General features: G+C 45.3%; 1 protein-coding gene across 2 annotated transcripts; it reads right to left on the bottom strand.

The window, feature by feature from the left end:
- Window positions 1-36,614: 36,614 nt before the first annotated feature.
- On the bottom strand, window positions 36,615-141,913 carry dph1 (diphthamide biosynthesis 1). 2 transcript variants are annotated; one of them, XM_036961178.1, is made up of 12 exons: window positions 141,835-141,913; window positions 141,061-141,210; window positions 129,806-129,869; window positions 103,386-103,507; window positions 87,428-87,582; window positions 84,985-85,106; window positions 74,876-74,944; window positions 66,537-66,693; window positions 64,850-64,950; window positions 54,840-54,918; window positions 39,473-39,607; window positions 36,615-39,081 (listed from the first exon to the last, which is right to left on the bottom strand). In XM_036961178.1, exons 1-12 carry the CDS (start codon window positions 141,884-141,886, stop codon window positions 38,983-38,985), a joined length of 1,305 nt encoding a protein of 434 aa, XP_036817073.1. In that variant the 5' UTR covers window positions 141,887-141,913; the 3' UTR covers window positions 36,615-38,982. The 2 variants fall into 2 exon arrangements, with proteins under 2 accessions (XP_036817073.1, XP_036817074.1); XM_036961179.1 differs by having other exon boundaries at window positions 141,061-141,235; window positions 141,835-141,893.
- Between the last annotated feature and the right edge of the window lie 2,266 nt (window positions 141,914-144,179).

Raw genomic sequence — 144,179 nt, 5'->3', positions numbered from 1 at the left:
CTCATGAAGCTGGTTCAAACATTTGAAGGAAAAGCAGCCATCAAGTGCTCAACATATGTGGGAAGTCCTTCAAGACTGTTTGAAAAGCATTCCAGGTGAAACTGGTTGAGAGAATGCCAAGAGTATGCAAAGCTGTCATCAAGGCAACGGGTGGCTATTTGAAGAATCTCAAGTATAAAATATTTGTTTAACATTTTTGTTGGTTACTACATGATTCCATGTGTTATTTCATCGTTTTGGTGTCTTCACTATTACTCTACAATGTAGAAAATAGTCAAAATAAAGAAAAACCCTTGAATGAGAAGATGTTCTAAAACTTTTGACCGGTAGTGTTTTTATATATATATATATACAGTGGGGCAAAAAAGTATTTAGTCAGCCACCAATTGTGCAAGTTCTCCCACTTAAAAAGATGAGAGAGGCCTGTAATTTTCATCATAGGTACACTTCAACTATGACAGACAAAATGAGGAGAAAAATCCAGAAAATCACATTGTACGATTTTTTATGAATTTATTTGCAAATTATGGTGGAAAATAAGTATTTGGTCACCTACAAACAAGCAAGATATCTGGCTCTCACAGACCTGTAACTTCTTCTTTAAGAGGCTCCTCTGTCCTCCACTCGTTACCTGTATTAATGGCACCTGTTTGAACTTGTTATCAGTATAAAAAACACCTGTCCACAACCTCAAACAGTCACACTCCAAACTCCACTATGGCCAAGACCAAAGAGCTGTCAAAGGACACCAGAAACAAAATCATAGACCTGCACCAGGCTGGGAAGACTGGCATATGTGGGTGCATAGTGATACCCGATGGGCTGGACGATGCTCTTCTCACCCATTATCTTTAAAAAACGAATACTTAATAACTAGCAATCAACCACTCCTCCATCGTTAACACAATGGAAAAACCATATGCTTCATGATCTAAATATTGAAAGAGTGTGGGCAACTGAGAGGAACAAAATGGTGCAATTTGATGACGTGGTGGAGAGTAGTGCAGGCACTAGAGATAGGGGTGAGAACAGGTGGGGTTGGGCAGGTGTGATGCCTTTTCCATGTGTAAAAAAAATCCTGGTGCTGGGCTAAGCACTGGCCCAAAAACACACTCACTGAGAAAAAATCATGGACCATTCAATGTATTCCTCACACATTCTGAAAAGTGTAGCGGCCTTGCCTTTGTGCGAGCGTGTGCGTGCAAGTGCTGACGAGAGGTGGTAACCATGGCAATGGCCGGCATGGAGCTGCTGTCTCTCTCTCAGCTAGGGAGAGTATGAGTCATGACGCTTATCAGCTTCCTGCGGACACCAACAACTTACACTGACCTCCCCACATCTCATTAAATGTTGTTTGTGTGTGTGTGTGTGTGTGTGTGTGTGTGTGTGTGTGTGTTGAAAACATGTGTAACCATCTATGTGATAAACAAAATTACAATAATCGTTATAACAGTTTTTATTCCAGCTAAAATGACACTGTACAGTGGTTGACACATTCTTGTGGAAGTAGAAAATTGGCAGTGTGCTGACAGATGGTTTACTCAGAGCTGATATGAAATTCACAGCATAGCATGATTTTTATGCAGTGAAAGCCATGTCCTTTTCGATTTGAGAGTCTGTTCACATGAGATTGACCAGATGCAGGGAACCTTCGCGATGCTCAGAGATAACCTAACCTCAAACATCCTATGAGTGTGTGAAATGACATCTAAGACACCCGTTTCACACTAAACTGTCTGCTGCTGTCCTGTGTAAGTGGTGGAACAAGTCTAAAAGTGCTCATGTGTGTATTTCCAGCCACCCACACATCAACACACACAGAACACACCAAACCAGGTTGTGGCTAGATGTTAGGAGGTTAAAATGGACCACAATACCATCTTCCAGTCAGCTAGCCATTCTAAACCGTTGTGACATGAGACAGACTGACTAATACTGCCACCACAACACACACGTATATACAAACATGATTACACACACACACAGCATCTTCTATGTCTTTCCCTATGCCTCCAAGCCCTGTCCTGTCTGTCTCTCAGTGTGTCTCTGTGTACAGGTGAAGGATCATCTCTCAGTGTGTCTCTGTGTACAGGTGAAGGATCATCTCTCAGTGTGTCTCTGTGTACAGGTGAAGGATCATCTCTCAGTGTGTCTCTGTATACAGGTGAAGGATCATCTCTGTGTGTCTCTGTATACAGGTGAAGGATAATCTCTGTGTGTCTCTGTGTACAGGTGAAGGATCATCTCTCAGTGTGTCTCTGTGTACAGGTGAAGGATCATCTCTCAGTGTGTCTCTGTGTACAGGTGAAGGATAATCTCTGTGTGTCTCTGTGTACAGGTGAAGGATAATCTCTGTGTGTCTCTGTGTACAGGTGAAGGATCATCTCTCAGTGTGTCTCTGTATACAGGTGAAGGATCATCTCTCAGTGTGTCTGTTTACAGGACTGTAAAGACCCAGCGGTGTGATCCAGGAGCTTCCAGCATTAGATATGAGCAGCAGATAAAGGCAGTATGAAAGACTAGCTGCTCCAGCCAGTCAAACCTCATCCACACCTCAGCTACAGTACAGCTGGTTTGGTAACCACACATCTATCTATCCCTCAGATCTAACTCCATACCATGGCAGCACAAGAATGAAGAGTAGTGATACAATCAATATTCATTTGACGCCTGTTTGAAACATGTACCATCAGACTGCTTGTACTACGTATGGGTTTTACATGTTCTCAATAACTGTTCATGGAGAGAACATACTTAAGTAAACACGTACACACTAGGATTCATCCTTTGCCACACCATAATCCCCACCTCAACCCATCCATAAGAGTCCAGAGTGGCGTCCACAGAGAGGTCAGTGTGTGTGTGTGTGTGTGTGTGTGTGTGTGTAATGGTACAACGAAGTCTCAGCACACTCGGAAGAACAGCTAACCACAGAGAGTTAAAGCAGGTCACCCTGATAAGAGCAAACCAGTGGACCAGATAAGGATGCCAAAACACAGCTCCACTTCTCTCTGCTCTGATACAGAGAAAAGATAACAGAGCACAAGTCTACTGCTGCTCAGCACATGACTCCACATCCATGTCCTCACTAAAGATACCTTCCAGCCACCTCTCTATGGGCCCGGCAGCAGTAGCTTAGCTCCACGGAGGAGTCAATTGCAGAGGTTTTGTAGTAAAGATTGGAGGTGTCCATGTCAACTGGTGAGGTAGAGCACAATGGTTGTTAGGCCAGCAGTAGTATTCTAGTCTAATTAGCTTCATGACCAGTGCTTCAATGGCCGCACAGCAGGGCCAACTGTGGTAGGGAGAGTTAGAGGAGGAGGAAATGGTATCATAGTCAGTCTAACAACAAGGCATTTGGGATTTCATAAATGTCCTTGTAAAATGTACTGTAATTCATTAAAGCAGGTAATACTCTGAGTTGTGACACAGTCTGTTTGATGAACCCAACAAGGATCAAACTCAGAGTCATCCAGCTTTATCATACATATGTCAGATGTTGATCTGTCAATGAGGGGGTTTCATTGGGATGTGATAAAATAACATAGAACATAATGAGAGTCAGTGTGAAGTCAGTCTATGTGTGACAGATAAACATATATTTCCATATAGATCTGGCTGTGAAAATCCCCAGGATGAATAGATAACATCATGATAATGAGATAGACTTACACAGAACTGTGTGTGTGTGTTTAATACCATGAGAGTAGGGCCTACAGGCTGGGTGTGAATGTGTCACAGTAACACCAGAATATGTTACACTGGATGGTGTGCGGGGACGTGCCTTACTGCTATTCTCACACACACACACACACACACACACACACACACACACACACACACACACACACACACACACACACACACACACACACACACGAGGCAATAAACATGCAGGAAGCCATGCATTTACAATGATTGTTACATAATCTCACACCCAGTAATCTCAATCCTTATACTGTCTGTAACAATTAACACACAACATCCGAGCTGGTATTTTCATCAATGATAAACCACACATTACTCCTTCCGCATAACCTGGCCGTCCAGATATTCACAAGACCCCTTAACGAGCTATGATACAGTAGTATCAAGCAGCAGATTAAATATCAGATAACCACATTCATCTGCATAATACCTCTCAGATATAACATTAACACTGAACCACTCAAATGTCCAACACATGGTGATGATTTAGACACACATACAGGGAAAAGGTTTCTAGCCAGAGGAAGATTGATTCTGATGACTCATAGAAAATAAATATTTTATCACTGCAAGCTTCACAATCACGACTGTTTTCAATGTGGATTTCAGGAGACATTATTTTTAAACCAAATACTGCATTTCTCATTTGTGTCATCTATATCATATTCAAGTGTGCATATATTCTAATGATAATGTAATTCACATAGACTATGATAAAGAAGGCAGACTAATATAGGTCTTCATCTCTCTCTCTAAAAATAAGCACGTTTACCCAAGCTGTTTTACCTTTTAAACACACAGAAGGAATGTGAATAACATTGTGTATAATAGATGATAAGGTAAAGATGTGATAACAATCACCCATCCCCCCCATGGAAAGAGACTGTAAACCTGAGAGATACAAGGCATGAAGCAACGCAGGCTGCTGATTTTAGATCCCATCATTTGACTCCATACATTCATATTTCTTGTTAAGGAGGCCCGTGACATTTATGGCAGGAAGAGGGCCTTCCAAGGGTTTGAGGGCATGGCAGCAGTAGTGGGGCTGAGGCTGGGGCCAGGACTGGAACTGGGCCCCTGGGAATTGGTATGACGCGCTGGAGCCAGGAGCCTCTGTCCTGACACTCAGACACATACTCAGACAGCTATACACACACACACACACACACACACACACACACACACACACACGGTACACACAGACGCAAGCACGAAGTGCATAGATGCACACATGCACATACGCACACACCATCTCCCTGCCAATCACAGTGGGTTTCCTCAGGACCATGAGGATCCAGCAGTTATTCCAGACAAACAAAACAAATCACAGCTTAACTATGACGGGGTTACACACATTTCTTAGGGCGGTATCCTCAACATACAGCACACTGTTTGGCAAACACAGTCACACTCTACAATATCTTCTTCTGTGAATATGTGTATGCTAATCCTAAAGCCTACTTTTAGCTTCCTCATTTGATAGAAAATGGGACGTGTCATAGATGACTTACACTTGTGGTACAGTAGTGTCCCATAGACTATAATGATGCAGAGAACATCCAATCATCCCACCACTGATTTACTTGGTATCTCTTTTAATGACAGTTGGCTGGGGCTGCAACCGACCGTGTGACCCCCACAGTGAGTGCACTGACAGGGCAGAGGCCAGAGGTACTTCCACATTGGCAACAACACAGCACTCGCTAACCACACACCAGACAACACCACTTCTGCTACCTCTTCTGGGACAAAAGGTCTCCTTCGCAGGCATGCTCTCATATCTACTTTCACTTTCATCAATTTGACTCTGCATAAAGTGTTTACACTAGCAGATACAGACTATACATTTCCCTTCAGTGTTCTCGTTGCAAAAGTATGACCTTTGGTTGACATTAGTGCAGTCTTTAATGGATCCCATGTTGTCCACTGGGCAGTGGTCTCATCATCGGTGACAGTTAACCATACTACTTCATGACCAAGAACCCATCCACATCCTCACAAAATGTTATCGTTTAAAGATGGTATAGTAGTGCGTCACATCTAGGCTTTCCATCAGACAAACATACTCTGAATACAACCTTGGGGTTCAGAAGAGGCTGAGATCACAGAGGGAAATCTGATGATGGAACAAAGTGGCGTTTTGCTCCTCTTTATAAACGCTTATAAAAGCTTTATCACAGAATACATGAATATATTCACACCCAAATAAAAATCACCCCACTTAACAAATGTGCTTTCATAAGAGAAAACATATTTTTGACACTGTGTGTGCATCAGGTAAGTGAAACTGGTCACAGGGGCTACTACACTACACCACAGAAGCCAACAGCTAAAGGTCTTGACCCTTGGTCAGCTGAGAAGCCTTGTGTGTGGGACTGAAACAGCGGCAGCATGCGAGAAGAAAAAACCCCAGACCTCTGCTGGTTGCTGGCTGCCTGTGTGGCTTCCCCCTCGGTCTCTGCTTCCTTGTCTGCAGGGGAAGTGTGATGGTGCCAGGGTGCAGTAGTTTATGAGTTGGTCTCAACCAAACTCACCACATTCCCACCGGCTGGAGGCATGAGGACGTGACTCTGGCCATGCTGCAAAAGCAGCCAGACCACAGGTCACGTGCAGTTGCACACACACACACGAACGCACACACACCCACACAGTAATTTCCTCATAATGCCGGCACACTGGGTGACGCAAATACATATAAGAACTAATACCGTAAATCATTCTCTACAGACTTCATATCAAACATGAACAATCATTTATGTCAACATATTCAATGCCAAAATATTGGTAATATTGGTATTACAGCGCCAATGAGTGGAGCCATTAGATCACTCAACAACTGTCCCTCAACAACCCCCTCCATCTCTGCCTCTGCCCACCAAACCCATTCCAACTGGTCTGGCTCAGTAGAGGACATTGCGACCATATTCCAAATGACACACTATGCCCTATATAGTGCACTTCTTTCAACCAGAGCCCTAAGGGTCCTGGTCAAAAGTAGTGCCCTATATATGTTATAGTGTGTGATTTGGGACACAACGGGATTAGAGAAATGTTGACCCCTCCATATTCAAATGTCTATGTTCTCACCCTGGCCAAATCATGTTTCCTAACTGCAGTATATTATCATGAGATTTATGGAGGATGGACATAGCGAATTCCAGTGGCCGATCATATATGGCTCACAGACAAGGGGTGGTTGTTTGAAAGCGTCATATTTGTAAGATAGACCCACATTTTTAAAGAAAATGACTTACCAATGTGCCCCACATGTGACCACAATGATCATCAATAACTGTACGTGATGCCAAAAGTCACTTTGGTGATTCAAATCATTTCATGATTTCCTCATTTCAAAACCAAAGAAAATAGCAGAGCTTGAGAGACACCATAAAGAGACACACTCTATAAAGGGTGTGTTGGCATATCCTTCCTGTGAAGTTGTGAGGTTGACCAGAGGGTGATTACACACCCAGGACTGGTGGTGTGGTGAGAGCTGTGCGGCAGAAGCCAACCAGCCAGCCAGCGGTGGTTTGGATCATAACACTAAATCATCTCCTATCGCAGCCATATCTGATGTTCCCATGGTAATTATGCTATCTAGCCACCACTATCTTTAAGACCACTGTCACTAAAGGAATGTGCTACAAGATGGATTCCATTTCAACAAGTGGGCAAATGCAGTACAATGATTCACAGACAGTTTTTACCCCCCACAGAACCTTCAGGCCCAATGTTAAGAAGTATTACATCTCATATTTGTCGCCAGTGTTAGAGACAAATCATAAGACAGTGGTTAGTGGGTGTTGGGGGTGTTTGTTTTTTGCCCTTCAGCGCGGATAGAACATTAGCATTTGAATCTGTAGAGCCCACGATATCAGGAAAGGTGTTATGTTGTGTAGCAACAGCAGTCAGTCAATAGTGAAGTGTAAGGACAAATCTGGCCTCCACTCCATGTAGATCCGAGCTCCTGGCCTTAAGCTATCTGAGTCAGGCTACAGAGGACTCCTGGTTGGGTGCTTCTGGAGGAGAGGAAATCGAAATCGTATCAATAATTCAAGCAAGCCAAGGCCAATGAATCTTTTTGAATTAGTTTGGTTTGCAAGTGTCAAAGTAAACAATCCCACAGTTTAGAACTTTCCTTCAGGCCTAGACTGACACCTAATGGTGAACTAAGTAAACCTCACTTCAAAAAGAGGAATATGAGCCTAGGCACACACAAAGTACTGTTAGAAAACTAATTCAATAATTGAATCAATCTGATAGGATTAAGTTGTCTAAAATTGTGACTATTTATAAATGCATACATACAGTACATACATACTGTACATACAGTACTAGTCAACAATTTGGACACCTAGTCATTCAAGGGTTTTTCTTTATTTGGACTATTTTCTACATTGTAGAGTAATAGTGAAGACGTCAAAACTATGAAATAACACATAAGGAATCATGTAGTAACCAGAAAAGTGTTAAACAAATCAAAATATATTTTATATTTGAGATTCTTCAAAGTAGCCACCCTTTGCCATGATGACAGATTTGCACACACTTGGCATTCTCTCAACCAGCTTCACCTGGAATGGTTTACCAACAGTCTTGAAGGAGTTCCCACATATGCTGAGCACTTGTTGGCTGCTTTCCTTCACTCTGCGTTCCAACTCATCCCAAATCCTGTCAATTGGGTTGAGGTTGGGTGATTGTGGAGGCCAGCTCATCTGATGCAGCACTCCATCACTCTCCTCCTTCTTGGTCAAATAGCCCTTCCACAGCCTGGAGGTGTGTTGGGTCAAAACAAATGATAGTCGGACTAAGCGCAAACCAGATGGGATGGCGAATCACTGCAAAATGCTGTGCTAGCTATGCTGGTTTAGTGTGCCTTGCATTCTAAATAAACCACGGACAGTGTCGCCAGCAAAGCACCCCCACACCATCACACCTCCTCCTCCATGCTTCACGGTGGGAACTACACATGCAGAGATCATCCGTTCACCTACTTCGTGTCTCACAAAGACACAGAGGTTGGAAGCTAAATCTCAGATTTGGACTCATCAGAACACAGGACAGATTTCCACCCCTCTAATGTCCATTCCTTGTGTTTCTTGGCCCCAGAAAGTTTCTTATTATTATTGGTGTCCTTTAGTAGTGGTTTCTTTACAGAAATTCAACCACGAAGGCCTGATTCACACAGTCTCCTCTGAAGAGTTGAAGATGTGTCTTACTTGAACTCTGTGAAGCATTTTTTGGGGGTGTCATTTCTGAGGCTGGTAACTCTAATGAACTTATCCTCTGCAGCAGAGGTAACTCTGGGTCTTCCTTTCCTGTGGCGGTCCTCATGAGAGCCAGTTTCATCATTGCACTTGACTGCACTTGAAGAAACTTTCAAAGTTCTTCAAATGTTCCGTATTGACTGACCTTCATGTCTTAAAGTAATGATGGACTGTCGTTTCTCTTTGCTTATTTGAGCTGTTCTTGCCATAATATGGACTTGGTCTTTTACCAGATTGAGCTATCTTCTGTATACCAAACCTACCGTGTCACAACACAACTGATTAGATCAAATGCATTAAGAAGGAAAGAAATTCCCCAAATTAACATTTAACAAGGCACACCTGTTATTTGAAATGTATTCTAGGTGACTACCTCGTGAAGCTGGTTGAGAGAATGCCAAGAGTGTGCAAAGCTGTCATCAAGGCAAAGGGTGGCTACTTTGAAGAATCTGAAATCTAAAATATATTTAGATTTGTTTAACACTTTTCTGGTTACTACATGATTCCTTATGTGTTAGTTCATAGTTTTGTCTTCACTGTTATTCTACAATGTAGAAAATAGTAAAAATAAAGAAAAATCATTGAATGAGTAGGTGTCCAAACTTTTGACTGATACTGTACATACATACATACTGTATATACAGTACATTCAGTAGATACATACATGCATACAGTACATACAGTAGATACATACATATATACAGTACATATATACAACAGATGGAGGTGTTAGAGAGAGAGATCACAGTGCTTTATAAAAAACAGCACCTTTCTGTTTCTCTGTCAAGGTTAGCCAGGGAAGATAATAAATACATTGATGTGTGAGCATGTGTTTGTGCATGTGGAGAAGGAAGGGGGAGGGGTGACTCATCAAGATGAGTCATGTGCTGTGTGTGCGGAGGGCGAGGGGAGGGAGGAGGGGAGGGTCACAGGGCCAGCATATACAAAAGGAGGAAGTGATGTGTGACAAAGGAACACTGAATGATAATGGCCTGAACAGCTTCCAAAGGCATAATATCTGGTGACCATGTTATGCAGATCAAGTAGACATTCATCAGAGACTCAGCAGCGAATCTCATTTAAATTTCATGAATCTGATGCTCCTGTACACATCATATGGTATTTCTGAGAGGAACCCTAAATGATTTCACCTCAGGAACTGAAACTGGGGACTGGGACAAGTGAAAGCAGGCCCCTTACATAACAGTTTGATTGAAAAACACAGGTGATGTGTTTATGTCTTAAAGCGCTGTGTGTGTGGACAGTGATATTTATGGCTCGATGGAAACAATTAAATACATTTTCATCAAAGCATTTCATACACACACCACACTCCTGCCTTTCACTCAGAGCTTTCAATCCCTCCCCCTCGCCCTCCCTGCCTTCTCTCTTTCCTCTGGAGAATAGGTGCAGATGAAAGGCTGACGTATTTCCCTGATACCAGTGCTCTCACTTTCCATCTCCCTCGTCTCTACATCACTCCCTCCATCTTAAGCCAGAAAGTCACCCACCCATCATCTACATGACAGGAAACACATCATGATTTCGTGCTCTATACATTTGACTATATAGTACCATTGTGCAAAATAGTGAAACATTGATGTAGTTTGGGTCTGAAATATCAGATATACTATATAGACAAGCGAAATTAGAAAATGTGATTTGAGGAGACATTTTCTAGTTGTTGGAGAAAGTTATTACTTGCTAGGCAATAATTTGTCATCAACTAAGTCAGACTTGGCGACTACTTTCTCCAAATGTAACTTTGTCTCGTCGTGAGTCGTGAGTCAGTGGTAGGAGGGAGTCTACCCTTAGCAAAGGCGTTTCTGTCTTACATAAATGACACCAATGACAAACACACCTACACAGTTTGGCATTGCTAACGGTCTATGCTGGTTGTATGACTCAGTGACAGGTGTTAGCAACATGAAGGTACAGCAGCCTTCTAATCTACCCCATATGGAATACTGACAAGTAGTGGGGTGATGATGACTAGCTACAGTACACTGACTATGGTGTTTCTCTCACCTCTCCTCAGTCAGTCACGTCTTTTACATCCAGGCTGCCTGCCTTCAGGTGATCCTTGTTAATTAATTATCACTCACCAAAAGAACAGTGGTATTTCAGAGGAGAGAAGAGGAGAGAGGAGTGTGGGAAGGAGAGAAGCTGAGGAGAGCTGAGGAGTGGACAGGGTGGCAGAGAGGGAAGGAGAGGAAAAGAGAGGTTGGGTTAGGGAAGGAGAGGGAAAGAGGTTGGGGTAGGGAAGGAGGGGGAAAGAGGTTGGGCTATGGAAGGAGAGGGGAGGACAAGAGAGGCTCTTAGGAGAGTGTAGGGTAGGGAAGGAGACAAGAGGAAATGAGAGGGGAGGATAGGGTGGGAGAGAAAAAGAGCGGAATGGAGAGGAAGGCAGAGAGGAGTTGAGGAGTGGGTATGGAAGGAGATGAAATGAAAGGAGAGGGGAGGGGAGGGTAGGGGAGGAGAGGAAAGGAGAGGGAGACAGAAAGGAGCTGAGGAGAAGAGAGGGAGAGAGGGAGGCAGAGAGGAGCTGAGGAGAGGACAGGGAGAGAGGGAAGCAGAGAGGAACTGAGGAAAGGAGAGAGAGGCAGAGAGAAGAGGGAGGCAGAGAGGAGCTGTTGAGAGGCAAGGAAAGGAGAGGGAGGCAGAGAGGAGCTGAGGAGAAGAGAGGAAAGGAGAGGGAGGCAGAGAGGAGCTGATGAGAGGCAAGGAAAGGAGAGGGAGGCAGAGAGGAGCTGAGGAGAAGAGAGGAAAGGAGAGGGAGGCAGAGAGAAGCTGAGGAGAGGAAAGTAGAGGGAGGCAGAGAGGAGCTGAGGGATGGAGAGCGAAGGAGAGGAAAGGAGAGAGAGACAGATGAGAGGAAGGGAGGCAGAGAGGATCTGAGGAGAGGAAGTTATAAATTAATGGTTGATCTTTTCTCTCACTGGTATCTGGATCTCCTGGATCGCCCCCAGGTGGTGATGGTAGGCAATAACACATCTGCCATGATGACCCTCAATACGGGGGCCTCTCAGGGGTGCGTGCTTAGTCCCCTCCTGTACTCCCTGCTCACCCACGACTGCGTGGCCACGCACAACTCCATCATTAAGTTTGCTGACGACACAACTTTGGTTGGCCTGATCGCCGATGATGATGAGACAGCCTATAGGGAGGTCAGTGACCTGGCAGCGTGGTGCCAAGACAACAACCTCTCCCTCAATGTCAGCAAAACAAAGGAGCTGATCGTGGACTACAGGAAAGCACGCACCCCCATCCACATCGACGGGGCGGTAGTGGAGAGTTCCTCCACATCACTAAGGAATTATCACGGTCAACACACACCAACAGTCGTGAAGAAGGCACTCCAACGCCTCTTCCCCCTCAGGAGACTTGGCATGGGCCCTCAGATCCTCAAAAGGTTCTACAGCTACACCATTGAGAACATCTTGATTGGCTGCATCTGACTGCAAGGCGCTACAGAGGATAGTGCGTACGGCCCAGTACATCACTGGGGCTGAGCTCCCTGCCATCCAGGACCTCTATACCAGGCGGTGTCAGAGGAAGGCCCTAAAAATTGTCAAAGACTCCAGCCACCCAAGTCATAGACTGTTCTCTCTGCTGCCACACTGAAAGCGATACCAAAGCACCAGGTCTGGAACCAACAGGACCCTGAACAGCTTCTACCCCCAAGCCATAAGACTACTAAATAGTTAGTTAAATAGTTAACCAAATAGCTACCCAGACTATCTGCATTGACCCTTTTTGCACTAACTTCTCTGACTCATCACATACGCTGCTGCTACTGTTTATTATCTATCCTGTTGCCTAGTCACTTTATCTATACCTATATGTCCATATCTACCTCAATGATCTCGTACCCCTGTACATGGACTCGGTACTGCTACCCTGTATATACAGTATAGACAAGTTATCACTACTCACTGTGGATTTATTTCTCCTCTTTTATTTTTCTATCTTTCTCTCTGCATTGTTGGAAAGGGCCCATAAGTAAGCATTTCACTGTTAGTCTACACCTGTTGTTTATGACGCATGTGACAAATCAAATCAAATAAATGACTTATTGATACAGTATATCCCTTGGCTATGTTTTGTTGCACTACTCTGCAGATAGAGGGGAACAATTGTCAATGTTTTGCTTCAATGCAGGTAAAGCTACAGCTCCAGAGATTTGATGTGCGTGTGTGTGTGAGAGAGAGAGCGAGAGAGTTGGAAGGAGGAGAGGCAATGCAGAATACTGATGAGTGATGTTCCGTTCTGTGAGAGTGACGCGATGAGAGAAGGTGGAGATGAGGGGAGGTGGAGATGAGGGGAGGTGGAGATGAGGGGAGGTAGAAATGAGGGGAGGTGGAGATGAGGGGAGGTGGAGATGAGGTGGAGATGAGGGGAGGTGGAGTTGAGGGGAGGTGGAGATGAGGGGAGGTAGAAATGAGGGGAGGTGGAGATGAGGGGAGGTGGAGATGAGGGGAGGTAGAAATTAGGGGAGGTGGAGATGAGGGGAGGTGGAGATGAGGGGAGGTAGAAATGAGGGGAGGTGGAGATGAGGGGAGGTAGAAATGAGGGGAGGTGGAGATGAGGGGAGGTGGAGATGAGGGGAGGTGGAGATGAGGGGAGGTAGAAATGAGGGGAGGTGGAGATGAGGGGAGGTGGAGATGAGGGGAGGTAGAAAAGAGGGGAGGTGGAGATGAGGGGAGGTAGAAATGAGGGGAGGTGGAGATGAGGGGAAGGTGGAGATGAGGGGAGGTAGAAATGAGGGGAGGTGGAGATGAGGGGAGGTGGAGATGAGGGGAGGTGGAGATGAGGGGAGGTGGAGATGAGGGGAAGGTGGAGATGAGGTGAGGTAGAAATGAGTTGGAAATGATGGGAGGTGGAGATGAGGGGAGGTAGAAATGAGGGGAGGTGGAGATGAGGGGAGGTGGAGATGAGGGGAGGTGGAGATGAGGGGAAGGTGGAGATGAGGTGAGGTAGAAATGAGTTGGAAATTATGGGAGGTGGAGATGAGGGGAGGTGGAGATGAGGGGAGGTAGAAATGAGTTGGAAATGATGGGAGGTGGAGATGAGGGGAGGTGGAGATGAGGGGAGGTAGAGATGAGGGGAGGTAGAAATGAGTTGGAAATGATGGGAGGTGGAGATGAGGGGAGTGGAGATGAGGGGAGGTGGAGATGAGGTGGAGTGGGGCAGCAGGAGCTCTGCTGGTGAATGCTGAGCCCTGTAGGGTCCCTCCCCTCTGCAGATGATGTGCATGTAACCAGCAGCAGGGAGGAATGAACAGAGCCAGGCTGGGGGGAGAGAGAAAGAGAGATTCGCTAGTAATGCAGAGAGAAAATGACACAGGGGATGGGGTGGGTGCTCAAAACGTACAGAAAGTGGCTTCCCCAATCCCTGCCTCTCTCTCTTTCTGACAGCTAGATGTGATTAGTGCTGCATTGGCAAACATTCTGTTGTAAGGAAATGGGGGGGGGGGGGGGGGGGGGGGTAAAGGTACAACCTGCAGTACAACCTGCAGTAAGAGAAAAGGGGGAAGAGATATATGATGCTGAAGATCACACAGAGAGATTGGAGATGAGGTCCTAAGGAGTAGCAGGGAGGCAAAGCAGACCCGGTGACATATTTCCATTGTACTTCATTCATAATCCCCTTAAGAGTGAACGTGTATATGTACAGTGGGGCAAAAAAGTATTTAGTCAGCCACCAATTGTGCAAGTTCTCCCACTTAAAAAGATGAGAGAGGCCTGTAATTTTCATCATAGGTACACTTCAACTATGACAGACAAAATGAGGGAAAAAAATCAAGAAAATCACATTGTAGGATTTTTAATGAATTTATTTGCAAATTATGGTGGAAAATAAGTATTTGGTCACCTACAAACAAGCAAGATTTCTGGCTCTCACAGACCTGTAACTTCTTCTTTAAGAGGCTCCTCTGTCCTCCACTCGTTACCTGTATTAATGGCACCTGTTTGAACTTGTTATCAGTAAAAAAGACACCTGTCCACAACCTCAAACAGTCACACTCCAAACTCCACTATGGCCAAGACCAAAGAGCTGTCAAAGGACACCAGAAACAAAATTGTAGACCTGCACCAGGCTGGGTGATGATGAAAATTACAGGCCTCTCATCATTTTAAGTGGGAGAACTTGCACAATTGGTGGCTGACTAAACACTTTTTTGCCCCACTGTAGGTATGAATAAGAGAACTGACCAGCAGTGCCGTTGATATGGCATGACTTATTAAAGGTTTCAACTCATCTACATCTTAGGTTTCTCTCTGAGATAGCTATTACTGTAGTTTTAAGAGGGATGTGTTATATGCTCTATTGAGAATGGGGGAAGAGGGGTTAACTGTTAAGATATCTCAGGTGTAGGAAATAAACAATTCCACTCGGACGGCGAGAGATGGTAAAAGAGGGAGAGAATTGAGAGACGGAGTGGAGAGATGAAAGCCATGGTGTGAATGAAGAGGACAAATGAAAGGATGTCTATCCACCATGTCAGAGCTGACTAAGCAATACGACTACACACTGGCCCTGTTCAATTAAACAGGTAGGTTAACTACATTTCCCCGGAAGTTTACACATTTTCTTATAAAAAAAATGCACAATTAGATCAATTTTCTTACAGTATACAATGTCAGTTCTGACTAAAACCGTCAGAATGCACTTTGGTTAAATATGGTTCACATTGATCTGGTATACAAAGTAGAAGCATAGCTCTATACAGTTCTATAGCTTCCCAGAGGTGCCTCTAGATATTAGATGGCATTATGTGATATCTGCAGGGCTGATGAGGGAAAAGAAGAGGTGAACTCAGTGGCTTTACATATAATTTTCTTAACCACTTACCAGTGCTTTCAAGAACTTCCCTTTACTCATCTAACGTCCCTATTTCGCTGTTATAAGGCTTCACCATTTATAGTGTCAGTGTATTTTCTACCCCTCAGTATCCCCTGCACTTTTACTCCCTCCCTGTGTCGCTTCCTACCTTCATTACTAATGAATCATCTGTCTCTTCCTCCATCCTCTCCCCTCTTTTCTCAGACACTGCAGACTTTCTCACTAAAACTCATTACAGACACATCAGCAGCCAACCAGAGTAGGAAGAAAACACAAATTATCCTAGATATGTAGAAAGAGTGGTGGAGAAAGTGATAGATAGAGAGAGGAATATACAGATAAAGAGGAGAGAAAGAAAGCGAGAGTGAGAGAGAGAGAGAGAGAGAGAGAGAGAGAGAGAGAGAGAGAGAGAGAGGTGTCAATACCAAATGAAGAATATAATAAAAGCTTGGCAGTCTGGTTGACAGCATTATGAATAAATTACTAACAAGAACAATAAACATGTAAAATATCACATGTACAAGTAATGAGAAGATTCTTTACTAAATACAGTTTCCGACAAGATCTCAAATCCAAAATGCTGGAGTATAGAGTCAAATTTACTATTTAAACATCGTTGTCCAAATACATAGGTTGGGGAGGATAAATGCAGAGCTATCTAAATGGTAATTTCACTTTTGAAATGTGCCCTGCCCTTTGTGAGTTTCCGAGGGCTGGCCTGTCGGTAAATTGCATTTATTAAACACATTTGCAAATATCTGGCATACAGTATTTCAATTAATGAAGCCAGAACACAAATTCTACAGTAAATATCTCATTTAAGATTATGACTGAACTTGATTTGGTCAGTGGCAAATACAGGATACGCATTGATGATCTGTGTTGTTTACCAATACCTCCTCCCCATAACAAATACCATCATCACAAATAGGTCAAAGCCAGAGGGATTATTAAGGATCCCACTTGGGGGGATATCTCTTCTGAGTAATCCATGATTTCTCCGAGCTGTGATCTACAGAGGAGAACAGGTTGTGTCCCAAATGGCCTACTCAAAAGTAGTGCACTATATAGGAAATAGGGGGCCATTTGGGATGGTTCCATGGTTTTTGAGAGCTGTAATTAGAATAGGTGGTTTTATCCCTATATTGACTGGTGATTGGAGAGGTTGGTGCTAGTTAAATCTACGGCTCAGGTTACAGACACGGTTTACTATTACATAGTCACTTTACCCATCTATGACAGTTGAACAGCCTGGATTAAAAAACATTTAATGGGAATCCAATGAGGATTGGTTAATGTTAAAATGACCTGTAAAACAATGTTCATACTGTTTATTGTTAATTCTTCATACACACTTATTAACGTTATGCTTCAGTTTTTGTTACAATAACACATCAATGATTCATGTTGTTAGATATTAACTGTAAATTAAACATGATGACTTCCTGTTATATCACAGGATTTCGTGTCTAATTAATTACAGCTTGCTGATGAGACAACACTACCCCCCACAAATAATTCATTTAAAATAAAATAAAAGGTTGGGGGCCACCAGATATCATATGAACACGTCATAAGCAATGACAATTAATCTTAATGGTTGTACAGTCGTCTCAAATAAAACTGTGAAGGACCTCGGCGTTACTCTGGACCCTGATCTCTCTTTTGAAGAACATATCAAGACCATTTCAAGGACAGCTTTTTTTTTCATCTACGTAACATTGCAAAAATCAGGAACTTTCTGTCCAAAAATGATGCAGAAAAATTCATCCATGCTTTTGTCACTTCCAGGTTAGACTACTGCAATGCTCTACTTTCCGGCTACCCGGATAAAGCACTAAATAAACTTCAGTTAGTGCTAAATACGGCTGCTAGAATCCTGACTAGAACCAAAAAATTTGATCATATTACTCCAGTGCTAGCCTCTCTACACTGGCTTCCTGTCAAAGCAAGGGCTGATTTCAAGGTTTTACTGCTAACCTACAAAGCATTACATGGGCTTGCTCCTATCTATCTCTCTGATTTGGTCCTGCCGTACATACCTACACGTACGCTACGGTCACAAGACGCAGGCCTCCTAATTGTCCCTAGAATTTTTAAGCAAACAGCTGGAGGCAGGGCTTTCTCCTATAGAGCTCCATTTTTATGGAACGGTCTGCCTACCCATGTCAGAGACGCAAACTCGGTCTCAACCTTTAAGTCTCTACTGAAGACTCATCTCTTCAGTGGGTCATATGATTGAGTGTAGTCTGGCCCAGGAGTGGGAGGGTGAACGGAAAGGCTCTGGAGCAACGAACCACCCTTGCTGTCTCTGCCTGGCCGGTTCCCCTCTTTCCACTGGGATTCTCTGCCTCTAACCCTATTACAGGGGCTGAGTCACTGGCTTTACTGGGGCTCTCTCATGCTGTCCCTGGAGGAGGTGCGTCACCTGAGTGGGTTGAGTCACTGATGTGGTCATCCTGTCTGGGTTGGCGCCCCCCCCCCCCCCCCCCCTTAAGTTGTGCCGTGGCGGAGGTCTTTGTGGGCTATACTCAGCCTTGTCTCAGGATGGTAAGTTGGTGGTTGAAGATATCCCTCTAGTGGTGTGGGGGCTGAGCTTTGGCAAAGTGGGTGGGGTTATATCCTTCCTGTTTGGCCCTGTCCGGGGGTGTCCTCGGAGTGGGCCACAGTGTCTCCTGACCCCTCCTGTCTCAGCCTCCAGTATTTATGCTGCAGTAGTTTGTGTCGGGGGGCTAGGGTCAGTTTGTTATATCTGGAGTACTTCTCCTGTCCTATTCGAATCTAAGTGTGCGTTCTCTAATTCTCTCCTTCTCTCTTTCTCTCTCTCGGAGGACCTGAGCCCTAGGACCATGCCCCAGGACTACCTGACATGATGACTCCTTGCTGTCCCCAGTCCACCTGACTGTGCTGCTGCTCCAGTTTCAACTATTCTGCCTTATTATTATTCGACCATGCTGGTCATTTATGAACATTTGAACATCTTGACCATGTTTTGTTATAATCACAGCCAGAAGAGGACTGGCCACCCCACATAGCCTGGTTCCTCTCTAGGTTTCTTCCTAGGTTTTGGCCTTTCTAGGGAGTTTTTCCTAGCCACCGTGCTTCTTCACCTGCATTGCTTGCTGTTTGGGGTTTTAGGCTGGGTTTCTGTACAGCACTTTGAGATATCAGCTGATGTATGAAGGGCTATATAAAATACATTTGATTGATAAGCAATGGCAAAATGTGTAGAATTGCAGGAAATTAGCTTTAACAGTCAACTTTGGCTCTGAAAAACAGTCCAACTTCTCATCTTTCTCATTTGGGGTGTGCCCTTGGTTATTCATCGATGTGTCATTCTGGTCATGCACGCCACGACCGATGTAACCAGTTCATTAGCTAAGCAAGCCACTTGTAGGGAGCCAGTAACTCCTCCAGTGTGATGTACTGTATACGCAGTAAGTCAGGAAGCAGGTTGAAAAAGAGAGTTTAATAATAAGACAAGGTAGTGTACTGAATATGAAAACAAACCAATACTGCATGTTGACTGAGGCTACTGAGGGCTAAATAAAGGGAATGTAATCAAGGTGATGAAGAAGTCCAGGTGTGCGTGATGATGGTTGCCAGGACCGGTGGTTAGTAGACTGGTGACGTCGAGCGCTGGAGAGGGGGAGTAGACAGTACCTCTCCCCTAGGCGCCGGTCTAGCCACAGGACAACGTCAGTCAGGAGGATGGCCACAAGGGCGAGGAGCGGGCCGGTTCAGACAGCGGAGATGGGACCCATCAGATACTGAAGCCGACCCCCACAACGTTGGGAGTCCAGTAGGGACCTGACAGCATAGGCAGGGGTCCTATTGATGTCCAGGGGAGGCGAATGTGTATTGCAGGGGACGGCACCAGCCAGGGGACAAGGATCCATTGTCTTGAGGAGGGAAACATGAAAAGAGGGTGAGATCCTGTTGTTGTTGGGGTGTGACAAACGGAATGTTACCTCGTGTTCCAAACCTCTTGGGGCCGGAACCACTTGTCCACAGCAGGGGCTTCGGTCTGGCTCGTTGTCCATAGGGCCAGGGCCAGCTGATATCCCAGGACGCACTGGAAGGGAGTCAGACCGGTGGAGGAGTGACGAAGTGAGTTCTGGGCGTACTCCCACCCAGGGAAGGAACTGGGCCCACTAAGTTCTAAGGAACCTCCCCAGCTCCTGGTTGGTCCTCTCCACCTGCCCGTTGGACTGCCCGTTGTACCCGGATGTGAGGTGGTCCCAGCTTCTCCATGAAGGCTCTCCATACCTGTGACGTGGATTGGGGGCCACGGTCGGAGACAACTTCCTCCAGAAGGCCATAGTGCCGGAAAACCTTCTGGAACAGTTCCTCAGCGACCTGGAGAGTGGTGGGGAGACCAGAGAGAGGGATAAAATGGCAGGATTTGGAGAATCTGTCCACAACAACCATAATAGTGGTAAATCCATCAAACGGAGTGAGATCAGTGACGAAATCAATGGACAGATGAGACCAAGGCCTCTGAGGCACCGGAAGGAGTTTCCCTGCAGGAGAACGTTGGGGAGATTTGGTTTGGGAGTTGACATAATGGATGACGTCCTGCGCCAAGGTGGGCCACCAGTACTTATCACAGATGGATTGAATTTTGTGGGTGATACCTGTGTGTCCAGCGGAGAGCGATGTATGGGTGTGGTGATGAGGAAGGGAAGGCTTTCCTGGTGCTTCTGTCCCACGGTGAGGGTGAGGGGTGCTGTGATGTGTGTGATTGTGCCGGATCCCAATGGTCGATTATCCAGGGCTTGGACTGGAAAAGGAGAGGACAGCGTATACAAGGTTATGTTCAGGGAGGAGGCAAGGGCCTGGTCAATGAAATTCCCCGTGGACCGGAGTCCACTAGAGCTGTAGAGACAACACCTGAGGGCCAGCCAGCCAGTGAAATGGAAACCAGAAAGGGTTTGGTGGAAAATGATGTTGGAATACTCATGCCTACCCTGGGAGAAGGAAGATCACGGGTCCACCCCTCAAATCACATGTTATTTGTCACATACACATGGTTGGCAGATGTTAATGCGAGTGTAGCGAAATGCTTGTGCTTCTAGTTTCGACAATGCAGTAATAACCAATGAGTAATCTAACCTAACAATTCCACAACTACTACTACACAAGTGTAAAGGGATAAAGAATATGTACATAAAGATATATGAATGAGTGATGGTACAGAACGGCATAGGCAAGATGCAGTAGATGGTATCGAGTACAGTATAAACATATGAGATGAGTAATGTAGGGTATGTAAACATTATATTAAGTGGCATTGTTTAAAGTGGCTAGTGATACATTTTTTACATCAATTTCCATTATTAAAGTGAGCTGGAGTTGAGTCAGTATGTTGGCAGCAGCCACTCAATGTTAGTGGTGGCTGTTTAACAGTCTGATAGAAGCTGTTTTTCAGTCTCTCGGTCCCTGCTTTGATGCACCTGTACTGACCTCGCCTTCTGGATGATAGCGGGGTGAACAGGCAATGGCTCGGGTTGTTGTTGTCCTTGATGATCTTTATGGCCTTCCTGTGACATCGGGGGGTGTAGGTGTCCTGGAGGGCAGGTAGTTTGCCCCCGGTGAGGCGTTGTGCAGACCTCACTACCCTCTGGAGAGCCTTACGGTTGTGGGCGGAGCAGTTGCCGTACCAGGCGGTGATACAGCCCGACAGGATGCTCTCGATTGTGCATCTGTAGAGGTTTGTGAGTGCTTTTGGTGACAAGCCAAATTTCTTCAGCCTCCTGAGATTGAAGAGGCGCTGCTGCGCCTTCTTCACGACGCTGTCTGTGTGGGTGGACCAATTCAGTTTGTCCGTGATGTGTACGCCGAGGAACTTAAAACTTACTACCCTCTCCACTACTGTCCCCTCGATGTGGATAGTGGGGTGCTCCCTCTGCTGTTTCCTGATGTTCACGATAATCTCCTTTGTTTTGTTGACGTTGAGTGAGGTTATTTTCCTGACACCACACTCCGAGGGCCCTCACCTCCTCCCTGTCTCGTCGTTGTTGGTAATCAAGCCTAACACTATAGAGTCGTCCGCAAACTTGATGATTGAGTTGGAGGCGTGCATGGCCATGCAGTCGTGGGTGAACAGGGAGTACAGGAGGGGGCTCAGAACGCACCCTTGTGGGGCCCCAGTGTTGAGGATCGGCGGGGTGGAGATGTTGTTACCTACCCTCACCACCTGGGGGCGGCCCGTCAGGAAGTCCAGTACAGTACCCACAGGGCGGGGTCGAGACCCAGGCAATGTAAATTGTCTGGTGGCAATTTTTATGAATTGTTCAGCAGTCTAATGGCTTGGGAGTAGAAGCTGTTGAGGAGCCTTTTGGTCCTAGACTTGGCACTCCGGTACCACTTGTCGTATGGTAGCAGAGAAAACAATCAATAAATTAAGTGACTGGAGCCTCTGACAATTTTCTGGGCGTTCCTCTGACACCGCCTATTATATAGGTCCTGGATGGCAGGAGGCTTGGCCCCAGTGATGTACTGGGCTATTCGCACTAACCTCTGTAGCGCCTTACGGTCAGATGCCGAGCAGTTACCATACCAGGTGATGCAACCGCTCAGGATGCTCTCGATGGTGCAGCTGTAGAACCTTTTGAGGATCTGGGGGCCCATGCCAAATCTTTTCAGTTTCCTGAGGGGGAAAAGGTTTTGTTGTGCCTTATTCACGACTGTCTTGGTATGTTTGGACCATGATAGTTTGTAGAGTGATGTGGATGCTAAGGAACTTGAAAACTCTCAACCCGCTCCACTACAACCCTGTCAATGTTAATGGGGACCTGTTTGGCTCGCCTTTTCCTGTAGTCCACGATCAGCTCCTCTGTCTTACTCACATTGAGGGAGAGGTTGATGTCCTGGCACTACACTTCCAGTTCTCTGACCTCCTCCCTATAGACCGTCTCATCGATGTCGGTAATCAAGCCTACCGCTATTGTATCGTCAGCAAAATGAATGATGGTTTTGGAGTTGTGTTTGGCCATGCAGTCGTGGGCGAACAGGGAATGTTGTTGATGTGAGCCATGACCAGCCTTTCAAAGCACTTCATGGCTACCGATGTGAGTGCTACGGGGCGGTAATCATTTAGCCAGGTTACCTTCGCTTCCTTGGGCACAGGGACTGTGGTGGTCTGCTTTAAACATGTAGGTATTACAGACTCAGTCAGGGAGAGGTTGAAAATGTCAGTGAAGACACTTGACAGTTGGTCCGCGCATGCTTCGAGTACACGTCCTCTTAATCCGTCTGGCCCAGCGGCTTTGTGAATGTTGACCTGTTTAAAGGTTTTGTTCACATCGGCTACCGATGTCATCCAGAAGTCACAGTCATCCAGAAGAGCATTGCTTGCCTCGAAGCGAGCGTAAAAGGCATTTAGCTCGTCTGGTAGGCTCGCATCACTGGGCAACTCGCGTCTGGGTTTCCCTTTGTAGTACGTAATAGTTTTCAAGCTCTGCCACATCCGACGAGCATCAGAGCCGGTGTAGTAGGATTCAGTCTTAATCCTGTATTGACACTTTGCTTGTTTGATGATTTGTTTTAGGGCAAAGCGGGATTTCTTATAAGCGTCTGGATTAGTCTCCTGTTCCTTGAAAGCGCGAGCTCTAGCCTTTAGCTCGATGTGGAGGTTGCCTGTAATCCCATGGCTTCTGGTTGGGATATGTCACTGTGGGGACGACGCCATCGATGCACTTAATGATGAAGCCGATGACTGACGTGGTGTATTCCTTAATGATATTGGATGAATCCCGGAACATATTCCAGTCTGTGCTAGCAAAACAGTCCTGTAGTGTAGCATCTGCGTCATCTGACCACTTCCATATTGAGTTAGTACTTCCTGCATGTAAGCAGGAATCAGGAGGATAGAATTGTGGTAACATTTGACAAATGGAGGGCGGGGGAGAGCTTTGTATGCATCTCTGTGTGTGGAGTAAAGGTGGTCTAGGATTTTTTTCCCCTGGTTACACATGTGAGGTGCTGGTAAAAATTTGGTAAAACTGATTTAAGTTTGCCTGCATTAAAGTCCCCGGCCACTAGGAGCGCCGCTTCTGGGTGAGCATTTTATCCTTTCCTTATGGCCTTATAGAGTTGGTTGAGAGCGGTCTTAATGCCAGCTTCGCTTTGTGGTGGTAAATGGACGGCTACGAATAATACTTATTTAAAATTAGACAAAACATAAAATTGCACAATTGGTTGAGAGAATGTAAAACGTCAGCCATGTTCTTCGGCGCCATCTTGTAATAGGGTGAAGAGCGCCGGCACATTCTATCCACTTGAGGCTGCCATGGTCCGGAAGGTGAGGGTGTACTCAGCAGCGGTCTGGTCACCCTGCCGGAGTTGGAATAGTCGCTCACATCCCTCTCTGCCCTCCGGTGGATGGTCGAAAACAGCCCTGAACAGAGCCATGAACCTCTGGTAGGAACCCAGCTCTTCCTCTCCTCTCTCCCAGATGGCTGAATCCCACTCCAATGCCCACCAGGTAAGCAGGGAAATGACCATGGCAACATTGGACCTCTTGTAGTGGGGGCTTCCATCTGATGGGCAAAATAGAGGTAGCACTGGAGTAGGAAGTCAAGACATTTGGATGGGGTGTTGTCATACTTGTCCGGGAAGGACAATCAGGCATCGCCTCCCTGGCCAGACTTCTGGGTAGGCTGGGGGACTGGCTCACTGAGACGGCTTGTGCAGAAGGCCCTCTGCTAGTTGAAAGTGAAACCTCTCGGGTGGTTGAGACAGTGGAGGTTCACCGCGGTGGTTGTGGCGGTGAACCTCTTCCATAGCCACACCCAGTTGCACCAGCTGATCGTGGTGTTGGCGGAGTAGGTATCCCTGATCACCAATCGTCTGAGAAATGACTTTTTCTTCTGCTGCTTCCATAATACTGAAGCAGTATTCTGTAATGTATATGCAGTGAGTCAGGAAGCAGGTGCTGAAAAGAGAGTTTAATAATAAGACAAGGCAGGTGAACAAAACCGCCTTGATTCAGTCTTATGTTGCAAAATAATTTAAAATGGTGTTTTTTACATTGGATAAAAGTAGAAAATGGTATATCAAACAGTTGAGGAACAATGGGAAAGTAATTCTGCTTTGAAAATTGATAAACTTTGATCCCCACTTTTGAGAAAATGGACCTTGAATGTTTTGGTACACTGTACCGGAGAGCTCCTTTGTCTACGTCCATTCAGCATCGTTTACACCCTTTTAAGCCTTAGCCCCACCCATCTCTTTAAGGATTCACATGTGAGGCTATGTGCTTAACAGAGTGAGTAGTTTAGTAAACAACCAAAGATTTCAAGACTAAAAGTGATAAAAGTAGTAGCCTACGATAAGGAAAAACTCCAGGTAAAAATACACATTATCTAGTCCTTGGCCTATGTCCTAATCTGACTTTGGTGCAGGTCATGTTGTTCTTCACATTTCCGTCTCTGCTAAACACACACTATATCAAATAAAATCCAAGCTTATTTGTCACATGCACAGGATACAGAAGGTGTAAATGGTACAGTGAAATGGTTACTCGCATAGTAGCAATATCAACAACAGAAAGTGTCCAGAAAAACAATGAACAGGCATAATTCCAACTCAAACTACTACCAATACAAACATTGTCATAGCTGTAGTATGAATCTCCAGGTAGCTAAAGCTAACCAACTAGGTTCAATGTTGGCTAGCTAACATTAGGCTATAACTTGCAATGCAATTGGATTTCTGAATCTAATAATATTACTACACAGATCATACATGTAATGTTAGTTAGCAAGTCAGCAAGCTAATGTTCGCTAGCTAGCTAACAGTACACATTAACTTGCAATGAAAACAACATTCTGACAAAATTAGAAATGTTTAATATCTGAAGATGTAGCTAGACTCTTACCCGTATGGATGATTACTTCACGGCAGACTGGAACCTTTTAACTCTGCTTTGTTTGTAGTTATATCCATTTCACACTGACCGTGGCGTATGCAGAATGTAGCCCATCACTTTTCCCAACTGATCTGTTGATAGCGCCTGCTAAATTCAGGGCATCCATGTTGTTGAGAAAAGTAGCAAAACTTTAGTAGTTCTCAATGGCTAACGTTATATATTTCAAAATGGCGTGGTAGAAAGGATTATCAACACATACTGAGCAGCTCACGTTGTAGACAGAAGCACGCTACATGGCAGACCAATCCAAAGTCATCTCCTGACATGCCCAGCCCACCAATTATCTCAGCCAATCACGACTAACGGGAAGGTTCCTGGCTTTTTCCGTGGCTAAACCAACTAGGCTCGTAATTGAACAATTGTATTCATATTTACAGGTGGAATGCAAGTTTGCCATTAAGGCATATGAACGTTCACATGTTCTAGATGGCATTTCTACCACAAAACACGTTTTGATAAATAAAATGTAAAGAAATTACATTCAAAATTCCTCTCCTATGAAGTAGTAAGTTAAACAGTTTTCCTTCTGAATTTTTTAAATATGTTAAAAAGCAGCTTTTCTATGTTGGAATGGTGTGGGCGTACCCCAACAACAGAATGGTGTGGGTATATACCGGTCATTCAAAGTATTAATGCGAGTAGACCACTGACTGGCCAGCTCATCCTCCTCAGAATGATGACATCATCCTCTATGAGGAAATAGCAAGCATTTTTGAGATACAAGTTTTTTTTTTTTTTTTTAAGTGTTCGTTCTCCAATTGATGCTTTGGCTACAAATATGAGTATAGGATGAGTTAACATTATTTGTGTATGAGTTAACAGAATGTGTTCACTGTACATTTATTTTAAAACTGCAAAATAAATTCTCAGCCTCATGGCAACATGTGAAGAGCAGCAGGAAATGTGCATCATATTCTCTCATCCTCATGGCAAAATGAAAAGAATAGCATGAGATGAGCTATAAAACAACACATTTTTATCTCTGTCCTATTGAAAAATGTGTAGAATTGCATGAAATTAGCTTTAAAACTGCAAAAATGTATCTCAGACTGGTGACTAAATGTGTAGAATAGTATTATAAAACTGCAAATATTTATCTCTGCCCCATGGCAAAATTGCTGAAATGCAGGAAGTTAGCTGTTTTCCCAACAAACAAAAAAAATCCCTGCCCCAAACTTATCCTTCTACTTATACTGTGATTTTAAAATACCCCTCCACATACACCCACCCCCAGAGAGGCATAATAAGTAATATCAAACTGTGTAGAATGTCAGGAAATGCGTTTTAAAATGTCCAAAATGTATCCAAGGGAAGACATCTGGACACAGTCTGGTTGTCCCCCCCAATATCTACACCACAATTTCGCCCTTGCCTCATAGTGCTCATCACTGCCTTTCTAAAAGTGCAAATGAAGGTCCTTACTACACCCCATCATCCATTCATACCCCTCTCCCTTCCTTCCTTTCTCCTAACGGAACCCTAAAGCGTCCTCCTGTTGACTACATTTCCTCAGTGACGTAGGAGTCTACGTACATAATCCATGTAGGTGATGCTTTTCGATGAATGAGTGCCCCCTCCCATCCCCATCACTAGTACTATGGCTTGTCTATAAAAACAGAACGCGGGGAGAGCCCACTTATTTTCACCGGTAGGCTATCCACGATGCAAGGGGGCAATGCATGTGGATCAAACAGAGAAGCTTTCACATATTACAGATGATCTGAATTTCTGATATTCATAATGATGATGCCATGCCTATGGTTTTTATCTAATGCAGTTACATTTCAATTGGTGAGCTACGATCATAAATAGAAGCATCGTTTTCAGTAGAATTGGGTCGGTTTCTACACAAGATGGGTAAGTGGCTTATTTTTGTCAGTGGTTGTTTGCATAATATTTTATATTGATTGTCACAATTGAAATAGTTTGTCAACCACGTTTTAAACAACAACAAATGTAAATAATTCACGACGGTTTAAATCAAGACTAATTTGCAAGCAAAACGTACTTTATTTCTTCGTGCGAGCCTTTTCCTAAAACTGCGGTAGATATAGAGGCTCAAAGTTACTGCAGTGTGAGTCACTTTGGCGCACATGTGCAGTGACAGTTGATAAAGAGAGACGAATTTCCTGCGTGTGCGCTGACTGCACGTTATTAACCAGCCAGCCAGCATCCCAGACCGACCGCAGATAGCAAATCAATCCCCAGTTGATGCGTTTCTGTTGTTTGGGTACCACCGAGTTAAGGCTATCTGTGTAAAACCCTGTTATTCATTCCCAATATTCAGAGTAGGCTACCACTTCGGTCTTGTTAAAAAGGTAAAGTAGACTAAACAGGAGAATGAGAGAAATATTCAAAATTGCTTTTCATCAACAGGCCAATCATTATAACCTGTAGCCTATACATTAGATTGTAGGATACCAGGCTATTTTACATGTTGACACGACAGAATCACATCAGAATGTCATTGAGTGCATCATCCTATGTCATTCTACCTGTGCCCGAGTGTTCATGTGATATTCCAGCAGCCTATCTATCGCTTATGCATTAAGGGACTCTCCATCTCTTCGCCAGGTTTTTTTTCTCTCACGTTGACATGACATCGTGACGCGTTCTCAATTCTGCGTCATTCCTGCGCACACGGAGACAACTTCCAATCACCGATCAGAAGTCTTTAAAGAGACAGCGCGAGGCGTGACTAGGTCCGCATGCTGCAGTGCGAGCTCACCCTGCTCTGAGTAGAGCGCGGGAGAAGAGGAGGGGGTGGGAAGGAGCGCCAGCGCCTGGGGGTCCTTTTAAATCTCCCCAAGGTAACAACTGTAGAACTGCACGGAATGACGACGACTTTGGGTCGAAAAACTATTCTTCTTCCTGTTGCTGGCTTATATCCACACCGGTACAAGTGATATGACATTGTAGGCTACTCAGAAGAATAAAGTCCCTGTCTATGCTCCAGTGAAAATTGATCACTAGCTACAGTATCTCTATGGAAAACCGAATAAACAGGATACTCTGAGGTAGACTTCCATTTGATCGTAGCTGTCCATGGTGCTGAAAAGTAAACCCTGAGCAGCAAGTGCCTCTGTATGCTCAGAGAAAAGAAACAAGTCTGTCCTGTGGGAAAACAAAACAGGCTACTCGGACTGAGGTAGCCTACTGGAGGGAAGCTGAAAGACCGGTACTCTCTTGCTAGTGTCTTGAAACAAGAGGTGTACCTGACTCCTGAATATTGATAGTCTTAGGAAATATAGGCTAATAAGACCATCAAATAGGTACTTAATTCTTCAAAAATAACAATTAGACACAGACTCAGACAACCGATGCATGCTGGTGTCCTACTGTTCCCGTTCTGATTTGGCCAAGTATCACTTCCGTCTGATTGTTGAGTTTTTGCTTTTGGTTAGAAAATTGATTTGACCAGCAGTGCCCGTCAACATGCACGTGTGCTCTGAATTGGGCAAAGCTATCGAAAAGAAAGTGAGCATTTATGGAGGTGTTTACAGTTCTGTGACAGAAATTTGGCCAAAGGGTCTCTGTCATTTGGGATCATCTCAATTGCATATTCCTTGGGTCCTCTCTCTTTGCCTCCTTCTCAAAACCTATTGGAGAAGGTCAGAGGGCCGGAATCTCTGGCTTTCTCATCTAATGGGGTTTGAGAAGGAGGTGAGGAGAGAGGACCCAATGGGTATGCAATTGAGATTCTCCCAGTGCGAGTGCATACTCCTTGCGTAGGCACTGCTCTAAAATCATAGACTTTTGTTATATTTTTGGCGTGGGAAATGTAAGGTTATAACTTCGAGTTCTCTCTTATCTTCTAAGATAAACCCATATTATATATTCAGTGAAAAACAAATACAATAAATACCAATGAACTTTCAAACCATTGAGTCTAAAAATATAAGATAATGTGGGTATCTTGGTCATTATTTGTTCACTACTATGTTGTCACATAACATATTCTCTAGGTCAGACACAACAGGAGCTATGGCCAGAGTAGGACAAGACAACTACATCAGCACCACTAAGAGCCAGTACACTTACACAACTTTTTAAGAATGGCTTCAAGCTTATTTCTACAATACCAAAAGTATCGAGTAATTGATAATGTTGCATGGGTTTATGTTTTTGTTCCTATATGTTGTGATATTTCAGATGTAGAAATGCAATGTGATTGCTATTACAGTCAGTGCATCAATACCTTGGCTCTAGACTGCTTACTGCTTAAAACTCATTGTAACAGTCTACAGTCATGGCTACTGACGTCTGGCAAATCTCTACCCCGTCTGCCCACAAGGCCCATGCAGCTGTCTTCATGTGTATCCCTGGTGGATTGAGTGTCAAAGACAAGAGAGCTAACATGTGTAGTTAGATCAAGTGTGAAGGTTCTACTGCAAAGCCCTACTCTGCAGTCTGTGGGGTCCCTCAACACACCAACAAGCCAATCCTCATTCACTATGCGTTTCCACAGTAAATCCCGTTCTCCCGCTGTCTCCATGGTGACCGTGGCATTAGATTGTTACTGTAGCAACAGCACCACTGGTAACAGTCTACAGCCATGGTCGCTAGGGGGCAAACCTGCATCACATTGACAGGGGTGTGTAAGGAAGGCTGTGTGATGAGTTCCTCAGAGAAAGACTGGAAATGTCAAAACACCTGCAGTGATGCTGTGACCTTTGACCTTAGAAAATGGGTATATTGTTGGAGATTACGAGGTTGTGATGAGGGCACAGTGTTTGTTACCAGCACTTTGGTGCATGTGCTGACTAGTGTAACAAGTCTGTTTAGAATACTGTGATTTGCTAATGAAGCAACCAAGAAATGCAGAGATCTACATTTAGACAAATAGATGGCTCTGTTCAGGACAAGCCTGACATTTCAGCAGTTAGACAGTGCAGAAAGAGCCCAGCCTATTTGCAGTAGCATAATACAGGACATTGATTCCCCAGGCCTGTGAAAGAGAACAATGTGAACTTGATGACTTGTGCATGAAAACAGTGGTGTTATCTGGATTCTGCTGTATTCTGCCTATTGAGATATTACCTTTAATCATTCAAGGATCCGTCACAAATATATATTAAACACATCCTTGAGGGGAGAGGAAAGAAGTGCCAGGAGATGATGAAGGAGATTCCTGTAGTTAGTGAGTGTTTATCATCAGAGCACAGCCCTGGGTTAGGTACACACTTATAAGCTAAAAATGAAAGACAGTGTGAAGCACAGGGAGTACACTGAACTCTAACATGTCATCTATTTTTCACCAGCCCACATAAGCCCTGATAGGAAAAGACAGAGCAGTTCTGTAGAATACAGATCACTTCAAGAGCTACAATCATTTCTTCATGAGGATATTGAAGTATGTTTTTATCTCCATTATGTCTGTAGATCTTTTTTCTGACTTCCTTCTTTATACAGGTGGTTCTGATCTTCTATTTCCTACTTTCTCTGGTTGTCCTGCTTTTTCTTTACCTAAAAGCAACACAGTTTAATATAAATAAATGTTATGTATTCAATTAGCATTTTATAAAATGATGAACATGCATTTTGTCTGTCATTTTTTAAATGTTTTAATTATTTTTTACTCCTGTTGACCTTTCTGCTTTGGAGTAACGGCATATACAGGTCAAAATAATGGAAACACGAGTAAATGAGGGGTACAAAGTACAGTGCCTTGCGAAAGTATTCGGCCCCCTTGAACTTTGCACCTTCAGTCTCTCGATGTGCAAAACTGATAGAGACATACCCCAAGCGACTTACAGCTGTAATCGCAGCAAAAGGTGGCGCTACAAAGTATTAACTTAAGGGGGCTGAATAATTTTGCACGCCCAATTTTTCAGTTTTTGATTTGTTAAAAAAGTTTGAAATATCCAATAAATGTCGTTCCACTTCATGATTGTGTCCCACTTGTTGTTGATTCTTCACAAAAAAATACAGTTTTATATCTTTATGTTTGAAGCCTGAAATGTGGCAAAAGGTCGCAAAGTTCAAGGGGGCCGAATACTTTCGCAAGGCACTGTATATGCCCCCATAGGGTGACAATGACCCCATCCACAGGGCATGATTGGTAACTGAATGGTTTGATGAGCATGAAAATGATGTAAACCATATGCCATGGTCGTCTCAGTCACCAGATCTCAACCCAATTTAACATGCATGGGAGATTGTCATCTAAAAGGCAAAACCGATCCTAAAATCAGCAATACTACTCTGAGACGCTTGATACATAGGGCCCTTGATAGGATCTGCATTACGTACGCCTGTAGATGTGGTGTGAACGTCCTCCCAAGGCTGCTAGGCTGAGTGCAGTCCTCATGATTAAAAGTGGCCCTACTCCCTGTACTGTAAGTGGCTACATGTTGATGATCCACTTTGACAGCACATAAAGTCTTACTGTTCAAAGAGGAGAGATCAGACTGATGGTCGAACAGACAGACAGGGGATTGATGAGCACCAATACCTTCTACACAGACTACATATACAAAAGTATGTGGACACCCCTTCAAATTAGTGGATTTGGCTATTTCAGCCACACACATGGCTGACAAGTGTATAAAATCAAGAAAACAGCTATGCAATCTCCATAGACAAATATTGGCAGTGGAATGGCCCTTACTGAAGAGCTCAGTAACTTTCAACGTGGCACCGTCATAGGATGCCACCTTTCTAACAAGTCAGCTCATAAAATTTCTGCCCTGCTAGAGCTGCCCCGGTCAACTGTAAGTGCTGTTATTGGAGCAACAACAGCTCAGCCGCGAAGTGGTAGGCCACACAAGCTCACAGAACAGGACTGCCAAGTGCTGAAGCACGAGCAGCTGCACACAAGCCTTAGAACACCGTGCACAATGCCAAGAGTCGGCAGGAGCGGTGTAAAGCTCACCGCCATTGGACTCTGGAGCAGTGGAAACGCCTTCTCTGGAGTGATGAATCACGCTTCACCACCTGGCAGTACGACCAACTAATCTGGGTTTGGCGGATGCCAGGAGAAAGCTACCATTCCGAATGCATAGTGCTGACTGTAAAGTTTGGAGGAGGAATAATAGTCTGGGCTTTTTTTTCCATGGTTCGGGGTAGGCCCCTTAGTTCCAGTGAAGGAACATCTTAAAGCTACAGCGAACAATGACATTCTAGACGATTCTGTGCTTCCAACTTTGTGTTTGGGCAACCTCCTAACAACCTTCCTTTCCTGTTTCAGCATGACAATGCCCCCGTGCAGAAAAGTGAGATCCATACAGAAATGGTTTGTCGAGATCTGTATGGAAGAACTTCACTGGCCTGCACAGAGCCCTTACCTCAACCCCATTGAACACCTTTGGGATGAATTGGAATGCCGACTGCGAGCCAGGCCTAATTGCCCAACATCAGAGCCCGACCTCACTAATGCTTGTGGCTGAATGGAAGCAAGTCCCTGAAGCAATGTTCCAACATCTAGTTGAAAGCCTTCCCAGAAGAGTAGAGGCTGTTATAGTAGCAAAGGGGGGACCAACTCCATATGAATGACAGTGATTTTGGAATGAGATGTTCAATGAGCAGGTGTCCACTTACCTTTGGTAATTTAGTGCATCTTCAATACATGACAACTTAGGACACTGTGGGTGCATCCCAAAAGGCCCTCTATGGACCCTGCCCCTGGTCAAAAGGAGCGCACTATAAGAATATGGTGCCATTTGGGATGCAGCCTGTAACAAAGTGAATGGCAGTAGCCTGAATGCCAGTAGTGTCTTCTTACCAGTCCTGAGATAGGCTGACCTTTCAATTGACTGAGGGGCACGACAACCACATGGCAGTAATGCTGTCGACTAGGGATTCCCTGTGTGGACTCTCCATACTTCACCTAGGGGTTGTGTGTGTGTGCATTTGCATAAATGCAGGAAAAATCCTTCTCCAATTATTATTATTACTAATGCACTGTACTAGTTTACACTATGTCATGTCAGCACTTCAATAATGCCCTAAAGACACAGTTTGTCACTAAGGAGATTAAGTGTGAAAGAGAGTGTGAGGAAATTATTGAATTAAAGAGAAACTATGAGAGAAGAAGAACACAGACAATGAAGCAGTCTTTTTCTACAGGTATTAAAAAGCACTAGAGAGATAATCCATGGCAGCATTGTGCTGGGCTGGCATTTGGCAGGCTGATAAGAGACAGACTGACCTCCCACACAGAATTACTCATATCTTTACAACACTTCATTTTTCCTCCATCAAAGTATTTTATCCAACCTCCTAGCAACCTTCCTTCATATTCCTATCTATTCTGTCCGTGCCCACACACATTCTGCCCACACCCACCAGCTTTTTCTCACATTAACACTTACAGATCCCAGTGGAGCTGAAAACACTGAATAATCATTAACATTTATGACAATAAACTTCCCCCTCAGTTAACTTCCATCTGATTGTATGCTGATGATACGTGTACTAATTATTTGGAACTGCAAATAAGTTAGGCCAAGATGGTCCTTTTACATTGTATTCTTCCTTGATCAATGTCATCTGACATATCTTACCACTGAACTCGTCTAATTCCATCGTTCCTCCCCTCAGGAATGCCCACATTCAGCTGTTTGCTTTCCTGCCAATGTGGCAAAGGCCTCACCCAGCCCTCAACCTCCCACCCCCCTCTCCCAGCCCTCAGCCTCCCAACCCCCCTATGCCAGCCCTCAGCCTCCAACCCCCCCTCTCCCAGTCTCAAGCTCCCTCTCCCAGCCTCCCCCTCTCACCCCCAAGCTCCCATTAACATTGGGGAAAGTAGACGATTCTGGATAGTATTACACATCATACAGTAGCAATCTAATTTGACAGCAATACTCTTAAATTGAGACTGTTTGTATGCTTATAATCTCATTTTTCCACTGTAGATACAACATTGAAAATGTTTCCACAAATGCCATGTTGACATACCAATGCAGCACAAAGAGATGGGTTTCACAGCATACAACATAATTACTACCCGTAGTCACAGTCTTACCGACATAACGAACAACCAGGTCTCCAAAATTCAGCAGTCAAATGAACCAGATCCTCTTCTTTGTAGTGATATAATATTCTAAATGGAATATACCGTCTCCGGCCACGCCTGCGCTCCTCCATCCGTGGCTGGCCCACTGCGCTCCTCCAGCCGTGGCTGGCCCACTGCGCTCCTCCAGCCGTGGCTGGCCCAGTCACATCGTCTGGAGTCCACACACATAGCCTCCAAGTCACTTTTGCAGAAAAACAACAAAAACAGAGTTGCACAATCCCCTGCTCTCACTCTCCCTTTGTTGTTGTGCAACTTGTCAAAATAGCAAAAGTGTGTCTGACGTTTGTAGATCTGTTCATATGTCTGTGTGAAAGAAAATAACTTTAACAACCCCGGAAAGAGAAGGATGACAAAATGAAAGAGGTGGAGGGAGGATGGCGCAAATGACGACCAGTCCCTCTAAAGATGTCAGACCTCTGAGTGAATGTTCTGTACACAGGAGGGCAACAGGGACTGATGGGGTCATTGGAGATGAAGGGAGAGCGGAGGGGAAGGAGGCTACTGTGACTCAGCTTCTCCGCTGTCATGAAAATAAATGAGTAGATGAATACATCAGATGGAGTGTTGCCTCTTCCCTAACAGGTGACAAACACACACGACCAGACCAGTTGCGGTCGGTGTCATTTATGATAAGGGAGGACACATTTTTTATTAATGTGCTTATCTTATTTCTATTACAGCATATTGGATGACTGTCATTCATATTCCATACACCCAGCTCAATGTAACAGTGATAAGTTTAGGCTACTACATGATTCTTGAATTTTCCCTATACCCATCATGAGGTTGCTACAACCTAGCCTATGAATGAACGTTTACAATGTAGGCGCATACAGGTCCAGGGAAAATGTTGAGGTACCATACCGTATGTACAGTATGATGGGCTGTGTATGTACAGTATGATGACATATGTATAGTATGATGGGCTGTATGTACAGTATGGTGGGAAGTATGGTGGGCAGTTTAATGGGCTGTATGATGGGCTGTAGGGTACAGTGTAATGGGCTGTCAACATTGGATCATTCAGAGATCCTCACTGAATTTCTGGAGAGAGTTTGCTGCACTAAAAGTAAAGGGGCTGAATAATTTTGCACGCCCAATCTTTCAGTTTTCGATTTGTTAAAAAAGTTTGAAATATCCAACAAATGTCGTTCCACTTCATGATTGTGTCCCACTTGTTGTTGATTCTTCACAAAAAAATACAGTTTTCTATCTTTATGTTTGAAGCCTGAAATGTGGCAAAAGGTTGCAAAGTTCAAGGGGGCCGAATACTTTCGCAAGGCACTGTATGTGCTCCCCTCCTCTCACCTTTTCCATTCACTTTTGGACTTCAATGCACAACACATCAGCTGTATGTGACCAGGTAAAAAAAAACTATACGAGCCAAACCATATCATAACCACTACACACAGCCTACATTGTGGTCACCGTATTAGTTAAAGTAATGTCATAGTCAACATAGCTAATAGAACTAAGGTGTTAGTAAACCCGCTACAATTATGCAGTAAAGTTAGTGTACAGTCAGTAAGCAGTTAATTCATTCTCTGATCCTTTGATTGGGTGGACAACTTGTCAGTTCATGCTGCAAGAGCTCTGATAGGTTGGAGGACATCCTCTGGACGTTGTCATAATTACTGCGTAAGTCTATGGAAGGGGGTGAGAACCATGAGCCTCCTAGGTTTTGTATTGAAGTCAATGTACCCAGAGGAGGACAGATGCTAGCTGTCCTCTGGCTACACCATGGTGCTACCCTACAGAGTGCTGCTGAGGCTACTGTAGACCTTCATTGCAAAACAGTGTCTTTTAATCAATTATTTGGTGACGTGAATATATTTAATATAGTTTTATCTGAAAAGGATCACTTTTGAAATGTTTTACAATTTCACTGAGGAGAATGGTCCTCCCCTTCCTCCTCTGAGGAGCCTTCTCTGGACCAGAAAAACAAACAAACAAACAAACAAGCACATACTAGGAGTCTGAAAGTTAGCAATCAGTTGGTGCAACACATCTTTTGGGTTTTACAAAAGTGCTATTTAAGATATACTACAGTGGAGGCTGCTGAGGGGAGGACGGCTCATAATAATGGCTGGAACAGTGCAAATGGAATGGCATCAAACACATAGAAACCATGTGTTTGATATATTTGATACCATTCCACTGATGCCGCTCCAGCTGTTACCCTGAGCCCGTCCTCCCCAATTAAGGTCCCACCAACCTCCTGCGATACACTATGACCTATATATTAACACATATCTTAAGAGGTCTCAAATGTTTTATTGTATTTGGGGGATATCAACATAATGGTTTTGGGTGACCAACATAGGAACTGGGTTACAATAAACACCAGCTGACCGTACAGCGCAAACTGATAGCAGTCAAACGCCTACGTAATCCATGACACCTGTTGTCTTTGAGAAAGGAAAGGGAAATACCTAGTCAGTTGTACAACTGACTGCATTCAACTGAAATGACTTAGTCACGTGACACATGTGCACAGGAAGCTCATAAGCAGTCAAAAGCAGTCATAACCCCTCCATAACCCCACCCTGGCCAATCCTGCCCTAGGGACAGGAAACGGGGAGCTGCTGGCAGAAGAAACATGATGGCAAAAACATTTGGAGAGAGAGGGAGAGGGGGAGGGATGCCAAGGGAGATGGAAGAGAGTGGAGTCACATTCCCCAAACATCTGGAAACAATTACACACACTGAATACAAAAAGCACACAGGGTTCTTGGAAGGACACCCCCAAGCACACTCACCCACTACACTGCCATACAAAACAGTGATAAATCAATCCCCCATGAGCTCTGGTGATTTAGCAGCACTATCAGAGTGGGGCTAAAACACACTGGCTATGCAGATTTCTCCATCTAGTGGCCACTGCCTCCCACTTCATCTCTGGTCCAATGAACCTGTGGTGCAATATGTCTGACACAATACATCACAGATCATACGGGGAGAATTTTCTCACATAACATGTTTTTCTACATTTGGCCATATATGTGCATTGGATCAGAGTCTCTGTGGAAGGCAAGTCTGAGAGCAGAGGTGGTGCAAATACTTGGATTACTTCAGTTACCAAGAAAAAACATTTTTTGTTTGAAACAGAGGAAGTACTACCTAGACATATTGGTTTAGCATGCTCATTTCTGTCTCCATTTAAAAACATTATTCCGTGCCTGTGCTTAATAAACATATCCCAGGGCTGTGGACAGGTACAGTGCTATAGTGTTTATGTTTTAAAATATGTAGGTAGGGATTCTCTGTGGGTAAGGATCCAGACACTGGACAATAAAGAAGTAAACAGCAAAGAGAGACACTAGAGAGGATATTCAGTTTGGCTTTGCAATCCACCAAAGTTTACTCAGCTTAATTAAGTTTGATATTTTCTCTGCAGATCCTACAAGCATTAGGGAGTGAAGATTCTTTATTTATCTGTTGAATGCAATCTCCTGCCAAATCCCCACCTCCCAATATGTCAATTATACCTCAACTGAAAGAACTCTGTTTTCCAATGCTTCTATTCAAACCAACAAGACAACAGCCAGTAAACAAACACCTTTATAACTCACTAGCTAGCCTTGTGAGGGAAACGCTGAGGTGTCGAGCATGGTGTAATGTGATATTATATACAGTGACGTAGCACATTACCCAATACAACATCGAGGACCTGGGCATCTGGTGGGACCAGCAGTATCTAGCACCTGTGCTTGTGATTCGAATGAGATGCGGCTGTGACTGATCTGAGTAGAAGCTGCAGCACAGCAGGCCTTATCGGGGGGGGCTTGTGACATCAGAGAGACTGTGGTAGATAACCTAGGGAGATGTACTCGGAACCAGCCTAGGCCACATCTCACACACACACTGAAAGACTCCTGTCATTAATAAATAATGAGTGGAGAGCAAGTCGTGACTGACTAATACACAGCCCTAACCAGGAGCTCCTGTCTGACACACACTTCTAACTGCTACTGATTGGTAGACATGTTGGTTAAAATATTAAATCTCTCTCTCTCTCTCAAACTTTGATGCAGTAATGTCCATTCCATCAGGACAGTAAATATAATGGAGGGGTATCTGAGGTGAAGTGTCTCTGGTTCTCTGTACTGCTCTCCGTCTCCTAGGGGAGGTGAGGTGTTGAGCAGGGCTCAGAGTGAAAGCCATCCTGAGCTCCAACAGCTGGTTGGCAGCCAGCAGTGGAGGTGTACATGTCATTCTCCCTGACAGCCAAAAGGGGCGCACTGGTTCTGTCCACACAGTTTAGACTGCTGTGAGGGAGTGGAGGTAGGGGCTGGCTGTGAGCCAGTCTTCTGTAGGGAAACAGTGGGAGAGAGTTAACATTTGGAACTGTGACAGTGCCTACCCCTAATAGTACCTACTCCTGATACAATGACAGGAAAACTCACAAGGAATGTTCATAACAATCAAATGCATACATTTGATTGTTGATCAAAGAAGTCAAAGAAGAAATGTAAAATCATGAAATGTGTTCTGTTGTCAGTGTACCGCTGGGTGTCACCATGGTGACGCGCTCGCTCTTAGTAAGCGCTTCCATTTAAGGCACATGACACACACACACACACACACACACACACACACACACACACACACACACACACACACACGAGAGGCTTCAAGCATTTTGGACACACTTGGTTTCACCCCCCCCCCCCCAAGTCATTAGTCTTCTGCCCTACTCACCTGTGTCTGTTTGCGGGTGGGCCGAGCTGGTTGGTTGTCGGGGTGGTTGGGCGCCCATGGCCCCAGGCTCTGATTGGAGTAGAAGTCCATGGGGTACACCTCCTGCCAGCCCACCTGCTGCAGAGCCACAGCTGCCTGGTAGAGGAGAAGAGGGGAGGGAGATCAGAGCAGAGCAGAGCAGAGAGGACAACAGAGGGGAAGAAGGAGAGAAGACAGAGGATAAACATAGATCATCTGCACACACAAACAACACAACCAAGAGAGAGGGCTTCCAGCAATCCATTCATTAGTCCTGTCCTTTTACTACTGCCCAACATACTGCCTAACATACTGCCCAACATACTGCCCATCATACTCCCCAACATACTGCCCATCATACTCCCCAACATACTGCCCCATCATACTCCCCAACATACTGCCCCATCATACTCCCCAACATACTGCCCCATCATACTGCCCAACATACTCCCCAACATACTGCCCCATCATACTCCCCAACATACTGCCCCATCATACTCCCCAACATACTGCCCAACATACTGCCCCATCATACTCCCCAACATACTGCCCCATCATACTCCCCAACATACTGCCCCATCATACTGCCCAACATACTCCCCAACATACTGCCCCATCATACTCCCCAACATACTGCCCCATCATACTGCCCAACATACTGCCCATCATACTGCCCAACATACTGCCCATCATACTCCCCAACATACTGCCCCATCATACTGCCCAACATACTGCCCATCATACTGCCCAACATACTGCCCATCATACTCCCCAACATACTGCCCATCATACTGCCCAACATACTGCCCATCATACTCCCCAACATACTGCCCCATCATACTCCCCAACATACTGCCCCATCATACTGCCCAACATACTGCCCCATCATACTGCCCCATCATACTCCCCAACATACTGCCCCATCATACTCCCCAACATACTGCCCCATCATACTCCCCATCATACTGCCCATCATACTGCCCAACATACTCCCCAACATACTGCCCCATCATACTCCCCAACATACTGCCCCATCATACTCCCCAACATACTGCCCCATCATACTGCCCAACATACTCCCCAATATACTGCCCCATCATACTCCCCAACATACTGCCCCATCATACTCCCCAACATACTGCCCCATCATACTCCCCAACATACTGCCCCATCATACTGCCCAACATACTGCCCCATCATACTACCCAACATACTGCCCCATCATACTGCCCAACATACTCCCCAACATACTGCCCCATCATACTGCCTAACATACTGCCCCATCATACTCCCCAACATACTGCCCCATCATACTGCCCAACATACTGCCCATCATACTCCCCAACATACTGCCCCATCATACTCCCCAACATACTGCCCCATCATACTCCCCCAACAAACTGCCCCATCATACTGCCCAACATACTCCCCAACATACTGCCCAACATACTGCCCCATCATACTGCCCAGCATACTGCCCATCATACAGCCCATCATTCAGTACATACCGCCTATCATACTGCTCAACATACTGCCCATCATACTGCCCAACATACTGCCCATCATACTGCCCAACATACTGCCCATCATACAGCCCATCATTCAGTACATACTGCCCAACATACTGCCCATCATTCAGTACATACTGCCCAACATACTGCCCATCATACAGCCCATCATTCAGTACATACTGCCCATCATACATCCCATCATTCAGTACATACTGCCCATCATACTTCCCAACATACTGCCCATCATACAGCCCATCATTCAGTACATACAGCCCCTCATACTGCCCATCATACTGTAGATACAGCCCATCATACTGTACATACAGCCCATCAAACTGTACATACAGCCCATCATACTGCCCATCATACTGTACATACAGCCCATCATACTGCACATTAAACCGCCCATCTTACTGTACATACAGCCCATCATACTGCCCATCATACTGTACATACAGCCCATCGTACTGCACATTAAACTGTACATACAGCCCATCATACTGGCCATGACACTGTACATACAGCCCATCATACTGTACACACTACCCATCACACTGTACATACAGCCCATCATACTATACATACAGCCCACCATACTGTACATACAGCCCATCATACTGTACATACAGCCCATCATACCGTATATACAGCCAATCATACTGTACCATACAGCCCATCATACTGCCCATCATACTGTACATACAGCCCATCATACTGTACATACAGCCCATCATTCAGTACATATAGCCCATCACACTGTACATACTGCCCATCATAATGTAGATACAGCCCATCATACAGCCCATCAAACTGTACATACAGCCCATCATACTGTACATACAGCCCATCATACTGCACATTAAACTGCCCATCTTACTGTACATACAGCCCATCATACTGCCCATCATACTGTACATACAGCCCATCGTACTGCACATTAAACTGTACATACAGCCCATCATACTGGCCATAACACTGTACATACAGCCCATCATACTGTACACACTGCCCATCACACTGTACATACAGCCCATCATACTATACATACAGCCCACCATACTGTACATACAGCCCATCATACTGTACATACAGCCCATCATACCGTATATACAGCCCATCATACTGTACCATACAGCCCATCATACTGCCCATCATACCGTATATACAGCCAATCATACTGTACCATAAAGCCCATCATACTGCCCATCACACTGTACATACTGCCCATCATAATGTAGATACAGCCCATCATACTGCCCATCATACTGTACATACAGCCCATCATACTGCACATTAAACTGCCCATCTTACTGTACATACAGCCCATCATACTGTACATACAGCCCATCGTACTGCACATTAAACTGTACATACAGCCCATCATACTGGCCATGACACTGTACATACAGCCCATCATACTGTACACACTGCCCATCACACTGTACATACAGCCCATCATACTATACATACAGCCCACCATACTGTACATACAGCCCATCATACTGTACATACAGCCCATCATACCGTATATACAGCCAATCATACTGTACCATACAGCCCATCATACTGCCCATCATACTGTACATACAGCCCATCATACTGTACATACAGCCCATCATTCAGTACATATAGCCCATCACACTGTACATACTGCCCATCATAATGTAGATACAGCCCATCATACAGCCCATCAAACTGTACATACATCCCATCATACTGCCCATCATACAGCCCATCATACTGAACATAGAGACCATCATACTGTACATACTGCACATACAGCCCATCGTACTGTACATCATACTGAACATACAGCCCATCATACTGTACATACAGCCCATCATACTGTACATACAGCCCATCACACTGTACATACAGCCCATCATAACGTACATACAGCCCATCATACTGTACCACACAGCCCATCATACTGCCCATCATACTGTACATACAGCCCATCATACTGTACATACAGCCCATCATTCAGTACATACAGCCCATCACACTGTACATACTGTACATACTGCCCATCATAATGTAGATACAGCCCATCATACAGCCCATCAAACTGTACATACATCCCATCATACTGCCCATCATACAGCCCATCATACTGAACATAGAGACCATCATACTGTACATACTGCACATACAGCCCATCGTACTGTACATCACACAGCCCATCATACTGTACATCATACTGTACATACAGCCCATTACACTGTACCCTACAGCCCATCATACAGCCCATTAAACTGCCCACCATACTTCCCACCATACTGTACATACAGCCCATCATACTGCCCATCATACTATACATATGTCATCATACTGTACATACACAGCCCATCATACTGTACATACAGCCCATCATACTGTACATACAGCCCATCATTCAGTACATACAGCCCATCACACTGTACATACTGTACATACTGCCCATCATAATGTAGATACAGCCCATCATACAGACCATCAAACTGTACATACAGTGCCTTGCGAAAGTATTCGGCCCCCTTGAACTTTGCGACCTTTTGCCACATTTCAGGCTTCAAACATAAGGATATAAAACTGGAAGTGGAACGACATTTATTGGATATTTCAAACTTTTTTAACAAATCAAAAACTGAAAAATTGGGCGTGCAAAATTATTCAGCCCCTTTACTTTCAGTGCAGCAAACTCTCTCTAGAAGTTCAGTGAGGATCTCTGAATGATCCAATGTTGACCTAAATGACTAATGATGATAAATACAATCCACCTGTGTGTAATCAAGTCTCCGTATAAATGCACCTGCACTGTGATAGTCTCAGAGGTCCGTTAAAAGCGCAGAGAGCATCATGAAGAACAAGGAACACACCAGGCAGGTCCGAGATACTGTTGTGAAGAAGTTTAAAGCCGGATTTGGATACAAAAAGATTTCCCAAGCTTTAAACATCCCAAGGAGCACTGTGCAAGCGATAATATTGAAATGGAAGGAGTATCAGACCACTGCAAATCTACCAAGACCTGGCCGTCCCTCTAAACTTTCAGCTCATACAAGGAGAAGACTGATCAGAGATGCAGCCAAGAGGCCCATGATCACTCTGGATGAACTGCAGAGATCTACAGCTGAGGTGGGAGACTCTGTCCATAGGACAACAATCAGTCGTATATTGCACAAATCTGGCCTTTATGGAAGAGTGGCAAGAAGAAAGCCATTTCTTAAAGATATCCATAAAAAGTGTTGTTTAAAGTTTGCCACAAGCCACCTAGGAGACACACCAAACATGTGGAAGAAGGTGCTCTGGTCAGATGAAACCAAAATTGAACTTTTTGGCAACAATGCAAAACGTTATGTTTGGCGTAAAAGCAACACAGCTGAACACACCATCCCCACTGTCAAACATGGTGGTGGCAGCATCATGGTTTGGGCCTTATTTTCTTCAGCAGGGACAGGGAAGATGGTTAAAATTGATGGGAAGATGGATGGAGCCAAATACAGGACCATTCTGGAAGAAAACCTGATGCAGTCTGCAAAAGACCTGAGACTGGGACGGAGATTTGTCTTCCAACAAGACAATGATCCAAAACATAAAGCAAAATCTACAATGGAATGGTTCAAAAATAAACATATCCAGGTGTTAGAATGACCAAGTCAAAGTCCAGACCTGAATCCAATTGAGAATCTGTGGAAAGAACTGAAAACTGCTGTTCACAAATGCTCTCCATCCAACCTCACTGAGCTCGAGCTGTTTTGCAAGGAGGAATGGGGAAAAAATTCAGTCTCTCGATGTGCAAAACTGATAGAGACATACCCCAAGCGACTTACAGCTGTAATCGCAGCAAAAGGTGGCGCAACAAAGTATTAACTTAAGGGGGCTGAATAATTTTGCACGCCCAATTTTTCAGTTTTCGATTTGTTAAAAAAGTTTGAAATATCCAATAAATGTCGTTCCACTTCATGATTGTGTCCCACTTGTTGTTGATTCTTCACAAAAAAATACAGTTTTATATCTTTATGTTTGAAGCCTGAAATGTGGCAAAAGGTCGCAAAGTTCAAGGGGGCCGAATACTTTCGCAAGGCACTGTACATCCCATCATACTGCCCATCATACAGCCCATCATACTGAACATAGAGACCATCATACTGTACATACTGCACATACAGCCCATCAGACTGTACATACAGCCCATCATACTGTACATACAGCCCATCATACAGCCCATCATACTGTACCCTACAGCCCATCATACAGCCCATTAAACTGCCCACCATACTTCCCACCATACTGTACATACAGCCCATCATACTGCCCATCATACTATACATACATGTCATCATACTGTACATACACAGCCCATCATACTGTACATGTCATCATACTGTTCATACAGCCCATCATACTGCCCATCATACTGTACATACATGTCATCATACTGTACATACATGTCCATCATACTGCCCATCATACTGTACATACAGCCCATCATACTGTACATACATGTCCATCATACTGTACATAGAGCCGATCATACGGTCCATCACACTGTACATACAGCCGATCATACAGCCCATCATACTGTACATACAGCCCATCATACTGTACCATACAGCCCATCATACTGTACCATACAGCCCATCACACTGTACATACAGCCGATCATACAGCCCATCATACTGTACCATACAGCCCATCACACTGTACATACAGCCCATCATATTGTACCATACAGCCCATCACACTGTACATACAGCCCATCATACTGTACATACATCCCATCATACTGTACATACAGCCCATCACACTGTACCATACAGCCCATCACACTGTACATACAGCCCATCACACTGTACCATACAGCCCATCACACTGTACATACAGCCCATCACACTGTACATACAGCCCATCACACTGTACGATACAGCCCATCACACTGTACCATACAGCCCATTACACTGTACCATATATCCCATCATACTGTACATACAGCCCATCACACTGTACCATACAACCCATCACACTGTACCATACAGCCCACCACACTGTACCATACAGCCCATCACACTGTACCATACAGCCCATCACACTGTACCATACAGCCCTTCACACTGTACGATACAGCCCATCACACTGTACCATACAGCCCATTACACTGTACCATACAGCCCATCATACTGTACCATATAGCCCATCACACTGTACATACAGCCCATCACACTGTACCATACAACCCATCACACTGTACCATACAGCCCACCACACTGTACCATACAGCCCATCACACTGTACCATACAGCCCATCACACTGTACCATACAGCCCATCACACTATACCATACAGCCCATCATACAGCCCATCACACTGTACCACACAGCCCATCACACTGTACCATACAGCCCATCACACTGTACCATACAGCCCATCACACTGTACATACATGTCCATCATACTGTACATAGAGCCGATCATATGGTCCATCACACTGTACATACAGCCGATCATACAGCCCATCATACTGTACCATACAGCCCATCACACTGTACATACAGCCGATCATACAGCCCATCTTACTGTACCATACAGCCCATCACACTGTACATACAGCCCATCATATTGTACCATACAACCCATCACACTGTACATACAGCCCATCATACTGTACATACATCCCATCATACTGTACATACAGCCCATCACACTGTACATACAGCCCATCACACTGTACCATACAGCCCATCACACTGTACATACAGCCCATCACACTGTACCATACAGCCCATCACACTGTACGTACAGCCCATCACACTGTACGTACAGCCCATCACACTGTACCATACAGCCCTTCACACTGTACGATACAGCCCATCACACTGTACCATACAGCCCATTACACTGTACCATATATCCCATCATACTGTACATACAGCCCATCACACTGTACATACAGCCCATCACACTGTACCATACAGCCCATCACACTGTACATACAGCCCATCACACTGTACCATACAGCCCATCACACTGTACGTACAGCCCATCACACTGTACGTACAGCCCATCACACTGTACCATACAGCCCTTCACACTGTACGATACAGTCCATCACACTGTACCATACAGCCCATTACACTGTACCATACAGCCCATCATACTGTACCATACAGCCCATCACACTGTACCATACAGCCCATCACACTGTACCATACAGCCCATCACACTATACCATACAGCCCATCATACAGCCCATCACACTGTACCACACAGCCCATCACACTGTACCATACAGCCCATCACACTGTACCATACAGCCCATCACACTGTACCATACAGCCCATCACACTGTACCATACAGCCCATCAAACTGTACCATACAGCCCATCACACTGTACATACATGTCCATCATACTGTACATAGAGCCGATCATACGGTCCATCACACTGTACATAGAGCCGATCATACGGTCCATCACACTGTACATAGAGCCGATCATACGGTCCATCACACTGTACATAGAGCCGATCATACGGTCCATCACACTGTACATAGAGCCGATCATACGGTCCATCACACTGTACATAGAGCCGATCATACGGTCCATCACACTGTACATAGAGCCGATCATACGGTCCATCACACTGTACATAGAGCCGATCATACAGCCCATCACACTGTACATACAGCCAATCACACAGCCCATCATACTGTACATACATGTCCATCATACTGTACATACAGCCCATCATACTGTACATACATGTCCATCATACTGTACATACAGCCGATCATACGGTCCATCACACTGTACATACAGCCGATCATACAGCCCATCATACTGTACATACAGCCCATCATACTGTACCATACAGCCCATCATACTGTACCATACAGCCCATCACACTGTACATACAGCCCATCATATTGTACCATACAGCCCATCACACTGTACATACAGCCCATCATACTGTACATACATCCCATCATACTGTACATACAGCCCATCACACTGTACATACAGCCCATCACACTGTACCATACAGCCCATCACACTGTACATACAGCCCATCACACTGTACCATACAGCCCATCACACTGTACATACAGCCCATCACACTGTACATACAGCCCATCACACTGTACATACAGCCCATCACACTGTACCATACAGCCCATCACACTGTATGTACAGCCCATCACACTGTACGTACAGCCCATCACACTGTACCATACAGCCCTTCACACTGTACCATACAGCCCTTCACACTGTACCATACAGCCAATCATACTGTACCATATAGCCCATCACACTGTACCATACAGCCCATCACACTGTACCACACAGCCCATCACACTGTACCATACAGCCCATCACACTGTACCATACAGCCCATCACACTGTACCATACAGCCCATCACACTGTACCATACAGCCCATGACTGTACCATACAGCCCATCACACTGTACATACAGCCCATCACACTGTACCATACAGCCCATCACACTGTACCATACAGCCCATCACACTGTACCATACAGCCCATCATACTGTACCATACAGCCCATCACACTGTACCATACAGCCCATCACACTGTACCATACAGCCCATCATACTGTACCATACAGCCCATCATACAGCCCATCACACTGTACCATACAGCACATCATACAGCCCATCACACTGTACCATACAGCCCATCACACTGTACCATACAGCCCATCACACTGTACAAAGTTCATAATCAAGGCTTGGGGCCAGTTCCATTCCAGTCATTTTCCATTGAGAACATGCATACGATTTAATTACTGAGCTGCCTGTAGTTGTTCTTTTCAATTCATGATTTCAATTCCTACTCATTTCCACAAATGACTGGCATTGGTATGTCATTGAGGTAGGGAGTGGGCTGATGGAAAAGGCAGAAGTGTTAGTGTTGGCCGAGAAGGAACAGTGAGGGAGAAGAGCACTGAATGGGCACAGCTTTATTCAGAGAACCATGGGACAATGTCTGACTTCACACATGCCAGACAGGTGTCAAAATATTGAGTGGGTGTCACTTTATTTCTACCTACCTAACTGTCTGCTTCCTAAATGGCACCCTATTCCCTTTATAGTGCACTATATAGGGAATAGCCTTTATACACTATATAAGGAATAGGGTGCCATTTAGGACACACCCTATAGTGCAGAGCAAAACAGGTGTTGGAGAGGAACTAACACACTGCTTTACTATGTGCGAGAATTACTTTGAGCCAATGATTCTTACTGGCTATGAATGGCATTAGTGAACATTAAGATAGAGATAAAAAGAGAATTCAATTTATAATACAGAAGATTTTCCAATTATCTCTATTAAAAAGACACGGGTCATGGAGAGATTTAATTTGATAAACAATTATGTAAATGATAAACAACTCTTGTATTGTACATGTTCTGCCTACAATTTCAATCATTTCCCCTTTGTTATCATGTTAAACCATGTCAATACTAGAGCCTGGACGATACCAGTATTGTGGCAAGGAAACAAAACACAAACCGGATTTAACTTTCAGGAAAACAGCCCTAATGCTGGAAATAAACTTCATTTTGTTGTCATCCAGAGTCACATGTATTTATTTACCAAGCTATATCACACAGTATTTTACATTCAGCTGGTTTTAAAAGGACCAAAGAGTTGTCTGCTTCGTGTTTTAATTTTTTTCCATGGAAAGAATATTGCAATACTGGTATCATCACAGCTCTAGTCAATAATGTAATGTATTCTTATCAATCACTCATTCCTCTTTCATCTCTGTCCCCCTTTCCTTTCATCTCTACTCTCTTCAGCTCAAATCTATCTCTTCCCTCCCTCTCCCTGTGTAAACTAGCTGCTCCTGCTAATCCCTTCACTGACAGGAGGCAAGTGTGTCTTATTGACTATAAATATAACATGAGACGCTCTGAAAATAACCACTGCTCCCTCTCCTCCCATATCTCACTTCCCTCTCCTCCCTCATATATCTCTCTCCTCACTCATCCGCCCATATCTCTCTTCCCTCTCCTCCTTCATCCCCCCATATCTCTCTGCCCACTCCTCCCTCATCCCCCAATATCTCTCTTCCCTCTCCTCCCTCATCTCTCTTCCCTCTCCTCCCTAATCCCCCATATCTCTCTTCCCTCTCCTCCCTAATCCCCCCATACCTCTCTTCCTCATATCTACCTCTTCCCTCTCCTCCCTCATCCCCCTATATCTCTCTACTCCCTCATCCCCCCATATCTCCCTCATCTTCCCAGTTCCTAATGCGCCACAGAGGAAAGCAGGGAAAACAGACGCAGATAGTCTATTAGAGAAGAGGTGAATTAACTTATCAAACGTACACACACAAACGCAGACAGCGCAAATAATTCATATGTATTGATAGTATCTGAAAAGGGCCGTCAAGGAAGCCAGGGAACATCTTACTAGAAGGCTTCTGAACACAAATGAACGTCATGGAGGGATATTACTACTGGGCGAATCACAGTCACACAGCGTCTGTAGTATTAGTCAATATCATAGCAGCAGCATAAACCGTGCATTATCACAGATATGGAATGTACTGACCTTGGACTATAGCTTAAAATAAGACCATGATGATGCTAATGCCCATACGACGGGCACCTTTCCCATTAGGAAACTAACCTAATATCTAAGACAATTAGTGTCTTAGTCACAATGTAAACTGTACATTTTAAGCGTATGACTCATTTTTAAACAGTAATGACTGATAGTGCTTACATTAACACCTCTTCGTGTCTCTAAAATGCAGCCCACCTCATATTCATACTCCTGTGCTTGATATCACTGTGCAACCAAAGCCTGTCTTAAGGGACGCACTACCTCCATAGGAGTACAAAAACAAACATTTGCTTATCAGATCCATCTCTTCCTAGTTAGAAAAACAAGCTGCAGCTGGGGTGCAGTGTGGCGAGGCCCCCAGCGAGGGGAGCTGGTCTGCTGTGCTGTGGTGTGAGAGAACACCAGTCAGAGAGAGAGAGAGAGAGAGAGAGAGAGAGAGAGAGAGAGAGAGAGAGAGAGAGAGAAAAAAAAGTGCAACCATTGAAGAAAAAAACACCATTGTAAATACAACCAATATTTATGTGTTTATTTATTTTCCCTTTTGTACTTTAACTATTTGCACATCATTACAACACTGTATATAGACATAATATGACATATGAAATGTATTTATTCTTTTGGAAATAATGTTTACCGTACATTTTTTATCTTTATTTCACTTTTGTTTTATTATCTATTTCACTTGCTTTGGCAATGTAAAAATATGTTTCCCATGCCAATAAGCCCCTTAAATTTAAATCGAATTGAGAGCAACAGAGCTGAAAGACAGAACATAGGGGCTCCTACTGAAGAGCTTTGTCCATACCCGTCTCTCTCCCCAGACCCATCCAGCCCACCTCTCTCCCCCCAGGCCCATGTAGCCAGCCTGCCTCTCCCCCCAGCCCCATCTAGCCAGCCTGCCTCTCTCCCCAGCCCTATTCAGCCTGCCTGCCTCTCTCCCCAGCCCAATCCAGCCAGCCTACCTCTCTCCCCCAAGCCCCATCCAGCCAGCCTGCCTCTCTCCCCCAGCCCCATCCAGCCTGCCTCTTTCCCCAGCCCCAATCAACCAGCCAGCCTCTCTCCTCAGCCCATTCAGCCAGCCTGCCTCTCTTCCCAGCCCCCTTCAGCCAGCCTGCCTCTCTCCCCAGCCCCAGCCGACCTGCCGCTCTCCCCAGCCCAATCCAGCCAGCCTGCCTCTCTCCGCCAAACCCCATCTAGCCAGCCTGCCTCTCACCCCCCAGCCCCACCCAGCCTGCCTCGCTCCCCCAAACCCCATCCAGCCAGCCTGCCTCTCTCCCCCCAGCCCCATCCAGCCTGCCTCTCTCCCCCAGGCCCATTCAGCCAGCCTGCATCTCTCCCCCAGCCCCATCCAGCCTGCCTCTCTCTCCCCAGCCCCATCCAGCCTGCCTCTCTCCCCACAGCCCCACTCAGCCAGCCTGCCTCTTTCCCTAGCCCCATTCAGGCTGCCTCTCTCCCCAGCCCAAGCCAGCCAGCCGATCCCCAGCCCCATCCAGCCAGCCAGCCTGCCTGCCTCTCTCCCCAGCCTCATCCAGCCAGCCTGCCTCTCTCCCCAGCCTCATCCAGCCTGCCTGCCTCTCTCCCCAGCCTCATCCAGCCTGCCTGCCTCTCTCCCCAGCGCAATCCAGCCAGCCTGCCTCTCTCCCCCCAGCCCCATTCAGACAGCCTGCCTCTCTCCCCAGCCCAATCCAGTCTGCCTCTCTCGCCAGCCTCATCCAGCCAGTCTGCCTCTTTCCCCTAGACACAGCCGGCCAGCCAGCCAGCATGCCTCTCTCCAGTCCCATCCAGCCAGCCTCTCTCCTCAGCCCCATCCAGCCAGTCTGCCTCTCTCGCCAGCCTCATCCAGCCAGTCTGCATCTTTCCCCTAGCCCCATCCAGCCAGCCAGCCAGCCTGCCTCTCTCCAGCCCCATCCAGCCAGCCTGCCTCTCTCGCCAGCCCCAACCAGCCAGAATGCCTCTCTCCTCCCAGCGCCATCCAGCCAGCCTCTCTCTCCAGCCCCATCCAGCCAGCCTGTCTCCCCCAGCCCCAGCCTGCCTGTCTCTCTTCCCAGCCCCATCAAGCCAGCCTGCCTCTCCCCAACCCCATCAAGCCTGTCTGCCTCTCTACCCAGCCCCAGCCAGCCTGCCTCTCCCCAGCCCCATCAAGCCAGCCTGCCTCTTCCCAGCCCCAGCCTCTCTCCCCAGTCCCTGCCTGCCTCTCTCCCCAGCCCCATCAAGCCAGCCTGCCTCTCCCCATCCCCATCAAGCCAGCCTGCCTCTCCCCAGCCCCAGCCTGCCTGCCTCTCTCCCCAGCCCCTGCCTGCCTCTCTCCCCAACCCCATCAAGCCAGCCTGCCTCTCCCCAGCCTCTCCCCAGCCCCATCAAGCTGGGCAGCCTGCCTCTCCCCAGCCCCAGCCTGCCTGCCTCTCTCCCCAGCCCCATCCAGCCTGCCTCTCTCCCCCAAACCCCATCCAGCCAGCCTGCCTCTCTCCCCCCAGCCCCATCCAGCCTGTCTCTCTCCCCCCAGCCCCATCCAGCCTGCCTCTCTCCCCCAGGCCCGTTCAGCCAGCCTGCCTCTTTCCCTAGCCCCATTCAGGCTGCCTCTCTCCCCAGCCCCATCCAGCCAGCTTGCCTCTCTCGCCAGCCTCATCCAGCCTGCCTTCCTTTCCTCAGCCCCATCAAGCCAGCCTGCCTCTCTCGCCAGCCTCATCCAGCCTGCCTGCCTCTATCCCCAGCGCCATCCAGCCAACCTGCCTCTCTCGCCAGCCCCATCCAGCCAACCTGCCTCTCTCCCCCCAGCCCCATCCAGCCTGCCTCTCTCTCCCAAGCCCCATCCAGCCAGCCAGCCTGCCTCTCTCCAGCCCCATCCAGCCAGCCTGCTTCTCTCGCCAGCCCCAACCAGCCAGCCTGCCTCTCTCCCCCCAGCCCCATCCAGCCAGCCTCTCTCTCCAGCCCCATCCAGCCAGCCTGCCTCTTTCGCCAGCCCCAACCAGCCAGCCTGCCTCTCTCCCCCCAGCCCCATCCAGCCAGCCTCTCTCTCAAGCCCCATCCAGCCAGCCAGCCTCTCTCCTCAGCCCCATCCAGGCAGCCTGCCTCTCTCCCCAGCCCCATCAAGCCAGCGAGCCTGCCTCTCAACAGCCCCAGCCTGCCTGCCTCTCTCCCCAGCCCCAGCCTGCCTGCCTCTCTCCCCAGCCCCATCAAGCCAGCCAGCCTGCCTCTCCCCAGTCCCAGCCTGCCTGCCTCTCTCCCCAGCCCCATCAAGCCAGCCAGCCTGCCTTTGCCCAGCCCCAGCCTGCCTGCCTCTCTCCCCAGCCCCATCAAGCCAGCCTGCCTCTCCCCAGCCCCACCCAGCCTGCCTCTCTCCCCAGCTCCAGCCTGCCTCTTACCCCAGCCCCATCAAGCCAGCCTGCTTCTCCTCAGCCCCTGCCTGCCTCTCTCCCCAGCCCCATCAAGCCAGCCTGCCTCTCTCCCCAGCCCCATCAAGCCAGCCTGCCTCTCTCCCCAGCCCCAGCCTGCCTGCCTCTCTCCCCAGCCACATCCAGCCAGCCTGCCTCTACAACCTCCCTAGCCCCATCCAGCCAGCCTGCCTCTCTCCCTCACTAGCCCCATCAAGCCAGCCTGCCTCTCTCCCCTGCCCCATCCAGCCTACCTCTATCCCAAGCTCCATCGAGCCTGCCTCTATCCCCAGCCAGCCTGCCTCTATCCCCAGCCCCAGCCAGCCTGCCTCTCTACCCACCCCCAGCCAGCCTGCCTCTCTACCCACCCCCATCCAGCCAGCCTGCCTCTCCCCTTCTATAGCCCCATCAAACCTGCCTGCCTCTCACCCTTCCTAGCCCCATCTAGCCTACAGTACCTGCCTTTCTCCCTAGCCCCATCTAGCCTGTCTGCCTCTCCCAGCCTGCCTGCCTCTTTCCCCAGCCCCATCCAGCCAGCCAGCCTGCCTGCCTCTTTCCCCAGCCCCATCCAGCCAGCCTGCCTCTCCCCCTAGCCCCATCCAGTCAGCCTGCCCGCCTCTCTCCTGAGCCCTGTCCTCAGTCCCATAAACCCTACCAGCCTGACTGTTACCTGCCTGCTCAGAGACAAGCAGTACTGATGAGCCCCTGCAATGTTAACACCAGAACCAGACATTTTCCCACATTTACCACAGGGTACACAACACCGCCTGCTCTGAGGAAGAAAAGTCATCAGAAGTGTGTGTATGCGTGCACGCTCTTGTCGTGCTTTGATAGTGAAAGACAGCAGCAGACAGTATGGATCGAGGCGAGATGTTGTAAGACGCCTGTTTACCTCATAGGGAGACAGCAGGGGTTTGGAGAAGGCTGTGCCCCAATCAATGGAGAGACGCGGGCAAGCGATCTGGACCCACCTGCAAGGAGAGAGAGACAGCAGAGAAAGAGGGAGATTGCATTAAAGAGGCAGTGCACATCTCAGATAGCAGGGTGGGTAGGTCCATGATGTGAATCTGTGCTGCTGCATTGGGCTGCAGGCAGCTCTGCCTCCACCTGATCTCCTGCATATGTTAGAGGATCTGTCCTGATTCACTCTGAACACAAAACACACTCTACATTCATTCATCATACCAGGGAGAGAAAGAAAGAATGCTGAGAGGAGACAGGGGGAGAGAGGAGGGGAGAGGGGAACACAAACAGGGAAACAGGGAGAGGTGCGAAGGTGTGAGAGGAGGATGAATAAGAGGTAAGATAAAGAAGAGGGAGAGGTTAGGTGAGCTTGAATAAAAAAGCTGCACTAGCCCAGTCTCCACGGAGCTAGCCTACATAGCAAGACAGACAGAGGGGAGGGGGGCCGGGAGTGTGTTAGAGAGGGAGAGACATTAAGAAAGATAGAGAGAAAGGCGGGGGGTTGGCAGTGAGATGTGTTTATCTTAGTGATTGTGAGAGTGAAGTATGAGGAGAATGGATGATGGGAGGATGGAGAGGCAATGCGGGGTTAAAGGGGTTAGCTTCCACAAATCAATGCTATCCACAGCTCCATCTCCACGGTGACAGCCCCTCCCTGTACCGTCTATCTCCAAACACAGACAGCCACCAGGAATACACCAGACACATTTATGGATTCAGCTGTATTCACATGGACACGGTGAGGAATGAGAGAGCACATATCTAGGTAGATTTCAAGACAAATATATAGATTCAGAATCTGTGCACAGGTGTACAGAAAGTCGTGGAGGGAGAAAGAAGCTAGCTCTAAAACACTGCGTCGTGCTTCATCTTCAGGGATACTTTCACAAGTTTAACATGTATCTCTGCATCCTCTCTCGCTCTCCCACTCAGTTTGTATCCTTGTAGCAGTACTGTACTGTGTCTTATATCATAGTCGCTTCCTTGAACAGTACAATTGATTGGGGCTTCACCTGAACCACTGGAGGCCTCACTGCACTCCTCGTCTCTGTCACGATTAACTCAAATATTCCACCCCCTCAGGCAAAACGCATGACATTTTCTAATTTTTAAATCATAATACCTTTTTAGGGGGAAAATATTTCCACAAAAACTTGACAAATTAGTATTCACAAGCCTAATTTGGAAGGCAGCTGAGTCAGATGTTTCCCCTTTAGTCTCAGAGGAGGAAGTTGGGATGCTGACGCCGAGTTCTGATTGGAACAGAACTGTAGTTCTGATATGACCTTTAGATATTTTCAGACTCTTAGGCTCTGTCCAAAATGGCACCCTATTGGCCCTAGTCAAAGATAGTGCACTATGTAGGGGGCCCTTTAGCCAAGCAAACACAGCAAATGCTGTGAACGGCCTGAGTACTATCCCCCACTCATTATGGGGGATAGTGTAGCTGAGTGTGTTTATTTTAAAACATGACTGGTAGCCTCAGGAAAGAGGGGTGACCCAGTACTAGCTAAGTAAAGCACAAAATCTGCACAGAATACTTGAAGAGATTTTCTAGTATTTTGTATACTTTTCAGCCAATAGTTCTGAAAGTAGCGCTCACAAGCCAAAAGTGGTCCCTGAAAATGGCACATGTGCAGATATGTGACCATGTCACTGCTCTCTCTCCCTCCCCCTCTCTCTGCTGTGTCCACCGAGCCAGTGGACCCGCCCTGCAAACTCATTGGATAACGCTGGGCAGGCCTCTTGCTAGCTGTGTACTCAAATGTGGGGGGTGAAGCTCATTGGCTAGAACCTGAATTGCTAGGGGGGAAATGTAGGGAAAATGGCCCAGCTTTAAGAAAACTGTCGCTTTCAAACTAGGGATTTTGTGGCTAACTGAGGTAAGACAGTCATTCTGCTCATAGAATATGGATGTATGAACTACACATTCACACATCCAGCCCAAAGCAGGAGGTTTAAAACATACTTTCTTAGTAGCAAAAGTACCGGAGCATGTCTTTAAGACAAGCAATGAGTGGATGGGAGTGCAGGAGAGAGAAGCGAAGGATAGAAGACGAGGGAAGAAAGACTGGACAAACCCTACCTCCCTCTTTAGGAACAGTATCTTAACAGATTGGCCTGGGAACATGCGCTGTGCCACGCTGGCTAGGTCCCCAGCACGCCACACAATTCAATTTACAGCCAATATCGGAGCCAAGATCTGCCTAGCGCACCACAGATCACTCACCACGGAGCATAGACAGAGAGAGATGGATTAAATTGAGAGAGTGAGGGAGGGTGAGAGAATGAGAGAGGAGAAGAAGAGAAAGGGGGAAAGAGACAGAAGAGGGAAACAGAGGGTTTGCTCACGGGAGGTAAAGCTAACTCCAGTCACAGTCAAATCAAATTTTATTGGTCACATACACATGGTTAGCAGATGTTATTGTGAGTGTAGCGAAATGCTTGTGCTTCTAGTTCCGACAGTGTAGCAATATCTTACATGTGATCTAACAATTCCTCAACAACTACCTAATTCACACAAATCTAAGTAAAGGAATGGAATAAGAATATATACATATAAATATATGGATGAGCAATGACAGAGCAGCATAGGCAAGATGCAATAGATGGTATAAAACAAAGTATATACATATGAGATGAGTAATGCAAGATATGTAAACATTATTAAAGTGGCATTGTTAAAGTGACCAGTGATCAATTTATCAAAGTGTCCAATGATTTAAAGTCTGTATGTTGGCAGCAGCCACTCAATGTTAGTGATGGCTGTTTAACAGTCTGATGGCCTTGAGATAGAAACTGTTTTTCAGTCTCTTGGTCCCAGCTTTGATGCACCTGTACTGACCTGGCCTTCTGTATGGTAGTGAGTTGATCAGGCAGTGGCTCGGGTGGTTGTTGTCTTGATGATCTTTTTGGCCTTCCTGTGACATCGGATGCTGTAGTTGTCCTGGAGGGCAGGTAGTTTTACCCCGGTGATGCGGTGTGCAGACCACACCACCCTCTGGAGAGCCTTGCGTTTGTGGGCGGAGCAGTTGCCGTACCAGGCGGTGATACAGCCCGACAGGATGTTCTCAATTGTGCATCTATAAAGGTTTGTGAGGGTTTTAGGTGACAAGCCAAATTTCTTCAGCCTCCTGAGGTTGAAGAGGCACTGTTGCGCCTTCATCACCACGCTGTCTGTGTGGGTGGACCATTTCATATACACGGCTGTGACAATAACAGCGGATAATTATCTTGGGAGATAATATGGACGGCATTTGATTGTGAGGAATTCTAGGTCAGGTGAACGAAAGGACTTGAGTTCCTGTATGTTGTTACAATTACACCATGAGTCTTTAATCATGAAACATACACCCCCGCCCTTCTTCTTCCCGGAAAGATATTTATTTCTGTTGGCGCGACGTACAAAGAATCCAGGTGGCTGTATTGACTTTGAGAGCTTATCCCAAGAGAGCCATGTTTCCATGAAACAAAGTATGTTACAATCCCTGATGTCTCTCTGGAAAGCAACTCTTGCCCTAATTTCATCTACCTTGTTATCTAGAGACTGGACATTAGCGAGTAATATACTCGGAAGCGGTGGGTGGTGTGCGTGCCTCCGTAGTCTGACCAGAAGACCGTTCCGTCTACCTCTTCTCCGGCGGCATTGTTTTGAGTCAGTAGTGTAGCGCTGGTAAGTTGATGCCACTCTGATATCTAATAGTTTTTCCCGGCTGTATGTAATAACACTTAAGATTTTCTGGGCTAACAATGTAAGAAATAATACATAATAAAACAAAATACTGCAGATTTTCCTAAGAACTAGAAGCGAGGCAGCCCTCTGTCAGCACCACCGTCTATCTACTACAGCCGCTGCCTCTGAACGTGTCCCCATTTCCCCTGTCCATTTCCTAGCAGCCCTCTGGGTGTAGGGGAACAGGACGGAGAGCAGGGTGCCATGCTGATGCCTCAAGTGATGCCCTGTGAAGAAGACCATCAGTAAGTGAATAGAATTCTGATGACTCTCTGCGAATGGGGGACCCTGCAGTGAGCTGAGGTAGAGAGAGGATAGCCTGATAAGCAGACCTAATTAGAGGGAAGGGGGGTGCCACACAGAGCTTGCATCCCAAATGGAGCCTTTTCCCTATATAGTGCCCTAGAGGCCTTGGTCAAAAGTAGTGCACCAAACAGGGAGCCATTTGGGAGGCAGTAAGGGACGAGGTGAACACAGGACCCGAAGGGTTCCCCAGTGTTCCCAGTGTGAACTAAGACACTGTCCACACCCTGCTACATTAGCTTCTCTGCTCCATTAGCCCCAGTAAAAGTTAGCATGCATCCCAAATGACACCCTATTCCCTCTGCAGCAAACGGCTCTGGTCAAAAGTAGTGCACAATATAGGGAATAGGGTGAAATTTGTGATGCACCCTTACGCAGACCTCCCTCCACCTATAAGGCTGCTGCCTTTCAATTATTCTAGCAGCCTGAACCAAGATAGGCAAAAACAATTATCCTCTTCTCTCGATATCTCAGGACAATGGACTAGAGTGAGTCACTTGAATAAAATAAAAAATATTAAATCAGGAATGTTGATTGGCATATGGATGAAAAGGAAATGCAGATGATTTGCGGTAAATTGGCATTAGACATTGCGAGGTATTTACAATCCAGTTGATATAAGTGTGTGTGTGTGTGCCATATATCTACACAACGGTTCTAAACCAGCCTGGGGACAGTCTAATTACACACTTTAAAGTGTTTGCTAATGGTTTCACTTCTCAAAGTGTGTGTGGTGTGTCACTAATGGGAGAGAAAGGCTGGGGGTGGGCCCTCTCTGCTGCACTGTGCGGGCTAGTACACCTTCCCTCTCTCCCTCCCTTCTCTTTCTGCACTCCTCTCCGCAGCCAGACTGTGCTGCCTTTGATTAAGCACTGTCCCCAATGTGGGATCAGAACACAAACCAAACTTCCTTTCAAAACTTCCTATTTCTGTCTCCTTCAGGGTGTTTGTGTTTTTGTCTGACTCAGGAATCAATGGAGGTAGAAACTCTCCAGCAAAACTAATTCCAAAGACTGGTAGGCTAAATAGAGGAAAGTTCAGAGAATCACAGCCAACACTGAGTTAGTCTAGTGGTTAAAGTATCTGTCTAGGCTCGTCATCTCCTGCTGTGGGCCAATCTCACTCATCTTGCTGAGCATTTCAGATTGCCTCCCGAAAAAAGTCAAATCTCATACACCTAACTAACACCCCCCTAGTCACTTCTAGCCCTTTCATACACAGACAAAGACCCCACTAATGTGCCACGCCTGCTTCTTTTATCCTGCCACCTAAAGACTTAGTCATGATTCCTGCATTTTCACAGACCCTATAATCAAAACACAGGTGTCAGGTCTGTGTAGATGCCTTAACACGTCCCATTGTTTAACACCTCTCTAATTTGCAATGTAAACAGCCTCTAGGTTATGAACACGCCCCTCCCAATTTGCCAGTTGTATGAAAGGGGTATATTTGCAAGAAAGTGGTGAATAAGGGGTTGTTTGAAAGGGGGTCATATAAACATAGCCTTATATTTATTCTGTACATGTATTATACCACATCTTCTGTCTGAAATGGGTATTTCTGATCAGACCCTCTAACACCTCTGCAGAGCCACCTCAGGACCAGTCTCATTACCTGGGGTACTGCTGAGAGCCGTGTAGCACTGAGATAAGCCCTGTAATGTCAGCCGTCACGTCATTCCTATCACGTCATCACTGTAACAGAATTCCTATCACGCCTTCCCAGTAACAGAATTCCTATCACGCCTTCCCTGTAACAGAATTCCTATCACGTCTTCACTGTAACAGAATTCCTATCACGTCATCATTGTAACAGAATTCCTATCACACCTTCCCTGTAACAGAATTCCTATCACGTCTTCACTGTAACAGAATTCCTATCACGCCATCACTGTAACAGAATTCCTATCACGTCATCACTGCGATGCCAGTCCGCCCTTTGGAGTCATATGGCTGAAATGAAAGGGATGATGACTATGTACTGACTGCGAGCCCTTTTGAGTCATCCCTGCTACATCAACCCTGTGATATCATGAACTTTGTGTCTGTCCTGTGACGTGTTTCAGAGCCATGACGCCAGCCTTGTCACACCACTCTACTAACGACTGACTGAGCGACCCCACTCTGCCAGCTCTCTGCATTTCAAAAGCACTTATTTTCCTTCCCTCCCTGAGTACTTAATCTGCGGCCACTGATCTGTCTAAACAGGTGCCTGTGAATCGCCTCGGGTGAGGGGTGTGAATATTTTGCCGGTTTGAGTCGTGCCGGGCTTATGAATTCACTGTTGTGTGTAACTGCCTTGGAGAGTGGTGAGATCAGATCAGAGCCAAAAAAACAAGAGCAACAACCTCCTCATTTTATCATGCTCTCTCCCGTTTCAACACAACCTCCTCATTTTATCATGCTCTCTCCCGTTTCAACACAACCTACTCATTTTATCATGCTCTCTCCCGTTTCAACACAACTTCCTCATTTTATCATGCTCTCTCCCGTTTCAACACAACCTCATTTTATCATGCTCTCTCCCATTTCAACACAACCTACTCATTTTATCATGCTCTCTCCCGTTTCAACACAACTTCCTCATTTTATCATGCTCTCTCCCGTTTCAACACAACCTCCTCATTTTATCATGCTCTCTCCCATTTCAACACAACCTCCTCATTTTATCATGCTCTCTCCCGTTTCAACACAACCTCCTCATTTTATCATGCTCTCTCCCGTTTCAACACAACTTCCTCATTTTATCATGCTCTCTCCCGTTTCAACACAACCTCCTCATTTTATCATGCTCTCTCCCGTTTCAACACAACCTCCTCATTTTATCATGCTCTCTCCCATTTCAACACAACCTCCTCATTTTATCATGCTCTCTCCCGTTTCAACACAACCTCCTCATTTTATCATGCTCTCTCCCGTTTCAACACAACCTCCTCATTTTATCATGCTCTCTCCCGTTTCAACACAACCTCCTCATTTTATCATGCTCTCTCCCGTTTCAACACAACTTCCTCATTTTATCATGCTCTCTCCCGTTTCAACACAACCTCCTCATTTTATCATGCTCTCTCCCGTTTCAACACAACCTCCTCATTTTATCATGCTCTCTCCCATTTCAACACAACCTCCTCATTTTATCATGCTCTCTCCCGTTTCAACACAACCTCCTCATTTTATCATGCTCTCTCCCGTTTCAACACAACCTCCTCATTTTATCATGCTCTCTCCCATTTCAACACAACCTACTCATTTTATCATGCTCTCTCCCGTTTCAACACAACCTCCTCATTTTATCATGCTCTCTCCCGTTTCAACACAACCTCCTCATTTTATCATGCGCTCTCCCGTTTCAACACAACCTCCTCATTTTATCATGCTCTCTCCCGTTTCAACACAACTTCCTCATTTTATCATGCTCTCTCCCGTTTCAACACAACCTCCTCATTTTATCATGCTCTCTCCCGTTTCAACACAACCTCCTCATTTTATCATGCTCTCTCCCGTTTCAACACAACTTCCTCATTTTATCATGCTCTCTCCCGTTTCAACACAACCTCCTCATTTTATCATGCTCTCTCCCATTTCAACACAACCTACTCATTTTATCATGCTCTCTCCCGTTTCAACACAACTTCCTCATTTTATCATGCTCTCTCCCGTTTCAACACAACCTCCTCATTTTATCATGCTCTCTCCCATTTCAACACAACCTCCTCATTTTATCATGCTCTCTCCCGTTTCAACACAACCTCCTCAGTTTATCATGCTCTCTCCCGTTTCAACACAACTTCCTCATTTTATCATGCTCTCTCCCGTTTCAACACAACTTCCTCATTTTATCATGCTCTCTCCCGTTTCAACACAACCTCCTCAGTTTATCATGCTCTCTCCCGTTTCAACACAACCTCCTCATTTTATCATGCTCTCTCCCGTTTCAACACAACCTCCTCATTTTATCATGCTCTCTCCCGTTTCAACACAACCTCCTCATTTTATCATGCTCTCTCCCGTTTCAACACAACTTCCTAATTTTATCATGCTCTCTCCCGTTTCAACACAACCTCCTCATTTTATCATGCTCTCTCCCATTTCAACACAACCTCCTCATTTTATCATGCTCTCTCCCGATTCAACACAACCTCCTCATTTTATCATGCTCTCTCCCGTTTCAACACAACTTCCTCATTTTATCATGCTCTCTCCCGTTTCAACACAACCTCCTCATTTTATCATGCTCTCTCCCGTTTCAACACAACCTCCTCATTTTATCATGCTCTCTCCCGTTTCAACACAACCTCCTCATTTTATCATGCTCTCTCCCGTTTCAACACAACCTCCTCATTTTATCATGCTCTCTCCCGTTTCAACACAACCTCCTCATTTTATCATGCTCTCTCCCGTTTCAACACAACCTCCTCATTTTATCATGCTCTCTCCCGTTTCAACACAACCTCCTCAGTTTATCATGCTCTCTCCCGTTTCAACACAACTTCCTCATTTTATCATGCTCTCTCCCGTTTCAACACAACCTCCTCATTTTATCATGCTCTCTCCCATTTTAACACAACCTCCTCATTTTATCATGCTCTCTCCCGTTTCAACACAACCTCCTCATTTTATCATGCTCTCTCCCATTTCAACACAACTTCCTCATTTTATCATGCTCTCTCCCGTTTCAACACAACCTCCTCATTTTATCATGCTCTCTCCCGTTTCAACACAACCTCCTCATTTTATCATGCTCTCTCCCATTTCAACACAACCTCCTCATTTTATCATGCTCTCTCCCGTTTCAACACAACCTCCTCATTTTATCATGCTCTCTCCCGTTTCAACACAACCTCCTCATTTTATCATGCTCTCTCCCGTTTCAACACAACCTCCTCATTTTATCATGCTCTCTCCCGTTTCAACACAACTTCCTCATTTTATCATGCTCTCTCCCGTTTCAACACAACCTCCTCATTTTATCATGCTCTCTCCCGTTTCAACACAACCTCCTCATTTTATCATGCTCTCTCCCATTTCAACACAACCTCCTCATTTTATCATGCTCTCTCCCGTTTCAACACAACCTCCTCATTTTATCATGCTCTCTCCCGTTTCAACACAACCTCCTAATTTTATCATGCTCTCTCCCATTTCAACACAACCTACTCATTTTATCATGCTCTCTCCCATTTCAACACAACCTCCTCATTTTATCATGCTCTCTCCCGTTTCAACACAACCTCCTCATTTTATCATGCGCTCTCCCGTTTCAACACAACCTCCTCATTTTATCATGCTCTCTCCCGTTTCAACACAACTTCCTCATTTTATCATGCTCTCTCCCGTTTCAACACAACCTCCTCATTTTATCATGCTCTCTCCCGTTTCAACACAACCTCCTCATTTTATCATGCTCTCTCCCGTTTCAACACAACTTCCTCATTTTATCATGCTCTCTCCCGTTTCAACACAACCTCCTCATTTTATCATGCTCTCTCCCGTTTCAACACAACCTCCTCAACTACCTCTGCGTCCCCCGATCTCTCTTTCAGACCTGTCCCTCCTTCACCCACTCCTCCCTCACACATCGCAGTACTCCACAGTGAGAGGCCAATCTGTTGAGTGTGTGGACTGTGGAGAATGTGTGTATTTGTGTCTCAAATATATAAATACACACTCCTCCTTTCCTTCTTTCTGTCAGACAGTCATAGAAAACAAAGCAAACTGGAGCTTGAAGCACGAGCGGTTGACATTTCACTTAAGAAGCTTTTGGAGTTTTCTATTAAAGACATTTATGACTGTGCCTCGCTGGATAACAGAGCTGGATAACAGAGAGCCCTGTGTGTGTGTGTTTGTGTGTGTGCATGCGTGTGTGAGCGTGTGTGTGTGTGTGTGGGTGTGCTGTAGACTCACGCATCCACTTCTGCCATCAGGTCCAGCTTGCTGGGGAAAATCTCAGACAGCAGCACTCGAGTGAAGGACTTGCCAAGAGACTCAAGCTTGGATTCCAGGTGCTATAATGGAGAGAGAAAGTGTGAGAGAGAGAGAAGAGAGAGAGAGATAGAGAGAGAGAGAGAGAGAGAGAGAAATACAAAGAGTAATGAGAGTAGGAGGACATAGAGAGGGAGAGGATGGTCACATTAGCTTTGTGCCGAGTCCACACGAAGAACAAGTATGTGTTTGTGCAGGTCTTGGACTCACAAGGGACCAGGCTGTGTTGCCTGCCTATACTACTACAAACACAGACACACAACGACACACACCCCCACTCCTCCCATTCAATAGATGTTCTGCTGTTCCAGTGGAGGGTCCTTCACAGGTCCTTTAGAGCTCCAAAGACTAGTGTTTCTTAGTTAGTTAAACAGCTAATAATTAGAATATGGCTAATTAACCCAACTGGCTCTCAATGATGGAGCCCAGCAACACTGGAGAAAACCATCCAATAACATCACTAGATAAAAGTGATGAGGCAGTTCTGGGACTGAACTTCCTTCTGTGTTGGTGAACGTCTTTGAAGAGGGCCCGCTGGACCAAGAGTGTTACCACAGAGAGTCAAGACACACACACAGTGGATTAAAAGGTGAGTGGATGTTTTTCCCCTCAGAACGTCCACTTCAACCTCTGCAGCCAGCCACACTGTGATTCTCTGTTCCCCAGTGGGACAGATACAAATCCAGCTACTGTTTTAAAAAAAACAACGTTATTAAGTTATTCCAAAAGATTAAGATTAAGTTATTCCAAAATAACGTTTTTTTTTAAACAGCTGGATTTGTATCTGTCCCACTGGTTCTACCCCTCATTGGGCCAATGTGTAGATTAAGTGGTGAGAACTAACCCACTAGGGAACAGAGAATCACAGTGTGGCTGGCTGCAGAGGTTTACCTCTCTCTATACTAACCATTAGGGGATCTTTTTGAAGTGGACGTTCTGAGGGGAAAAACATCCACTCACCTTTTAATGCCCTGTGTGTGTGTCTTGACTCTCTGTGGTAATAGATTACTGTATGTGGATAAGAGGAGAGGTTTTCATACAGGTTTGAAAAGTGTGGGGGAAAGGTTTGGTTTTAAAATATAATCTGACAGCAAGAGGAGAGGAGAGATGCCAGAGAACGCTATGATTCTCTCAGTCTCACCCCCCCTCTCTGTCTCTTCCTTCCAGCATACCAATTAGAGAAAAGGATGAGGCGAGGACGTGGAGGAAGAATCCCAAACAAAGTCAAACACAACGCATGAGAGGAAAACAAGAAGCGGGCAGATCAAACGGAGGAGAGAACAAAGAGAAGAGTGCTGAGAGGAGGAAGGAGGAGGGAAGAAGAGGGCTTGAGAGCAGGCTAGAATGGGATCCAATAACCCCCCCATGTAGGACCGATTAAGAACCCCAGGCACACTCGCACAGAACATCCAAATGCCAACTGTTGGAGGGGTGAGGTTTGGCTTTACACTATAGTCTCCACAGGTGCATTTAGCTGCTTGTCTGAGTAACTAAGAGAAGCTGTGCCCCACAAATTGTATTACACATTATTGCATAAGTGAAGGTCTCAGGGTGTGAGGGAGGGGTAGAATCAGGATAAGTGTGAGATCTCCGGGATACAGGCTCATACCTCCATGACCTTAGGGTTGCCCTGCCGGCCCAGCGTGCCCAGGATCAGGCCCCATCTCTGGGCAGAGCGAGCCTTGTCGATGGCCTGGAGCCGGATGGACCGCATGGCTTCATGGTCATAGTACTCCCTGGAGAATATCTTACTGTACGGGTCGTACCTAAACACACACATACACACAGCACACGAGTGCACAGACATACACACAAAAGCACAGGCATTTGCAATCATACACAAACACACAAAACATGCACATTAGTGTGTATTGTTCACAACTGGTATCTACCTCGAGGATAGAAGCGCAAGAAGAGAAAATCCAATCATGAAAATCCATCAAGTATTAAGGCAGTTATATGAGAGAAAAAGAGGCATTTTAGAGAAACAAATCTTTCTCTCTCTACCAGGAGAGCTCAGCTCAGCACATCTTGAGATGATCTTCTTCTTTATTAGAGACCGAGAGGAGGGCAGTAGTGCATACAGCAAACACAATCTCATATAAATAGTTTCCCACCAATACAGCTGAGTGGGCAATGACACCATAATGACAACTTCCTACAAGGTGAACCACGTCACATTAATCCTGTATACAGTCCATTCAGAAAGTATTCAGACCCCTTGATTTCTTTCCACATTTTGTTAAAGCCTTATTCTAAAATTAATGAAATGTTTTTTTCTTCATCAACCGACACACAATACCCAATATTTACAAAGCAAAAACAGGTTTTTAGACATTTTTGCAAATGTATTAAAAATAACAAACTGAAATATCACATATACATAGGTATTCAGACCCTTTACTCAGTACTTTGTTGAAGCACCTTTGGCAGCGATAACAACCTTCTGCCTTCTTGGTTATGACACTACAAGCTTAGAACACCTGTATTTGGGGAGTTTCTCCCATTCTGCTCTGCAGATACTCTCAAGCTCGGTCAGGTTGGATGGGGAGCGTCGCTGCACAGCTATTTTAAGGTCTCTCCAGAGATGTTAGATCGGATTCAAGTCTGGGCTCTGGCTGGGCCACTCAAGGACATTCAGAGACTTGTCCCAAAGCCACTCCTGCGTTGTATTGGCTGTGTGCTTAGGGTTGTCGCCCCAGTCTGACATCCTGAGCTCTCTGGGGCAGGTTTTTATAAAGTCTCTCGCTGTACTTTGCTCCGTTAATCTTTCCCTCGATCCTGACTAGTCAACGACACAACAGTGGTAGGCCTGATCACCAACAACAATGAAACAGTGGTGCCTGGACAACAACCTCTCCCTCAACAGGATCAAGACAAAGGAGATGATGTGGACTACAGGAAAAGGAGGGCCAAGCACACCCCCATTCTCATCGACGGGGCTGTTACAAGGCAGGTTGAGAGCTTCAAGATCCTTGGTGTCCACATCACCAACAAACTCTCATGGTCCAAGCACACCAAGACAGTCGTGAAGAGGGCACGACAAAACCTACTCAGGAGACTGAAAAGATTTGGCATGGGTCCTCAGATACTCAGAAAGCTCTACAGCTGCACCATCGAGGATTGCATCCCCGCCTGGTATGGCAACTGCTCGTCCTCTGACCGCAAGTCACTACAGAGGGTAGCGCGTATGGCCAAGATCATCACCGGGGCCAAGCTTCCTGCCATCCATGACCTCTATACCAGGCGGTGTCATAGGAAGGCCCTAAAAATTGCCAAAGACTCCAGACACCCTAGTCATAGACTGTTCTGTCTGCTACCACATGCATCCCCCCCACCCCCATTTTTACGCTGCTGCTACTCTGTTTATTATCCATGCATAGTCCCTGTACCTCTACCTACATGTACATATTAACTCAATTACCTCGAATAACCTGTGCCCCCACCCATTGACTCTGTACCGGTACCCCCTGTATATAGCCTCGCTACTGTTATATTATTATATTATTGCACCTTAATTATTTGTTATTTTTCTACTTAATTATCATTTCATTTATTTTTACTTCAGTTTATTTTTGTAAATACTTGAACACTTATTTATCTTAAAACTGCATTGTTGGTTAAGGGCTTGTAAGTAAGCTTTTCACAGTAAGGTCTACTACACCAGTTGTATTCGGCACGTGACAAATAAAATTATAGCTTATTTTAGTTTTGAGTCTCCCAGTCCCGGCCGCTGAAAAACATCCCCACAGCATGATGCTGCCACCACCATGCTTCACCATAGGGATGGTGCCAGCTTTCCTCCAGACTTGGCATTTAGGCTAAATAGTTCAATCTTGGTTTCATCAGACAATAGAATCTTGTTTCTCATGGTCAGAGTCCTTTAGGTGGCTGAGGAGTGGCTTCTGTCTGGCAAAGGCCTGATTTGTGGAGTGCTGCAGAGATGGTTGTCCTTCTGGAAGGTTCTCCAATCTCCAGAGGAACTATAGAGCTCTGTCAGAGTGATCATCATCCCCTCTGACCAAGGCCCTTCAACCCCGATTGTTCAGTTTGGCCGGGCGAGTTGAGTCTCGTAGCAAAGAGTCGGAATACTTACAGTACCAGTCAAAAGTTTGGACACCTACTCATTAAAGGGTTTTTCTTTAATTTTACTAGTTTGGACATTGTAGAATAGCGAAGACATCAAAACTATATATACACATAAGGAATCATGTAATAACCAAAAAAGTGTTAAATCAAAATATATTTTAGATTCTTCAAAGTAGCCACCCGTTGTCTTGATGACAGCTTTGCACACTCCTGGCATTCTCATAAACCAGCTTCACGAGGTAGTCACCTGGAATGTGTTTAAATTAACAGGTGTGCCTTGTTAACTTTTTATGCCTGCAGGGGCAGTATTGAGTAGCTTGGATGAAAGGTGCCCATATCAAACGGCCTGCTCCCCAGTCATAGTTGCTAATATTTCAATATTATTATTAGTATTGGATAGAAAACACTCTGAAGTTTCTAAAACTGTTTGAATTATGTCTGTGAGTATAACAGAACTCATATAGCAGGCAAAAACCTGAGAAATTCCACTTCCTGTTTTTTTTCTGGAGGTGGCAGATTTTCAACCAAGGTCTCATTGAAATTACAGCGAGATATGGATGAGTTTTCACTTCCTACGCCTTCCACTAGATGTCAGCAGTCAATAGAACTTTTTCTGATGACTAATGTGAAGGGGGGTCGATTGACACAGGAAATAGTCACCACAGCCATGTGTGGACCATGCTTTCACCAGGCGCGTTCCAACCCTCATCTGAAGTAATTCTAATTCTCCGGTTGGAACGTTATTCAAGATATATCTAAACAACATTCTAAAGATTCAGTACATCGTTTGACATGTTTCTACTGACTGTTACAGAACTTTTGGACATTTCGTCACGTTATAGTGGACGCGCTTTGTGATTTTGGAATTGTTTACCAAACGCGCTAACCAAAGTAGCTATTTGGACATAAATAACGGACATTTACGAACAAATCAAGCATTTATTGTGGGCCTGGGATTTCTAGGACTGCATTCTAATGAAGTTCATCAAAGGTAAGGAAACATTTATCATGTATTTTCTGGTTTCTGTTGACTCCAACATGGAGGCTAATTTGGCTACTGTTCTGAGCGCCGTCTCAGATTATTGCATGGGTTGCTTTTTCCGTAAACTTTTTTTGAAATCTGACACAGCGGTTGCATTGAAGAGAGGTATATCCATAATTCCATGTGTATAACTTGTATTATCATCTACATTTATGATGACTATTTCTGTTGAAACGATGTGGCTATGCAAAATCACTTGATGTTTTTTGAACTAGTGAATCTAACGCGCCAATGTAAACTCAGATTTTTTTTATATAAATATGAACTTTATCAAACAAAACATGCATGTATTGTGTAACATGAAGTCATATGAGTATCATCTGATGAAGATAATTCAAGGTTAGTGATTAATTTTATCTTTATTTATGCTTTTTGTGAATGCTATATTTTGCTGGAAAATGGCTGTGCTTATTGTGGTTTGGTGGAGACCTAACATAATCGTTTGTAGTGCTTTCGCTGAAAAGCCTATTTGAAATCTGACACTTTGGTGGGATTAACAACGAGAATAGCTTTAAAATTATATAAGACACATGTATGTTTGAGGAATTGTAAATATGAGATTTCTGTGGTATGAATTTGGCGCCCTCTATTTTCACTGGTAGTTGTCATATTGATGCCGATATCTGGATTGCAGCCATAACAGGTTAAAAGTTAATTTGTTGAACTTCTTTCCTTCTTAATGTGTTTTAGCCAATCAGTTGTGACAAGGCAGGTGTGGTATACAGAAGACAGCCCTATTTGGTAAAAGACCAAGTCCATATTATTGCAAGAACAGCTCAAATATGCAAAGAGAAACGGCAGTCCATCATTACTTTAAGACATGAAGGTCAGTCAATCCGGAAAATTTAAAGCACTTTTAAAGTTTCTTCAAGTGCAGTCGCAAAAACCATCAAGCGCTATGATGAAATTGGCTCTCATGAGGACCGCCACAGGAAAGGAAGACCCAGAGTTACCTCTGCTGCAGAGGATAAGTTCATTAGAGTTAACTGCACCTCAGAATGCAGCCCAAATAAATTCACAGAGTTCAGGTAACACACACATCTCAACATCAACTGTTCAGAGGAGACTGCTTGAATCAGGCCTTCATGGTCAAATTGCTGCAAAGAAACCACTACTAAAGCACACCAATAAGAATAAGAGACTTGCTTGGGCCAAGAAACATGAGCAATGGACATTAGACTGGTGGAAATCTGTCATTTGGTCTGATGAGTCCAAATTTGAGATTTTTGGTTGCAACCACCATGTCTTTGTGAGACGCTGAGTAAGTAAGCGGATGATCTCCGCATGTATGGTTCCCACCATGAAGCATGGAGGAGGAGGTGTGATAGTGTGGGGGTGACACTGTCATGATTTAATTAGAATTCAAGGCACACTTAACCAGCATGGCTACCACAGCGTTCTGCAGTGATGCGCCATCCCATCTGGTTTGCGCTTAGTGGGACTATCATTTGTTTTTCAACAGGACAATGACCCAACACACCTCCATGCTGTGTAAGAGCAATCTGACCAAGAAGGAGAGTAATGGAGTGCTGCATTGAGATGGTTTGGGATGAGTTGGACTGCAGAGTGAAGGAAAATCAAGATGGTTGGAAAAGCATTGTTCATGAAGCTGGTTAAGAGAATACCAAGAGTTTGCAAAGCTGTCATCAATGCAAAGGGCGGCTACTTTGAAGAACTTAAAATATAAAATATATTTTGATTTGTTTAACACGTTTTTGGTAATTACGTGATTCCATATGTGTTATTTCATAGAAAATAGTAAAAAATTCAGAAAAACACTGGAATGAGTAGGTGTGTCCAAATTTTTGACGGGTACTGTATGTAAATAAGGTATGCATGTTTTTTTTTTTTTTTTTTATTCATTTGCAAAATGTTTTCGCTTTGTTGTTATGGGGTGTTGTGTGTAGATTGAGGAGGAAAACATTTAATTTGATCAATTTTAGAACAAGGCTGTAACGTAACAACATTTGGAAAAAGGGAATGTGTCTGAATACTTTCCAAATGCACTGTATTACTGACAATAATGACATTCTGCAATCTACCTCAGACTCATCCACTGTAGTACACTAGTTAGTATACTGTAAATGGAACACACAGTGCCTGATTAGCTCTTTACACTTGTACCAGTATACGGGTTCAAAATAGCAAATTTAGACACTGAAACGCAATGTTCCCACCAGGAACTAAGCAAATTTCAGGTCTGCTGAGCGCAAACTTGAACGTTGTGATAATTCTGTGCGACTTCCAGTGCGTATTTACTGTGAACACTGAGGTTCTACCCACTTTAAGTTACAGGTTTAACAGAGGTCATGTAGGCTACTGTGGCTATTTGATCATAATGTAGGCCTACCAGGGTGGCCTACCATCAAAAACAATGGAGAAAATGCATCCCATAACATTTGAACATGGAAATAGCTGTTCTATCATTCAGCCTACAGTAGCATCCAATGTGTGGTGTTCAATGTAGGCCTACATTTCATGAGACTTTTGAAACAAACATGCAGGACTTGACATGAACCTGTTTATCCACCTGTCCTTCAGACAAGGAGGTGACTGAAAATGTGGTTGTGTTGTTTGATGCAAGAAACCACTTTACAAAATAAAATGCATTATTATTCTCATACCATTATTACAGAGAATCAGACAAATTATGTTATCCTCTGTCTATTGGCTATTTAGGCTTGAATAAGCTGTCTCAAAATACAACACCGCCCATTTAAGACAAAAAAAATCTCTTTACCTGAGAGGCTTTTTAAAGATGTCTAGAAATGTACACATTTTGTGCTATTGTAGGAAGCAATCATGCTCCTATTTCTGACTACAAATGATCTATAACTGGGCTAATAACTCACCAAATAGCAAAGGACATGAACAAAATGTGCACGCAGCTCTCGCTTTGATCTCAAAACAACTGCATCTACTCATGACCCCTCATGCTAGAAACACAGTTCAGTTCAACGTAAATGGCACAGATACATATATAGCAATGGTGCATATAGACCGACTGTAGTTCTGATTGGTTATGCCGCACCTGTCTATGTAGAGTACGGACTGAGTCCTGCGCAATAGAAATCCTTCGCCGATGTGTTCTGCCAACAACATAATCTCTTGCATAGTTAGTTTCGTTTCGGTATGTTGCATTGAAAGTGGCTAATATTGTGTTGATTCGATCACAAATGCCACATTGAAGGGAAATATTGATAGTGTTAACTAATAGGGAAAGCTCTAGAAAGTTGACTGAAGGTCAATCTCATGCTCTCCGTGGGCTGACATTCTTCTGTGCTCTGCACGGCAGTCGAAGAGAGCAGCGCGGCAGTCCAGGAGAGCGGCGTGGCAGTCCAGGAGAGCGGCGCGGCAGTCCAGGAGAGCGGCGCGGCAGTCCAGGAGAGCGGCGCGGCAGTCCAGGAGAGCGGCGCGGCAGTCCAGGAGAGCGGCGCGGCAGTCCAGGGGAGCGGCGCGGCAGTTCAGGGGAGCAGCGCGGCAGTCCAGGGGAGCTGCGCGACAGTCCAGGAGAGCTTCGCGTCAGTCTTTGGGCTACCGCTCGCCCGTGCACGCACACAGCTTAGAGGGAACAGTGCTGATAAGCCTCTAAATTGGAACGCAGTGGCTGCACAGTAACATACAATACATAATGCCAAAGCTCAAGGTCTCCGCTTCACAGCGCAGTATTGGTTTTGACTGACAGCCGTTCTGAACTTGAGCACTGCGCAAGACAAGATGTCCCCCCCCCCCCCCAATTAGGCAACTTTTGCACATTTTGGTTGTCAGAGAGGGTAATGCTGTAAATAAAGAGGACTCGATGTATTTTGAAAGATGAGACATTGAGGATTATAACAAATGCCGCTCTGATGTCATACAAGCAAGCCAAACACCTGTTAGTCCAGATGTGCACTTCACATTTCCACATCATAGAACTCATGTAATATACAGTGTCATCGTTCATATTCACAATGCTTGGTGTACAGATACAAGATGACATGGCGTCATACCCTGGGTTGTCCTGAACAGAATGAGCCTGTTTGTGGTATTGTAAAGACATTTGGCGGGGAACACGCACCTGAATGCACTCGCGACTCTACTTCTATGCACACCAAAATGATCTGCTTCTCTGAATTGCCTTGTGAAAGCCTAACACTGTTAGATCATATTTTATAACTTAGCTAGCCATGTTGGCAATAAAACACGCTTTCAAATCATGCCCAACTGACCAGATTGCAATTTATAATGGACCATTTTTGGAATGCGTAAAACAGTAATTGCGTAAAGGCAGGGATGCAGGGCTGTGCTCCAAATAAAATGACCAATCTGCTCGCTCTCGTTCCTCAACAGCACAGCAAGGAGAGCTCAAAATAGTACCTTATAGTTGAAGACTCTTCTTTGAGTCATAAAAGTACATTAAAATGACTTGTGTACACTGGAGAAGTGTGTGGCCACCTGGAGACACCAGTTAGTCCTCTCACTCAAACCCTTGTCATTATTTTGTCTTATGTTGCACCTGCCCCCAATGTTCCATTAATATTCTTATCATGTTACTGAATGTATCCAGAGTATTTTCTAATTTCGTTATCAACAAATGTGGCAAAAAGTACAGTAAATGTAAATGCTAATAAAATCAACAGTGTAATGTTTGGTTTCAGTCTTGTTCCAGATTCATTGCTTTGTCCTCACCTTTAATCTAATAATTTTCCCATTAATATCCAAACTTATGCATATGCTTTCCATATTTCTTCTGTAAGACTAATTTCAATATAGCCCTATAGGCCAACTGGAACGACTGTAAGGAGGTAAAGGGTCATTATGTGTATGCTATTATTTACCTGTAGGCATGTATCTCTGGGTTGGCAATCATGATGGACTCCAGGTGGAACCTGCCATCTCCCAGGTAGCTATAAATACAAACACAACACACACAGAGGCACAGGATGAGAGAGATACAAACACAGTAAGACAGACACACTCCCTGCATACCTGTGGTGGAACAACAATTCTCTCCCTCCCTCCCTCCCTCTCTTCTCTCCCTCCCTCCCTCCCTATCTGTCCTTCCTCTACACCCCCCCCCCCCCACCCCTCTCTCCTGGTGAAACAAAGTGGTCTCAGAGGACCTATGCCTGGGATTCAGGGGTTCAAGGTGTGACCAGGGGCTGCTGATGTATAGGAACACTGCCGCACACCACCCCTGTGATGACCCCATGTTGTTAATCCACTACCAGGCTTTTCAATTAACCCAGGGGTGTTATTAGTCAGCCCACTGAGACCAGTGATGGGGCAGGGTTCAAGGGGCGCACACACACACACACACACACGAGTATCATCCCAGGGGGTGTTCTGGGAGGAGGCCTGCTATTGGCTGAGTGAGGGGTCCAGGCCTCTGTAACTGTGGCGAGTTCGCAGAGGCCCAAGGGGAGGCGGAGACAATTAGAGGAGTTAATTAGCCAGCGTTTAGGAAAGTGTGTGTGGAACGGGCTGTGGGTGAGCATCCACAGGGACCCCCAGGAGCCACAACTAACCTCCACATAGACAGGCACACATAGACACACACACACAAAATAACACACACCCACGCACTAGTGGTGCGCGGGTTAACTCATAACCTGCAGTCCCCACGGTTATATCTGGGTTTAGGGTCATGAAATATTGTGTGGATGAAGAGCGGGTGGGTTGAATAAAGAGAAAGCGATGCATTAAAAAATCCATAAATGTATAATTATTGAGCGATTCACATTTATAGGCTACATTGAGGTTTTTCTTTCATTATTTGTAACTGCCATTAGTGTATAAGCCTAATCTTTAGGGCCTTACTGTACGTGCACCAAATACACGGCAATCCCCAAATACACGGCAATCCCCAAATACACGGCAATCCCCAAATACACGGCAATCCCCAAATACACGGCAATCCCCAAATACACGGCAATCCCCAAATACACGGTAATCCCCAAATACACGGCAATCCCCAAATACACGGCAATCCCCAAATACACGGTAATCCCCAAATACACGGCAATCACCAAATACACGGCAATCCCCAAATACACGGCAATCCCCAAATACACGGCAATCACCAAATACACGGCAATCCCCAAATACACGGCAATCCCCAAATACACGGCAATCCCCAAATACACGGCAATCCCCAAATACACGGCAATCCCCAAATACACGGCAATCACCAAATACACGGCAATCCCCAAATACACGGCAATCCCCAAATACACGGCAATCACCAAATACACGGCAATCCCCAAATACACGGCAATCCCCAAATACACGGCAATCACCAAATACACGGCAATCCCCAAATACACGGTAATCACCAAATGCTTTTGGGAATATGGGCAGAAAAAGTTAACGTCGATCCACCGAGGCAAAAAGGACATTGTCAGAGTTGAACTAAATAAGAGAAAAGCTGTAAAATGGAGATTTGAAAATAAATGTAGGGCCAGAACAGTAGTCTAATGTTTGGGAAACATGCTGCGTGCTGACTACAAATTCAACAGTCACAAGATGGGGACATCAAATACGGAATGTCAAAGGACCTGTACTGTTCTGTAATCATCATGAGAGGCCGCAGTGGCTCGCGTTCATCCATACCCACATATCAGTCAGAGCCGGTCCTAGTCTTTTCCACACATTTTACCATGGGCTATAGAGAAAATGTTGCAGTTTTAAACTAAGTTTGCTGAAATTCTACAAATTTTGCCATGGGGCAAGATTTTTTCTCTCTCACATAGCCTAATATAATATTAACTCCTGCAGAAAAATAATACATAAAATGTACATTTTTACTTGGGAACAGGAGTGGTGAAATATGATTTATTTACCGTCTGTAAAGGTGCTATCTTTATCAGTATCATAAAAGATGCATGTATTTCAACCACAAAAAGACATGCATCCAAGGCGATCTGAAATCTTGTCAGAAACATCGTTTTCACAGCATTTAATTCCCTTCAAATCTATCAAACTGATGTCATTTGGACATTTTGCACAGACAATCTTAGCCATTTTTTGTTGTTGTGTTATTGCATTTTCTCCCTGGTTTCTAAACGTTTGGCTGCACAAGAGAAGCGCGGATAAAATCTAAACTTCAGAGATTTCACCTAGATTGAAGCATTCATTCTATAGATGTATGACATTTTCTGGTGAGCAAGGGTTTATTTAGTCTTCTAGGCCAAGATAATCTGCATGTATCTAATTACAGACTAAAATCAACAGGCTAACATTTACTAAAAATAGCCTACCAAAATGTTGGCAATTATAAACAAAAACATAGCTAATGTTTAAAAAAAACAAAGGACTCAGTTTTTCAATTTATCACACAGTCGGGCGGTTGGGTGAACAAACCGCTGACCCGCGCACCACTAACACGCACACACTCAGTCACTGAGACTAGATTGTGTGCGTGGGGATGTGTGTGTGTGAGCGCGTGTGCATCTGTGTCTTTGTGTGTATAGCAGGGTAAAAGCAGGGTAATTGTGAGCCAAGAAGAAAATGAAAGACGAGTGATGACTATGGTGCCGAGTGCTTGCTTTTCAATAATATACTAGGTCCCTCTATAATCACACTGGCTACAATGAGCCTCCTGCTTTTCAACATCACACCCTGCATGTGTTTCTATGCTTTAAGAGGATAGCGATCTATAGCACTCCTATGAGGGCCTTTGTTATCCTATCATTCATAATGCATTGTCCTTTGTAGGAGAGCTGAGTGTTGCTGTGCTATAATAGTGAACACTGTGCTGTATGTCCTGCATTATGCATCAACACACTCTGATTCTGCTCTTAATATGTCTGCAGACATTAGCAGCAGGGACTGAGAGAGGAGAGCTAGGAGTCAGGATTAGATCTGAGGGCATCTGCTACTAAAGCTATTCTTACAGCTGCTCTGTTCTAAAGCATTCAGCCATTTTAACATACTTCTCTTAATTACTGAAATCATATAGATTCTATAATGTATTAAAGACATAGGGCATCTCAGAGACTAATATACCATCCCACAATGTCCCAGCTACACTTAACTGAAGTCATTTCAACTTCTACATAATAGATATCGCAGCAATAGGTCCCTTCCGACGCACTTTTACAAATAAATGTTTGAACACAATAAGAGACAAGCATTTAGGTGACTTATGAGAGACAGTATTGGAGGCTGAGAGATATTTCAAACTATTCAGAAATGTCAAATCTGGTATATGCAAGCTAAAATTAAGTGAAATGTAATCCATGGAGCATGATACTTCAACAGCCCTTATTTCTATGCATTATTACTGACTATTATATTTTGTTGACGCCTCCTGCTGGTTTCCCGTTTCCAGGGTCTGTACTGTTCTGTACTCAGGTATGAGCTGGTTGTATGCTGCCCCTCAGAGCACTGACATGAGGAGAGAGTGAGATGGAGGGGGGGCGCTAGAGAAGGGGAGAGGTGGAGAGAGGGGGAGAAAAGCGGGGAGGGAGAAGGAGAGAGAAAGGGTGAGAGACTCCGGGAGCTAATTCTCAGTCAAGATAATCAATTATTTCTCCCATCTCACCCCCACCCGCCCCTACACACACATCAAAGACACTCCACTTTAGATTAATGGGCAAAGTGCAAACACACCCTTGACACACGCACGCACACACGGCTTTGCTCTCCCGTGCGACCAGGCTGTTTCCTATAATGGCTGTCTCTCCTCTACTTATCTGGCCAATCTAATCACATACACTGGGAAGGGTGTGTGGGTATCATAACATAAGTACAGCATGACTATTATTAAGAACCCACTATGTCTTAAAATGCATAGGATTCTGTGTCTATGATAATACACTGGGGTCATTTTCTATGTGTACTCACTGTCGCCTGAGCCTGTTAGCGTGTATGAGCAGGGCTGGGAAGTAACGGATTATTACATGTAACCGATTACAAAAAACTGTAATCTGTTACGTTACCAGCAAACATATTGTAATCTGATTACAGATACTTTTGAAAAAGTAAATGATTTATTCTAGGACTACTTTTAAATTCAGAAAGGCTGTTTGCGGAAAACATTTGACACCTTTGTTTTCTCAATGGCAATCAATCAGCATTTGAAATTTGTCAAGTTTAAGTTTGTTCCGCCTGAGCGAGTCTGACCGCAAGTCAGAGACAACTATGATGACACACCTTAATGTGTTTGATGGATCGCGGGGAAAGAGCAGGAATAAGCTTCTGTAGGTTTCAGTCCAAGCGGTGTCTTCCAATGGTGCGACTTCTGTCGGCATCCAAAGATTATCCATCTTAAATAAACGTTTGGCGGTAAGGACGACAGCAGTGGTGTAGCCTACAGGCGATGCGGATATCACTTATTGTTGATAGGCTATCTACATAGAGCATTGATGTGAATCACACTGCTGCTCCTTCATTTAGCTATTTGCGCCTTAAGGATTGTGGTGGTTATGGATGTATGTGTAATTTAACAAGTTTAAAATGCCTGTTAATCATTGTTTTTGCATCCAGTGGACAGCCAGTGAAAAACGTGCTCTTGCAACAGCTGCATAGTGCAGATCCCAGCCTTTGGAATAAATGTTTGAGGGAGTTCCTCCCCTTTAAACTTATCTGTGGTATTGTGCTCCATACTGTCAAAAACGTGTTAATATTAAGACCATGAGTGGGGCTTTTATTGCTCAATCTAATTCACGCTGATTAACAACAACAACAAATCCATAGGCTTAATGGACACATGCTTAAACTCAAACACTTTTGTGATAGACTTAAACAGCTGCAAATGATCTAGATATCAAAGTGTCACCAATAAAAACAAACAATAGGCCTAAACCAAATGCAGAATATGGCAGACATTTTTCACATGCAAATAGCACTTTTCGGTGGAGTTCAAAGCATGCCATTCATGAGAGCTGCATTTATTTTTCAAGTCGAAGCAATGAGCCCAATCAGTCCTCCATGACAACAAAATCATAAACAACAGAGAAAGCTAATATTTCTGGGTTATGCTCATGTAAAACAACTTGACTAATATATACTTCCAAGTCCTATTCTTGAAGACCAAGGGGTATTAAATGAATGTTAATAACTGGAATTCTGACAGACTTTGGTAATTAATATAAAGACAGCCTAATTGTATTATTATGTGTAGTAAAAAGCAATGGGTTAGAAGAAGCCTACATAACCACCTGTAAAGTCAAATGCAACATCCATTTATGGCCAGCTACAGTTGAAAGTTTACATACACCTTAGCCAAATACATTTAAACTCAGTTTTTCACAATTCCTGACATTTAATCCTAGTAAAAAATTCCCTGTCTTAGGTCAGTTAGGATCACCAATTTATTTTAAGAATGTAAAATGTCAGAGTAATAGTAGAGAAAATTATTTATTTCATCACATTCCCGGTGGGTCAGAAGTTTACATACACTCAATTAGTATTCGGTAGCATTGCCTTTCAATTGTTTAACTTGGATCAAACGTTTCGGGAAGCCTTCCACAAGCTTCCCACAATAAGTTGGGTGAATTTTGGCATATTCCTCCTGACAGAGCTGGTGTAACTGAGTCAGGTTTGTAGGCCTCCTTGCTCGCACACGCTTTTTCAGTTCTGCCGACACATTTCCTATGGGATTGAAGTCAGGGCTTTGTGATGGCCACTCCAATACCTTGACTTTGTTGTCCTTAAGCCATTTTGCCACAACTTTGGAAATATGCTTGGGGTCATTGTCCATTTGGAAGACCCATTTGCGACCAAGCTCAACTTCCTGCCTGACTGAAGTCTTGAGATGTTGCTTCAATATCCACATAATTTTCATACCTCATGATGCCATCTATTTTGTGAAGTGCACCAGTCCCTCCTGCAGCAAAGCACCCCCACAACATGATGCTGACACCCCCATGCATCATGGGATGGTGTGGGATGGTGTTCTTAGCTTGCAAGCCTCCCCCTTTTTCCTTCAAACACAACGATGGCCAAATAGTTCTAATTATGTTTCATCAGACCAGAGGACATTTCTCCAAATAGTACGATCTTTGTCCCCATGTGCAGTTACAAACTGTAGTCTGGCTTTTTTATGGCGGTTTTGGAGCGGTGGGTTCTTCCTTGCTGAGCGGCCTTTCAGGTTACGTCGATATAGGACTCGTTTTACTGTGGATATAGATACGTTTGTACCTGTTTCCTCCAGCATCTTCACAAGGTCCTTTGCTGTTGTTCTGGGATTGATTTGTACTTTTCGCACCAAAATACGTTCAAAAGGAAATAAAAAACTATTTTACAGATGACATTTGCATAGTAACATTGTCGTTATTCTACTAAATTTGAATCATTTTTGAGTGACAATTAAAATAACATATATTCAGCATGACAATCATGTGAGCATTATAATAGTATACACAAACTAAAAGTCGTGAAATGTGCTCATAGCTTGACAGCAATAATATATTTAGACTACTTCGCGATTGTCTGGGCTTGCTTCTAGTAGTAGCCACTAGCCAGCCAGCAGCCCTGGGCGGAGCATTGCACCCTGGGAAGGGAAATGCATTCTGGGAATTGTAGTAAAAATCCATGCTGTGTAAAATCCATTTTATTTCTATGGTGTATAGACTAATGTAGAAGCTTCAGAAATTAGCTTTAAAGTCTTTTCGTGTAATTTTGGAACTAAACTATTTTAATACATTAAATTATTTAGCTGTATTGAATAATGAATCATAGGTAATGAATGTCATGTGACCTGATATTATGGCCATAGATGAGCAAATTACCCTGATATTGTATGTATCAAATTACATTGTAAAACAGTTTAGATGTAATTTTGGCTGCTCCGAGTCACCGATATGTTTCGCATAAGGAAAATTGAGAGGTATTTTTCTGTTATTTAATATGGTGTTGTATTTTTCAAAGACATTGAATATAGAACAGAATATATTCTTTGTGTTATTTTATTTGTTCGTCCAGTTATCAACACATTGTTCAATGTTTAAAAATAATAAAGCCCAGCGGTTATTCAGTGACTTCAGTAATAAAAAAAAATGTTTTGCAATGGTATCGTTTTGATATCGAGTATAATTTCGGTATCGAGTATCGTTACGGTATCGAGTGATACAAAACCTGGCATCGAAAGTCAAACATTTGGTACCGGGGCAACACTAACACATTGATGACAGACAGTCAGGGACCGAGGTTGGGGAAGGTAGCTTTAACAATGTCTGGGGAAGTGTTGGGTAGGAAGGTAATATATAACAGAAACTGTGTAATGCAGTTCTGACAAACTGTGTAACATAGGTCTGACAGACTGACTGTGTAACATAGGTCAGACAGACTGACTGTGTAATACAGTTCTGACAGACTGACTGTGACATAGGTCTGACAGACTGGCTGTGTAACATAGGTCAGACAGACTGACTGTGTGACATAGGTCTGACAGACTGTGACTGCGTAATATAGGTATGACAGACTGACTGTGTAATGTAGGTCTGACAGACTGTGAAAGGTAGGTCTGAGACTGACTGTGTAAGGTAGGTCTGACAGACTGTGTAATGTACGTTTGACAGACTGACTGCGTAAGGTAGGTCTGACAGACTGACTGCATAAGGTAGGTCTAACAGACTGTGACTGCGTAAGGTACAGTGGGGAGAACAAGTATTTGATACACTGCCGATTTTGCAGGTTTTCCTACTTACAAAGCATGTAGATGTCTGTAATTTTTATCATAGGTACACTTCAACTGTGAGAGACAGAATTTAAAACAAAAATCCAGAATATCACATTGTATGATTTTTAAGTAATTCATTTGCATGCAATAAGTATTTGATACATCAGAAAAGCAGAACTTAATATTTGGTACAGAAACCTTTGTTTGCATTATACATTTCCTATAGTTCTTTACCAGGTTTATACACACTGCAGCAGGGATTTTGGCCCACTCCTCCATACAGACCTTCTCCAGATCCTTCAGGTTTCGGGGCTGTCGCTGGGCAATACGGACTTTCAGCTCCTTCCAAAGATATTCTATTGGGTTCAGGTCTGGAGACTGGCTAGACCACTCCAGGACCTTGAGATGCTTCTGACGGAGCCACTCCTTAGTTGCCCTGGCTGTATGTTTCGGGTCGTTTTCATGCTGGAAGACCCAGCCACGACCCATCTTCAATGCTCTTACTGAGGGAAGGAGGTTGTTGGCCAAGATCTCGCGATACATGGCCCCATCCATCCTCCCCTCAATACGTTGCAGTCGTCCTGTCACCTTTGCAGAAAAGCATCCCCAAAGAATGATGTTTCAGCCTCCATGCTTCACGGTTGGGATGGTGTTCTTGGGGTTGTACTCATCCTTCTTCTTCCTCCAAATACGGCGAGTGGAGTTTAGACCAAAAAGCTCTATTTTTGTCTCATCAGACCACATGACCATCTCCCATTCCTCATCTGGATCATCCAGATGGTCATTGGCAAACTTCAGATGGGCCTGGACATGCGCTGGCTTGAGCAGGGGGACCTTGCGTGCGCTGCAGGATTTTAATCCATGACGGCGTAGTGTGTTACTAATGGTTTTCTTTGAGACTGTGGTCCCAGCTCTCTTCAGGTCATTGACCAGGTCCTGCCGTGTAGTTCTGGCCTGATCCCTCACCTTCCTCATGATCATTGATGCCCCACGAGGTGAGATCTTGCATGGAGCCCCAGACCGAGGACGGTGATTGACCGTCATCTTGAACTTCTTCCATTTTCTAATAATTGCGCCAACAGTTGATGCCTTCTCACCAAGCTGCTTGCCTATTGTCCTGTAGCCCATCCCAGCCTTGTGCAGGTCTACAATGTTAGCCCTGATGTCCTTACACAGCTCTCTCTTGGCCATTGTGGAGAGGTTGGAGTCTGTTTGATTGAGTGCGTGGACAGGTGTCTTTTATACAGGTAATGAGTTCAAACAGGTGCAGTAAATACTTAAAGAAAAACTAACAGGTTTGTGAGAGCCGGAATTCTTACTGGTTGGTAGCAGTCACAGTCAAATACTTATGGTGATCAAATACTTATGTCATGCAATAAAATGCAGATTAACTACTTAAAAATCATACATTTTTTTTCTTCTGGATTTTTGTTTTAGATTCCATCTCTCACAGTTGAAGTGTACCTATGATAAAAAATTACAGACCTCTACATTCTTTGTAAGTAGGAAAACCTGCAAAATCAACAGTGTATCTTAAGATAGGTCTGACAGACTGTGACTGAGTAAGGTATGTCTGACAGACCGTGACTGAGTAAGGTAGGTCTGACAGACCGTGACTGCGTAAGGTAGGTCTGACAGACTGTGACTGCGTCAGATAGGTCTGACAAACTGTGACTGTGTAAGGTAGGTCTGACAGACTGTGACTGCGTAAGGTAGGTCTGACAGACTGACTGTGTAATACAGGTCTGACAGACTGTGACTGTGAAATACAGGTCTGACAGACTGTGACTGTGTAAGGTAGGTCTGACAGACTGTGACTGTGTAATACAGGTCTGACAGACTGTGACTGTGTAATACAGGTCAGACAGACTGTGACTGTGTAATACAGGTCTGACAGACTGTGACTGTGTAATACAGGTCTGACAGACTGTGACTGTGTAATACAGGTCTGACAGACTGTGACTGTGTAATACAGGTCTGACAGACTGTGACTGTGTAAGGTAGGTCTGACAGACTGTGACTGTGTAATACAGGTCTGACAGACTGTGACTGTGTAATACAGGTCTGACAGACTGTGACTGTGTAATACAGGTCTGACAGACTGTGACTGTGTAATACAGGTCTGACAGACTGTGACTGTGTAATACAGGTCTGACAGACTGTGACTGTGTAATACAGGTCTGACAGACTGTGACTGTGTAATACAGGTCTGACAGACTGTGACTGTGTAATACAGGTCTGACAGACTGTGACTGTGTAATACAGGTCTTACAGAGGCTGAGAGTGGGATGGGTTTATAATAATAAAGTCTGAGTCACTCACATGATGGCGTTGAGGTTTCGGTCGAGGCGGGGGGAGGTGCATCCCAGGATCTCTCCAGGGGACAGGGGTCGACACTGGGGAACCACCACCTCATACTCTGGCCTCAGAGCTGCACTCACCGCCTGGGGGGGGGTGGGGGACAAACAACCAATGATAGATGTAAAATAACACCTACATCTTCTCTGTTCACACAAAGTGAGAGGCTGAGAGCGAGTGCCAACAATTTAGGCAAGAAAGAAGAAGCAGCATGCTCGGAGGCGGAGGAATAATTTGTGTTCTTTTAAGTTGGAGGTAAACAGGGAATATGGAGGCTGACCTGACGACCCCCCACTCCATCTTGTATGACCTACACAAACCTACACACACCGTGAGCAAGAGGCGCACACACTCACACACACCCAAACCGCCCCCAACACACAACAAAAACATGACACACACATCAGCACGTCAGCGTGTATAAATAACACTGGTTACATTAGCAGGGGCCTGAACTAGCGTTGGTCATGCACTGACAGAGGGAAGCAGCAGAGAGGAGACGGAGGCGGAAGCTAGCTCTACTGTGGATCTATAACTGCTTATGTAAAGGCCTGAGATGAGCAGTAGAGTTCACTCACTCCTCCTTTTAAGTCCAAAATAACTGCAGCTGGGTGTTCAAACCCACACTTGGAACTGAACTTTAAGAGACAGGCAGGAGGCTGGCTCACGCAGGTGCAGAGCTTCTCTATATACAGTTGAAGTCGGAAGTTTACATACACTTAGGTTGGAGTCATTAAAACTATTTTTTTAACCACTCCACAAATGTCTTGTTAACAAACTATAGTTTTGGCAAGTCGGTTAGGACATCTGTGTTGTGGATGAAACAAGTCACTTTACCAACAATTGTTTACAGACAGATTATTTCACTTATAATTCACTGTATCACAATTCAAGTGGGTCAGAAGTTTACATGCACTAAGTTGACTGTGCCTTTAAACAGCTTGGTTTTAGAAGCTTCTGATTGACATCATTTGAGTTAACTGGAGGTGTGTGTACCTGTGGATGTATTTCAAGGCCTACCTTCAAACTCAGTGCCTCTTTGCTTGACATCATGTGAAAATCTAAAGAAATCAGCCAAGTCCTTTTTTAGACCTTTCACAGGTCTGGTTCATCCTTGGGAACAATTTCCAAACGCCTGAAGGTACCACGTTCATCTGTACAAACAACAGTAAGTATAAACACCATGGGACCACGCAGCCGTCATACTGCTCAGGAAGGAGACACGTTCTGTCTCCTAGAGATGAACCTACTTTGGTGCGAAAAGTGCAAATTAATCCCAGAACAACAGCAAAGGACCTTGTGAAGATGCTGGAGGAAACCGGTACAAAAGTATCTATATCCACAGTAAAACAAGTCCTATATCGACATAACCTGAAAGGCTGCTCAGCAAGGAAGATGCCACTGCTCCAAAACCGCCATAAAAAAGCCTGACTAAGGTTTGCAACTGCACATGGGGACAAATATGGTACTGTTTGGAGAAATGTTCTCTGGTCTGATGTTTCATCAGAGTAGAACTGTTTGCCCATAATGACCATTGTTATGTTTGGAGGAAAAAGGGGGAGGCTTGCAAGCCGAAGAACACCATCCCACACCATCCCATGAAGCATGGGGGTGTCAGCATCATGTTGTGGGGGTGCTTTGCTGCAGGAGGGACTGGTGCACTTCACAAAATAGATGGCCTCATGAGGTGGGAAAATTATGTGGATATATTGAAGCAACATCTCAAGACTTCAGTCAGGAAGTTAAAGCTTGGTTGCAAATGGGTCTTCCAAAAGGACAATGACCCCAAGCATACTTCCAAAGTTGTGGCAAAATGGCTTAACAAAGTCAAGGTATTGGAGTGGCCATCACAAAATCCTGACCTTAATCCTATAGAACATTTGTGGGCAGAACTGAAAAAACATGTGTGAGCAAGGAGGCCTACAAACCTGACTCAGTTACACCAGATCTGTCAGGAGGAATATGTCAAAATTCACCCAACTTATTGTGGGAAGCTTGTGGAAGGCTACCCGAAATGTTTGACATAAGTTAAACAATTGAAAGGCAATGCTACCAAATACTAATTGAGTGTATGTAAACTTCTGACCCACTAGGAATGTGATGAAAGAAATAAAAGCTGAAATAAATCACTCTCTCTACTATTATTCTGACATTTCACATTCTTAAAATAAATTGGTCATCCTAACTGACCTAAGACAGGGAATTTTTACGAGGATTAAATGTCAGGAATTGTGAAAAACTGAGTTTAAATGTATTTGGCTAAGGTGTATGTAAACTTTAGACTTAAACTGTTGACAGAAATCATGTAGGCTTATATACATGTACACATAAAGACACAAACAAGACCCCAGACACAAAGAGGCACGTACAAATTCACGTGCACACACACACACACACACACACACACCTGCAGTGCAGCCACAAACTGGATAGTGCTGACAAGTGCCAGAGAGTGTCCAGGGGGGAAGTTGAACTTGACCGTATCCAGAAAGTGTGCGTTGTCCATCTGGATATCAACAAACACGTACAGCATCTTAATGCCTGCTGTGGAGTCTATAGGGACTGCAGGGAGACAGACAGGGTTAGGATTAATTATTGAATATGTTATGTTAGTTTTATACCATGGACATGGAGTACTCGTCATATAGCTAGCATTAAACTACAGTCACACACTGCACACACCCACTTTTGCAATAGAGCTGAAACCCTTTCCATGTGAATGAGCCGGCACACACACACAATGTTGGGCACTGATGCAAATACCTCAGTTATTTCAGGAAGGAGAGGGACACATGCAATTACTATTAATTTCACAGGCCATTTACGCCGGGCCCGCCTGGGCTTAGGAACGCCAGAGACTTAGGGACAGGGGGGAGCGGGATGGAGGAGGTGGGAGAGAGGGCCGAGGGAGATGGGGGGCAAAGGGCACGGATAAAGAGAGTAGCACCATCTTTGGTTTTGATCATGGTAATTACAGTTCTTCGTGTTACATGCAATTTACATTTACAAATCTTGAGCAAAGGACATTTATGCTGTGATTAAGTAAATGGGCCATTGTCATTTAAACGTTGAAACATTTGTAATGTAGCTCATTTGATGCCGCAGACGTATGAATAAGAGATAAAAGCGGAGAAGGCGCGACAGGGAGAGAGGGATGGAAGATCACAACACTTTACTAGTAGATAGTTTGTGGTTTGATAGATAGAAGCAGAAGTGATGGGGGACAACACCAAAACAGCTACATATCACAATATTATCTTGGACGATATTATATCGATACTTTGACTCCAAGTACCGAAATGTAAAAAAAATAATAATACAAAAATAAATAAAACAATTCTAAAAAAAGAATAATAATAATACATTTGCTAGGTTGCGCTAATTGTCTGGACCTGTGCCAAAACGCTGGTATAATTCATCCTATAGCTTGTCCTCCATCTTATTTGAAATAGTGAGCCAACATGTTTTTAGCACTTTGATTTCCATGGGTGATAAAAACACATCTTCTCATGGTCTCTCGCCTCTCTGCAGCAGACATACACTGAGTATACCAAACATTAGGACAGTTAGTTACACCCCCCCCCACAGGGATGCAGGCCCATGTCGACTCCAATGTTTCCTACAATTGTGTTAAGTTGGCTGGATGTCCTTTGGCTAGTGGACCATTCTTGATGCACATGAAAAAACTGTTGAGCGTGAAAACCCGAGCAGCTTTGCAGTTCTTGACACAAACCATTGCTCCTGGAACCTACTACCATACCCCCTTCAAAGGCACTTACATTTTTTGTCTTGCCTTCACTTGTTAAATCCCCTGCAATCAGTGTAGATGAAGGGGAGGAGACAAGTTAAATAAGGATTTTTAAGCCATGAGACAATGGAGACATGGATTGTGTATGGAGGATACACAATCCATGTCTCCATTGTCTCATGGCTTAAAAATCCTTATTTAACTTGTCTCCTCCCCTTCATCTACACTGATTGCAGGGGATTTAACAAGTGACATCAATAAGGGATCATAACTTTCACCTGGATTCACCTGGTCAGTCTGTCATGGAAAGAGCAGGTGTTCTTAATGTTTTGTACACTCAGTGTAAAGTGAGCAATATGTTTGGAACATCACATCGTAATAAAATCTAAATGCAATTAATCTAATCGTGAGAATCACAATACATATCGGCACCTAAGTATCGTGATAATATCGTATCGTGAGGTCCCTGGTTATTTCCAGTCCTACTAGCTATAGAAGTGGGCTGGAAGAAAACACATTGTCATTCAATTTTGGGTGGGATAGGGAGAGGTAATGTACTGTATATATTAAAATACAGGGGTAACGGGAGAAAGAGAACGAGAGGATTTGGAATTGTCAATTACCAGGCACCAGGAGTGATAAATGGGTAGCAGTATCAGGAAGGAAGGACAGAGAGAGATGGATAGTAAGAAACAGGTCTAGGTGGGAGACAGAGAGAAGTTACAAATACCAGGTGGTTGGAATGGGGAGATGTTGTGGAACTGAGGACAGACAAGGAGTAAAGACTCCACTTGCCCAGTTAGGCAGGCAGACAGACAAACATGTAGGCAGACAGGCAGCAGACAGACAGGCAGGGAGACAGACAGATAGACAACAGGCAGGGAGGAGACAGATAGACAACAGGCAGGGAGGAGACAGACAGCAGGCAGAAAGGGAGACAGCGGGCAGACAAGACAGACAGACCAGAGGGAGAGGGAATACCAGGCGGCTGGGCTGAGGAGATGGCGGGCTGTGGCGGTGATAAGTGACTAAGGGTACACTGAATGGAGTCCCCACGTCTCCAAGCAAAGCAGACAGACATAGAGAGACATAGGCATACAGCTGCAGCATGTTTACAGGTGCTCCCAAAAACAAAGGGCACAGCAGTGGGATCGATCCATTCTCTGATCACATTAGCACGGCTTTCTGAGAGCACCTAGTCACTGCAATTAAAGCCACTGCCAATGAGCCAGCCTCAACTCACTCTCTTTCATTTCCTCCTCCTTTCTCTTTAACACATTCTCCATTTCTATTACTCACTCCCATACACTCCTTCAAATCACTCACTCACTTATTTTCTCACTCATACAAACACTCAATAAGACATGAGAACATGCCACACATATACACACACACCAATGCATGCACACACAGATGCACACAAAGCCACAGCAGGTGGGACAGAGAGAAAAAAGTCTGAATGAAAGATGACCGGTAGCAATAGGAAAAACATGAAAAATAGATGGAGAGAGAGAGATAGAAGGGAGGGAGGGAGACAGCATTTTCATGTGTCAGTCAAGGAGGGCAGAGTGTCTTTCATCTCCTGCAGGTGACTGACACCTTTAGTTGTGTTGCTGATGAAGCCTCAACACTTCCACTTCATGTGATGCTGACTGCTGTCAGTCAACCACAGCTATAGAGACCTCCTCCACTCCTCACAGAGCAGAGAGAACGCAGACCGTCCGCCAAGGTTGGGTCAATTCCATTTCAATTCAGTCATTTCAGGGAGGACTGCAAAATACTAATTGATAATGATTGGCCGTTTAGATTCTTGGAATTTGAATTTCAACCATCGTGTTTCAAGTACAGGTTAATTTGTTCCCTTCACATGACATGTGAATTATATGATTAATACATACAGTGCCTTCAGGAAGTATTCATATCCCTTGACTTATTCCACATTTTCTCACCCATCTACACACAATACACCATAATGACAAAGGGAAAACAGTTTTTTTTAAATGCTTCCTCTAAATACCCTGTTTTAAATGAAGATATGTATTTCTCACCCTTCCTGTAGGGTCGTGATAAGTCCATTTGCTGTCATCTAGTGGAATTTTTGCTTAATTGCCCTCAGCTATGTTTAGACTGTTGTTGTTCATGTTTTGCTGTGTTCTAGTGTACTATAGAACATATTGCTTTCTTATTTTTGACACTTCTCCCAGTCATATTTAAGGTTAGAACTACCTTTTAGTCTTCTGATACTTCTAGCTTGGAGTTGTATTTTTATGATAACTTAGCTACAGTATTTCAGCCTTTAATATGTATAGTATTGCTTACTAGGTGTGTCCAATCAGTTTTGTAACCACTCCCTCTTCTAATTAGGGCTAATTGGAAAAGCTGTTCAAAAGAGGACATTGTATTATTTTTTTGTACTCCCCAACGAAGGCCATGCAGCCGAGACTCGGCTGATTTTTAGAACTGTTTCTATTGAACATGCCATACTAATAAAGGTATTGTAATTAATTATATGAAGAGTGCCTTGGTCCTCCTTTCTTTTCTTTTTTATGTTTGCAAATGTATTGAAAATGAAAAACATTAATAATTAATTTACATAGCTATTCACACCCGATACCTGTTAGACATGTTAGAATCACCTTCTGCAGCGATTACAGCCGGAAGTCTTTCTGGGTAAGTCTCGAAGAGCTTTGCATTGTACAATATTGACACATTTATCTGTTTATTATTTTTTATTCTTCAAGCTCTGTCAAGTTGGTTGTTGATCATTGCTAGAAAGTCATTTTTAAGTCTTGCCATACATTTTCAAGCCAATTTAAGTCAAAACTGTAACTAGACAACTCAGGAACATTCAATGTCGTCTTGCTAAGCAACTCCAGTGTATATTTGGCCTTGTGTTTTAGGCTATTGTCCTGCTGAAAGGTGAATTAATCTCCCAGTGTCTGGTAGAAAGCAGACTGAACCCAGTTTTCCTCCAGGAATTTGCCTGTGCTTAGCGCTATTCTGTGTATTTTAATCACCCCAAAACTCCCAAGTTCTTGACATTTATAAGCATACCCATAACAGGATGCAGCCACCATAAAAACAGCCTAACCACTACAGATGTTGGTTCGATCCGAGGCTGTGTTGCAGCCGGCTGCGACCGACAGACTCATGAGGCGGCGTACAATTGGCCAAGCGTCGTCCGGATTAGGGGAGAGTTTGGCCGGCTGGGCTGTCCTTGTCCCATCGCGCTCTAGTGACTCCTGTGGAGGGCCGGGTGCAATGCATGCTGACATGGTCGCCAGGTGTATGGCGTTTTCTCCGATTCATTGGTGCGGCTGGCTTCCAGGTTAAGCGAGCATTGTTTCAAGAAGCAGTGAGGCTTGGCGGGGTTGTGTTTTGGAGGATGCACGGCTCTTGACCTTCGCCTCTCCCGAGACCGTACGGCTGGTGCAGCGATAGGACAAGACCGTAACTACCAATTGGATATCACAAAAATTGAGGAGAAAAAGGCGTAAAAAATATATATATATAAAAAAAAAGCCTAACCAGCTCTGCTAAGGCGAGTAAAATGGTCAGAGTGAGCTGTTCTCTCATTTGTGTCTGGAAGTAGCTAGCCAACGTTAGCCAGTTAGCTTGGGTGCTTGATTGCGGTTGTTCGGACAGAACCCTCTCTGGGATATGTGGGATGCTAGCATCCCACCTGGCCAAAAGCCAGGGAAAATGCAGAGCGCCAAATTCAAATAAATTACTATAAAAATCTAACTTTCATTAAATCACACATGCACGATAGCAAATTAAAGCTACACTTGTTGTGAAACCAGCCAACATGTCAGATTTCAAAAAGGCTTTTCAACCCTGCAGGCGCGACACAAGACGCACAAATAAAAATATAATTCATGCCTTACCTTTGACGAGATTATTTTGTTGGCATTCCAATATGTCCCATTAACATAACAAATGGTCCTTTTGTTCGATTAATTCCGTCGATATATATCCAAAATGTCCATTTATTTGGCGCGTTTGATCCAGAAAAACACCCGTTCCAACTTGTGCAACGTGACTACAAAATATCTCAAAAGTTACGTGTAAACTTTTCCAAAACATTTCAAATTACTTTTGTAATACAACTTTAGGTATTTTTTTATGTAAATAATCGATAAAATTGAAGACGGGATGATCTGTGTTCAATACAGGAGGAAAACAAACTGTAGCATGCTATCTGGTCACACTCCTCTATCTAACAGTACACTACAAGTGACCCTCGTTCTGAACAGGGCTACTTCTTCATTACACAAAGGAAAAACCTCAACCAATTTCTAAAGACTGGTGACATCCAGTGGAAGCGGTAGGAACTGCAAGAAGGTCCCTTAGAAATCTAGATTCCCAATGAAACCCATTGAAAAGAGAGTGACCTCAACAACAACAAAAAATCTGAATGGTTTGTCCTCGAGGTTTCGCCTGCTAAATAGGTTCTGTTATACTCACAAACATGATTCAAACAGTTTTAGAAATTTCTGAATGTTTTCTATCCAATAATAATATGCATATCTTATCTTCTGGGGATGAGTAGCAGGCAGTTGAATTTGGGCATGCATTTGATCCGGACGTGAAAATACTGCCCCGTCACCAAGAAGTTAAAGAGATGGGTGGGGATAAAGCTTAAGAGGGTGTGAACAATGCTGAATGGGTGTAGACAAAGAAGAGCTCTCCTGTAGGTACCAAAACATTCAAAGGTCAATTTCCCAAAAGTGGGGTTACAAGTTTATCAACTTTCAAAGCAGAATGACTTTCCCATTGTTCCTGAACTGTAGTGTATGATATACCATTTTCTAGCCCTGAGTCTCTACTTTTATCCAATGTAAAACACACCATTTCAATTTTTGCTACATAAGACCCAATTGAGCCGGTCGGTCAGAATTTGACATGAGCACTTTTATGTACATGTCGAATCAAGCAGCAGGTAGCCTAGTGGTTAGAGCGTTGGACTAGTAACCGAAAGGTTGCAAGATCGAATCCCCCAGCTGACAAGGTAAAAATCTGTCGGTCTGCCCCTGAGGCAGTTGTTCAAGGCAGTTGTTCCTAGACTGTTAATTGAAAATAAGAATTTGTTCTTAACTGACTAGCAAGGTTAAAATTGTAAAAAATATATAGTTTTCTCATGGCTACCGCTTGTCAGAAATACAGTGTAGACATTGTTAATATTGTAAATGACTATTGTAGCTAAAAACGGCTGATTTTTAATGGAATATCTACATAGGCGTACAGAGGCCCATTATCAGCAACCATCTCTTCTGTGTTCCAATGGCACGTTAGTTAATCCAAGTTTAGAATTTTAAAAGGCTAATTGATCATTAGAAAAGCCTTTTGCAATTATGTTAGCACAGCTGAAAACTGTTGTTCTGATTGAAGAAGCAATAAAACTGGACTAGTTTAGACTTGTTGAGTATCTGGAGCATCAGTATTTGTGGGTTCGATTACAGGCTCAAAATGGCCAGAAACAAAGATCTTTCTTCTTAAACTTGTCGGTCTATTCTTTTTCTGAGAAATGAAGTCTATTCCATGCGAGAAATTGCCAAGAAACTGAAGATCTCATACAACGCTGTGTACTACTCCCTTCACGCAAATTGTCTCTAACCAGAATAAAAAGAGGAGTGGGAAGCCCCGGTGCACAACTGAGCAAAAGGACAAGTATATTAGAGTGTCTAGTTTGCGAAACAGACGCCTCACAAGTCCTCAACTGGCAGCTTCATTAAATAGTACCCTCAACGTCAACAGTGAAGAGGCGATTGTGGGATGCTGGCCTTCTAGACATATTCCCTTGTATGTGAGTGCAGAACACAGAGAGTGGGTGTTGTGTTTCTGTTGGTTGGTTAGAGAGTATGTATTGTTTGCTTGTTGGTTTGTTAAAGCAGTCAGCTGGTGTATTGGATTAATATTCTTGTGGTCAGGTGTGGTATTTGGGAGTGAGCCTTGTTCAACTCGTTCTGCCAAGGAGATTTCACAAATATCGATTCAGCATTTCCTGCTATATTGTGCTGCAGACAGGATGAGAGCAGCGCAGGGAATGAAGGGTCCTTAAGATCTGAACAGGCTTTTCAAAGGACAGCCCTAATGCATGTTTTCCATTGATCGTCTGAGTAAATGTGCTGCTGTCCAGCCTCTAAAGGTCTGACAGGCCTTACAAAGCTGCAGCTAAGCACACATACTGAGCTATTGAGTACTACCCAGAGTCAGGCACTTATAGTACAAAACCTACATTCTGTATGTGCTGCTGGTATTGATCTTGCTGTTTTATGGTGTCTGTCTATCATACTTATGCCCTGAGTATGTGTGTGTGTGTGTGTGTGTGTGTGTGTGTGTGTGTGTGTCAGAGTTTCTATTCCAGTGCTCAGAAGGACATAAGTCACATGTAGATGATGATAATGCATCTTAACAGAACACAAAACTCATGTAATGAAGCAGCCAAAGAAATGGCATTTTCAAACATAAAAAATAAAAATATTTTTTTTTTGCTAATATATATATATATATATATATATATATATATATATATATATATATATATATATATATATATATATATTTTTTTTTAATAACAAAAATAACTTATTTACATACAGTTGAAGTCGGAAGTTAACATAAACTTAGGTCGGAGTCATTAAAACTCATTTTTCAACCACTCCACAAATGTCTTGTTAACAAACTATAGTTTTGGCAAGTCGGTTAGGACATCTACTCTGTGCATGACTAGTAATTTTTCCAACAATTGTTTAGACAGATTATTACACTTATAATTCAGTGTATCACAATTCCAGTGGGTCAGAAGTTTACATACTGTACACTAAGTTGACTGTGCCTTTAAACAGCTTGGAAAATTCCAGAAAATTATGTGATGACTTTAGAAGCTTCTGATAGGCTAATTTATATAATTTGAGTCAATTGGAGGTGCTCCTGTGGATGTATTTCAAGGCCTACCTTCAAACTCAGTGTCTCTTTTCTTGACGTCATAGGAAAATCAAAAGAAATCAGCCAAGACCAATTGTAGACCTCCACAAGTCTGGTTCATCCATGGGAGCAATTTCCAAACACCTGAAGGTACCACGTTCATCTATACAAACAACAAGTTTAAACACCATGGGAGCACACAATCCAGGAAGGAAGCGCGTTCTGTCTCCTGGAGATGAACCTACTTTGGTGCAAAAAGTGCAAATCAATCCCAGAACAACAGCAAAGGACCTTGTGAAGATGCTGGAGGAAAAACAGGTACAAAGTATCTATATCCACAGTAAAACAAGTCCTATATCGACATAACCTGAAAGGCCGCTCAGCATGGAAGAAGCCACTGATCCAAAACCGCCATATAAAAGCCAGACTATGGTTTGCAACTGCATATGGGGACAAAGATCGCACTTTTGGAGAAATGTCCTTTGGTCTGATGAAACAAAAATAGAACTGTTTGGTCATAATGACTATTGTTATGTTTGGAGGAAAAAGGGGAATGCTGGCAAGCCGAAGAAGACCATCCCAACCCTTGAAGCACGGTGGTGGCACCGTGGGGGTGCTTTGCTGCAGGAGGGACCAGTGCACCTCACAAAATAGATGGCCTCATGAGGGATGAAAATTATGTGGATATATTGAAGCAACATCTCAAGACATCAGAGTCAGGAAGTTAAAGCTTGGTCACAAATGTGTCTTCTAAATGGTCAATGACCCCAAGCACACTTCCAAAGTTGTGGCAATATAGCTTAAGGACAACAAAGTCAAGGTATTGGAGTGGCCATCACAAAGCCCTGACCTCAATCCTATAGAACATTTGTGGGCAGAACTGAAAAAGTGCATGCGAGCAAGGAGGTCTACAAACCTGACTCAGGTACAACAGCCCTGTCAGGAGGAATGGGTCAAAATTCACCCAACTTATTGTGGGAAGCTTGTGGAAGGCTACCTGAAATGTTGGACCCAAGTTAAACTATTTAAAGGCAATGCTACCAAATACTAATTGAGTGTGTGTAAACTTCTGACCCACTGGGAATGTGATGAAATACATAAAAGCTGAAATAAATCATTCTCTCTACTATTATTCTGACATTTAACATTCTTAAAATAAGTGGTGATCCTAACTGACCTAAGACAGGGAATGTGTACTAAGATTAAATGTCAAGAATTTGTTAAAAACTGAGTTCCTTTGATGACGGCTTTGCACACTTGGCATTCTCTCAACCAGCGTCACCTGAAATGCTTGTCCAACAGTCTTGAAGGAGTTCACACATATAATGAACACTTGTTGGCTGCTCTCCTTCACTCTGCTGTCTAAATCATCACAAACCATCTCAATTGGGTTGAGGTCAGGTGATTGTGGAGGCCAGGTCATCTGATGTAGCATCCCATCACTCCCCTTATTGGTCAAATAGCCCTTACACAGCATGGAGGTGTTTTGGGTCATTGTCCTGTTGAAAAACAAATGACAGCCCCACTGAGTGAAAACGCGATGATCGCTGCATCGCTGCAGAGTACTGTGGTAGCCATGCTGGTTAAGTGTGCCATGAATTCTAAATAAATTACTGACAATGTCACCAGCAAAGCACCCCCACACCAACTCCTCCATGCTTCACGGTGGGAACCACACACGCAGAGATCATCCGTTCACCTACTCTGCGTCTCACAAAGACATGGCAGTTGGAACCAAAAATATCACATTTGTACTCTTCAGGCCAAAAGGACAGATTTCCACCAGTCTAATGTCCATTGCTTGTGTTTCTTGGCCCAAGCAAGTCTCTTCTTATTATTGGTGACCTTTAGTAGTGGTTTCTTTGCAACAATTCGACCATGCAGTCTCCTCTGAAAGGTTGATGTTGAGATGTGTCTGTTACTTGAACTCTGTGAAGCATTTATTTAGGCTGGTAACACCAATGAACTGATCCTCTGCAGCTGAGGTAACTTTTGGTCTTCCATTCCTGTGGCGGTCCTCATGACAGCCAGTTTCATCATAGCGTTTGATGGTTTTTGTGTATGCACTTGAAGAAACTTTCAAAGATCTTGACATTTTCCAGATTGACTGACCTTCATGTCTTCAAATAATGATGGACTGTCATTTCTCTTTGATTATTTGAGCTGTTCTTTTGCCAAATAGGCCTATCTTCTATATACAGTGCCTTGCGAAAGTATTCGGCCCCCTTGAACTTTGCGACCTTTTGCCACATTTCAGGCTTCAAACATAAAGATATAAAACTGTATTTTTTTGTGAAGAATCAACAACAAGTGGGACACAATCATGAAGTGGAACGACATTTATTGGATATTTCAAACTTTTTTAACAAATCAAAAACTGAAAAATTGGGCGTGCAAAATTATTCAGCCCTCTTAAGTTAATACTTTGTAGCGCCACCTTTTGCTGCGATTACAGCTGTAAGTCGCTTGGGGTATGTCTCTATCAGTTTTGCACATCGAGAGACTGAATTTTTTCCCCATTCCTCCTTGCAAAACAGCTTGAGCTCAGTGAGGTTGGATGGAGAGCATTTGTGAACAGCAGTTTTCAGTTCTTTCCACAGATTCTCGATTGGATTCAGGTCTGGACTTTGACTTGGCCATTCTAACACCTGGATATGTTTATTTTTGAACCATTCCATTGTAGATTTTGCTTTATGTTTTGGATCATTGTCTTGTTGGAAGACAAATCTCCGTCCCAATCTCAGGTCTTTTGCAGACTCCATCAGGTTTTCTTCCAGAATGGTCCTGTATTTGGCTCCATCCATCTTCCCATCAATTTTAACCATCTTCCCTGTCCCTGCTGAAGAAAAGCAGGCCCAAACCATGATGCTGCCACCACCATGTTTGACAGTGGGGATGGTGTGTTCAGCTGTGTTGCTTTTACGCCAAACATAACGTTTTGCATTGTTGCCAAAAAGTTCAATTTTGGTTTCATCTGACCAGAGCACCTTCTTCCACATGTTTGGTGTGTCTCCCAGGTGGCTTGTGGCAAACTTTAAATGACACTTTTTATGGATATCTTTAAGAAATGGCTTTCTTCTTGCCACTCTTCCATAAAGGCCAGATTTGTGCAATATACGACTGATTGTTGTCCTATGGACAGAGTCTCCCACCTCAGCTGTAGATCTCTGCAGTTCATCCAGAGTGATCATGGGCCTCTTGGCTGCATCTCTGATCAGTATTCTCCTTGTATGAGCTGAAAGTTTAGAGGGACGGCCAGGTCTTGGTAGAATTGCAGTGGTCTGATACACCTTCCATTTCAATATTATCGCTTGCACAGTGCTCCTTGGGATGTTTAAAGCTTGGGAAATATTTTTGTATCCAAATCCGGCTTTAAACTTCTCCACAACAGTATCTCGGACCTGCCTGGTGTGTTCCTTGTTCTTCATGATGCTCTCTGCGCTTTTAACGGACCTCTGAGACTATCACAGTGCAGGTGCATTTATACGGAGACTTGATTACACACAGGTGGATTGTATTTATCATCATTAGTCATTTAGGTCAACATTGGATCATTCAGAGATCCTCACTGAACTTCTGGAGAGAGTTTGCTGCACTGAAAGTAAAGGGGCTGAATAATTTTGCACGCCCAATTTTTCAGTTTTTGATTTGTTAAAAAAGTTTGAAATATCCAATAAATGTCGTTCCACTTCATGATTGTGTCCCACTTGTTGTTGATTCTTCACAAAAAAATACAGTTTTATATCTTTATGTTTGAAGCCTGAAATGTGGCAAAAGGTTGCAAAGTTCAAGGGGGCCGAATACTTTCGCAAGGCACTGTACCAACCCTACCTTGTCACAACACAACTGATTGGCACAAATGCATTAAGGAAATAAATTCCACAAATTAACTTTTAACAAGGCACGCCCGTTAACCTTACTCGGGCAGGCGTTCCGCTAGCGGAACCCCTCGACAACATTCCACATTTTGAAATATGTAACTTTCACACATTAACAAGTCCAATATAGCAAATGAAAGATAAACGTCTTGTTAATCTACCCATCATGTCCGATTTCAAAAATGCTTTACAGCGAAAGCACAACATATGATTATGTTAGGTCATACCCAAGTCAAAAAAACACAGCCATTTTTCCAGCCAAAGATAGGAGTCACAAAAACCAGAAATATAGATCAAAGGAATCACTAACCTTTGATGACCTTCATCAGATGACACTCATAGGACTTCATGTTACACAATACATGTATGTTTTGTTTGGTAAAGTTCATATTTATATCAAAAAATGTGAGTTTACATTGGCGCGTTATGTTCAGTAGTTCCAAAACATACTGTGATTTTGCAGAGAGCCACATCAATTTACAGAAATACTCGTAAAAGCAAACCATGCAATAATCTGAGTACGGTGCTCAGACAACAAATCAAGCCAAATTGATATCCGCCAGGTTGGAGTCAACAGAAGTCAGAAATAGCATTATAAATATTCACTTACCTTTGATGATCTTCATCAAAATGCACTCCCAGGAATCCCAGTTCCACAATAAAGGTTTGTTTTGTTCGATAATGTCCATAATTTATGTCCAAATTGTTGTTAGCGCTGACTCATTCCCCTCTCATTCGCTCCAACATCACAGTAGAGCATCAAAAAAGGTTCTAAAGACTGTTGACATCTTGTGGAAGCCTTAGGAAGTGCAACATGACCCCACATACACTGTGTATTCGATAGGGCAAGAGTCGAAAAATCCCTAACCTCAAATTTCCCACTTCATGGTTGGATTTTTTTCCAGGTTTTTGCCTGCCATATGAGGTCTGTTATACTCACAGACATCATTCAAACAGTTTTAGAAACGTCACAGTGTTTTCTATCCAAATCTACTAATTATATGCATATTCTAGCCTTTATGGCAGAGTAGCAGGCAGTTTAATTTGGGCATGCTTTTCATCCAAAATTCCCAATGATGGACCCGAACCCTAGAGAAGTTATTTGAAATTCATTCCAGGTGACAAGTGTACAAAGCTGTCATCAAGATAAAGGGTGGCTACTTTGAAGAATCTCAAATATAAAATATGGTTTCATTAGTTTAACACTTTTTTGGTTACAACATGATTCCATATGTGTTATTTCATAGTTGTGATGTCTTCATTAATTTTCTACAATGTAGAAAATAGTACAAATAAAGAAAAACCCTTGAATGACTAGGTGTGTCCAAACCTGTGACTGGTACTGTATGTCACCAGTAGAATATATACCGTTAATCTGCGTCATTTGTTTACATACATTTCTGTTAATGCATGTAGTAATTACAGTCATTTACCGTTCTCATTCTTGGAGTGGAAACGTTATTTGGAGAGTTCACAACCTGCTACATTTTTGAGAAACAAGCTATGGTTTATTTCATAAGCATCATTTACGAGATTTGTCCATTCTTTCATTGTTCGTTGTTTGGAGTGCTCTATGTGAGCAATAAGCATGAGTCTGGTTTCTCTGTCCTGATAATGTTGAGGGAGCAAGCGCACCTGAACACTCATAGAAGTAAGTACCTGGTCTGCTGCATGGAAATTAAGGAAAGTGTTGTTTTTTCCCCATCCATAGCAAATGTAATATATTAAAGGTATAGATCCTCACAGTACACTAGATAAATCTTTCCAATAATCTCCCATCCTCAATGTGAAAGCACAATGGAAGTTATAGGCCTACTGCTGCATTGGCCTATAGGCTATGAGTTTCATGCGCTCATTTCTTTAGGCGCTAATGGATCACAGTGTATCAATGTGTCCATATGGCAGAGGCTGTTGATTTTGCATTAGTTGACTTAACTTTGATATTTTTTATCATTTTAATTCAGAATTTTATGATTAACTACGTGACAATTATTTTGAGAAACAAAAAACGTTTTGAATTGCATCCATGTTTCAATGGTGGGATTTTGCCTACTTTGAAACAGGGTAAAAGACATGCCTCCATAATATGAAATAAACATTTAGGTTTCAAAAAATGAAGTAAGTTTTCAAAATGCATACTGCCTCCAGCTCACATTGTAAAGTGGTGAGTGATGTGTTGATAGCCTGTTTCCTGCACTTGACTGGTGAATGGGAGGCACGATTCAATTTCCAGTTGAGATCTCAAAATAGTATGTATTTTTAATAGTGCACAAAACTGTTTTTAACATGCAATTGCATTTAGAATTGTTGTGCAATGGGCGCCTCCCTAGTGGCACAGTGGTCTAAGGTGGTCTAAGCTGTGGTCTAAGTCACTGCACCGCAGTGTTAGCTGTGGTCTAAGGCACTGCACCGCAGTGTTAGCTGTGGTCTAAGGCACTGCACCGCAGTGTTAGCTGTGGTCTAAGGCACTGCACCGCAGTGTTAGCTGTGGTCTAAGGCACTGCACCGCAGTGTTAGCTGTGCCTCTAGAGATCCTGGTTCGAGTCCAGGCTCTGTCGCAGCCGGCCGCGACCGGGAGACCCATGGGGCGGTGCACGATTGGCCCAGCGTCATCCAGGTTAGGGGAGGGTTTGGCCGGCAGGGATGTTCTTGTCCCATCGCGCTCAAGCGACTCCTGTGGCAGGCCAGGTGCTTCCTCCGACACATTGGTGCAGCTGGCTTCCGGGTTAAGCGGGCATTGTGTCAAGAAGCAGTGCACCTTGGCTGGATTGTGTTGTGTTTTGGAGGACGCACGGCTCTCGACTTTCGCCTCTCCCAAGTCCGTACGGGAGTTGCAGCGATGGGACAAGACTGACAAGACCAAACTACCAATTGGATAACACGAAATCGGGGAGAAAAAGGGAGAAAAATAAATACAAATAAAACATTTGTTGTGTAATGAATGGGTTTATAAAAACATATTTACTCCGGCAGCAACCAGCTGAGGATCTGGAGGAGAAATCCAGCTCAACATAGTCTCTGTGTGCTGTGATAGTTGTGTTGGATAAATAAGATACATGACTAACGAAAATACACACAGGCAAATTTAATTCTGCTAATTAACCTATAGACTGATAAGCCTGACAGTCAAATGTATTTCCATCAATGGTGTTTTTTTCCCCCAGGTCATTTAACAGCTTTTCATTTGGGGGGGGGCAAAAGCCGGCTAACGGAAACCCTGGAGTGTGCATTTATGTTTGCGTATGCTTTAGGGATGGGATTCGATTACTAATGAGTTGTGTGTGTGTGTGTGTGTGTGTTTGTTTGTTTCTGTGTTTGTTTCTGTGTGTGTGTGTTTGTTTGTTTCTGTGTGTGTGTGTGTGTGTGTGTGTTTCTGTGTTTGTTTCTGTGTGTGTGTTTGTTTCTGTCTGTGTGTGTGTGTTTCTGTCTGTGTGTGTGTTTCTGTCTGTGTGTGTTTGTTTCTGTCTCTGTGTGTGTGTGTGTGTGTGTGTGTGTGTTTCTGTCTGTCTGTGTGTGTGTGTGTGTTTCTGTCTGTGTGTGTGTTTCTGTCTGTGTGTGTTTGTTTCTGTCTGTCTGTGTGTGTGTTTATGTCTGTCTGTGTGTGTGTTTGTTTCTGTCTGTCTGTGTGCGTGTTTGTTTCTGTCTGTCTGTGTGTGTGTTTGTTTCTGTCTGTCTGTCTGTGTGTTTGTTTCTGTCTGTCTGTCTGTGTGTTTGTTTCTGTCTGTCTGTCTGTGTGTTTGTTTCTGTCTGTCTGTCTGTCTGTCTGTCTGTCTGTCTGTCTGTCTGTCTGTCTGAGAGAGAGCGAGACTCACTGAGGCAGCTGTGGCCGTAGTGCACCATGAAGTCTGCCCCCAGGGCCCGAGCCGTGAAGTCGTCCACGCAGCAGGCTCCGTACGTCACATCACCCATCACAATGGTGTCTGCCTCTGTGAACCTGGGACAGTCACAAACACACACACACACACACACCATGATGAAAACCACTCCTCTGACCGTACATGAGCACAAACTGAACTGTCCCCGTCATTCAACACACACAGCTCAGTCTATTAGCCCCACTGACCTCCCCCTCTCCCGATGGTTACCATGGCGAGTGATACCCCACCTGGCTCCGAGCATCCTGATAGGGTCAGCAGGCTCAATCCCCAGTCTCAGCATGTTACCATGTACGGGCTGTCTCTGACTAGGATAAATCATTAAGTATATCAATCCCCAGTCTCACCATGCACTGGCTGTCTCTGACTAGGACAAGTCATTAAGTAGATCAATCCCCAGTCTCAGCATGTTACCATGTACGGGCTGTCTCTGACTAGGACAAGTCATTAAGTAGATCAATCCCCAGTCTCACCATGCACTGGCTGTATCTGACTGGGACAAGTCATTAAGTAGATCAATCCCCAGTCTCACCTTGCACTGGCGGTCTCTGACTAGGACAAGTCATTAAGTAGATCAATCCCCAGTCTCACCATGTTACCATGTACTTACTGGCTGCTTCTGAGTGGGACAAGTCAAGTAGAGGGACTAGGAGCAACTCATATGAGTCATACCACTCAGATATTGCTTTTCCATCCCTTTATGATTGACATGCCAAACATTGGTGGTCCCTGAACTAGAGGTCGACCGATTATGATTTTTTTCAATGCCGATACCGATTATTGGAGGACCAAAAAAGCCAATTCCGATTAAATCGGCCAATTTATTTTTTATTTTTTTATTTGTAATAATGACAATTACAACAATACTGAATTAACACTTATTTTAACTTAATATAAAACATCAATAAAATCAATTTAGCATCAAATAATGAAACATGTTCAATTTGGTTTAAATAATGCAAAAAACAAAGTTTTGGAGAAGAAAGTAATATGTGCCATGTAAAATATGTGCCATGTAAAAAAAGCTAACGTTTAAGTTCCTTGCTCAGAACATGAGAACAAATGAAAGTTGGTGGTTCCTTTTAACATGAGACTTCAATATTCCAAGGTAAGAGGTTTTAGGTTGTAGTTATTATAGTATTGATACGACTATTTCTCTCTATACCATTTGTATTTCATATACCTTTGACTATTGGATGTTCTTATAGGCACTATAGTATTGTCAGTGTAACAGTATAGCTTCCGTCCCCCTCCTCGCCCCTACCTGGGCTCGAACCAGGAACACATCGACAACAGCCACACTCGAAGCATCGTTACAAATCGCTCCACAAAAGCGGCGGCCCTTGCAGCGCAAGGGGAATAACTACTCCAAATCTAAAAGCGAGTGACAGTATTAGCGCACACCCAGCTAACTAGCTAGCCATTTCACATCAGTTACACCAGTCATTAGTCATTAGGCTGATAGGCTTGAAGTCATAAACAGCGCTGTGCTTGCGAAGAGCTGCTGGCAAAACGCACAAAAGTGCAGTTTGAATGAATGATTACGGGCCTGCTGCTGCTCAGTCAGACTGCTCTATCAAATCAGACTTAATTATAACATAATAACACACAGAAATACGAGCCTTTGGTCATTAATATGATAGAATACGGAAACTATAATTTCGAAAACAAAACGTTTATTATTTCAGTGAAATACGGAACCGTTCTGTATTTTATCTAACGGGTGGCATCCCTAAGTCTAAATATTCTTGTTACATTGCACAACCTTCAATGTATGTCATAATTTCGTAAAATTCTGGCAAATTAGTTCGCAATGAGCCAGGCAGCCCAAACTGTTGCATATAGCCTGACTCTGCGTGCAATGAACGCAAGAGGAATGACACAATTTCACCTGGTTAATATTGCCTGCTAAACTGGATTAGTAGTTATAACTAGTTATTGTGATTGATTGTTTTTTATAACACAAGTTTAATGCTAGCTAGCAATTTACCTTGGCGTCCACTGCATTTGCGTAACAGGCAGATTACTTGTGCAGTGCAATGGTTAGAGCGTTGGACTAGTTAGCTGTGCGGTTGTAAGATTGGAACCCCTGAGCTGACAAGGTGAAAATCTGTCATTCTGCCCCTGAACAAGGCAGTTAACCCACAGTTCCTAGGCTGTCATTGAAAATAAATACTTTTTTCTTTACATAGTTGAATGTGCTGACAACAAAATCACACAAAAATGATCAATGGAAATCAAATTTATCAACCTATGGAGGTCTGGATTTGGAGTCACACTCAAAATTAAAGTGGAAAACCACACTACAGGCTGATCCAACTTTGATGTAATGTCCTTAAAACAAGTCAAAATGAGGCTCAGTAGTGTGTGTGGCCTCCACGTGCCTGTATGACCTCCCTACAACGCCTGGGCATGCTCCTGATGAGGTGGCGGATGGTCTCCTGAGGGATCTCCTCCCAGACCTGGACTAAAGCATCCGCCAACTCCTGGACAGTCTGTGGTGCAACGTGGCATGGAGCAGGACATGATGTCCCAGATGTGCTCAATTGGATTCAGGTCTGGGGAACGGGCGGGCCAGTCCATAGCATCAATGCCTTCCTCTTGCAGGAACTGCTGACACACTCCAGCCACATGAGGTTTAGCATTGTCTTGCATTAGGAGGAACCCAGGGCCAACCGCACCAGCATATGGGCTCACAAGGGGTCTGAGGATCTCATCTCGGTACCTAATGGCAGTCAGGCTACATCTGTCGAGCACATGGAGGGCTGTGCGGCCCCCCAAAGAAATGCCACCCCACACCATGACTGACCCACCGCCAAACCGGTCATGCTGGAGGATGTTGCAGGCAGCAGAATGTTCTCCACGGCGTCTCCAGACTCTGTCACGTCTGTCACATGTGCTCAGTGTGAACCTGCTTTCATCTGTGAAGAGCACAGGGCGCCAGTGGCGAATTTGCCAATCTTGGTGTTCTCTGGCAAATGCCAAACGTCCTGCACGGTGTTGGGCTGTAAGCACAACCCCCCCACCTGTGGATGTCGGGCCCACATACCACCCTCATGGAGTCTGTTTCTGACCGTTTGAGCAGACACATGCACATTTGTGGCCTGCTGGGGGTCATTTTGCAGGGCTCTGGCAGTGCTCCTCCTGCTCCTCCTTGCACAAAGGCGGAGGTAGCGGTCCTGCTGCTGGGTTGTTGCCCTCCTACGGCCTCCTCTACGTCTCCTGATGTACTGGCCTGTCTCCTGGTAGCGCCTCCATGCTCTGGACACTACGCTGACAGACACAGCAAACCTTCTTGCCACAGCTCGCATTGATGTGCCATCCTGGATGAGCTGCACTACCTGAGCCACTTGTGTGGGTTGTAGACTCCGTCTCATGCTACCACTAGAGTGAAAGCACCACCAGTATTCAAAAGTGACCAAAACATCGGCCGGGAAGCATAGGAACTGAGAAGTGGTCTGTGGTCACCACCTGCAGAACCACTGCTTTATTGGGGGTGTCTTGCTAATTGCCTATAACTTCCACCTGTTGTCTATTCCATTTGCACAACAGCATGTGAAATTTATGTCAATCAGTGTTGCTTCCTAAGTGGACAGTTTGATTTCACAGAAGTGTGATTGACTTGGAGTTACATTGTGTTTTTTAAGTGTTCCCTTTATTTTTTTGAGCAGTGTATATATATATATATATATATATATATATATATATATATATATATATATATATATATATATATATATATGTGTGTATTTTTTATATATAATCGGAACTTGAAATCAGCCCTAATTAATCGGCCATTCCGATTAATCGGTCAACCTCTCAATCATCATTGAACAACAGAGCAGCAATCAGTCAGTCAGCCTCCATCAACATATGAGATATATTAGAGTGTCAGTATGAATAGAGGCTTAGTGGGGGTAGGGGTAAGTAAGGTCAAATAAGGGGGAGGGGGACGGGGTAATAGGGTACTGGGCCAAGTATGGATTTATAGAACATCTGGATGGAAACTGCAGAGGCAGGGTCAATTACAGAGGATCTGTCCATCTGTGGTCTTAGCATAAACATACATTCAACTTCCCTATCCCCAACTCCACATTATATACAACTACTACAGAAGGTCTGTTCTGTTTTTCTTTTGCTTGAATTTATTAAAAGCAGCAAATTAATTCATTCTGCATCTCATCATCCCTTCCGGGGGATTAAAATGCAAAGTAAAACTCCTAAACACTGAATAAAAGGAGTGAATGCAGAAAACTGGGAAAGAGAGGTGTGAATGGATAAAGTACAGAGTGGGGAAAGAGAGAAGAGATGAGGAGAGGGGGGTGTTGTGGTTTAGGGACTGTGTTTTGACATATTTAGGCTAGCCAGTATAGGTAGTATTAAAAGTGAGAATAAAGGTGAAAACAGGAGACTGCAACAGACAGTGTAGCCTACCCACCAACCCAGTCTGACTAACAACAGCTGGCTGTCTACTGCTGCCCAGTCCGCAAACTATTAGATACTGGACACAGGCTACAGATGCCATGTCCTCCCTCTCTCCCTGTTTTAATTTCTCTCTTTCACTGGTGTTCATTGTACCTTCAACCTTCAGTTTAATACGAGATAGAGTCTGAACTTTGAACTTTCTCATCTCTCTGTTTACACCCATTTCCTTTTCTAATTCCCCCTCTCTTTTTATATTCCTGTCCCTCTCCTCTCTCAGTGCTGGACTACCTTCATCCTCCAGGGGGGTATGGACTCTCTTTATATTTGTTCTCTTCTCCATTCCCCTCTCTCTCTTCCTCTAATGGCTGCTCTGGTGTGAAGGACACTACAGTCCACCTGAGCCTAGTAAAACACAGCCACACGGATGAAGGGAACTCATCCAGTAAATCAATATTGTCCTTCCAAGATATTATTTGCTTATCCTTTCTCTAGTCAAGGTCTTGATTCAGTGTGTGTTGTGTGTGTGTTGTGTGTGTGACAGAGAGAGCTGTGCAATCGAGGGATCATGATAATGGGAGACTATGACACTAAGTGTTAGTAGCGCTCTCTGAACAATAAGCTTCCTTAAATCTCATCACAGCTGTTCTTTAAAGCATACTAATGACATTGTTAGAGCCGCATAAATGTATATCTCCCAGCTAAAAAATATATAGGGCATAGGCTATCCCACAAGACTAATGAAGAGAGATGCCCTGCAGTCTACCCACCACAGCAGCAGTCTACCCACCACAGCAGCAGTCTACCCACCACAGCAGCAGTCTACCCACCACAGCAGCAGTCTACCCACCCCAGTAGCAGTCTACCCACCACAGCATTCACAGCAGCAGTCTACCCACCACAGCAGCAGTCTACCCACCACAGCAGCAGTCTACCCACCACAGCAACAGTCTAACCACCACAGCAACAGTCTACCCACCACAGCAGCAGTCTACCCACCACAGCAGCAGTCTACCCACCACAGCAGCAGTCTACCCACCACAGCAACAGTCTACCCACCACAGCAGCAGTCTACCCACCACAGCAGCAGTCTACCCACCACAGCAACAGTCTACCCACCACAGCAACAGTCTACCCACCACAGCAGCAGTCTACCCACCACAGCAGCAGTCTACCCACCACAGCAACAGTCTACCCACCACAGCAACAGTCTACCCACCACAGCAGCATAGCAGCAGTCTACCCACCACAGCAGCAGTCTACCCACCACAGCAACAGTCTACCCACCAAAGTATTCACAGCAGCAGGCTACCCACCACAGCATTCACAGCAGCAGGCTACCCACCACAGTATTCACAGCAGCAGTCTACCCACCACAGCATTCACAGCAGCAGGCTACCCACCACAGCAACAGTCTACCCACCACAGCAACAGTCTACCCACCACAGCAGCAGTCTACCAGCACAGAATTCACAGCAGCAGTCTACCCACCACAGCAGCAGTCTACCAGCACAGAATTCACAGCAGCAGTCTACCCACCACAGCATTCACAGCAGCAGGCTACCCACCACAGCAACAGTCTACCCACCACAGCAGCAGTCTGCCCACCACAGCAGCAGTCTACCCACCACAATAACAGTCTACCCACCACAATAACAGTCTACCCACCATAGTATCAGTCTACCCACCACAGCAGCAGTCTACCCACCACAGCAGCAGTCTACCCACCACAGTAGCAGTCTACCCACCACAGCAGCAGTCTACCCACCACAGTAGCAGTCTACCCACCACAGCAGCAGTCTACCCACCACAGCAGCAGTCTACCCACCACAGTAGCAGTCTACCCACCACAGCAGCAGTCTACCCACCACAGCAGCAGTCTACCCACCACAATAACAGTCTACCCACCATAGTATCAGTCTACCCACCACAGCAGCAGTCTACCCACCACAGCAGCAGTCTACCCACCACAGTAGCAGTCTACCCACCACAGCAGCAGTCTACCCACCACAGCAGCAGTCTACCCACCACAGTAGCAGTCTACCCACCACAGCAGCAGTCTACCCACCACAGTAGCAGTCTACCCACCACAGCAGCAGTCTACCCACCACAGCAGCAGTCTACCCACCACAGTAGCAGTCTACCCACCACAGCAGCAGTCTACCCACCACAGCAGCAGTCTACCCACCACAGCAGCAGTCTACCCACCACAGTAGCAGTCTACCCACCACAGCAGCAGTCTACCCACCACAGCAGCAGTCTACCCACCACAGTAGCAGTCTACCCACCACAGCAGCAGTCTACCCACCACAGCAACAGTCTACCCACCACAGCAGCAGTCTACCCACCACAGCAGCAGTCTATCCACCACAGCAGCAGTCTACCCACCACAGCAGCAGTCTACCCACCCCAGTAGCAGTCTACCCACCACAGCAGCAGTCTACCCACCCCAGCAGCAGTCTACCCACCACAGCAGCAGTCTACCCACCCCAGTATCAGTCTACCCACCACAGCAGCAGTCTACCCACCACAGCAGCAGTCTACCCACCACAGTAGCAGTCTACCCACCACAGCAGCAGTCTACCCACCACAGTAGCAGTCTACCCACCACAGCAGCAGTCTACCCACCACAGCAGCAGTCTACCCACCACAGTAGCAGTCTACCCACCACAGCAGCAGTCTACCCACCACAGCAGCAGTCTACCCACCACAATAACAGTCTACCCACCATAGTATCAGTCTACCCACCACAGCAGCAGTCTACCCACCACAGCAGCAGTCTACCCACCACAGTAGCAGTCTACCCACCACAGCAGCAGTCTACCCACCACAGCAGCAGTCTACCCAACACAGCAGCAGTCTACCCACCACAGCAACAGTCTACCCACCACAGCAACAGTCTACCCACCACAGCAGCATAGCAGCAGTCTACCCACCACAGCAGCAGTCTACCCACCACAGCAACAGTCTACCCACCAAAGTATTCACAGCAGCAGGCTACCCACCACAGCATTCACAGCAGCAGGCTACCCACCACAGTATTCACAGCAGCAGTCTACCCACCACAGCATTCACAGCAGCAGGCTACCCACCACAGCAACAGTCTACCCACCACAGCAACAGTCTACCCACCACAGCAGCAGTCTACCAGCACAGAATTCACAGCAGCAGTCTACCCACCACAGCAGCAGTCTACCAGCACAGAATTCACAGCAGCAGTCTACCCACCACAGCATTCACAGCAGCAGGCTACCCACCACAGCAACAGTCTACCCACCACAGCAGCAGTCTGCCCACCACAGCAGCAGTCTACCCACCACAATAACAGTCTACCCACCACAATAACAGTCTACCCACCATAGTATCAGTCTACCCACCACAGCAGCAGTCTACCCACCACAGCAGCAGTCTACCCACCACAGTAGTAGTCTACCCACCACAGCAGCAGTCTACCCACCACAGTAGCAGTCTACCCACCACAGCAGCAGTCTACCCACCACAGCAGCAGTCTACCCACCACAGTAGCAGTCTACCCACCACAGCAGCAGTCTACCCACCACAGCAGCAGTCTACCCACCACAATAACAGTCTACCCACCATAGTATCAGTCTACCCACCACAGCAGCAGTCTACCCACCACAGCAGCAGTCTACCCACCACAGTAGCAGTCTACCCACCACAGCAGCAGTCTACCCACCACAGCAGCAGTCTACCCACCACAGTAGCAGTCTACCCACCACAGCAGCAGTCTACCCACCACAGTAGCAGTCTACCCACCACAGCAGCAGTCTACCCACCACAGCAGCAGTCTACCCACCACAGCAGCAGTCTACCCACCACAGTAGCAGTCTACCCACCACAGCAGCAGTCTACCCACCACAGCAGCAGTCTACCCACCACAGCAGCAGTCTACCCACCACAGTAGCAGTCTACCCACCACAGCAGCAGTCTACCCACCACAGCAGCAGTCTACCCACCACAGTAGCAGTCTACCCACCACAGCAGCAGTCTACCCACCACAGCAACAGTCTACCCACCACAGCAGCAGTCTACCCACCACAGCAGCAGTCTATCCACCACAGCAGCAGTCTACCCACCACAGCAGCAGTCTACCCACCCCAGTAGCAGTCTACCCACCACAGCAGCAGTCTACCCACCCCAGCAGCAGTCTACCCACCACAGCAGCAGTCTACCCACCCCAGTATCAGTCTACCCACCACAGCAGCAGTCTACCCACCACAGCAGCAGTCTACCCACCACAGTAGCAGTCTACCCACCACAGCAGCAGTCTACCCACCACAGTAGCAGTCTACCCACCACAGCAGCAGTCTACCCACCACAGCAGCAGTCTACCCACCACAGTAGCAGTCTACCCACCACAGCAGCAGTCTACCCACCACAGCAGCAGTCTACCCACCACAATAACAGTCTACCCACCATAGTATCAGTCTACCCACCACAGCAGCAGTCTACCCACCACAGCAGCAGTCTACCCACCACAGTAGCAGTCTACCCACCACAGCAGCAGTCTACCCACCACAGTAGCAGTCTACCCACCACAGCAGCAGTCTACCCACCACAGCAGCAGTCTACCCACCACAGCAGCAGTCTACCCACCACAGCAGCAGTCTACCCACCACAGCAGCAGTCTACCCACCACAGCAGCAGTCTACCCACCACAGTAGCAGTCTACCCACCACAGCAGCAGTCTACCCACCACAGCAGCAGTCTACCCACCACAGTAGCAGTCTACCCACCACAGCAGCAGTCTACCCACCACAGCAACAGTCTACCCACCACAGCAGCAGTCTACCCACCACAGCAGCAGTCTATCCACCACAGCAGCAGTCTACCCACCACAGCAGCAGTCTATCCACCACAGCAGCAGTCTACCCACCACAGCAGCAGTCTATCCACCACAGCAGCAGTCTATCCACCACAGTAGCAGTCTACCCACCACAGTAGCAGTCTACCCACCACAGCAGCAGTCTACCCACCACAGCAGCAGTCTACCCACCACAGTAGCAGTCTATCCACCACAGCAGCAGTCTACCCACCACAGCAACAGTCTACCCACCACAGCAACAGTCTACCCACCACAGCAACAGTCTACCCACCACAGCAACAGTCTACCCACCACAGCAGCAGTCTACCCACCACAGTAGCAGTCTATCCACCACAGCAGCAGTCTACCCACCACAGCAACAGTCTACCCACCACAGCAACAGTCTACCCACCACAGCAGCAGTCTACCCACCACAGCAGCAGTCTACCCACCACAGCAGCAGTCTACCCACCACAGCAGCAGTCTACCCACCACAGCAGCAGTCTACCCACCACAGCAGCAGTCTACCCACCACAGCAACAGTCTACCCACCACAGCAGCAGTCTACCCACCACAGTAGCAGTCTACCCACCACAGCAGCAGTCTACCCACCACAGCAGCAGTCTACCCACCACAGCAGCATACTGCAATATCTACAATTTAAATGACTGCACTGCAGAATATTACTGTATCTAATCAAGCATCCATCTGCAAGAAATAACATTATCATGCCATCTTATTGGTGCTACACATCTCATTATTTCCACTGCGTGACTGAAATACCTGGGTAATAAATGCAAGGAATCTGATTACAGAGCTGAGGCCCCAATGAGAGAAGTGATGCTACCTGGGACCGGGAGAGTAAGTACAGAGCAAAGAGGAGCACAATCCCCCTGTTCCACCGGAGAAGGGCTGAACGAGGGAGAGAAAGGAGGAAAGAGAGAGGGTGGAGAAAGAGAGATGGGGAGAGAGAAAGAAAGAGAACGAGAAAGAGAAGAAAAAGTAGAGAGAGAAAGAGAGAATGAAGGCTATCAGTGTTCACAACAACCCAACCCTCAAGCCCCATCTCACACAACCCTCAAGCCCCATCTCACACAACCCTCAAGCCCCATCTCACACAACCCTCAAGCCCCATCTCACACGGGACTTATGAACGATTGGCCGGGACTACAAAGCTCTCGCTCTCCCACCCTCTCGTCTCCATTTCCTGGGCATATCAGCTGTAGTTACCATCTCTGGCTCTTGAGCTGAAACATCAGAAGTGAAATGTCATTAAGATGTCATTTAGATGACGAGAAGCCTGTGAACTCCTTGTTAATTAGGGGCCTTCGTTAGCAGACAGTTAGAACAGAGGTCATAGCTAGGTGATTGGAGAGTTGTGGTTATGTACTGCACAGACAGATGCATAAACTCAAATCAGACCAGCATCTTGTATGCATGCATAAACACACTCACTGGACAGCTTGACTAAGGGATCACCAGTGACAATGTATCATTGTAGATCAGCGGGGGGCTTTATTTACATAGCGGATCGATACCGTTCTCTCCCACTGTCAAGGGGAATCACGAGAGTAGCATGAAAGTAGATCCATCCACTTCCCGCTGTCCTCGGGAGATGAAATCCTTGCCTGGCTGCGACAGGAATTTCATCAGAGCCCAGCATGGGAGAAAGAGGGGCCTGTCGGTTTGGGCTCTCTCTCTCTCCGGGTTGGGAACAGCACCGCAGCAGACAGACAGACAGACAGACAGACAGACAGACGCAGATTGACAAACTTCCACATCGTCCTGAATCAGTGCACCACCACACAAACCCTCTCAATGTCAACCAATGACACGTCTTCCCTTATGACAATTAATTGTTTGCGCTTTAACTAACACGCTGCTTTAAGTTTGTTTGATTAGGTGCTGACAGGCGTTGGGGTTGACCCTCTATTACGATGATTCCTGTCACGTTGCGCTCGAGATGGATGGAGTTTTGATGCGGATGTGCATTGAAATATGTTAAGTACTTCTCCCCTCAAGACATACTTGTTGGGCATTCAATCATGATGTTTCAGACACTAGTAGCCAACAGACCAAACACAAGTCTGACTATTTACTACGGAGAGACATCAAAACACCGACCTGACTTGACAGACAATACAAACAGCTGTCTGTGTGTGTGTGTGTGTGTGTGGCGAGTACCTCAAGTCACATCAAACTCCACCAACATTCTACAATACGTCTGACTGTTGTTGTTTGCGAGGGGAATGGACTAATGGAGTTGTACACAGACCACAGTGAGCGGGTTTCAAAAAAGGGTCCAGTCATATGAAACAAAACATTTACCAACAAATGAGCCATTGAGACAGCAGACATAGCAGACATAGCATGCTGTGAGCTCCCTATGCTTGTCTTTAATATGGGCTCATTGCTGTCGCTGTGATTTATGAACAGCAAAAATGTTTGAAACTCCCAGTTGTGTGCCACGGTGCAACCCCCAGCCCGGGGACTGGGAGGGATTGTAAGTATGGGTGGGGGTGTATGCGTGTGCAAGGAAGGAAGGAAGGAAGAGGGAGGAGAAAAAGAGAGAGGGAAAAACAGAGGAACAAGGGAAGAAGGAGTGACCTGGCCTGCTGAGCTTACTGAGAGGAGATTCAGCAACACTTGGAGGACAGTGGAATTCAATAAAAAAGCATATTTATTGCTAAAAGCAGAACCAACGCGGTTTGTCTTTTTGCCTTCAGGGTTTTACTTACTGAGAGGGTCATTCCATTCCTAAATGTCTCAAACCCTGAACAATAGCCTACTTTTTCAGACATCCGGTGGAATAAGATCTGGCTTTACAGGGTGACTCTTTTCAGACAAGGGGATGAATGCAATGCCATCATTTCTGTGAAAGTGACCCAGTTCAATCCCTTGGCACTGGTTGGGGGCCATGTTGGACAATGGCCACCAGGATCTGTCAAGGCAAAATTGTAAAAGTAAAACCTGTCACCCAGTAGAACTTTCAGTCCATTAGTGAGCCATAGCAATATGTGAAGCTAGCATGGTGTCTATGGTGCCCATTCTAGGTGGGTGTTATAACAGTGGAGACAGGAGAGTGGTCTCAGGGGAGAGGGAGACAGCCAGATAAGCAGGGTGGTCGTAGGAAGTGCTGACACCCTCTGACAACTTCACTGAGGAAGTGTGACAGCAACGTCTGACCAGACAACTTAACACAGGCACATTCAGTAGAACCCACACACACACACTACGATCATGTAGATCACTCAGCCTCTCCTCGTACACACAATCAGGTTACGGGTGTGACATATTTATATCCTGCACCTGGTGATGGCTCATCTTTTATTTCATTACATTTCAGACAAGAGCTCCTATTCGTCCTGCGTCTGTGAGCAGGGATGGAGGGAGGATATTGGAGGAGAGGAAGAGGCACTTCCCTGGGTAATAGCAGGGCAACTCAGCGGAGAGGAAGACTCATTATTTTCTCTTTAGAAGAATCAAGTTAGAGAGAAAGGAAAGGTAAACATATGGAGGGAGAGAGAACGGAGAAAAATGAAAGTCTGTGTCAGAGAGGGAGACAAGAAGAGATGATAGAGAGATGATAGAGGGAGACGAGAGAGATGATAGAGAGATGCCAGAGGGAGATGCTAGAGAGAGATGATAGAGGGAGACAAGAAGAGATGATAGAGAGATGCTAGAGGGAGATGAGAGAGGGGGACAAGAGAGAGATGCTAGAGAGAGATGATAGAGGGATGCTAGAGGGAGATGAGAGAGGGAGACAAGGGAGAGATGCTAGAGGGAGATGCTAGAGAGAGATGCTAGAGGGAGACAAGGGAGAGATGCTAGAGGGAGATGCTAGAGAGAGATGCTAGAGGGAGATGCTAGAAAGAGATGAGAGAGGGATGCTAGAGAGAGATGAGAGAGGGATGCTAGAGGGAGATGAGAGAGGGAGACAAGAGAGAGATGATAGAGAGATGCTAGAGAGATGATAGAGGGAGCTGAGAGAGGGAGACAAGAGAGAGATGATAGAGAGATGCTAGAGGGAGATGCTAGAGGGAGCTGAGAGAGGGAGACAAGAGAGAGATGATAGAGAAATGCTAGAGGGAGATGCTAGAGGGAGATGCAAGAGGGAGATGCAAGAGAGATGCTAGAGGGAGATGAGAGAGGGAGACAAGAGAGAGAGATGATAGAGAGATGCTAGAGGGAGATGCTAAAGAGAGATGATAGAGGGAGATGAGAGAGGGAGACAAGAGAGAGATGATAAAGGGAGACAAGAGAGAGATGATAGAGGGAGACAAGAGAGAGATGATAGAGAGATGCCAGAGGGAGATGCTAGAGAAAGATGAGAGATGAAGACGAGATGCTAGAGGGAGACGAGAGAGGGAGACAAGAGAGAGATGAGAGAGGGAGACAAGAGAGAGATGATAGAAGGAGACAAGAGAGAGATGATAGAGGGAGACAAGATAGATGATAGAGAGATGCCAGAGGGAGATGCTAGAGAGAGATGATAGAGGGAGATGAGAGAGGGAAACGAGATGCTAGAGGGAGACAAGAGAGTGATGAGAGAGGGAGACAAGAGAGAGATGAGAGAGGGAGACGAGAGATGATAGAGAGATTCCAGAGGGAGATGCTAAAGAGAGATGATAGAAGGAGATGATAGAGAGATGCTAGAGGGAGATGCTAGAGAGAGATGATAGAGGGAGATGATAGAGAGAGATGATAGAGAGAGATGATAGAGAGATGCTAGAGGGAGATGAGAGGGAGAGATGATAGAGGGAGACAAGAGAGATGCCAGAGGGAGATGCTAGAGAGAGATGCTAGAGAGAGCTGATAGAGAGTTGCTAGAGGGAGATGCTAGAGAGAGATGATAGAGGGAGATGATAGAGGGAGATTAGAGAGGGAGATGATACAGACTCAGTGAGCATACCTGGCTCTCAAGAGAAGACAGGCTATGTGCACACTGCCCACAAAAGGTTGAAAGGTTGAAACTGAGCTGTACTTCCTAACCTCCTGCCCAATGTATGACCATATTAGAGACACATATTTCCCTCAGATTACACAGATCCACAAACAATTCGAAAACAAACACGATTTTGATCAACTCCCATATCTACTGGGTGAAATACCACAATGCCATCACTATAGCAAGATTTGTGACCTGTTGCCACAAGGTCAACCAGTGAAGAACAAACACCATTGTAAATACAACCCATATTTATGCTTATTTATTTTCACTTTTGTACTTTAACCATTTGCCCATCATTACAACACTGTATAATAATAAGACATTTGTAATGTCTTTATTCTTTTGAAACTTCTGAGTGTAATGTTAACTGTTCGTTTTTAATGTTTATTTCACTTTTGTATATTATCTTCCTCACTTGCCTTGGCAATGTTAACATATGTTTCCCATGCCAATAAAGCCTCTTGAATTGAATTGATAGAGAGAGGGAGATAGAGGAGAACAATATAAGAGCAATGGAGTGAGTTGAAACACAGATAATGAGGATGTGTGATGAAGGGGGTGTAAATGAGGTGGTGGAGAGAGAAGAGGAGAGAAGAGATGGAGAGAGAGGAGAAGGCCTCTGCTGGCTGAGTGCATAAGGCAGATGATGGAGAGATGGAGAGAGAGGAGAAGGCATCTGCTGGCTGAGTGCATAAGGCAGATGAGCTGTTTGCTCCGGGGTTTGTAATATTAACAAATCTGATATCAGTAATCTGCTTTGCACACACAGAACACAGGAAATACCCTGACAAAAAAGTCCCCTCCAAAAAGAAATCTGGCAGGGCCACCGTGTTGGATGATGATGATTAAATGTTTCTCTAGTTCTTTCTCTCTCTGAGCGTTTTGCTCGACAAAGATTTCTTCCATTTAGCGTTGCAGTACAAACACTATGACTCCCACGTCTTACACCAGGAAAATTGGAAGACAAAACAAGGGTGAAAATGACAGACTAATTGTAGTCAGAGAGAGTGAATGGGTACATTAGATATACTGGTAACGTGGTAACATGGGCGGCAGGCAGGCGGGGAGGCAGGCAGGCGGGCAGGCGGGGAGGGAGGCAGGCAGGGAGGCAGGCAGGCAGGCGGGGAGGCAGGCAGGCAGGCGGGGAGGGAGGCAGGCAGGCAGGCGGGGAGGGAGGGAGGCAGGCAGGCAGGCGGGGAGGGAGGCAGGCAGGCAGGCGGGGAGGGAGGCAGGCAGGCAGGCGGGGAGGCAGGCAGGGAGGCAGGCAGGCAGGCGGGGAGGCAGGCAGGGAGGCAGGCAGGCAGGCGGGGAGGCAGGCAGGGAGGCAGGCAGGCAGGCGGGGAGGCAGGCAGGGAGGCAGGCAGGCAGGCGGGGAGGCAGGCAGGGAGGCAGGCAGGCAGGCGGGGAGGCAGGCAGGCGGGGAGGGAGGCAGGCAGGCAGGCGGGGAGGCAGGCAGGCAGGCGGGGAGGGAGGGAGGCAGGCAGGCAGGCGGGGAGGCAGGCAGGCGGGCAGGGAGGCAAGCGGGGAGGGAGGCAGGCGGGGAGGCAGGCAGGCAGGCAGGGAGGGAGGCAGTCAGGCAGGCGGGGAGGGAGGCAGGCGGGGAGGGAGGCAGGCGGGGAGGCAGGCAGGCAGGCAGGGAGGGAGGCAGGCAGGCAGGCGGGGAGGCAGGCGGGGAGGGAGGGAGGCAGGCAGGCAGGCGGGGAGGCAGGCGGGGAGGGAGGGAGGCAGGCAGGCAGGCGGGGAGGGAGGCAGGCGGGGAGGGAGGCAGGCAGGCAGGCGGGGAGGGAGGTAGGCGGGGAGGGAGGCAGGCAGGCAGGCGGGGAGGGAGGGAGGTAGGCGGGCAGGGACGCGGGGAGGGAGGCAGGGAGGCAGGCGGGCGGGCGGGGAGGCAGGCAGGCAGGGAGCCAGGCAGGGAGGGAGGCGGGCGGGGAGGAACGCGGGGAGGGAGGCAGGGAGGCGGTGAGGGAGGCAGGCGGGTGGGCGGGGAGGCAGGCAGGCAGGGAGGGAGCCAGGCAGGGAGGGAGGCGGGCAGGGAGGGAGGCAGGCAGGGAGGGAGGCGGGCGGGCAGGGAGGGAGGCGGGCAGGCAGGCGGGGTGGGAGGCAGGCAGGGAGGGAGGCAGGCGGGGAGGGAGCCAGGCAGGGAGGGAGGGAGGGAGGCAGGCAGGCAGGCGGGGAGGCAGGCAGGCAGGCGGGGAGGGAGGGAGGCAGGCAGGCAGGCGGGGAGGGAGGGAGGCAGGCAGGGAGGGAGGGAGGCGGGCAGGGACGCGGGGAGGGAGGCAGGGAGGGAGGGAGGCGGGCAGGGAGGGAGCCAGGCAGGGAGGGAGGCGGGCAGGGAGGGAGGCAGGCAGGGAGGCAGGCAGGGAGGGAGGGAGGCGGGCGGGCGGGGAGGCAGGCAGGCAGGGAGCCAGGCAGGGAGGGAGGCGGGCGGGGAGGGACGCGGGGAGGGAGGCAGGGAGGCGGTGAGGGAGGCAGGCGGGTGGGCGGGGAGGCAGGCAGGCAGGGAGGGAGCCAGGCAGGGAGGGAGGCGGGCAGGGAGGGAGGCGGGCGGGGAGGGAGGCGGGCGGGCGGGGAGGGAGGGAGGGAGGCGGGTGGGGAGGGAGGCGGGCGGGGAGGGAGGGAGGCGGGCGGGGAGGGAGGGAGGGAGGGAGGCGGGCGGGGAGGGAGGCGGGCGGGGAGGGAGGGAGGGAGGCGGGCGGGGAGGGAGGGAGGCAGGGAAGATGGGATGAAGCTTAGACAGATGTTTTCAGTAACACCATTAGATAATCCTTTAACTCCACCAAAAACAAGATCATTACTGCTGGGTCTAGTTCGGTGAGCGTATCTCATCTATTTGTTCTGGCAGGTTCTCAAACAGCCTGGGACCGGGTCATTATGCAAAAGACCACAGCTTTATCAACATACAGACCCTCTAAACTCCATAGCACTGCATTCTGAAAGGCGCTTGAATCCAATTTTAAAAAACGAAACAAAATGATATGGCAACTGTTATGGGAATCCAATATTGTTAAACAGAGCTGGGAGTGGAGAACCGTAGCATGCTTCAATATCATCTATAGAGAGCTTTAAAAACATGCAGACATCTATTATATAATTATATCAGATCTCAGAACAAGGCGTAAAAGGAGGAACCAGTGGACAGCACAGTGGGACCTTGGAGTGCTGAGGGGACATTAAAGTCTTTTAGTGGTGTTGCAGAGGGAATACAGTTTGATGGAATCTGATCTGAGGTCAGTCACTAGGCTTTAACCCCTCTGCTCAGCCAGAGATAGGATAACTCATGTCCCTCAGGTTTCTTTACATGATACACTGGTATGGATAAACCTCTTACAGCGCAGCTATTTTAAAATCATCAGTTCAGAGACAAGAAAAAGGCATGATGTAAAAATGCATGGTGCTTTTCTCACTGGGATGTGCAAATACACTGTCTGCAGCAACAACAAACTGCAATCCAAATCCCCATGCCCAAAAGGGCTATGTACAAGTGAGACAAAATGGTTACAAAGAGCTATCACTGTAGTAATTGATAGTAATATTCTGTCTCTCTCTCTTCCTACAACCTCCCTCTACTATCTATCTGTCACTCTGTTCCCTCCAGTCATATGACAATCTCTCCTCCTTTTCCACAACTGCTCTTAATTTCAAAAACTTGTTTTGGCTTCTCTCCACCTCCTCTCTTCCCTCCCCCTCTCAACATTTCTCATTTTCTCAACCCTTGGCATAGTCCACCGCCGTGCTGCTTTCTAGACCTACTGACATTCTCCTACAGTATTCTACACTTCTCTATCCTCCCCTGTTAGGCATGACATTATTTTGCTCCCTCATTCCATAAGGTCATCCCTTCATCTTTGCCCTCCCCTCCTCCTTCACACTCTCTCCTTCAGAGGGAGCACAGGGCAGATGTGTAGCTAACCTTTACAAAGCAGGAAGCCTTGTTACAAACGGCTCATTAGGTCCTACAATAGCCTCTCTGCTTAATATGTGGATACTACTGATCTCTGTTCACAAGAATCTGTATTTTCACATTCAGCTCAGATACACACTGAGTGTACAAAACATACCCCGTTCAAAGGCACTTAAATCTTTGACCTTGCCCATTCACCCTCTGAATGACACACATACACAATACATGTCTCAAATGTCACATGGCTTAAAAATCCTTCTTTAGCCTGGATTTAACAAGTGACATCGATAAGGGATCACAGCTTTCACCTGGATCCACCTGGTCAGTCAGTGTACAGTATTAACATTCAGAGATATTAACATTGTTACAGTGTGTCCATGTTTAACCAACGGTATTAGAACATGTACATACATGGAACTCTAGTTTTCTATTCTTCAGATACAGAATTAGCCATTGGCCCATTTCCATTTGGCTCACATTGAACTGGCTGTCAACTGCCTGCAATCACTCCAAAATAACATCTTAAAAGCACAAAACTCATTTTAAATGTGCATGAGCATATGTCCACACATATTCATGTTCCCCTTTGAAATTACAGGTAATATTACGCATCGCTCTGTGTTCAATTATGTCTGCATGTGGTGGGGCTGGAATGTACCGTTGGTCCTAAATGGTCTGACTTAGTGATACAGGAGTGAAATAGGAGAGTGGAGAGTAGGCTGGAATGTACCGTTGGTCCTAAATGGTCTGACTCAGTGATACAGGAGTGAAATAGGAGAGTGGAGAGTAGGCTGGAATGTACCGTTGGTCCTAAATGGTCTGACTTAGTGATACAGGAGTGAAATAGGAGAGTGGAGAGTAGGCTGGAATGTACCGTTGGTCCTAAATGGTCTGACTTAGTGATACAGGAGTGAAATAGGAGAGTGGAGAGTAGGCTGGAATGTACCGTTGGTCCTAAATGGTCTGACTCAGTGATACAGGAGTGAAATAGGAGAGTGGAGAGTAGGCTGGAATGTACCGTTGGTCCTAAATGGTCTGACTTAGTGATACAGGAGTGAAATAGGAGAGTGGAGAGTAGGCTGGAATGTACCGTTGGTCCTAAATGGTCTGACTCAGTGATACAGGAGTGAAATAGGAGAGTAGGCTGGAACCTTGAGTTTCCCGAGCAGAGCACTGGACACTCCGTATCTCACACACACAACGCTGGGCAGACAGACAGAAGGACAGGGGAATATGTTTATTCCATACGCTGATGAGTTCCCTGCTCCGCTCCCTCCGTCTCCCAGTGTAATTAGCTACTGTGGACTTCTGTCGTCAGCTGCTCACTCGCTCATATTTCATTTAGGTGCCGATCCCAAATGACACCCTATTCCCATTACAGTGCACTACATATGACCAAGTTCCATAGGGCTCTGAAAACAAGTCGTGCACTATAGGGTATAGGTTACCATTTGGGATGTACCCAGTGTGCAGTGTGATGGAGAGAAAGGGTAGACCGTCAGCCTTTCAGTCTCTCTATAAAGCCCATCAACTCCCCATGGAGTTGTACCCCTGGACATACAGACAGCCGGGAGGGACGGCAACAAAGTCTATATGATGCTTTATCTCTGGAGTGCATCGATTGTATTTTCAAGACAGGTCAAGCAATTTCCCAGGTGTTATCTGCCAAGGCATTATATGAGAGCCAGTATATCACCAGCAGCTATCCGCCATGCTCCAGTCAGAGTGGTGATTTAGGTTGGCCAATATAACAGTGGTCTATAGTTTGTGGTCCTCCAGGGTTGTGATGGCTGGGATATGGGATACAGGTGTGGGAGGATCTTTTTCCACCTGTGACTTCCTGCAGCAGGCTGCACTCAGAGACTTCTCACTAAACCTGAAATAGCACTGAAAACTTATCTGGTCGTGGGGATGGGAGTGGGCCGGGCATGCTATAGCTGCCTGGTCCAGTTTGTGTCTGCCTGTCTCTGCTCAGGGCCCTTAGACCGACGTGATTGGGCGTTTGGGAAGGTAGTGAGGGGGCTGCCAAGCAGGAGAGCTCATTAGTCAGAGAGATGCCCTGTGTCTGTCTGTGTCTGTGTCTGTGTGTGTGTGTGTGTGTGTGTGTGTGTGTGTGTGTGTGTGTGTGTGTGTGTGTGTGTGTGTGTGTGTGTGTGTGTGTGTGTGTGTGCGCGAGCGCACAATGGGGGCCCTGCTGCTCTCTACACCCAGTGGGAGCTTCTTATGTAATTGGTGGGGACAGAAGGCCGGGACACACACTGTCACACCCAGGCTCCCGCTACCTACTGCTCAGCTGTGCTGTGGGAGGAACAGAGAGGCTGGGGGGCGAGTGATGAGACGAGGGCAGGGAGGCTCTTGCCAGTCTTCCTCTATAGAGGCAGGGCTGACATTTACCATGGAAGGCTGTGGGCTGAGACTGCTACTGCTGCTCACACATACGCTACAGCAGACTAAAATGAATAAAAGTGTCTGAAATTGATCAGGTTCTGGCTGATGAAGCCCCAGGATGGGGTCCAGAGGGATGATGGAGTGACCAGAAAGGTCTGAGACAGCAGGGGCTCACGCTCTCTGTGTGAGTGTGAATGTGAGAGAAAGAGAAATGAGGCTCTAAACTCCCATTTCATTCACTCTGCTGTCATGGACACAGTGGCAGGTCAATCACTGCCTGTGTTTCATCTGACATGGCATTCAACTGGTGAGGCTGTTGATCTAAGTGGCGTGCTGACATGAAAATAGCCAGAATATCTAACCACTACATTTATAACAAAGGGCCAGTCAATCATAAATAACATTCTCCTGGGCCGGCACAGTGACAAATCTATGTTTGAAAAGCCGAAATATACAAATGACTTCCTCTTTGTTTCATACTGTGAACTGCGTGAGTGTATGAGTCATTGAATAGGGCCCTCTGTTACATAATGCTCTCATGTCATGTACCTTCACCCCCAAGTACAAGATCCTAGTTATGCCACAAGTCAATATCTCTCTGTTTGGAGGAGGCCCATCTCTTCCGTGCCAGAGAGCAGGTGACAGAGGACATTAGATGTTACTGCCGCCCCCTCTCCCTCTCTACTTCTCTCTCCTTCCCAGTCTCCATGATTAGGCCATGGATGACGACAACAAGCCCTGGCTCTCCACTCCCGGAGCAGCACAGTAAATATTAAAGGAAGTTCATCAAAGTATCATTCAAGGCTGCGGTGAAGACAGATGGCCTGGCATCAAAGGCAATGAAACATATGGCGGGATGACAACACACACCATCGCCCGCCGCCCGCCTGTCTGAGTCAGGGATTCTTTCTGTTGTTCTGATCACTTCTCCCTCGCTTGTGTTCTTATCTGTCTGTTTACTTGTTATGCAAGTTGAGTTATGCCTTAAGTTTCTTTGAATGGCTTTGGCAGTTATCAACAGAGACGCTGCACCAAATGGCACCCTATTCCCTACATAGAGCCCTATGGGCCCTGGTCAAAAGTAGTGCCCTATTTAGGGCCCTGGTCAATAGTGCACTATTTAGGGAATAGGGTGCCATTTGGGATGCAGCCCGTGTGTAGCTGTATTACAGGCAAGCAGAGGATACAGTGTGAAGTCAGAGCGTGCCTCTTCAACTGGAGCCATTACAGCAGACCTTTACAAGGTTTACTAAGTTCTTTGTGGGCCTATCAAAGCCTCTTTAAAGAACAGAAGCAGGCCTGCTTGTGGGAGACATTCTAAATGATCAGTGGAAGCGTGGTGCAGTCTCTCTACTTCTCTGTGGGAGAGAGTATGCTTACAGGTGCCTGTGTGGAACAGATAGCCACATATTCTTAGTATGAGCCAATCCTCCATAGTGTGACTGTACAGACATATACTGTACTGTTGAAAGTGAGATCAGCTTATACAAGCATACTACTGTCTTTGTTTCAGTGTGTGTCCATGCATGTACATTGCTTCTTCCATGAGCACCCCTGTCCCCTTGTGTAGGCGTTCTCTCTGGCTGTATGTGAGCACTGAGCTGAATCTATATCCTGGCGGTGCCCGTTTCACCTAGTGCCTGTGTTTTTGTCTGTGTGTGTGCGTGAGAGTGTGTGTGTGTGTGTGAGCGCCTGCGAGCGTGTTCACTCTCATAGTTGACGTGTATTAACTGACTGCATGGGCTAGGATTCAGAGCAGCTTGCTCTCATTAGGCTTTATAGCTGTCCACCCCACCCTCCGTACCCACGGGGCAGCTTAGCCCCTTCATCTCTACACTGATATGGCCAGCTATAAAGCCATGGCCACGCCCCAGTCCAACCCACACCAACTGACGACAGACCATATCAAATCAAAGCGTATTGTCACACACACGTGGTTAGCAGATGTTAATGCGAGTGTAGCGAAATGCTTGTGCTTCTAGTTCCAACAGTGCAGTAATATCTAACAAGTAATCTAACAATTGCCCAACAATTACCTAATACACACAAATCTAGAGGAGTGAATGGGAATATGTAAATATAAGTATATGGATGAGCGATGGCTGAGAGGCACAGGCAAGGTGCAATAAATGGTATAAAATACAGTATGTGCATGTGATATGAGTAATGTAAGATATGTAAACAGTTAAAGTGGCATTATTTAAAGGGTCATTGTTTAAAGGGGCATTGTTTAAAGCGACTAGTGATCCATTTATTAAAGTGGCCAGTGATTGGGTCTCAATGTAGGCAACACCATCTCTGAGTTAGTGATGGCTGTTTAATAGTCTGATGGCCTTGAGATAGCAACTACTTTTCAGTCTCTCGGTCCCAGCTTTGATGCACCTGTACTGCCCTCGCCTTCTGGATGGTAGCGGGGTGAACAGGCAGTGGCTCGGGTGGTTCTTGTCCTTGATGATCTTTTTGGCCTTCCTGTGACATCGGGTGCTGTAGGTGTCATGGAGGGCAGGTGGTTTGCCCAAGGTGATGCGTTGTGCAAGACCTCACTACCCTCTGGAGAGCCTTGCGGTTGTGGGCGGAGCAGTTGCCGTACCAGGCGGTGATACAGCCCGACAGGATACTCTCGATTGTGCATCTGTAAAAGTTTGTCAGGGTTTTGGGTGACAAACCAAATTTCTTCAGCCTCCTGAGGTTGAAGAGGCGCTGCTGCGCCTTCTTCACGATGCTGTTTGTGTGGGTGGACCAATTCAGTTTGTCTGTGATGTGTACGCCGAGGAACTTAAAACTTTCCACCTTCTCCACTGCTGTCCCTTCGATGTGGCTGGGGAGGTGCTCCCTCTGCTGTTACCTGAAATCCACGATCAGCTCACCCACCAGTGGGTGAGATGGAGCCAGGCCCTTACTAGTCACTAAACATCCACATCTGACAGAAACCTCTGCTGACCCCACAGAACGGGAAGGGTGAGTAGAGGTCAGATACAGATACAGTATGGTGACCAGGGACACCAACTATCCAACAATGCCTCTGTAGCTAAATCCCCTATTCAAGGGCCAAGCCCATTCCCTAGATTTACTGACAGTGAACTATTGTGACCTGGGAGTCAAATGAGGTTTCCAATGTAATTATTTATACAGAGAAGAGAAGAAACACAAACAACAGCAACTGATGACAGAGGAAACTGCTCTTTATATAATCTGTAGGATCTGGATGGGGTGCGAGGGTGAGACATGCAGGAGAGAAGGGGGAGGAGAGGTGTGAGGGAGGTGAGGACGTGAGGAAAGCAATCATTTGCCGTTAATTGCTCTCATTAGCTGAAATGGGGTGAGATGGGCTGAGGTGATGAGGTGGCTTTAGTTTAGAGGACTCTGGGATGAACACAGCGTATACAGTGTTGGTTTAAGCCCGGATATGAGAGACAACTCTCCTGCTGATAGCAGTGCTGCTGATAAGACAGGGCCACTATCTCCTCCTCTCTCTCTCTCTCTCTGAGGGGTGGCCGTACAGGGAGGGATGAAGAAATTAGAGGGAATGAGGGAGGCGTGGCACTAGTGGAGTGATGGAGAGGGGTTAAAAGGAAAGCGGAGGGCTGGGTCGAGGAGGAGGAGGAGGAGAGGGGTTAAAAGGAAAGCGGAGGGCTGGGTAGAGGAGGAGGAGGAGGAGAGGGGTTAAAAGGAAAGCGGAGGGCTGGGTCGAGGAGGAGGAGAGGGGTTAAAAGGAAAGCGGAGGGCTGGTTCGAGGAGGAGGAGAGGGGTTAAAAGGAAAGCGGAGGGCTGGGTCGAGGAGGAGGAGGAGAGGGGTTAAAAGGAAAGCGGAGAGCTGGGTCGAGGAGGAGGAGGAGAGGGTTAAAAGGAAAGCGGAGGGCTGGGTCGAGGAGGAGGAGGAGAGGGGTTAAAAGGAAAGCGGAGGGCTGGGTCGAGGAGGAGGAGGAGGAGAGGGGTTAAAAGGAAAGCGGAGGGCTGGTTCGAGGAGGAGGAGGAGGAGGAGAGGGGTTAAAAGGAAAGCGGAGGGCTGGGTCGAGGAGGAGGAGGAGAGGGGTTAAAAGGAAAGCGGAGGGCTGGGTCGAGGAGGAGGAGGAGAGGGGTTAAAAGGAAAGCGGAGGGCTGGGTCGAGGAGGAGGAGGAGGAGAGGGGTTAAAAGGAAAGCGGAGGGCTGGGTCGAGGAGGAGGAGAGGGGTTTAAAAGGAAAGCGGAGGGCTGGGTCGAGGAGGAGGAGGAGAGGGGTTAAAAGGAAAGCGGAGGGCTGGGTCGAGGAGGAGGAGGAGGAGAGGGGTTAAAAGGAAAGGGGAGGGCTGGGTCGAGGAGGAGGAGGAGAGGGGTTAAAAGGAAAGCGGACGGCTGGGTCGAGGAGGAGGAGGAGAGGGGTTAAAAGGAAAGCGGAGGGCTGGGTCGAGGAGGAGGAGAGGGGTTAAAAGGAAAGCGGAGGGCTGGGTCGAGGAGGAGGAGGAGAGGGGTTAAAAGGAAAGCGGAGGGCTGGGTCGAGGAGGAGGAGAGGGGTTAAAAGGAAAGCGGAGGGCTGGGTCGAGGAGGAGGAGGAGAGGGGTTAAAAGGAAAGCGGAGGGCTGGGTCGAGGAGGAGGAGAGGGGTTAAAAGGAAAGCGGAGGGCTGGGTCGAGGAGGAGGAGGAGGAGAGGGGTTAAAAGGAAAGCGGAGGGCTGGGTCGAGGAGGAGGAGGAGAGGGGTTAAAAGGAAAGCGGAGGGCTGGGTCGAGGAGGAGGAGAGGGGAAAATCAAAGCTTTCAGCCCACTGGGGTTCCTGTTTCTCAACGGTCCATAACTGTGGTATGACAGGCATGGCTTCATACGAGGACACCATGAACTACGTTTCCTGTCTGAAATCAAATACGGGCTCTGATTGATAACCATGTGGAAGCTTCCCTTCCCAAGCTCACTATCCTTTACGTCCATCAACTAACCTCATTAGTATCGAACACACACATAGGAAAGTAATCTACTTTGGATGTGGAGTCATGCAGCCATCTTCTTTTAGATAACCCTTACAGTCGTCACAGCAGAGAGAGAGGCAGAAAGGGGTGAAATGAGAAGATGAAGGAAACAACCACACAAGTCAAGAAAGTCCTTAAACACAGAGCTCCTCTTTCAACACTTCAAATGCATATTTTAGGTCTAAACTGAAGTGTTTTTCTTTGGGGTTACTTCTTTTTTCAACCAATTTATCAATGTTGTACAAACTTGTTTTGGCACGGCGTAGGCCAAAGCTCAGTGTATACAAGACAAATGACTGAAAAGACTGATGCCGAGGCACTCCAACCCGCAGGAAGGTTTGGACTCCTGCATCAGTCTGTGTGATGGAGTGTCTGTGTGATGGAGTGTCTGTGTGATGGAGTGTCTGTGTGATGGAGTGTCTGTGTGATGGAGTGTCTGTGTGATGTAGTGTCTGTGTGATGGAGTGTCTGTGTGATGGAGTGTCTGTGTGCAAAAGGGGTCTATGCAGACTGTAACAAGATGTAATTAACAGGAATGATGGCTGTCCCTCCTCCAACCGTGATCGAGTGAAGCGTTGATAGCCGCTCGAGCCCTGGACACAATCGTGTCTAATTTTCTGCTGAAGACCAGATATGAGCTGGCTGCGGCAGGCAGGGAATGATGATAACACTGGCTGGCTTAATGACTAGAATGGCCATGCCGGCTCAACTTCAACTTAAGCAAGGACGACGACTGCTCCCTCAATCAAGCACCTTCTAAAGCCACCAAAACTTTAACACAAAGTCAAGGGGATCCGTTTCAGGGAGAAACATCAATGTTTTTAGCTAACAACAAATAGATAGAATCTGTTTAATTTTAAAACGAGCACGAGTCACACTTGCCACCTATTGAAAACATTAGTGAGTGGTGAGTGTTTGTATGCTGTACCTACCTCTGGATGATGTCAGCGATGACACAGGCAAACATCTGCAGTCCCTCCGGTAGCTGCAGGGCCACTGTGAACAGAGACAGACAGACAGACAGACAGACAGTCAGAGGTAAGGTTCAGAGGACAAACTATCCAGTCTACACACAGAACTGCAGCTTGAGTGACAACCACATTATTTAATACATCCTAGACAGTATTTACATGTATATTGTAGCTTATGTTATTACTTTAGAGTGCTTCACTGAGACAGAAGGAAGCTGACATTTCAAGGTAATTCTCTCCCGTCCATTGCATTACTGTTGTCTTATCTTACTGAGAGATGCACAACAGGAAATGGAAGTGTATCAGCTCTGCTCTGTCTTCACACTTCCCTTTTCTCCTAGCATTCCATTAGTCACCTTTTCTCCACCTGTCTCTGTCAATGACAGCCAACAGCTTCATGAGTCACAGTCACAAACACAGTCACACACACAAATATCCCTCTCACAATGCAGACCGCTAAGAATCAGGAAACGTTGTGCTTCTTCTCATGCAGCATTAAGATATCATGGAGAAATGGATCAAATCGCTGTGAAATGGGAATCAAGCAATCACACAAAGGAAGGATTGGTCCTGCTGCTGATGTGAAGGGCTGAGAGCAGCATGTGTTTCCAGTAGGACCTTATTTGAGTGTGACACCAGCTAAGACGAATCAATGGGAAATGCTTTCATCAGGGGGTTGGCTCATTGCCAGGGTTGAGACACAAAATATCACACCTCTTTAAAATGATGCCAACAACTTTACAGAGACAAAATGCTATAAAGAAAGGCATGCTCTCTCAACATGTAGCCCAGTGCAGTTTCTCACCCAATTTCCTTCTATTGTTGAGAATGTGCAAGATGTCGGTTGTAAACATGATGATGATGTATCAGACATAACACAAATGTTGCTGATATAGAGATCTAGGCTATAGGACATGGAGAAACAGCTACACTTAAAGTCAGAGGAAGGGGACAAGGGGCGGGGTAATATCTGCAACTGAGAAATGGCATAAACCCTTTAGGAAAACGTACAGAAAACGGGTCAGACAAACAACCACAATTAAACCCATATTTCAAACACAGACAGCGCGTCACACTGACCAGCATATATCTTTATTTGTCATTTTTACCGCCTTTGCTCCCAATTGAGTGATTACGATCTTGTCTCATCGCTGTAACTCCCCAGTGGGCTCAGGAGAGGCGAAGGTTGAGTCATACGTCCTCCGAAACATGACCTGCCAAACCACGCTTCTTAACACCTGGTCGCTTACCCTGGAAGCCAGCTACACCAATGTGTCGGAGGAAACACCGTTCAACTGACGACGAGGTCAGCCTGCAGGCGCCCGGCCCGCCACAAGGGATTGAACCCCAGGCTGTAGTGACGCCGCATCACTGCGATGTAGTGCCTTAGACCACTGCACCACTCGGGAGGCCCTGAATGACCTACATTTCTAACAAACATGGTTATTTTTTGTCATAAATTACAAATACTGTAGCCACAGTCAACAGGAAGGCAAAACTTACAAAACTGGGGTTATCATGTACAACATAGATTCACTCAAAACTAGGCTAGAAGGCTAGTTCATCCATCCCTGGCAAAATGCAGACAGGTGTTGCAGGTTCTGCAATGTTGGCAAATGTACAACACATCCCAGTAGGTCTAATCCTTTTAGTCTTCAATTGATATCACATTAATTTCACATTGGAACAGATCCATTTTGAATAACAAAGAGGCTTTTCCCCCTCACATCAAGCCATTGCGTCCTCCTTGCGCAAATTGGTTATCCAGAGCTGTTGTCTTGGTAACAGACTGATGTCCTTATGTTGGTGTGGTTACATATTGTGCTATGCATACTTATGTAAAGTGCTCAGCATGATTGAATATTTAGCCTTTCTTTACTCAAATGGGATTATACCATAGTGTGATATTTATGTACAAGCCGTTCGTCCACTGTCCTCTGTTTCGCAAATCCCCTTGAATTTGATGTCATTTTCAGTAATTGAAGGAACACTTTAAATGTTTCCCTGCATCAAAGGTAGTGTAACCCAGTCTGCATTTCCTGTGCATGCTGAGATCGGTGGGCTGGCTCTAGCAGACACTGGGACTCGCGGAGGCTCTGTTTAAATCAACTTTAGATACATTGGGAAGAGTGTTGACAATGTTTCACTGTCAGACTGACCCTGTCACACATCACCTTGATAAACCATGTGACTACAGTGAATGGACACTTAGACTGCAGTGTCGATAAATATTTCAGGCCTAATGTTCACATACTGCAGTGGGTTCCTACAGCAAAGATAAACAACAAAAACAGGACTGTAGACAACACTGAACAATAAAAAATGGCCTAGGAAAAGTAAAAAGGGCGCTGACAAAAAGAAAGAATGGCCCTGAAGTGTGATGGATGGAGGAGAGGGAAGGAGGAGAGGAGTGTGTCTTTCTGATGAAAGGTTAAGGTATCACTGTGCACCATGTAGACAGACAGAGACAGGTCATTACCTGGGAAAGGGCGAGTTTATTAACCGAGAAAGGTTTCTAAGCCTCACAACAGCCCTGGCTGACAGAAGCCAAGAGCTCTCTTTCCATCTGATCTCAGTGTACAGGCTCTGCACAAGGGTTTAGAGGTTTAGTGTGTGTGTGTGTGTGTGTGTGTGTGTGTGTGTGTGTGTGTGTGTGTGTGTGTGTGTGTGTGTGTGTGTGTGTGTGTGTGTGTGTGTGTGTGTGTTTACATGTGAGCTAAAATGTCATGAATGTCACAGGAGCATTAACACAAACAAAATGTCAAGAATGCTTGTGTGTTTGTCATTCATCCTCCCACGGACACACGTACCAACATGCACATATGATAGTCTGTGATTGGTTTGAGTGTCAGCCTGTCAGAAAGGGGGATTTCTGTCTGGGAGGTGTCAACAGAGAGTGCAGCAACCAGTTTTAGTGAGTGAATGGAGAAAAAGGTCAGCTGAGGAGCTGAAAAATACAAGTTCACTTCCAAGTCGCCAATCCTGTCTAGCCGGGCCCCAGCACTGAGATTTGTACTATTTCAGATTTCCCTTCTGTCTAGTATTAGCATTCTATAACAGTGTGGAAGGTGCTCAGGGGGCTTGTGTTCAGTTCAGTCTGTACTTCTTCAGCGTAATCGTCAGTTACACTATACTGTGGGGCACATTTCATCTGCAATCAGATTTGAGCTGCTGCAGAAAATAAAAGTTGCCTCAACCTCTGTCTGCAATTAGTGGCTGACTTCTCCCAGACTCCAAAAAACATCTGTAGACTTGTGTAGATGTAACATAAAGAATTCAGAGGTGTTAAAGGAGAAGACCAGAGGGAAATCATACGCGTCTCTGACTGCTCTGTCTCCTCTGAGAGAAACAGTTCTCTGGGTTTGTTTCGCAGCCCTGAGGGAAACATGTTCATGGTTCCTCCAGACACACAAGGTTGTTTTGTCTCCCTGTTCACTTTGCCCTGCCTCTGTTTCCTGCCTTCCACTTTCACAGGTACAATTCAGTATGCAAGGCAGAACAACTATCGTGAGAAAGAGACCATTGCAGGCACGGACAACTCAGCACACAGGGAAAACAAGATTTAAAAAAAATACAAGGACAACATAGAGAGGAATTGAGGTATGATAAAGTATGTGACCAGATAAGCTATGGGTGTAGTATTTTTCTTTTTTTTGTGTGCTTTTTTTTGTGTTTTTTTATTTTACCCCTTTTTCTCCTCAATCTCGTGGTATCCAATTGTTTACTAGCTACTATCTTGTCTCATTGCTACAACTCCCGTACGGGCTCGGGAGAGACGAAGGTTGAAAGTCATGCGTCCTCCGATACACAACCCAACCAAGCCGCACTGCTTCTTAACACAGCGCCATCCAACCCGGAAGCCAGCCACATCAATGTGTTGGAGGAAACACTGTGCACCTAGCAACCTTGGTTAGCGCGCACTGCGCCCGGCCCGCCACAGGAGTCGCTGGTGCGCGATGAGACAAGGATATCCCTACCGGCCAAACCCTCCCTAATCCGGCCACACAGTCATGGGTGAACAGGGAGTACAGGAGGGGGCTGGGAAAGCACCCTTGAGGTGCCCCAGTGTTGAGGATCAGCGGGGCAGAGATGTTGTTTCCTACCTTCACCACCTGGGGGCGGCCCGTCAGAAAGTCCAGGACCCAGTTGCACAGGGCGGGGTCGAGACCCAGGGTCTCGAGCTTAATGACAAGTTTGGAGGGTACTATGGTGTTAAATGCTGAGCTATAATCGATGAACAGCAATCTTACATAGTTATTCCTCTTGTCCAGTTGGGTTAGGGCAATGGGATTGCGATTGCGTCGTCTGTGGACTAGAGGTCGACCGATCAGGATTTTTTTCAACACCGATACCGATACTTGGAGGACCAAAAAAAGCCGATACCGATTAGTCGGCAAATTTTTATTTATTTATTTGTAATAATGACAATTACAACCATACTGAATTAACACTTATTTTAACTTAATACATCAATAAAAATCTATTTAGCCTCAAATAAATAATGAAACGTTCAATTTGGTTTAAATAATGCAAAAACAAAGTGTTGGAGAATATGTGCCATGTAATGGTTCCTTTTAACATGAGACTTCAATATTCCAAGGTAAGAGGGTTTAGGTTGTAGTTAATATAGTTAATATAGGACTGTTTCTCTCTATACCATTTGTATGTCATATACCTTTGACTATTGGATGTTCTTATTGGCACTTTAGTATTGCCAGTGTAAAGGTTTTGCTTCCGTCCCTCTCCTCGCCCCTACCTGGGCTCGAACAAGGAACACATAGACAACAGCCACACTCGAAGCAGCGTTACCCATCGCTCCACAAAAGCCGCGGCCCTTGCAGAGCAAGGGGAATAACTACTCCAAGTCTCAGAGCGAGTGAGGTTTGAAACGCTATTAGCGCACACCCCGCTAACTAGCTAGCCATTTCACATCAGTTACACCAGCCATTAGGCTGATAGGCTTGAAGTCATAAACAGAGCTGTGCTTGCGAAGAGCTGCTGGCAAAACGCATGAAAGTGCTGTTTGAATGAATGCTTACGAGCCCGCTGCTGCCTACCATCGCTCAGTCAGACTGCTCTATCAAATCATAGACTTAATTATAACATGATAACACACAGAAATATGAGCCTTAGGTCATTAATATGGTCAAATCCGGAAACTATAATTTCGGAAACAAAACGTTTATTATTTCAGTGAAATACGGAACCGTTTCGCAAATGTGCTTTTGTTAAATCAACTCCCAGCGTTGCATCGATTATATGCAACGCAGGACACGCTAGATAAACTAGTAATATCATCAACCATGTGTAGATAACTAGTGATTATGATTGATTGATTGTTTTTTGTAAGATAAGTTTAATGCTAGCTAGCAACTTACCTTGGCTTCTACTGCATTCGCGTAACAGGCAGGCTCCTCGTGGAGTGCAATGAGAGGTAGGTGGTTAGAGCGTTGGACTAGTTAACCGTAAGGTTGCAAGATTGAATCCCAGAGCTGACGAGGTGAAAATCTGTCGTTCTGCCTCTGAACAAGGCAGTTAACCCACCGTTCCTAGGCCGTCATTGAAAATAAGAATGTGTTCTTAACCGATTTGCCTAGTTAAATAAAGGTGTAAAAAAAAAAGATATTTTTTTTAAGTAAAAAAATATATATTTCTATCGGCAAAATCGGCATCCAAAAATACAAATTTCTGATTGTTATGATAACTTGAAACCGGCCCTAATTAATCGGCCATTCCGATTAATCGGTCGACCTCTACTGTGGACTTATTGGGGCGGTAAGCAAATTGGAGTGGGTCTAGGGTGTCCGGTAGGGTGGATGTGATATGATCCTTGACTAGTCTCTCAAAGCACTTCATGATGACGGAATTGAGTGCTACGGGGCAATAGTCGTTTAGCTCAGTTGCCTTAGCTTTCTTGGGAACTGGAACAATGGTGGCCCTCTTGAAGCATGTAGGAACAGCAGACTGGGATAGGGATTGATTGAATATGTCCGTAAACACACCAGCCAGCTGGTCTGCGCATGCTCTGAGGACGCGGCTAGGGATGCCATCTGGGCCGGCAGCCTTGCGAGGGTTAACACGTTTAAATGTTTTACTCACGTTGGCCGTGGTGAAGGAGAGCCCGCAGGTTTTGGTAGCAGGCCGTGTCATTGGCACTGTATTGTCGCGCAAAGAAGTTGTTTAATTTGTCTGGGAGCAAGACGTCAGTGTCCACGACGGGGCTGGTTTCTTTTTGTAATCCGTGATTGACTGTAGACCCTTCCACATACGTCTCGTGTCTGAGCAGTTTAATTGCCACTCTACTTTGTCTCTATACTGACGCTTAGCTTGTTTGATTGCCTTGCGAAGGGAATAGCTACACTGTTTGTATTAGGTCATGTTTCCGGTCGCCTTGCCATGATTAAAAACAGTGGTTCACACTTTCAGTTTTGCACGAATGCTGCCATCAATCCACGGTTTCTGGTTGGGAAAGGTTTTAATAGTCACCGTGGGTACAACATCACCGATGCACTTGCTAATAAACTAGCTCACCGAATCAGCGTATACATCAATGTCATTGTCTGAGGCTATCTGGAACATATCCCAGTCTACGTGATCGAAACAATCTTGAAGCGTGGGATCCAATTGGTCAGACCAGCGTTGAACAGACCTGAGCACGGGCGTTTCCGGTTTAAGTTTCTGTCTATAGGCTGGGAGCAACAAAATGGAGTCGTGGTCAGATTTGCCGAAAGGAGGGCGGGGAGGGCTTTGTATGCGTTGCGGAAGTTAGAGTAGCAATGATCCAGAATGTTGCTAGTCCGTGTCGCGCATTCGTTATGCTGATAAAACTTAGGGAGCCTTGTTTTCAGATTAGCTTTGTTAAAATCCCCAGCTACAATAAATGCAGCCTCAGGATATATGGTTTCCAGTTTACATAGAGTCCAATGAAGTTCTTTCAGGGCGGTCGTGGTGTCTGCTTGGGGGGGATATACACGGCTGTGATTATAATCGAAGAGAATTCTCTTGGTAGATAATGCGGTCGGCATTTGATTGTAAGGAATTCTAGGTCAGGTGAACAAAAGGACTTGAGTTCCTGTATGTTGTTATGATCGCACCACGACTCGTTAATCATAAGGCATACACTCCTGCCCTTCTTCTTACCAGAGAGATGTATGTTTCTGTCGGCGCGATGCATGAACAAACCGGGTGGCTGTACCGACTCTGATAACATATCCGGAGTGAGCCATGTTTCCGTGAAACAGAGAATGTTAAATCTCTGATGTCTCTCTGGAAGGCAACCCTTGCTCGAATTTCATCTACCTTGTTGTCAAAAGACTGGACATTGGCAAGTAGTATACCCGGGAGCGGTGAGTGATGAGCCCGTCTACGGAGCCTGACCAGAAGACTGCTCCGTCCTCCCCTTCTGCGGCGTCATTGTTTTGGGTCGCCTACTGGGATCCGATCCATTGTCCTGGGTGGTGGTTCAAACACAGGATCCGCTTCGGGAAAGTCACATTCCTGGTCGTAATGTTGGTAAGTTGACGTTGCTCTTATATCCAATAGTTCTTCCCGGCTGTATGTAATAAGACTTAAGATTTCCTGGGGTAACAATGCCAGAATTAATACATAAAAAAAACAAAATACTGGATAGTTTCCTAAGAACGCAAAGCGAGGCGACTATCTCTATCGGCACCATTACTTTTTACCATGAAAAGTCTGAAATTATCACAGTTGTTACGACGTGCCCTTTTTGGGTGAGGATCACAGCCCTCTCTCTCTCTCTCCCTCTCCCACCAAAGGTTTATGACGGTCATAAATAGCTAAAACTCTTTACCCCACTCGGCCAAAAAGAAGGCTGAGAATCCTTTTGTTACCACAGAGAAAGACTTTGCAGTACGGTAACGTCAAAAGGTTGAATAATTGAACAGTATTTCTGTATTCCAAGCAGATGGAGTGGTCTGTGGACACTTAAGGAACAGTCATGTCGAATATGTTTCATTTGGTGACATCATGAAGGACAGGAGACACATTGCTGTTTCTTTGTTTGTATACACTTCTCAATTATGGGGTTTGCACCTGAATGTTGTATACAATTAATGATTAAGTATAAGACTACTTTTGAAAATATGAAATGTTAGCTTTCTAAATGAGAGGATGGCTTTTCATATGAAGTTTTAACAAGTCAGTGACACCCCCGTGAGCACAGATATTTACACCGGCGTAATGGAACGCCGCCTTTTCTATTAAAAGTATAAAACACACTTCCGACAAAATTTACATTAGACCAAAACATACCAGATGATGCTGGTGTGTGAAGTGGTTTAAACTAGAACTCTACAAAAGGGCAAGACCAGAGAATGTGGAGATCATCAACACGCTGAAATGGCGAAGAAATCTACAAACTAAAGACCAATTATTCAGGCTGCGTCTGTTTAAATACTTTAGTCTGTTAAACGCATCCGATCTAAGAACATTTCCAAATGGTACTCTGACGTATCCATTATAACAACCTACAACCACGAAAAACCTTGGGACTTCTGGGGAACGCAACTATAATCTCTCTGATGAACTATTATCCAGCAGACATTCCTGCTCTTGAGCCCCCTTTGCTTTGTCTACCAAGCCATCATATCGGTTTCGTCCACTAGGGACTTTTCCTTGTGTCATGTTAGTACCCAATGTATAACTAATTGTTGTGTGTTTATGTAATTCTGTGATTGATTAGTTAGTTAGTAAATAAATAATTAAGCCAATTTGTATATCACTGATTCATGATCGATGTTAGGGTTCGTGCAGATCTCCAAGGTTTTGCGACATTCAGGAATGAGATTAATGAGGTAACAATACATTAATAGAAGACGGTAATCAGTAAGATAATAAAATATCTGACGAGTTATATTTGGGAAATTTAAACTCTATAAACAACATTTTCCCGTGGTGCCCCGACTTCCTAGCTAATTACTATTCCGTGATTAGTTTAATCGTGTAATAATTACACATAGAGAATTGATTTGATAATATACAGTGTTCACATTTAATGACAGCAAACGCTACGACACAATCAAATCTGAAATTCTGACGTTTCTAAGGGGCTATGGTAACTCTCCAGAACCAAATGTATGCTCACTTAGCTGTTGCTTCTGTTTACACTCAACAATTGGGGCTGGGCAGTAAAAACAATGGTGTTTGCTTGCTTCATTTCATTCCATTCCAACAGGAAGTGAAATGACCAAAACAAAGACGCCAATTCAACTGAGGATGAGTGAGAGAGGCTGAGTGGAAGGGGTTCAAAGCCCAGGCAGAAACAGATGGAGGGAGAGAGAGAGGGGTAGAGTGCAGAGTCGATAAGGTGATCTTTTGATTTTGCGAGCCCAGAGAGAGAAGAAACTCTCTAATGAAACCAATACAGAACAGAGACATGGGCAGTATCCTTAAAGCCACCCTATCCCAAATAGTACCTAAAGAGCTCTGGTCAAAAGTAGTACAATGTATAGGGAATAGGGCTATTTTCTTCACCATTCCCTCTTGCCCCCTCCATTCTAGCTCTCTATGTGTGATTGTTAGATGAGAGTATCAGTGTCATCAATGTCACCTGTATGGGTGAGTGCAGAGCAAGGGGAACAACCACTACAAGTCTCAGAGCGAGTGACGTATGAAACGCTATTAGCGCGCACCCCGCTAACTAGCTAGCCATTTCACATCGGTTACACCAGCCTAATCTCGGGAGTTGATAGGCTTGAAGTCATAAACAGAGCAATGCTTGACGCACAACAAAGAGCTCTTGGCAAAACGCACGAAAGTGCTGTTTGAATGAATGCTTATGAGCCTGCTGCTGCCTATCACCACTCAGTCAGATACTTGTATGCTCAGTCAGATTATATGCAACGCAGGACACGCTAGATAAACTAGTAATATCATCAACCATGTGTAGTTAACTAGTGATTATGATTGATTGATTGATTGTTTTTTATTACATAAGTTTAATGCTAGCTAGCAACTTACCTTGACTTACTGCATTCGCGTAACAGGCAGTCTCCTTGTGGAGTGCAACGAGAGGCAGGTGATTATAACGTTGGACTAGTTAACTGTAAGGTTGCAAGATTGGATCCCCCGAGCTGACAAGGTGAAAATCTCATCACCATCACAACCTAATGACCCCTCATCACCATCACAACCCAATAACCTCTCAACCCTCACATCACCATCACAACCCAATAACACCTCATCACCATCACAACCCAATAACACCTCATCACCATCACAACCAATAACACCTCAACCCTCACATTACCATCACAACCCAATTACACCTCATCATCATCACAACCAATAACACATCATCACAACACAATTACACCTCAACCAATAACACCTCACCATCACAACCCAATAACCCCTCTCATCACCATCACAACCTAATAACCCCTCTCACCACCATCACAACCTAATAATCCCTCTCATCACCATCACAACCTAATAACCCCTCTCATCACCATCACAACCTAATAACCCCTCTCATCACCATCACAACCCAATAACACATCACCCTCTCATCACCATCACAACCCTATAACACTTCACAGGGGTCTGTCCTGGGGCCCACTTTTAGGTTTTTGCCTGAACACTACACAGCTGATTCAAATAATCAAAGCTTGATGATAAGTTTGTTATTTCAATCAGCTGTGTAGTGCTCAGGCAAAAACCTAAAAGTGAACCCAGGGGGGCCTCAGGACCGAGTTTGGGAAATGCTGCTCTAGCAGACTCCAACTTGTGAATGTCCTAAGGTTCATAGTTTAGTTTGACTCTAGCTGTGAGACAACTGCTGACAATAACGTTGATAGGCAGTATTTGAACATGGTACTCCTATGTTCTATAGTAAGAACTAGGCCTTCCTGGTAAATACCACAACAACACAAGTTACCAGAACAATAACCATCAAGAAACACTGCATTACCTATTTTTTTTGTTATTGGATCTTTCATTCACTAATGGTGTCTGATATAGATAGACATTAAAACTGCATGATAAAGCATATTCAAGTATTCAGATAGCAAGGTAACTTTCTATATAGCAACACTAGCTATTCTGAGGTTCTCCAGGTTTAAGGTTATCCTTAGCCAGGAACTGATAGACACACCTTATTATACTTTTCCAGTAAGGAGTCCACTTGTGGTAAATACTTTATCCAAGCCCTATAGATAGTAGAAAAGTAATGAATAGGCCTATTCTGAGCTTACCTCTCTTAGACGTGGCCTGTCTCACCCGCCAGACTGTCTTGTGGATCTCAAAGTTGTAATTTGAAGGCAAAGCACGGATAGCCTCCTGTAACTCTGGGTCTTGCAGGATTTCATCAGGAATTTGATTGGCCACCCGCCGTGGTCCTCGTACTTGGGGAAGAATCAAATAATTTTACTGTAGGAGATAGTTGACAAACACTGACAAGACAGAAGGCTTCAGATCAAATACGGTGTAGGGGCAGAGTCTCATATGATTATTGGTAATAATTTACATGAAGTTACTCTTCTGAGTTGTTACATATTGTTTTGGTAAGTGCTTTGAAATTCCACAGTCCCTATTCCTGTACAGGCCTAATTATAAAAACCACAACTCCATAAACAATTATAATCCAGTCATAACAAAACGTTAATACAATGCTGTTGTAGTTTATTACAGCATAAATAGGTGCAACCTACTGGTCTCCCATGTTTTCTAAGCAGATGACGAAAGTTAGACCCAGGAGCTTAAAAATATTTAAAAACGTGTTCTATAATGTTCATATATTTCGTTCTTGTAGATAAGTATCAAGTAAGTTAGCTAGCTAATCACACTTTCAAACCATTTGAGTCAGTTTTCCTTGTTATTAGCATTAGCTGGTCGCTAGCTTTATCTGCGTCATAATTCTTTATTCATGGTGGCAATTTATTACACTGTTTTTTCAAGCATGTCCCATACACCACGTTCTTGGTTATTTCTCGTGTGATAGCATTTTTATAACGGAGACTCATATTTACCGGTTGGTTTTTTAGCTGGTACGACTTGCGTTTCGACAGTGGGCGCCGCCATATTTCCGGTGCATGTGGGAACCAGAAAGGCAGCAGTAATCTAATGCAGAAGCCATCGTTGCAGGCGGAACAATCGATGTGAGATAATCGAGTTGCTTGTCGCTGTATGCGGATCTGAATTTCTATTGACACGAAGTCATAGAAAATGTCGCATTTGTTCAGAATGGAATAGAAAATATATGCTTTTTTATTTCATTGACAGTAAGCTTCATTTTTAGTAACATTATCAAATCAAATTTAGTAGGCCTACTGTTCTCTTCTCTTGCCCCATCACAAGTTACAGATGTATGATTTTAATTTGAGCCAGTGTACTGCAGCAGGAAAATAATCTTGCAGCAACAGGAAATGTGAATTATTATGTGGATAATAATTCATGGACATTTGTGTATAGGTTGATTCATTTGTAGTTCCAGCAAATCGAGACTGAAATTTCAAAGTGGAAATTACAAACTTCAGACGCTCATTTAAAACTAAAACACACTACAAGAATTGAGATAGCTAAAGTGAAAATGACTGCCTTATTTAGCAACAACATTTCTGATGTTCCCTGTTGCTTATTTCTTTCTTACAGTATGTAGAATAGGCCTATAGCAAGCTATCTTTCTTGAAAGAAAATGTTTAAGACGATGGTGTCTGCTATTGAAGTCTTCCATTTATTATGTTGCACAGTTGTAATTGTAAGTAGGGTCACAACCCACTGGGCACAAACGTCAATTCAACGTCGATTCCACCTTGGTTCAATGTAATTTCTTTGAACAATGTTCATTCAACCAGTGTGTGGCCAGTGGAAAGGCTCATGATCATGGAAACAGTGTTATCTTCTATCTGCAACCATTGTTATGAGTTCTCTTACCATTTCAACCGTAATCATTGAGACTAATTGGCTGTGAAAGTTTCTCCTCCTGGGAAAACTACAGTCAAAGTCACACTATGGTACAGGGCTCCAGCAGCACAGTAACAGGCCTCCAGCCTCCAAGATCTATCAGCTGGTACCAAAGGATCATTCTAATTGTACAGTGCCTTCGGAAAGTATTCAGACCCCTTGACTTTTTCCACATCTTGTTACGTTACAGCGTTATTCTAAAATTGATCAAATAAAGCAAAAACAGGTTTTTAGACATTTTTGCAAATGTATTAAAAATAAAAAACAGAAATACCTTATTTACATTAGCATTCAGACCCATTGCTATGAGACTCGAAATTGAGCTCAGGTACATCCTGTTTCCATTGATCACCCTTGATTGGAGTCCACCTGTGGTAAAATCGATTGATTGGACATGATTTGGAAAGGCACACACCTGTCAAGCAAGAACCAAGCCACGAGGTCAAAGGAATTATCCGTAAAGCTCTGATACAGGATTGCGTCGAGGCACAGATCTGGGGAAGGGTACCAAAAATGTTTGCAGCATTGAAGGTCCCCAAGAACACAGTGGCCATCATTCTTAAATGGAAGAAGTTTGGAACCAACAAGACTCTTCATTAAGCTGGCCTCCCGCCCAAACTGAGCAATCGGGGGTGAAGAGCCTTGGTCAAGGAGATGACCAAGAATCCGATGGTCACTTTTTACCAAAAGGCACCTAAAAGATTCTCAGACCATGAGAAACAAGATTCTCTGGTCTGATTAAACCAAGATTGAATATCTTGGCCTGAATGCCAAGCATCATGTCTGGAGGAAGCTTGGCACCATCCCTACAGTGAAGCATGGTGGTGGCAGTGTCATGCTGTGGGGATGTTTTTCAGTGGCAGGGACAAGGAGACTAGTCAGGATCAAGGGAAAGATGAACGGCGCAAAGTACAGACAGATCCTTGATGAAAACCTTGATCCCAATCAATTCATCATGTTTTCACCAATCAGTCCCTATCTGATTTAGGACTATTGTGCTCTGGCCCAATTGGATGGCAGATAAACAACCATCACCATTAAAGGGTAAGTATTTCTACACTGTGTTTTTACCAAAACATAAAAACATAAGCTACACATTTTTCACTGAGAGAGAGAGAGAGAGAGAGAGAGAGAGAGAGAGAGAGAGAGAGAGAGAGAGAGAAAAAAAAATGGCCAAGGAATTGGCACACTAGTCCTCAGATCCTCAAAAGGTTCTACAGCTGCACCATCGAGAGCATCCTGACCGGTTGCATCACTGCCTGGCATGGCACCTGTTTGGCCTCCAACCACAAGGCACTACAGAGGGTAGTGCGAACGGCCCAGTACATCACTAGGGCCAAGTTTCCTGCCATCCAGGACCTCTATACAAGGCGGTATCAGAGGAAGACCCTAAAAATGATCAAAGACTCCA

Source organism: Oncorhynchus mykiss, chromosome 24 (genome assembly GCF_013265735.2).
Source record: "Oncorhynchus mykiss isolate Arlee chromosome 24, USDA_OmykA_1.1, whole genome shotgun sequence".
NCBI lineage: Eukaryota > Metazoa > Chordata > Actinopteri > Salmoniformes > Salmonidae > Oncorhynchus > Oncorhynchus mykiss.
Note: the sequence above shows the minus strand (reverse complement) of the source record. Positions and strands in the feature narration are given on the sequence as shown.

Coding starts and splice junctions, on each gene's coding strand:
- dph1 (XM_036961178.1), bottom strand. CDS start 141,886: ATGGCGGCGCCCACTGTCGAAACGCAAGTCGTACCAGCTAAAAAACCA. Junction 103,508..129,805: donor ATCGCTGACATCATCCAGAG/GTAGGTACAGCA, acceptor TGACTGTCCCAG/GTTCACAGAGGCAGACACCA. Junction 85,107..87,427: donor AGTTTGTGGCTGCACTGCAG/GTGTGTGTGTGT, acceptor ACCCCCCCCCAG/GCGGTGAGTGCAGCTCTGAG.